Raw genomic sequence first — 126,136 nt, 5'->3', positions numbered from 1 at the left:
AAGCTGTAGCCAATCTGGTGTGCTTTGCATACCTTTCCGTATGGTCAGCAGCAAACTTTGCTGCAGCTCTCCATCTTGTTTTACATCTTTGGAAGTGTGACCTGTAACCACAAGGCAATGCTTTATTTTAGCATCTGCCATTTTACAATGGCGGCCTAGATTCAATCCTGGCTTAGGGAATGAGTTCTTTCTGGTTTGACATCCACATGACTTCTTGTCATTTGTTGATTCTTTTCCCCTCCATGAACTGCCTTGGATTTTCCTTTCTCTGTCAGAAATATTGGCTGCTTGGCACGGCTAAAGTTGGATAACAAGGGATTTAAAAGGACTTTCTTAAAGAGTGCTCATCTTCATTAAAAGTGGATATCCAAGTTATGAATATATTTAAAAAGCCTTTAAGTTTTTCTCTTCTTTTTTTTTTTTGAGATGGAGTTTCGCTCTTGTTGCCTAGGCTGGAGTGCAATGGCATGATCTCAGCTCACCACAATCTCCGCCTCCTGGGTTCAAGTGATTTTCTTGCCTCAGCCTCCCAAGTAGCTGGGATTACAGGTATGCGCCACCATGCCTGGATAATTTTGTCTTTTTAGAAAGATGGGGTTTCTCCATGTTGGTCAGGCTGGTCTTGAACTCCCAACTTCAGGTGATCCACCCACCTTGGCCTCCGAAAGTCCTGGGATTACAGGTGTGGCTCACACCCAGCTATGTTTTTCTCTTCTTGAATCTTGTTTGCTGGAAAAAGGTTTTTTCTTATTAACTGAAATATTTTTCTTCATTTGCCTTACCACTCTTAACGCAAGCATGAGAGGGGAGAGACTTCTGTTTTACTCATGGATCCCTGGGAATTAAAGGCAGATGGATCCCTTTCAAAATCTGTTTTTGCCTTCCAGCTGTATTTGTGTATTAGGCCCTAAAAATGGCATATTTTCCTAGCCTTGTTCTTAAAAGGCTCCACCCAGAAGCCAATAATCCATTTAGGAGATTGGCAAATGTATGGCTACTGGATTTTCTTTTACCTCTCTGTTTAGTAGTACATGTATTGTGTATGTGATGTCTATAAAAAGAGCTCTAACTTATTGACTTAAAGAAGGATAAACACTTGGATCAAATAGTTTTTAAAGGGAATATAAAAGCTATAGTACCTTTTAGTTCATGTGACTTTAATCTTTGAGAAATAAAAACAGCCTTAAAGATTATTGGTAAAATGCAGATATCGTCAAAATGTAAATTTTTGCCTGGGGTTAAAGGATTGTTTTGAATTAGCTAAGATAAAGCTAAAAGTTTAAACAAGTTATGGAAGGCTTCTAAAAAATTGATCTTGCAAAATAAATTCTCTTTGTGAACGTTGACTAAATTCAAAAGAGTTATAAAAGTTTTTTGCTTTTTAAAAAATTTTTGAGTCACCATTTTGGCAAAATAAATAACTTATGGTAATCTGGAATTCTGTTTTATAACATCAACTGTTTTAAACCTCTAACATATTTAACAGGCTTCCCAAAAATCAAACTTCAGTTTCAAAATTGTCTTTCCTGACACTTAGCTTTTGGATGCTACAGAGGGCCCCTGGAGCATTCAGAAGAGAGGTAAACAGGATTAGTTGACATGTTTAGGTACATGGGATTCCCAAAATGATGTTTAATCTTCTTCAAGTTATATTTTAGGACCTAATATTAATACATGTTCCAAAATTATATGGGCTTTAAAAAATTCTAATGTCTAAGTATATGCTATCAATAACAATTAAGGTTGTTACGTATTGTAAATCACGAGGATAACCAAATTTCTTTGTCAATCATGTTTCTGATGATAACTACCCTGGACATTTTGTTATTCACAGACCATGGTTGTCTTGTTTTTTTTTTTTTTTTTTTTTTTTTTTTTTTTTTTGAGACAGAGTCTCGCTCTGTCGCCCAGGCTGGAGTGCAGTGGCGCGATCTCGGCTCACTGCAAGCTCCGCCTCCCGGGTTTACGCCATTCTCCTGCCTCAGCCTCCCGAGTAGCTGGGACTACAAGCGCCCACAACCGCGCCCAGCTAATTTTTTGTATTTTTAGTAGAGATGGGGTTTCACCGTGGTCTCGATCTCCTGACCTTGTGATCCGCCCGCCTCGGCCTCCCAAAGCGCTGGGATTACAGGCGTGAGCCACCGCGCCCGGCGGTTGTCTTGTTTTGATCCTCCTCAAAAGATGATTTATAATCAGCTATAGAACTTTGACAGGTGCTCTCAAATGGAGGTTTCTGATAACTTTGGAGATTATGACATTGGAATAAAGGAAAAACACACAGAACTCATGAAGAGCTGAAATGTTCATGAATATCAAGCAAAACAAGAATTAACCGAATTGACTAAATTAATAGAAAATTAAAGGAATCTTTTTGACTTTTGCTTGGAACATTGCTGATCCTTATTTTCTCAGAGTCAAGGATACTTATTTTGAACTATTTATGGCCTTTAATAATTAAGTAAGCTATACTCCTGTGAACAAAATTTGGAGCATGTTTGTCTCTCTTTCTCTGCCTGGCTTCTCTGGAATTTGTTTTGGTTTTTTTCTTTTGGAGATGGAGTTTTGCTGTTGTTGCCCAGGCTGGAGTGCAATGGTGTGATCATAGCTCACTGTAACCTCTTCCTCCTGGGTTCAAGTGATTCTCTTGCCTCAGCCTCCTGAGTAACTGGGATTACAGGCACCTGCCTCCATGCCCAGCTAATTTTTGTATTTTTAGTAGAGAAGGGGTTTCACTATGTTGGCTAAGCTGGTCTCAAACTCCTGACCTTAGGTGATCCACTCACCTTGGTCTCCCAAAGTGCTGGGATTACAGGCATGAGCCACCACGCCAGGCCCAGGATTTGGAAACTAGTTGTGAGTATTCTTAACTTATGGCAATATAGTTTCCATTAGTGCAATAAGAATCCATTTTCTTTTGCAACAGGATGCGATTGGAGAAACTGGTTGTTTTACCAAAGCTTTGACTGGATGAGTATGCTTCCCTTTAAGGGTCAAGTTCAACTTGCAGACATGATAAAAGCCCCTCGGGAAAACTGGCCTCATACCTTGTCTTCACAGTCCCTGTACAGGGTTCCTAACCTGTGGTGAGTAATGTCACATTCCAACAGGCCAGGAACCACATGCTCTTGGGACCTCAAGAAGGGAGGAGTTTACCCAACTCACAGGTATTTGAAGGTACAAACCCATGCCTGGGCTCAGCTTTAGAAAGTCCTATGTGAGATTCCTTGTGGAACAGAGTTTCATCAAAGCCAGTCTAAAAGGGCTATTTTATGCAAATAATCAGGCCAAGTATTAGACTAAAGTCTATTTGCAAACAACTCAGTCCTATCATGGTATGTTTTTAACAAAATGAGGACCGAAGAGAGAGAAATTATGTTTTAAAATTTATCATACATTTGTCATTAAATTCTAGACTCATTGGTTGTTTTTAAGTTCTTGCCTACATTTTATACTAATCGTGCTTATTCTTTTGAACTAACCAGTAATCCCTGGCTGCAACTCGGAAGGAACAAACGGGATGGATGATGTAAAAATCTGGATCAATATTCTAGTTCTGAGCAATTAGCCTGTGAATTCTGCCAGGTGATGGGAATAAATAGAACGTCCATCAACTGGAGGTTTCCTTTTTGGGAAAGTAAGACCAAGGGAGTTAACTAAAGCCAAGCCCCACATACGCAAATCTCAGCAAGCATAACTATAGCCACCAATTATCTGGGCATGTCACAGGACATCCTTTTCTCTCCCTGTTGGAGGATGGCTCAATTCCATAGTTTCACCTTAGTGTTCAATTTATGATAAGGAGTCCATGCAACACTGCCTCCCCCTTCCAGAGAAACATTTTTGTCCCAAACTCAGCTCCAAGCTTCGGGTTGAAGCCCTAGGAAATAAAACTGGATCTGAGGGATCCAGAGGTAGATGATAATGGAAGTTAAAAGGCACAGCAGAGTGTGACTGAGTCCTGCTGATTAAGCCAAGCTTCCTGTTTCATGGATAAAGGTTATGCTAGTATCCGTGGCATAAATGAGGTCTAGAAAACTCGAAGACTACTGACAGCAGAGGAGATATGGCATATGTTGGTAAGAGTGGATATTCTCACCCCCGAGGCCCCCCTGTTAACATGTGTGAAAGCCACTTTGACACCCATGGGTGGCACCCTGTCACAGTTGCCAGGAGGAACACCTCGCTTTCTCTCTCGTGTACCCTGGATATTTTCTAGGAAGAGAAGGGAACGTGTACCCTGGATATTTTCTAGGAAGAGAAGGGAACCTGGGATGCCTCGCTCCCCTCTTTCTAAACGAGTAGCCATTCATCTTCAGTCTGTACCCCTTTCAAATGCATCCTGAAGCCCTGGGGCTCCTTTGAAAAAAAGAAAACCTTCTTTTTTCCTTTTTCCTCCTCTGTGCTCTCTTCACTGATAGGTAATTGTGTCTCTGTACTACAATACCTTCTACTTGGATACCTCTTCCAAACTGGAAAAAGTTAATTTTCCAAACCTTAAACTCATTGACTTAGGACTGGGCTTGGGGAAAGAGAAACCAGAAGCCTGACATGCTGGCAAAAGGGTAAAAGCTTTTTATTATCAGTCGGGCTTTTGGCCTGCTTCTTCTTGTGCAAACTGGTGAAAAGCCTTGTGGTTTTTGAGCTGTCCTTACCCTCCCTTATTTCATTTTGAGACATGTTTCCTAATAACCCAGGTTGTCTTTTCTCACCTTCAGGCCCTCAAACTCCAAATGATCATGCAACTTGGGACTTGGACAATGGCCCCTTTTCCTGGGGACCCTTAGATAGGCCTCTGAGGGAGATCTCACTGCCGTTATCCCAAAACAGCGCCTCCTGTCAGCATGAAGCAGTTAAGATCGGTCTTCATCCTTATCCTTATCTTAATCCTTATTCTAAAGGCAGTTAGATGGACTTCTTTAGAGGGGGAAATAATAGATGCAGGAGGCAGATATGGGGAGGGGTCCCTGGAGAATCTCTGACCTGCCCCACAAGTGTTTACATCAGATGCTTTTGTGCAGATGGGGGAACCTGCCCAGGGTCTTGTCTGTACCTGCCCGCAATGGACCAGGGACCCGCCTGTGCACTGGGAGGATGGGGTGGTGCCATGGGAAGTTCACACCTTGTGCTGGAGGAAGAACCTGGCCTCTTCAGCTCATGTGTGGCGACCTGAAATCAACCTGTGAAGTGGGGGCCTGTTAGCAGGACCCCCTCTCACTTTGCTGAGAGTTTTTTCTTTTTTGCCCAGTAAACTCCACTCTACTCACCCTTCAATGTGTCTGCATGCCTAATCTTTCCTGGTTGTGTGACAAGAACCTCGTTTTAGCTGAACTGAGGAGCAAAAATTCTGCAACACAGCTTGGGAATTGTGCTTGTGCCTGCATTGCCAAGGGTCTCAGACTCTGCCAGCCAAAAGCCAAGGCCAAGTATCAAAGCAAGGCTTAGGCTGCAGCTCCAGCTTCAGTTCTAGCTTAGACTCCAAAAGGTGTCCAGGCTCTCACAAATGCTTCAGAGTAGAGACCTTTGTCTGCCAATATGAGGACAGAGGACTGGTGTGACCCCTGGGCTGCCATTTGCATGGGGCTGATGTCCTCCAGTGCTATTTGTACAAATAAACCCAAGGCAGGGGGACAAAAAGTACTACAAATAACCATGTTTCTACAGGCAAAGGCATTCAGAGTTTTGAGTTTGAAGTGCTTTAGAGTCTGGTAACTCTACCGAAGGCTTCAATCTGTGGTTCTTTCTCATATGGTCCCATCTAGTGACCTACTCACCCTACTGTTAGGCTATCTCACCTTCTGGGGTTAAAGGGCAAGAAAGGCGAAGTGTGCCTAACATCATCTTCATAGGGAGTGATATGCTATTAAAACACTTCTCTAAAGAGAGCTATCATCTTTCTCTTTCTGAATTACAGCTTCCTGGGGGATAGGTTGATGAAGAAGCATTTGGTCTAACATGGTCTTTTCCTAGAACCGAGTAGAATTACCTTAGTTAGTTGGATGGAACAGTGAACCAGGGTCTGAGGCTGGAGCTCCTGGTGCCTGCTCTAGCCCAGATGAGCCCTGAGGCTTTGTGGAAGTCGCTTCTCCTCTTGGGGCCTCCTTTCCTCCTCTGCAAAGCAAGGAGGCTTCAATGATCTCTTTCCGGCTGGAGATTTTCTTAGTGATTCTCAAAAACAGATTTTACTGGGGATGATGGATCTGTGATATGTGATATTGATTGTGGTGATGATTTCATCATGGATGTATACCTATGTCAAAACATATCAAATTGCATGTCTTAAATATATGTAGTTTATAGACTGAGTTTCTTAAGAGAATGATAAAAATTTAAAAATGAATATATGCAGTTTATTATACGTCATGTATACCTCAATATGACTGTTTAAAAAAACAGATTTCACCCAGCTTGTATAGTGGTGAGGAGGTAGAAATGACGATGCCCTATTCTGAGATATATCAGTTTATATTGTCACAAACAGAAAACAGAGCTTTCTTAAGTTTTTCCTACAACCTCCTACGAAGGCTTGTGCTTTCTCCTTCTCTAACTTCCTCTATTTATTTTTTAAAATTACAATTTTCACCATTCAAAAGACAAAAGTACATCAAATTCAGTTTAAAGATCTCAATTGGCTTGATTTGCGATTCTAGAATAGGGCAACACTTCATCCCATAAAATACAGTGAGTGTTCTCATGAGCTAAGCAGAAGGGCTTGGCCTTACAGACAAAGACGGGCTGGATAGCACAGAAGCAAAAAACAAAGACTATTAGTCTTTCCAAGCTACTTTTCTTTTAAGGTGGGGACAGTGAGACACCACAATAGAAAAATAACTCAGGTGACTTCAGGCCACATTTTTTGTGTAAGGACTAAAGCAAAGGAACTTCATTATCATGCCTATTGAAGATTTAAACGGGCCCGTTTGGGAAATTGCCTGTTATCTCTTTCTCCTGATTTCTCAGGTCAGTTAACAACCTATCTTGGGTCCTTAGCATGGGTGGCTCTGCTTTGATTTTTAGTCTGGTCTGCTGGGGTTTGGTATGGAAGCTTGGTCCAAAACAATGGCTTTCTATAATTTTTACTTGACACACCCATCCAGAGAATGTTTATTTTTGTCACTCAGGCATCATCTTTGAGTCCTTTGGACTCAGGAGTGAGGTAGGGGCAAGGCATCTTTTGGACTCCCATTATAGCTCTAGGCTCAACACCCCTCTCCACTGTTCTTCCCAGGAAGGAAAGAGAGCTAGCATGTTCCTAGCACTTAGAGTGGATTCAATCATTGAGTAGCACTTCTCAGCAGAAATTTCTTTTTGAAAGCTTAGCAGTAGGGGAGATAATCAAAACAAATTCTTACAGTGGAACTTCACACAGTGTCACAATGGATGGGGAGATGTTGTGGGGGCAGCCATGGAGGTGGCTACCTGTCCCTCCTTTAACACTGGCTGGAACTTCCTTCCCCTACCTTCTGCTTCTATATCCAGTCATGCACCAATTACTCACCATGGGCTCGTGTTTCTTCCACTGAAATCTCTCGTCAAGCCCATTGTTGGGAAGAGGCCCCCCAAAATCTGGCCATAAACTGGCCCCAAAACTGGCCATAAACAAAATCTCTGCAGCACTGTGACATGTTCATGATGGCCATAATGCCCACGCTGGAAGGTTGTGGGTTTACCGGAATGAGGGCAAGGAACACCTGGCCTGCCCAGGGCAGAAAACCTGCTTAAAGGAGTTCTTAAACTACAAACATAGCATGAGTGATCTGTGCCTTAAGGACATGCTCCTGCTGCAGATAACTAGCCAAACCCATCCTTTTATTTCGGCCCATCCCTTCGTTTCCCATAAGGGATACTTTTAGTTAATCTGATATCTATAGAAACAATGCTAATGACTGGCTCGCTGTTAATAAATATGTGGGTAAATCTCTGCCTGGGGCTCTCAGCTCTGAAGGTTGTGAGACCCCTGATTTCCCACTTCAGACCTCTATATTTCTGTGTGTGTGTTTTTAATTCCTCTAGCACCACTGGGTTAGGGTCTCCCCGACTGAGCTGGTCTCAGCAGCTCATCTCAGACATTTCCTCTGCCATCCACAAGTCCAGAGGTATCATCCTAAATCTAGGTTTCCCCAAGTGGCTCCTTTTTGGCTCCCTGCTTAGAGGATCTCTGCCAGGCACCATCCTGCAAGGTTCACAATTTTTAGCATTGCCCTCATCAATCAGTTACCCGCTCAGAAACCTTCCAAGGCTCTCCATTTCATCTGGAGCAAACTCCTCTGTATGGATTGTGAGATCCTTTGCCCTCTAGCCCACCTTCTGGTATTTTACCTTCCCCACCACTCCCAGGGTCAAGTCCCTGCTCCACTGGGCCAAGTTTCCTCCTTAACCCAGATGTGTATCATGTGCTCTCCCCTGGTTCCCTGTCTAGCTCATATTTTCTTACCACCAGAAATTCAAGCTCTTTTCACAATTGCCTTGGCCGATCCTCCCTGCCCAAAGTCTCAGCTCAAACTCCATTTTTTTTTTTTTTGAGAAGGAGTCTCACTCTATCGCCCAGGCTGGAGTGCAGTGGTGCGATCCCGGCTCACTGCAAGCTCCACCTCCAGGGTTCACGCCATTCTCCTGCCTCAGTCTCCCGAGTAGCTGGGACTACAGGTGCCCGCCACTATGCCAGGCTAATTTTTTGTATTTTTAGTAGAGACGGGGTTTCACCATGTTAGCCAGGATGGTATTGATCTCCTGACCTCATAATCCACCCTCCTTGGCTTCCCAAAGTGCTGGGATTACAGGTGTGAGCCACCGCGTCCAGCCTAAAACTCCATTTTTTCCAGGAAGCTTTTATTGATTCTCCAAGTACATACTTCCAATTTATTGAACTCCTGTTTATTTGATAGATGCTGGGGACATGAGGATGAATGACGGCCTCTGCCTTTTGGTTTCTGTCTTCTCTCTGACTCCCAAGAGAATGAAAAACCAAGTTAATCCAGTCATTCTTGAAATCAGAAACACTGTGTATATATCTTTCCCCTTCAAGCAGATATTTGAGAATGCAAACCCAGAGATTTAAAGTGTGTGCAGATAAATTTGACACACAGAGGACAGACGAAAATTTCCTTGCTGCTTGTTGTGGTTGAGTCTTTCTAGGCTTAATATAATGTGTATGAACAGCTAAAATTAAATAAACTATGGTTTCTAAAAATAAACAGGTGTATTTTCTTCTTAAGCAATGAAGAACAAAGTCAGATTAATGTAGATCTATGTTTATGAACAAGAAAAGATCACCTTTGTTTAAAGAACAGTATACGCGATATGGTCTAATCTTTGTTTAAGAAAAAAACTCGAAAGCAGAGAAAGAAATTTTTAAAGATATATGCCAAATGGTTTTCTTTGGATGGAAGAATTATTGATGATTAAAGAAAACACTTCCTTTTAATTCATACTTTTTATAACAAGCAACTTCATTGTTGCTTGTTATAGGAAACGTCATCAGAAAGACATTTTCATTTTGGGAAAAAGCACAGAAAGAGGGATATCAATTTGGTGTAAATGCAGATGGATCACTTTTGAGACAGTGCAAAATTGAATATTAAAAGGCCTTCTGTTTTGTTTTAATATAGAATGAGGATTGGAATGGGTCACATCTACAGGGACACTCAGCAGATGTGAACTGAGTGATTGCAGTGTTTCAAGGTAAACATTATAAAAATAAACAAATGAGTAAGCTAATGGAATGTGATAGACAGGATGCCTGAGTAATTACTATAAATGCTCTGGCCTTTTTTTTTTTGTCAGAGACCCAGAAAAGACTAACCTCTAGGTCTATTAATCTGGCTTCTATCGCAGGGTAGCTAGTGGCATTTTATGTTCTCAATCATACCTATACTGCCCTTGGTATGCTCTAGCAATTTTGGTCTCTTTCCATCAAAGTTTGTTATCCTAGGAACTGAAAATGTACAGATTGGTGATATCACACAGGTGGATGTCTACAACCTTGAGAATTTCACATGCAGGTGGGAATTTTCTCATGTGGGAATTCACATGAGTTCTCAGAGGGCCAGCACATCACCCTCAGCTGCCATCCCTATAAATAAAGTTCAGGAAGGACTCTGAATTCTGGATTCCAGGAAAACCCATGGCCATGAGGTCGATCCTGTTTTTGTTTTTTGGTGCCCTTTTTGGTCATATCTACTGTCTAGAAACATTTGTGGGGTAAGTTATGCTTTCTGGTGCTTCTTTGAATTTTACTTACCTGATTGATGGAGGCTTTGATTGTTACAGAGTAAATGGGTATAAGTGTTCAGTGTTTTCAGAGTTCTCTTAGATTTGGGGATAAGTCGATAGTGGGAAAAATAGGAGTGGATGATCAAAAAAGAGATGAATGACACTTAAAGGGAAAGACAAAAGGGAAAACTGAACACACATAACCCTATTTCTCTCTGTCCTTACTCATTTTTCCCTCCAGTGATCAGACTGTAGGCTTGATAGACATCAAGGAAAATACAGCTGTGTAGCCATTTGTTTCAGGTAACTCAGCTGGTGTCAAGGCTACTCTCCCACCTCCTCCTGCTCTTCTGGGCTTTACCATTCACACTAGCCCTTGTCCCCTACCCCCCGATCTTTAGATTCAGCATCTAGGCGGTGGAACCTCATGAAGTAGAAAGGCCAGGGCTATAGATTTCAGCTCAACTCCTCCTCTCCTGGCTTTGGAGGACTCATCTTTGCTCCGAAGTACTTTGCTTCATGATTCTATGAAGGGCTTTAGGCAGCATTTTTTGAAGAGTGGTCCAGGGAACTAAGAAAACAGTCAAATAAGTTTGGTTCCAAAAAGCCACTGGTCAAATAAATGTGGGAATCAGAGGGTTAAACAAACTATAGGATTTCTAGGAGCTTTGGTTAAATCAGTGTGCATTATAAATCTATAAGAGGGGATCTAGGTTGCAGCATGTACCCTTTTTTAAAATTATCAGCTACCCACTGCCTCCAGCTTGCTTGCTTGCTTTCTTTCTTTCTTTCTTTCTTTCTTTCTTTCTTTCTTTCTTTCTTTCTTTCTTTCTTTCTTTCTTTCTTTCTTTCTTTCTTTCTTTCCCTTCCTTCCTTCCTTCCTTCCTTCCTTCCTTTCTTTCTTTCTTTCTTTCTTTCTTTCTTTCTCTTTCTTTCTTTCTTTCCTTCTCTCTCTCTCCTTCCTTCCTTCCTTCCTTCCTTCCTTCCTTCCTTCCTTCCTTCCTTCCTTCCTTCCTTCCTTCCTTCTTTTCTGTCTCTGAGTAACTCAAAGAACTACTATTCTTCAGAACACACACCAGGAAATATGAGCCTATTGTATTACTTTTCTCAGTGCCTTCCCATTTTAAAGGAAGACTCCTGGGAGTCCATGCATTAACCAAAAATAATGAGACTTAAATGGAAGAATTTTCAGACCATTTGTGGCAGATGAGCCTCAAAGAGCTCATGTTCCATCACTTCTGTATTCCACTGGAGTTCGTAGGAAATTGCATGGGGCTTGGTTTCAGAAGACCCATATTCTGGTCCCTGTACATGGTTCATTGTATTGATTCCTTCCCCACTTTACAAATGGTTGGGACAATGACTTAGGAAGTCTGCCTACTTGGAGAAAGGCTAGAAGGCGAAGCTCTGTCACCAAGGGAGCTCTTCGTAAAGATATGTGCTTGATTGTTTTGAGATTTCTCTTTCCTGTTCACCCTTCATTCTCTATGAAGGGTGTGTGTGTGTGTGTGTGTGTGTATAAAGAGAGGCACGGCACATAATTTGTCAAGGTCCCAACTATCTCTGGCCATGTCCCATGTTTGGGCCACATAAATGGAGTTTGGGGATAGAACCTTGATACATTTTCAGTTGACAAAAACAAGGAACAAACAAAACCCCCAAAACCATTAAAAACAAACCCTTAGGTCTACCCACATATGAACTGTTTCCTCTTACAAGCACCAAATTATTCCACTTTTTAAAAACTTACTTCTGAACAACAGGAACAGGCAAGTATTAAAAGCTAACACTCCACGAGCAGCAGGTGTTATTTGATTCATTAGCTAAGGGAAAGGTAACTTTAACAGCAGGCTTCCTGCTAGGAGCAGGTACACCTCTTCATTATTATTTAGATAACATTTCCTGGGAAGAAATAATGCCATTCTATCACCTTCTCATTCTGGCGATGTGGGTTTAGTATACTATTTATTAGTTTCTGGATTGTCACAGAGATTATTGACCGTTGCATTAACCTGTTATACACAGAGACTAACAGGTGCAGAAAGCAACAGGAAAGTGTCCAGGTTTTGCTTTTAAGGTCACATTTGTGGTTAATTTTCTTTAGAGACCAAGTTCTTGAGATTGTACCAAGCAATGAAGAACAAATTAAAAATCTGCTACAATTGGAGGCTCAAGAACATCTCCAGGTATTTGATCTAGTGCGAGTTTCTGTTACCAGAATGAATACTGTTAAACATGATTGAGATCTATTTTGGACTGTATTCTGACTCCCATGACATAGTGTGAAATGCTAACTCATGCAGCTGGGTTTCTGAAAACCTGGGCTCTGGTCCCAACTACAGGATACTGGGCAAGTCACCTACCTTCCCTGTGTCTCATTTTCTCATTCAGAGTAATGGCGATAAATATATCATTCTTCTATCTCTCAGGTTTATTGTAAGAACGAAAGGAGATATCAAATGTGAAAGTTACTTTCAAAAATTAAGCACCCTTAGTGCATATTTCCCTTGTAAAATAATTTATAGTATTTATATCCTATTATTAAATGAATTGGATCACTAGAATCCCAGCTTAAAAAAACTGCCATCGTATTAATAATCTTTTCCTTCTGCCAGTTTTAATATCTAGCCATAGGGGCAGAGGAAACAATATAATGGATTTGCTGACACATGGATGTTTAAACGCCGTTGTTGCAATATCATAGTGATTTCACAATGATTCCAAAACTTGTGGGCTCAAGATAAAATTGATGCAAATTGATTTCCAGAAATCCATCAGTGCTGAACTGTCCATTCCCCAGAATAGCCCATTCATTGCCTTGGCTTGGACTTTTATCCCTTTCAGCTTGATTTTTGGAGATCACCCAGCACCCCAGGGGAGACAGCCCACATCCGAGTTCCCTTTGTCAGCGTTCAGGCAGTCAAAGCATTCTTGGAGTCCCAGGGAATTGCCTATTCCATCATGATTGAAGATGTGCAGGTAATTATGCCACGGACTCACCTTCCTGCAGCTTGCTGGGCCACATGAACGTCAGTTCAGTTCCATCTTCTTTCATGCTTGAGTACTCTCTGCAGGGAAGGGACCTGTGGGTACCACTAGGACCTTCCAGCAGTCTGGGCTCCCCTTGCAAGGTGGGTAGGAGGGCACTGTCTTTCTCTTTTTTGAATTTGGCACATGCAGAATACATGCAGAATATTGTAACAAAGAATTTAAGGGAAATGGCAAAAGAGAGGCTACAGCATGAAATATAAAGTACAAACCAAAGGGTGTTAGGCAGAAGAAGGAAAAGAAGGAGTCTCACTCTGTCACCCAGGTTGGAGTGCAGTGGCACAATCTCGGCTCACTGCAACCTCTGCCACCCAGGCTCAAGTGATTCTCCAGCCTCAGCCTCTTGAGTAGCTGGGACTACAGGCATGCACCACCACACCCAGCTAATTTTTGTATTTTTAGTAGAGGCGGGGTTTCACTATGTTGCCCAGGCTGATCTCAAACTCCTGACCTCAAGTGATCCGCCCGCCTCGGCCTCTCAAAGTGCTGGGATTACAGGAGTGAGCCACCAAGTCTAGCCTGATTTAGTTTTTGTTTAGAGGTTAACTCAGGCCCTGAGCTCCCAGAAAGGTAAGATGAGCCATAAGACCATGCCTGCAAATCCACCCTGGCACACCTGCAGCATCTGGCTGGTAGGAAGTCCCATTAATGCTCCATCCCCTTTCACAGTGGGGCCAGAATAAGGGAAAGTCATGACCTCAAAGCCTACAGGACAAGAAGAGGAAAGCTTGATACTGGGGACCCGAGTGTTACCCTTTCCTTCACAACTACAGACTGAAATACATTGCTGTAAACCAATCATAGATAGAATTGTTTTATCTTAGGTCCTGTTGGACAAAGAGAATGAAGAAATGCTTTTTAACAGGAGAAGAGAACGGAGTGGTAACTTCAATTTTGGTGCCTACCATACCCTGGAAGAGGTAGGTGTTTCAAAATGAACATTACAGAGGGGCCATTCTCTCCTCTAGGGATAAAGCTCATACTTCCACGTGGTGACTTAATGGCCTAGAAATTATTCTTCTATTATTTTCTAATTTCTCTAAGTTTCCCTAGGATTTCACAGCCAGTACCAGTGTCATTGGCTTCGCACCCACTCTTGCTTACTGTAGGAGCTGAAGTCCACTTGCTCATCTCAACGGCCACCCACTGTGGAGTGTCTAAAGGGTACCCACAAGCAGACCCCTCAGGCTGGTGATCTTGCTCTAAGCCCCCTTGCTGACTTCTGACCTGTGCTGCCCACAAAGCCAGGGAAGCCATCATGGCTGCCACTGACGATGCAATGGGGACACACAGCCAAGTGAAAGCTGTGCTTCCGGGCTGCCACTGATGATGGAATCAGGGACCACCTTTGACGCCTCTGACTTCCATCCAAGTGTTACTGGTGGAGGGTGTCCAGGTTCTTGGCGTCTTGAACAAAGAATTGGAAAAAACGCACAAACAAAACAAGGAAGGAATGAAGCAACAAAAGCAGATATTTACTGAAAACAAAAGTATACTCCACAGGTGGGGAGCAGCCCGAGCATAGGGGCCCAAAAACCCATTACGGAATTTTCTGGGATTTAAATACCCTTTAGAGGTTTCCCATTGGTTACTTGGTGTACGCCCTATGTAAATACAGAAGTAGCCTTCGATCAGTCTGATTGGTTGCAGAAAGCAGCCAGTCAGAGGCTGAAGTGAAGTTACAAAGTTATACTCCTACGCAAATGAAGACTTGGCTTGCAACCAACCTGACTCATTGCGGGAGGGGACCAATTAGAGGTAGTTTCAATTTTTCATCTGCCACGCCAGAAAGAGGAGGGGGGGTAGGTGCAAAGGGAGTAGCCCCTGGTCCTTTTGTTACTTGGGCATAGAAAGTTGGGGTTTGCTTTTTGATGTAGTTCTAGGGAGTCAGCCTGAATTGGCCTTAGGTTCCCTGCCTCCAGATCCTATTCTTCTGCCTCCCAGGAATGTGCTCTGTAAGACCTCATGGCAGCAAACCCTCATGGAGTCTCTGCTGTCTTTCCTGGGCTTTGTTGTTTCTGTGGAGACTATCCCCTTCCTGCATCGGCTGCTCCATGCTGCTGTGGGGATCCTGGGCAGTGCTGCATTTACCTCTGTGACACAGAGCCCTTCTCCAGGCCCACGGGAATCTATCTGCAATGACTTAAGAGTCGAGGGATGGAAAGGGGCCGGAGGGGATGGTGGTTGTAGGGCTAAGGGGTGGCATGGGGAGTAGGAAAGAGCCAGAGAAGAGGTATCTGGTAGGCACCAAGTCTCCGAGTTGACAGTTTTTAAATGCAAAAAGCTTTAAACATTTTTTTTCTCCTAATTTATTTGATGGGAAAAGCTGATTTGACCTAAACTCATTTGGGAGCAAAATCTGACCTGAACTGCCTCACTGCTCATTTGTTTCACTGCCAGAAATATTAATGTGCTTGAATACGGAGCAACGTCCCATGTGTAATACATAATATATATTTCCTATTACCTTTCTAAAATTCTCCCCTGAAAAAAATATCTTATTTGAAATATATATGGCCTCAAGGGTTTCAGATAGGGAACTGTGGACCAGCACAGAGAATAAGGAAGAAAAGGAAGTGGAGCAAACAAGACGCCCTCCCTCCCTCCCAGACAAACTGATGTCTGTCTCCTACGGAGTGCAAATACTGGCAACAGCTGGAGGGACTGACTTCCTCCCGCTAGCTCTCCAAATGCACCCGGACACGTCTCAATCCCAGCAAGGGACATAGTTAGGGCTCCCTAGATGCACAAAATTTCAGTCGCCTTGAAAATAGGAGCTGTAGTAGCCGGTGGCCTTAGTGCGTCTGCAGCAGAAACCCCATCGTCCCCGGGCCTGATTTAGCCGGAAGACATTTTGTAGCGATCGCCTCTCCATCCATTTTGGGGTTGAGGGGGCACTACCTTTTGTTTTCCTCTGCTAGCAAGGGCGAGAAACCCCACCAAAGGGCTGGGGTCGCCAAAAGCCACAAGTACCCCAGGGAAGTGTGTCATTTTGCTTTGCACAAAACTGCAAAGGGCCGGCTGGACTGCAGCCCCAGCAGACGCCGATGGACTCAGCAGCACTCAGCTGGATCCAAACCCTCCGACCCTATAGCTCGAGCCGCGCTGCCCCCTCCGCTATGTCCCAAGGGAATGGGGAAAATCACCAGGGGATCAGATCTCATGCAACAGATGGTTCACTCGCAAATGTCTATTTATTCACTTGAAACATTTCAGATTTCCCAAGAAATGGATAACCTCGTGGCTGAGTACCCTGGTCTAGTGAGCAAAGTGAATATTGGCTCTTCTTTTGAGAAGCGGCCTTTGAACGTGCTTAAGGTACACGGTGCAGGGGCGGTTCTTCCTCTCGATGCTTCTAGAATCCCCCTCCTCCCAGGCTAGCCAACAGTCCCGGCTTGTGCTACAGAGCGGCTCCTTTTTATTACTTTTTATTTTTTTTTCTTTTCCTCCTAACCGGTCCTTGCTGGTTTTGAGTATCCACTCCCCCACCCCCGCCCCCTTCTTTTTATTTCTCTCTGTTCCTGCGCAAGCTGACGCAGGTCTGCAGGAGTGAATTAATGCTCGCGTCCTGAGAGATGAGCTCCCGGGGAACCGGGGCAAACGCGCCAATAGGAGCCGAGGAAGGGGGAGGTGCGGGCCGGGGGAGGTTGGGGGCTGGGGGCTGTAATTCATCAAGCTGGGAGTTCTCTGGCTCCCCTCCCCTTCTCTTTTTTTTTCTTTCCTCTTTAAGCACACACACACACACACATACGCGCGCGCACACACACACACAAGCACACCAGTTAAAAAAGAAAAAGCACTAATTGCCTAAGCTGCATTTTTTCTTTTTCTTTTTCTTTTTTCTTTTTTTTGTTTTTAGTTTTTAAAGAAGAGTTCTGGTCGTATGCAGAACAACTAAACCCTAAACCGCAAAGACAAATGCCCTGAACGAAGATCTTTTGAAAAAGGATATAGACGGAAAGAGGTTAGGGTTTGACGCCATCTCGTAACCTCTGACCGTCTTTGTGCACATAATTTCAAGCTTTGCACTTTGTCCTCAAAAACAGTGAAAATTGTTTCCCCAGATTTCCTAGAAAGAGTTTGTTAAGAGAAAAAAAAAAATCAAAAAGAGGTAATGTCACAACTCCTCGCTAAATTTGGAAACGTTATGGCTGGGAACCAACTGACTAACTGGGACAGATGGATTTCTCCAGAGCGTTTTTCCCAAAGCAGGCCTGAGAGGAGTGATTTGCCTGCTTTATACCACAGGGATACATTTGCTAATGTTTACCTCCCTTCTTTCTTTTTATTTCCTCTACCCGCACCCCCCGCCCACCAACTGGTCAGAAAACCCCAGAGTCTCTTCCACAGTGGTCTTCCCTGGCCTTCCCTTTTCCCGGGTGGTTCGGCGGTGGAAGATAATTGTGTTTTTGAAAGTTCCCTGCTTTTTACGTTTGAGCTCTTTAGAGGAAAAGGCACAAAACACTTTTAACTAAAACTCTTAGAACCCATGAACTGTAATTTTTAGCAAGGATTTGCATTTCTCATTTACCTTATCTGCTGTGTTTAGAATGCAGCACAGAGATAGAAGTTGATGGTGCAAAAATAATCTTTTCCTCCCCATTTACTGATCCAATTGGCAAAGCCACTATTTCAAATAAAACTAAGTCACTTAGATCATAAAATTTAAACTCTGGAAAGTACCTCCAGAGGTTTGCTATCATGTTTTTATGAAGGTCTCAGAAGGTTATCACAAGCATTTTTATAATAAAACACTATTATTGCATACATTTGGAAAATAGAGCAACAAAAGAAACAAAAAAGAAAAAAAATCCTCATAATTCTAATCCCACAACTATGGGATAATAGCTATTAACAATCTGTTCTCCGTCTCAACAAAAAAAACAAACAGACAAACAAAAAACAATCTGTTGTATATTTTTCTACTTTTTTCTTTTCTTTTTCCTTTTCTCTCTTCCTCCTTCTCCTTTTCCTTTTTTCTCATATGTATGTGGGTATATAAATGAACTAGTTTCTTTAAAAATAAAAATGAAATCCTGTAATCCATTTTTTTCCAATTTTCAGCATATGGAGATATTTTCCTGTCATTATCTACAACGATTTTTTACAAACATCGGAGGAGAATTGTCTATGCCCCTCAGTCTGCATTTACACTTGCATTCGAAGAAGGGGACAAAAGAAAATTCTCCTTAAATGAGAGTTAGTCGACAGCATCACTGTCTGTATTTCCTTCTCTGTTAATCACATCAAGAACAGAGAGAGGGACAAAGAAGGATGATCTGGGGTAGAGAGGAGGCAACCAGGTGCCACGGCAGTGGAGCCGTTCACGTTGCCACACTTGCTTTTGCAGTTCAGCACCGGAGGAGACAAGCCAGCTATCTGGCTGGATGCTGGGATCCATGCTCGAGAGTGGGTTACACAAGCTACGGCACTTTGGACAGCAAATAAGGTCATTTTGCCTAACATTCCTCGCTTATTTTACCTTTCTGGGGTCAGGCCCACTGAAACCCATGACAGTCCCAGTGGTCCTGATGGCTGGTGCTCTCAGCCAAAACCCTTCTCTTGTCACACGGGCTGGCAATGAACCCATCCAGCCTTTTTTGATATTGCCCCATCCAGCACCCCAGGCTCCTTCCCTTGGGCAGCCCACTGTGCGCTCTGTTAAAAGACACCACGATGTGGTGATTGCTGTTGAGTGAGAGAGAGGGGGGAAAAAAGACTCAGTAAGCTAAAGAGATGGAACGGGTGTCCAGGGAGGACCCTTGGGAGCCAGATTTCAGCATAAGAACCGACTAGAGAAAAATCACTTTGCTGCCTGGAACCCTGAGGGCTGAGGTGTGATGTACTAGAAATTTAAAAAATCATGAAAGGGAGTCAGCTGGAAAATACAAACAGGTACAAGAAGAGTTTAACCCACAGATCCAAAGTGGAGTTGGCTAAGGGTGTTTGGGTTGTTCTGAAAATTTCCCAAATTTGATTTTGAAGGTAAGGTGTAGTAAGATCTGTCTTCCACAAGTTTGTTGGCATTAGAGTCAGGACCTGGGGCTGGGAGTGACCTAGTCTGGTATTTCTTAAGTAATTCAAAAATGACATGCTATAAATCAGAATGTTAATTCATGAGCAGAGGAAATCAATCCACATCAGATCATTCAAGCATGTGCAACCACGTGCATACCGACTGATACATTTTTCCCTTCAATTAAAATGCGGTTACCTTTAGGGTATTATGAAATGGATATTTAACAGTTGAATAATAATGCCTTAGGATGGCTGAGCACAGGAAATGAATAAATTTTAATCCGGCAGAAACTTCAACTCAACTGCAGTTGATGGCAAGTAAAAATGTAATTCCCCAAATGGAATTTAACTGGTTCTCTGTGTCTTTAGCAATGTCTCTGCATATTTAAGTAATCCGATGTTTGTTGTGAGTTCTTTTGGAAAGTTAGCCCATGTAGGGGATTAAGGAATACCAGACAAAATTTCTTTGGTGCATAGGTCCACATAAGTCACATATATCACTGCTCACTATTGCAAAATGTCTCACTGGAATGAACAGGAAGAATGTTACTGCTTTTGAAAGAGAGTAGATACATAAGATCTGATTTTTTACTCAATAGAAGTAAATTATTCTGACTAGAAGTAAAAGTATAGGCGCTAGCATATTCAACACATTAACATTGCAGGAGACCGTACTGCTGGGTACCTGGAAGACTTTCCTTGACCAATAGTGATCCCCGGTTCACATCTGGAAAAAAACCACTCCCTTACTATTCTGTCCTGTGTTCCTGACAAAAGGGGTGTGTGAGGTTGACATCTATCTTGTCTTTGCTCAGATTGCCTCTGATTATGGAAAGAACCCATCCATCACTTCCATTCTGGACACCCTGGATATCTTCCTCCTGCCAGTCACAAACCCTGATGGATACGTGTTCTCTCAAACCAAAGTAAGCCTGGATTTTTTTTCCTTCTTCAACAAGGACCTAAGGAGATATGTAGGAACTTCAAAAGTAAAATAAAAGTAATCATTCTTTTCTTGATTTACTCTAAATGGAACGCCTAATTTCTCAGTAGTCGGCCAGAAATGAGGGATAGAGAAGTGGTTATAATCACTTCTTATTCCAACGCATGATATCTTTACATGTTGCCTCAGCCAGAGCCCATTTCAGCTGTTAGGCTGGGCTATTAGAGCTCAGTGTTCACCATGAGTCATCTAGGAGATTTGTTCCAATTATCTCTGCGTTTTTTGTGTTAGGATTGATAGAAAAGAGGAGGCGGATGTTACCTGCTGACAATTAGATTGCAGTAGGATTTAGGTGGGCAGTACAGTGCATCTAGCATTTTACTTAAAATCTGTGGGAGAAATCCTCCGTAATATCACTAAAAGGAGTTACGTAGTTTTTCCCCCTTAAAATCTCATTACAATACACTATTGTAGCAACTGTGACCCCACATATATTCAAAATGAATGACAGCTTCAAGTTTATTTTTAGAGAGAGCTAACTACAGTAGCATTTTCAAAGACATTTTCAAAGAAACTCATACTAATACTAGTACTCATCCCATGAGATACCATATGAATCAAGGGTTCCATTGTCAAGTCTAGGAAACACCACCCACCATATCCGTTTCTTAGAAGTTCATAAAAAACAAGGCATTAACAATCCTTAGAAGTTCTGAAGAAAGTTTACCAAGTTAGCCCTATATTTTCCCCCAAATAGTCTCATCACAGAACCCTCTCTTCTGCTTTTGGTTGTTGCTGTTGGCCTTGGACAGAACTAGGGTTCCATGACACGTGTTTGGCAGGTTCATTTGAGGAGATGGGGGTGTATTCATGTCTCACTTTGGTGAAATGGCAGAGAAACTCCTAGCAGAACCTGTATGAGGACTGTCCACCACCGCCCCAACCAAGGGAAAGGAGTATCCCAGAGAACTAGGGAAACTGACAGAATTCTAAAGGAACCTTCTGATCAGGCTGAATGACCCTCTTTCTTTTTTTCCATGTGCTTTTTGGGTGGGATCTGAAAGAATCGTATGTGGCGGAAGACCCGGTCCAAGGTATCTGGAAGCCTCTGTGTTGGTGTGGATCCTAACCGGAACTGGGATGCAGGTTTTGGAGGTGAGCCCTGGGACTTGCCCCCAGGGATGGTCAACCCGTGGTCTGGCCCACAAACTGGTTCAGATGGCCCTGCAGTGCATCAGCTGGCTAAGCCCATCCAGGATTTAAGCCATTTAAAAACCTCTTTGAAAAACACTTAACTAAATTCCCTTCACAGGAGCACAGTGCTGTCACAGAGCACTGAACAGCATTTAATATATTTTGTCTCACATCTTGGTTTTCCCACAAGCTGTTGCCCGGTTAGCCTTCTGTGCAGCCGGAGCAAGACTTTGCGCAATGGCAGGAGGACTCGGGAAGCCCTGAGCCAGCCACTAGAGGGGGTTAGGATCTATTCCAAGGAGAAGCATTACATCATCTATGGATGCTTCGAGAAAGAAAACTAAAAAGAAGTACGTACACACAGGATGAAGAAACTGACTTTCAAAACAGATTCAAATATAAAATGTGAGCTTGCTGCCCTGGCTTTGTGACAGCTCTTACATTTTGGAGTTCCGTGGCAGGCTAGTTAGGGGCTCCTTTATGCCCTCAGCCACTGGAGAAAACCCCTTATGTCTCACTAACCATAGAATTAAAAATTTTTCCCCCTCACTAGGCTATGATAAGATTGAAGTCAGGAGCTGTGTCTTTTTCACTGACGTATTCCTAACAGCTAGCACAGTGTCTGCAACGCAGAAGGCAATCACTACGTATTTGTAAGACAAATTAATTAATTAGAGTTATGGAACTAAGATAGGACATATTAGAGAACTGCTACAGGATACGGATGAGTGGCAACTTCATTCATTGCTTTTACAGTTCTTTTTTTTTTTTTTTTTTTTTTTTTTAGTGTAGGGGAAAAATAAAGCACAATACTGAGCCATGGCCCACAGTTCAATGTCAATCCTCCCCAATATTATTTTCATTAAATCATTTTAAAATAAGGTGACATTTTGTCTGTATCACATGGGGAGCCTAGGGAATCCTAACCCCTACTCATCCCCTGGAAGTTTCTCTACAATGGCCAGGCCTACAATGGACCCATTTCAGGGGTCTTGAACCACTCTAGTTGCTGAGACAATCAAGGCCAAAGGTGGCCTTGTCAAATGTAGTCATGATTTCCTCACTGCAGAAAGGGTGTCAGAGGTTCCTTGCATTTGTGGCTTTGTGCCTTGGAATTACAGAGCATAGAATCTTCTACTCTTGGACTCTAAGAATTGGATGAGATCCCAGAAAATGAACTTGCTAAACTCCCACCCAATGCAGGAATTCCATCTATAATATTAAATCTAGCTTTTCTTCCAACAACTCCTACAGAGAGGAGATGATCTAATTAGATGGCTCTTTCTACTGTATAGAGAAACCATATTTTTTGAAGAAGAGATGTGTCCAGAATCACTTCAGTTAGGCTTTCTGACTATAACCTTTGGAAGACACTTGATCTAACACAATGACAATCTTGCCCTGACTTCCAGAGGAGAAAATTAGTGATGCATAGTGACCTCCTCCCTACAGTGTCTTCTTAGAGCTCGCTGTCCTCACTGGGCTACTTCTGCATCTCCCCAGGACCTGGAGCCAGCAGCAACCCTTGCTCTGATTCATACCATGGACCCAGTGCCAACTCTGAAGTTGAAGTGAAATCCATAGTGGACTTCATCAAGAGTCATGGAAAAGTCAAGGCCTTCGTTACCCTCCACAGCTATTCCCAGCTGCTGATGTTCCCCTACGGGTACAAATGTACCAAGCCAGATAACTCTGATGAGCTGGTGAGTTTCTGAAACTTAATTTCAGCCCAGCAACAAACGTGTGTTGTGTGGTCAAGTAAGTCTCAGGCATAAAGTCATGCCCTGAGGTGGAGGTGTACCATTACAACGATGAATGAGACATAAAGTCAGACACAGAGAAAATTATGATATGCAGCCAAAGGTTTGAAAGACTGGTTTTGAACTTTACTAAACTAAGTTTCTTTGGGAAATAGAATTCATGAAGTTATTGTTACCTTAATCTAGATGAGCAGCAGCCTGGTTTGAGCATAGATTCCCAGAACATGCTATTCCGTTGCATATGGGGGAAAAAGCCCTCGGATTTGGATATGAGACTCTTGGATTGGTAGTCAAATGCTCTAAGCTGAGCAATTCTGCTTCTCAGCAACTTGTCTTATACTTTTCTGGGGACTTTGGCTCTATGATCTACCATGATGATGCACTGGTGTATGATGTTGGGGGTAAAACACTCACTTCCCTAACTTGATACCTTCTGTCACCCTTCCTGTTTCAGGAATAAGCCAACTGGCCCCAGCCTTAGATCAGATGGTGACATCTCAGGAGGCTGTTCACAATTGAGCAAGAGCTATCCCCAGCTAAAAAGAATGTGCAAATATTTCCAATTTGGCTTTTAGGCTGGATTTGTGAAACCCATATGTTAGAAATAAGCCCAGAATTGGAACCTTTTTGTCAATTTACCTTCGAGTAGATTATTGTCGGCAGCCCCACACAGAAGTAGGCTATATTATTCCCATTCAGGTGTGCCTTTCATCTCATCAGTTAGATTTGAGCTCTGTGAGGTTTTGATGGTGAGTATTACCATTCAAGGTCATATCAGGGAAAAAGAATGTTCTAAAATGTTCTTTTTTAAGACCTAGATGACCTTAAATTATCTAAACCTGGTGCTCAAACCTCTCGCAGATAGTCAATCTAGGCTATGATTAGATGGTTTCCTGCCTTCAAGGGAGCCTATTCTGTCGGGGAAGGTTGTTAGGTTGTTAGTGTTCTTCTTTATGGAGAGCGAAATCTCTGTGTTTTTCACCCATCAGCCCTGGTTTATCATCTGGTTCTACTGAGCAAGCTTATTTCCCTTTAAGAGGTGAATCCACTATTACTTGAAGACCACCAGCCTGCTTCTTCTAGCTCTTATTTCTTCTAAATAACCTCAATTCCTTCAAGCATTCGTATTATGGGCTCAAGTTCCCTTACTATTCTGGTTGTTGTTTTCTGAATATGCTTCTTCAAGGGTGGTGTCTTAATCTGTTTGCATTGCTGTAAAGAAATATATAAGACTGGGTAATTTATTAAGGAAAAAGTTTTATTTGGATTATGATTCTGCTGGCTGGAAGATTGGGCATCTGGTGAGAGCTTCAGGCTGCTTCCCACTCATGGAAGGCAAATGGGAGCTGGTATGGTGCAGAGATCACACGGTGAGAGAGGAAGCAAGAGAGAGTGGAGAGGTGCCGGACTCTTTTTAACAACCAGCTTTCGAGGGAACTAATAGAGCAAGTACTCACTCCTAACTGTGAGGACTGCACCAAGCCATTCATGAGAGATCTATCCTCATGATCCAAACACCTCCCATTAGGCCTTGCCGCCAGTATTGGGGATGAGATTTAAACATGGGGCTTGAGGGAAATAAACATCCAAACTATAGCAGGTAGCTCCCAGAAGTGAATGTGAAATGTATGTTGTGAGTTACCCAGCACAGAGCAGAGTGTGACCATAACTACCCTCAGCCAGACCGTGCACTTCTGCAAATTCAGTTGAGGATCACATTAGTTTTTTGGCCGTAGCCCTGTAATGTTGACTCATGTCGGGCTCATTGACAAGAGTAACCCCCAGGCTCTCCAAGGATTCGACCACGCCAGCTTTCCCCCATCTGGTAATCGTACAGTTGTTTTCCTGGACCCAAGTTCAAGACCTTACATTTATCCCTGACAAGGACAGTAAAGCCTCAATCAGTCAAAATTGGAAGCCTCAAATAATGGAAAATATTTTTCTGAGCTCTACTTCTTGGAAAAAGAGACAGCCACAGGGAAATAAGCCAATGTAGGGATCTAGTAAAAGAAAAGTCAGCTTCCCACATATGTCCTGGGGTCAGTCCACATTCTCTTTAGACCCCTTAAATCTACCCTATTTCTAGCCACACCTCTCACCAGGGAGAACTGGTGGCAAAATAATGAATCCGTGAGTGTTGCAAACACCAGGATGATCAAATAGACAATGAGGACCTTCATGTTGTGTTTTCAAAGCCAATAGAAGTGAACTTGTGCTTACTTCTCAGTGAAAATGGTTGAAATAAAAAGGGTATTGTGCCTTCACCTCAATTAACTGGAGCATTAAGTTAGAGCATTCTATGTTCTGCTGTTGGGCAGCTGATCTCCCAAGAGACAAGTGTTATCTGTCTACCTTTCTTTGGTTCTCTTACTCTAGAGTGAAGTGGCCCAAAAGGCTGCCCAATCTCTGACAAGCCTGCATGGCACCAAGTACAAAGTGGGACCAATCTGCTCTGTCATCTGTAAGTATCCAGTGTGCTGGAAGTTTTTACGAATGACCCATTAAGATGGCAGGCACTGTGTGAGTTTGGGCCAAAACTTTTACATGCCTTTATTTGAAAGGGATAGGTCTTCATGCATGGAACCCAAACTTCCCCAGTTTCCCTCAGTGAATCTAGTCTCTTCCATGAGATACTTACTGTGTGATGGCCGGAACAAAGGACTCCCTAAGTATATGTTTTGTGCCCTCTCCTGTGCTTGTTCAGATCCTTACAGCTCACTCTCATTCTGTAGAATTTCTTTATCTAAAAATGAGCCTTTATCAAGGCCTGGCTCTGGTTTTTTTTTTTTTTTTTTTTTTTGAGATGGAGTCTCACTCGGTTGCCCAGGCTGGAATGCAGTGGGATGATCTCGGCTCACTGCAACCTCCACCTCCTGGGTTCAAGCACTTCTCCTGTCTTAGCCTCCCAAGTAGCTGGGACTACAGGTGTGTGCCACCATGCCCAGCTAATTTTTGTATTTTTAATAGAGACGGAGTTTCACTATATTGGTCAGGCAGATCTCGAACTCCTGACCTCAGGTGATCTGCCCACCTCGGCCTCCCAAAATGCTGGGATTACAGGCATGAGCCACTGTGCCTGGCCTAAGACCTGGCTGTTTTATTATCTTCCCTTTCCTGGCTAAGAGGGGTCATGCTCTTAGAATTCCATGGACTGTGGGGACAGAATGGGTGTGACTCTTGAAGAGGACCCAGGTGGTTCTGTGGATAGACTCTGTTGGCAGGCATGTGTTGATGCAGAGTATGTGAAGATGGAGGAGAAGTCAGGAATAGCGGCAGTGTGAGGAATAAGTCTAGGGAGCCTGCCATCAGACTTTCTAGGCCCTCCTCTTCCCCAATGGATTGAGATAAAAACAAGAAGCGACTACAGTGCTTTGGGAAATCCCAGAGCATGCTTGTGCAGGTTCTGAGTCCTTCAAAGGCACGGTCCCTTCCTTATGGACAAAGCTGGAAACTCAGGACCACACAGTTCCATGCCCAGGAGTTCCCTAGTGCTTCCATGCCCAAGGATCCTTTGGAAACCAATGCCTTTAATAGGCACCCATTCTGTTGTTGTTGTTGTTGTTTTTTGGAGATGGAGTTTTGCTCTGTCACCCAGGTTGGAGTGCAGTAGCACCATCTTGGCTCACTGCAATCTCTACCTCCCAGGTTCAAGGGATTCTTGTGCCTCAGCCTCTGGAGTAGCTGGGATTACAGGCACCCGCCACCACACCCAGCTAATTTATTTATTATTTATTTATTTGTATTTTTAGTAGAGAGAGGGTTTCACCATGTTGGCCAGGCTGGTCTCAAACTCCTGACCTCAGGTGATCTGTCCGCCTCTGCCTCCCAAAGTGCCAGGATTACAGACGTGAGCCACCACGCCTGACCACCCATTCTGCTTAACAGACTTTTAAATTAAGCATCTATTATATGTTAAGCATTATGCCAAGCACTGGAGACATAATGTGCCCTCAAAGAACTCTTTAATAGAAGAGATGAACAGGAAGGCAAGTGAGCTTTTGTATTATGTGTGCAATAGTAGGGTATACATGGTACAGAAGTATGAGAAAGTCGGGGGATTTGATGGAAGCAGAAAAACTTCATGTAGGAAGAGGGTAGGGTTGTAAAGACTGATCACCAGGAAGATAGAGAAGGAGAAAAAGGATGGGGCATTCTCACAGTCAACAGCATATGCAAAGGCATAGAAGTATAAAACTGCATGATGAGGCCGGGCGCGGTGGCTCAAGCCTGTAATCCCAGCACTTTGGGAGGCCGAGACGGGCGGATCACGAGGTCAGGAGATCGAGACCATCCTGGCTAACACCGTGAAACCCCGTCTCTACTAAAAATACAAAAAACTAGCCGGGCGAGGTGGCGGGCGCCTGTAGTCCCAGCTACTCCGGAGGCTGAGGCAGGAGAATGGCGTAAACCCGGGAGGCGGAGCTTGCAGTGAGCTGAGATCCGGCCACTGCACTCCAGCCCGGGCTACAGAGCAAGACTCCGTCTCAAAAAAAAAAAAAAAACTGCATGATGAGTTCTGGGAGCTACAAGGAGGTTGAGATTGCTGAAATGAAAGAGGGAGAAAGGGAGCTGGGGAAGTTCAGGGTTTTGTGTGCCATGGTAAGGAGTTTAGGTTTAACCCAGAGGATTCTAAAAGCCATTGGGGGTTTTTCAGCAGGACGGTGAGGGAATTGAGGCATTGTGTTTAGCTAAAACATAGCAGCAGTGTGGATGGAGTGATGGGGGACTGCAGTAGAGACATCCCATAGGAAGAGGAGGAGGAGTTCAGGTGAGAGACAATGGCCCAAACTACAGCAGGGCCAGTGACGATGGAAGGGATTTAGGAGGTAAAGCCAAGAAGTTTTGTCATTTATTGGATGGGGAGAGATCCTCACTGAAAGTCATTGAGTGGTGCCAGTCACTGAGGGAGAAGTCCAGGAAGGTGAAAGAGGGGTGAGATCGCAAAGATAATGAGTTCAACTGTGGACATATTGAGGCTGAGCTCCTTGTAGGGTATTCAAATGGAGATGGTCTGTAGGTTTTGGACTATATGCCCTGGGATTCTGTGGAGAGAGAGATTTGGGAAGAGTTGGTATAGAGCAGGTGGTTGGACCAGTAGAGCAGGGAGAACATTTGGAGTGAGAGGAACCCTGGGCAAAGCAGGGAGCAAGGTGTTAAGCCGCAGAAGGGGTTAGCAGCAAGTCTAGGCAGAAAGGCAGAGAACCCTGGATGTCAGAAAGCAGGGGAAAAGTAATTATTGAAAAGGAGGCGGTGGTCAACAATGGTGAAGGCCATGAAAAGTCAACTAAGATAAGGACAGGACATTTTCCGCTGAATTTTCATCACTAGTTTACTGGTGACCTTTACCCAGAGCAGTTTCAGAAGAGTGGATAAGGGAAGGAGAGCAGAATGGAAGCCTTTTTTCTTTTTGAGATAAGAGATGTATTTATTGACTGTGGGAAAGAACAAATAAAGAGGGAGAAGTGGAAGATACAGGAGAGAGAAGAAATGACCAGTGCAGTGAGGTTCCAGAGCTGGGGAAAGGAGGACAGGCAGAGGTGGGCAGAAGTTATGGCTCAGGATGGAATGAGAGAAGCATGTCTTTGGATGTGTTGTGGGCTTGGATGCAGCCACAGCCATAGGAGGGGTGATGGCGGGAATCATGGGAATGCACCCTTGCTAGTCATGGTTTTCTTTTTTTGAAACAGAGTCTCGCTCTGTCACCCAGGCTGGAGTGCAGTGGTGCAATCTTGGCTCACTCCCACCTCTGCCTCCTGGCTTCAAGAGATTCTCCTGCCTCAGATTCCCAAGTAGCTGAGATTACAGGTGTGTGCCACCATGCCAGGCTAATTTTTGTATTTTTAGTATAGATGGGGTTTTGACATGTTGGCCGGGCTGGTGTTGAACTCCTGGCCTCAAGCGATCTACCCACCTTGGCCTCCCAAAGTGCTGGGATTACCGATATGTTCAGCTTTTTAAAATTAACATCATTTCCTGTATAGTTTTATGAATTTACATTCTAGTTTTTTGTTATTCCATGATGTTGCTATATCCCAATTACTGAGTCTTTGGATTGTTTCATCTTTTTGCTAAATAGTGCTACTATAAACATGTTTGTATAAACTCCTTTTTCTCTTAGATGATCTTTTTGGAGTATATTCCTGAGGCAAGATTGTCAAGTTAATTGGAATGAACAGCTTTGGCGCTCATGTTACTTTTTGTTTTTTTTTTTGAGATGGAATCTTGCTCTGTCACCCAGGCTGGAGTGCAATGGCGTGATCTTGGCTCACTGCACCCTCCTCCTCCTGGGTTCAAGCAATTCTCCTGCCTCAGCCTCCCGAGTAGCTGGGATTACAGGCGCGCGCCACCATGCCTGCTAATTTTTGTATTTTTAGTAGAGATAGAGTTTCACCATATTGGTCAGGCTGGTCTCAAACTCCTGACCTCGTGATCTGCCCTCCTCAGCCTTCCAAAATGCTGGGATTACAGGGATGAGGCACCACGCCCGGCCTCTTGTTACATATTTTTTGTTTTGTTTTGTTTTGTTTTTTGAGACGGAGTCTCGCTCTGTCGCCCAGGCTGCAGTGCAGTGGCGCGATCTCGGCTCACTGCAAGCTCCGCCTCCTGGGTTTACGCCATTCTCCTGCCTCAGCCTCCCGAGTAGCTGGGACTACAGGCGCCCGCCACCACGCCCGGCTAATTTTTTGTATTTTTAGTAGAGACGGGGTTTCACCGTGGTCTCGATCTCCTGACCTTGTGATCCGCCCGCCTCGGCCTCCCAAAGTGCTGGGATTACAGGCGTGAGCCACCGCGCCCGGCTTGTTACATATTTTTAAGGCAGTTCTCTGGGAAGACTGGTTTGCTTACAGTTGCTGAGACCTTTTTAACCATGTTCTACATGGGATTGTCCTCACTTTGATCAGCGATACCCCCAGGGATAAGGGCCTTCTGAGTGGTGGCAGTGGGGACAGAGGATGGACCCAGCTTGAGACATGATGGCAGCTTAAGACTGAGGAATGAGTGCCTTTGCTTGGCAGCTTTTGAGTGGAGGCTGGAGTTCAGAGTCTCAGCCGAATAGCATCGTGTATCCCCGAGACCCCTACATAGGTCTCAGCTATTTTATTACAAGGAATCTAGCTTTTCATCCATCTTATCTGGAGGTATTTACTAGTAAGATAGACCTTGGAAGCTGACGTTTACTATGTTTTCTTTGGTGAGGTCACAGAAATGGAAGCTATTTCCAATAAGCAGATATTGGACAGGTGTAGGATTTGCTGTATGATCTTCTGGAGTCCGACTGTGAATGGCCCGGCAAGTTCTAGCTGCATCATTGTCCACAGCTGACTCTTATCCTGGCCTCATTCCAGCTGGGACAAGTTCTGCCTCTAAGCACTAGTTTGAATTCAGCACTTTTTGCTTCCTGCCCCGGGTCAGTACGCAGCTCGGGGCAGAACACCTGCCTCACTCCACGCAAAAGGTGTCCATATGGTTGTAGTGGGTGAGGTATTTCCTGGGCAGCTTCCCATCCGGAAGGGGCTTTGAGGAGCTGTGCTACAGTAGGTGTTTGGTTCAGAAGTTGTTCTTTTTTTTTTTTTTTTTTAATTTTTTTTTTTTTTTGAAACAGAGTCTTGCTCTGTCACCAGGCTGGAGTGCAATGGGGCGATCTTGGCTCACTGCAGCCTCCACCTCCCAGGTTCAAGCAATTCTCCTGCCTTAACTCCCCTGAGTAGCTGGGATTACAGGCACGCACCACCATGCCTGGCTAATTTGTATTTTTAGTAGAGGTGGGGTTTCACCATGTTGGCCAGGCTGGTCTTGAACTCCTAACCTCAGGTGATTCGCCCACCTTGGCCTCCCTAAGTGCTGAGATTACAGGCATGAGCCACTATACCTGGCCCAGAAGTTGTTCTTTGAATTCTTTCTCAGACAGGCATAGGGGGGAGAGAACACAGGGCTTGGGTACAGAGCCCCGGGTTTGAGTTATAGCACTGCCGCTTTGGAACGAAGTAGCCATGGTCCAGTCACTTATTCTCCCTTGGTTTCTTCATCTGTGAAATAGGTTGTTGAGAGGTTCAAAAGATATGTGGAATGCAAGTGTTCCCTAATTCTAAAGTACTATATAAACGTCGATTGTTCGTTTCCTGGTGAATGCTCTCCCACGGGTAACTCCAATCCTTAATGTGGCCTAACTTTTTTGATTGCATCCTGGTCATTTATTGACAATGATAGTTATGAACATAACTGACATTTATTGAATGCTTATTCTACATACGTTATCCTAGCTCCTTCACTTAATAGCTCTGTTTTTATTTTATTGTTTTATTTATTTTTTTAGAGACAGGGTCTCACTCTGCTGCCCAGGCTGGAGTACAGTGGCAGGATCATGGCTCACTGTAGCCTGGACCTCCTGGGCTCCAGCAGCCCTCCCACCTCAGCCTCCTGAGTAGCTGGGACCACAGGCATGCGATACCACACCCAGCTCATTTAAAAAAAATTTTTTTTTGTAGAGACAGGGTCTCACTATGTTGCCCAGGCTGGTCTCAAACTCCTAGGCTCAAGTGATCCTCCTGCCTTGGTCCCCTAAGTGTTGGCAGAGAGCCACGACACCTTGCCACTTAATCTCTTAATCTCAGTTTCCTCATCTGTAAAATGGGAATAATGTTAGTACCTACCTAGAGATTCATGGACCAGTTTAACATAGAGCCTAGCACATTGAGGACACAGCCAACTAGTGTCATCACAACCATTATGCTATTTAATTCTCACTGCCCTGTGAAACAAGTAGTAATATCATCCCTATGTAACAGGTGAAGCATCTGGAAATAAATGACTTAGTTTAGGTCACCCAGATAATGATTTATAGGGTTGGGATTTTATCTGAGGCCAGTATTCTGTCTACAGTGGACCTCTTAGTGTGGTTGGCCGTGTCACATAGCCACACCAAAAGGTGTGAGTGGGTAATTTTGGTCCAGGGAAGATTCAGTTCAAATCAGCAACCATTTAGTATTTATTATTTACCAGGCATTAATTTCCAAGCTGCTCTGCTGGGTGAAGGCAAAGACAAAACTCATGGGAGTTGACAATATTAATTTACAATATTAACCTCTAGCCCTATTCTTTTCTGGTACAACCTCCCTGGTCTTTCCAGCTCAATTCTTCCACCATCTGTGCCCTCACCAAGTCCTCCTGTGACCTCTAGCTGCCCTTCCTGGGAGGGGCCACAGGGCTGGTCCATTGCTAGGCTTTTCTGAGTCATGACTGACTCGTAGGTTAATGCCATCTTCCTTCATCATCTGTCACATCAGCAGGCACACAGATCTCAGGTGCACATTACTGTGTTGGCTGAACCCACCACACAGAGGTGCCGGACATGCGACTTGGTAGCAGAGCAGAGCCTGCCCCACCCTTAATGCTGAAAGTCCCCTGAGGATAGGGACCGAACCTCTTACTGCATTTATAATCCCTCCACTCCCACGAGAGAAAACCATGTCTGTTCCTTCTAAAGAAGGAAGTGGTATGGCCTACTTAAGGTGGAGAAGAGGCCGCTTAGGATGGCATGGGTAAAACCAGAGGCTCCTAAGAACACCAAAGGAAGGCTCAGTTCAGTGTCCATTGAATAACACCTTTTGCTTTTCAAATTATTGTATTTTTTCATAAATGTGATCCTCTACTAAACTCTTCCCCCTCTTACAGTTCACACCTAGGGGCCTGGCTTACCTATGAAGGTAGAATTTAATATAGAGGTTCCATTGCTGTGAAGGCTGGTGGGAGTCGTGTAACTAAACTTCATTCTCATTTGCCCTTCAGACCAAGCCAGTGGAGGAAGCATTGACTGGTCCTATGATTACGGCATCAAGTACTCATTTGCCTTTGAACTGAGAGACACAGGGCGCTATGGCTTCCTCTTGCCAGCCCATCAGATCCTTCCCACAGCTGAGGAGACCTGGCTTGGCTTGAAGGCAATTATGGAGCATGTGCGAGACCACCCCTATTAGGGCGCTGAGGAAGAAACAAGAGCCATTAAAATCTCTTTGGTTTGAAGCAACGTTGGGTTGTATTGTTTATTTTTCTAAGCCTGATCTGGGAGCACTGTTTCTCCATTTTCTGCTGCCCTTAAACACAGCAAGTCATGGCATTGTACCCCTTCATCTTTTTAAAAATCCATCCTGAGGCCAGGTGTGGTGGTTTACACCTGAAATCCCAGCACTTTGGGAGGCTGAGGTGGGAGGACTGCTTCAGCCCAGGAGTTTGAGACCAGCCTGGGCAACATGGGGAGACTTCATCTCTAAAAATAATAATATTTAGGCCGGGCGCAGTGGCTCACGCCTGTAATCCCAGCACTTTGGGAGGCCGAGGTGGGCGGATCACAAGGTCAGGAGATCAAGACCACGGTGAAACCCCGTCTCTACTAAAAATACAAAAAATGAGCCGGGCGAGGTGGCAGGCGCCTGTAGTCCCAGCTACTCGGGAGGCTGGGGCAGGAGAATGGCGTGAACCCAGGAGGCGGAGCTTGCAGTGAGCCAGGATCGTGCCACTGCACTCCAGCTTGGGTGACAGAGCGAGACTCCGTCTCAAAAAAAAAAAAAAAATAATAATAATAATATTAAAAAAAATCCATTCTGAGCAGAGTGCTCCCAACATCATTTGACAGTTTTTTTTTTTTTTTCTTTTGAGACAGAGTCTCACTCTGTCACCCAGGCTGGAGTACAATGGTACGATCTCGGCTCACTGCAACCTCTGCCTCTCAGGTTCAGGCAATTCTCCTGCCTCAGCCTCCTGAGTAGTTGGGATTACAGGTACCTGCCACCACACCCAGCTAATTTTTGTATTTTTAGTAGAGACAGGGTTTCACCACATTGGCCAGGTTGGTCTTGAACTCCTGACCTGAAGTGATCCGCCCGTCTCGGCCTCCCAAAGTGCTGGGATTACAGGCATGAGCTACCGTGCCAGGCCCCATTTGACAGTTTTTTATTGTGTTAAATTATATATAAAACTTACCATTTTGACCATTTTTAAGTGTACAATTCAGTGGCATTAAGTACATTTACAACATTATGCCACCATCACCATCATCCATCTCCAGAACTTCCTATCATCCCAAATGGAAACTCTTCCCCATCAAACCATAACTCCCCATTCCTGTTGCCCTTTAGCCCCTGGCAACTACTGGCTACTTTCTGTCTCTATGAATTTGCCTATTCTAGGTACTTCATATACGTGGAATTAAACAGTATTTGTCCTTTTGTGGCTGGCATTTTTTTTTTTTTTTATTTAGCATAATGTTTTCAAGATTCATCCACGGTGTAGCATGTGTCAGCCCCTTCATCTTAAGAGTGTAGCATTTTAGGGCTAGCAATGGACTTTCAAGTTCATTTATTCAGTAAATACTCATTAAGCAACTGCACTGTGCCAGGCCTTGTCCCAGGTGCTATACCTGGTTCCATCGTTGCCTTTGGTTTTTCCTTTCCTGGTGTGTTGTGCTGTTTTATGAAGACTGGTGGGGCAGGGCATGGTGACTCAGGCCCGTGATCCCAGCACTTTGGGAGACTAAGGTGGGAGGATCCCTTGGGATCAGGAGTTTGAGATCAGCCTGAGCAACACAGTGAGACTCCGTCTCTACAAAAACAAAACAAAACAAAACAAAAAGCCTGTCATGGTGGCAAACATCTGTAGTCCCAGCTACTTGGGAGGCTAAGGTGGGAGGATCACTTGAGCCGAATAGTTTGAGACTGCAGTGAGCTATGATCGCACCACTGTACTCCAGCCTGGTCGACAGAGTGAGACTCTGTCTCAAAAAAACAAACACACAAACTGGTGGGGACCCAAGCCAACGACATTCCTTTTTCCTGGTTGCCCCCCTGTCGAGCCTCGGTCTCAGGTTGCACACAGTTTCTCTTTAGATATTGACTTCTATTGGGGATTTAGGTTTTCTTCATGTGGATGATTTTCCCTGGGAGAAAAAGGTAAGAACTAAGTTTCAGCTTGCCTAGAATTCTGGGTCCTTGATTCTTCCACTTCACATCTCTTAGATTTGGGTCTCAGTTGTTCTTGTTGCTAACATCAAAGCTGACATCGATCTCAGTGACACTGAGCCCACGCTTTGTGGTGGACAGGGTGGGTGTAGGAATTCAGTTTAAGTGTTGAGAGGACAGAAGGACCCTGAGGGAGCAAGAGGAGATGATGGCCCCTAACTCCACAGCTCCTGACAAAGGCTTTCTCTGGGACCGCACTTGAGATTCTGCACCCTCTTTTTGACTAGGCTGGTTCTCGAGCCCTGGCTAAGCCAGGCTGAGCAAAGATCCTGCAAAGTCATCCCTCCCACCTTGATATCCGATCAAGTTCCTCATCCCCACCTTTGATGTATAAGTCCTTGGCCTGCCTTTAGCAAGAATCCCCCTACCTCGATGTCTTCTCTTAGTAATCCCACTGATCCTCTCTGTTTTCTTTGCTGTGTTCAGTTTAAGCACAATAAGTCTCTCCTATTGAAAGAACCATGGTCCCAATCATAATCTTGAATTAGGTCTTACATTTTAACACATGTCAGGATAGTTTTTCTTTAACTCTCTCAACTGTGACCCTTGGTTGTGTCCACTCCCCTTGTGTGGGTGTGGAAAGCATGTAGACCGTAGGGAGGGTGGGATGGGAAAGGCTATGGGAACTGGGGCTCCCAGGACAGACTCAAAGGTCCCGGAGCCCCTGAAGACGTTATGGAGACCATGAGTGTCTTCCATTTATTCAGCTGTGACTTGGTGGAAAGGATACCAGACCCACAGTCTAGGAAGTATAAGAAAGTCTTATTATTTATTTATTTACTTATTTGAGATGGAGTCTTTCTCTGGTGCCCAGGCTGGAGTGCAGTGGCGCGATCTTAGCTCACTGCAGGCTCCACCTCTCAGGTTCGCGCCTTTCTCCTGAGTAGCTGGGACTATAGGTGTCCACTACCACGCCCGGCTAATTTTTTGTAGTTTTAGTAGAAACGGGGTTTCACCAGGTTAGCCAGGATAGTCTTGATCTCCTGACCTCGTGATCCACCCACCTTGACCTCCCAAAGTGCTAGGATTACAGGCATGAACCACTGAGCCCGGCCGAAAATCTTATTATTGATAAAACCATTAAGCCTTCCCTATAGTTCAGACGCCAAGGAACCCTGATAATTTACTCAGACTATAAAACATCCTTTGTATATCATTTCCCCGATACAGTTCTATTTTGTTAGTGGGGTCATGAGAATTAGGCTTCAGATCCATAAAAGAGGCCACAAACCTCTTTCCTCATCCTGACCTGCCCTGGTGAAATTCTCTGGCAGGGCTTGTCAAGCATGTGGTCTTGGAGCCAGCTCAGGTTTGCTTTGATAGTCTTAACTTTTGTGTTTTTTTATTCTAGAGGTAACTCTATGCCAGGTTTATAATCTGACCTCTCCTATCAGGATAAATTCCATCCAACACTGTGGAACTTTCTTATTCACTGAAAAAACACTATTTAAATGCCAAGTGATGAGCAATATGGTACCCTTGGCACAGACTTTTTCAGCTCCTGGAGCAAGTTCCTGACCTTGTAAATGGAGAGGCTCAACCTTTATCACTTGAAAGGAATGGGAGAGGCATTGGTGAGGCCTGCCTGTCACACTGTCAGAGTTGCAAGGGTGGTTGGGAATCGCATTAGCATTTTTGAGGACTTGAGTCACTCTCAGACGCTTTATAAATACAGCTTGACTCAGCCACTGTATGACTGACTCCCCGGGAACATGAGGTGGACACTGTTCATTGGGGCCCTCATTGGGTCCAGCATCTGTGACCGAGAAAAATTTTTTGGGTAAGTTCCTTTTGGACTTCTTCTTATTTGGTTATTTCAGAAATATGGGAGCCAAATGGAACTGAAAATGAATGGCTGATCATAGCTCACATGGAGGAAGGAGGCCTGGGCTCTTGTTCCAGCTTTGTCCCTGTGTCATCCTGGGCAAGTCCACTCTCTTCTCTGAGACCCAATTTCATCTGTGAAATCAGGACTAGATGATCACTGCAGTCTCTCCCCAGCTCCCTCATCTCCTGCCAGTTCTTTTTCTGCCTAGTTCTTATTTATAAGGTCAGTTCCAGGCATCTGCTTTCTTACTCCTACCTTATTAATTACAAAGAGTTACTGATTACTAAGAGCTACGTTATTAATTACTAAGAGTTACCGGTTGCCAGAAATGGTTTGTTTCCAATTTCCGCCATGCTTAAAGGGAAACCCTGGGTCTCAAGCTTGTTGGTTTCACTTCTTTGTTAATGGCGAAGGCTTTGCAGAGCTGGTGCTTTCTCTTGATCTGTATGTAGTTCAATGCTCTACCCCTGAGCTATACCCCCTTCTGAGCTGGTGCTTTCTCATTGGCTTCTGGGACGTGGAGATTTCACAGGTCTTGCCTAGACACAGCTATGAAAATGACATGCAGAGACACATGCCTGTACCCCGTGTGTGTGTGTGTGCGCATGTGTGTGCACACACACACACATGCTCAACACGCTTCACGCAGAATGCTTTGAGGTTTGCAGGGGAGAGGACATTCGGGTGGTAGGAGAGAGAAAAGGGATACCATGGTGCCCTGTTAGAAGACTGAATTACAATAACTCATTACTGCGTAATACTTTGCCATTTGCAAAGAGCTTTCATGTACATTATCTTTTGGATCACGCAACAACTTTGCCAGGCAGGGGTGTTATTTTCTTCCATTTAAGCATGAAAAAAAAGTCAGCCTTGGAAATGTTAAGGAACACGCCCAAGGCCACTTAGTAGGGAAGCAGGGGAGCTGGAACTCTGAACGTAAAACTCTTTTTGCTGTAACACAAGTTCGTCTCCAAATAAAATCCTGTATCTCTTGGATCTATCTCTTAGTTTACTTTCTATTTTACTCTCTGGCTAATGAGACTTTGGGGTTGTTTTCTGAGGTAATTACTTATATGAGATTGACTAATTTTTATGATGATGTCTTCTGTTCACACCTGTGTCTCTATTGCCAAACAGCTTAGAGGGGTTAGGCACAGCAGGTGGCCAGGGATGATTTTCCCACAGGTGGCTCAGCAGTAGGTGTGTAGTGACTAGACTTACTGCCGTGTGGGCTGACGCATGGAACTGTCAGGCTCCCACTGCAGCTATTCATGTGACTGAAAGATCTCTATTTCGCAAGATACAGACCTCTCTTGCAATGCGGTGGGCACCTGGGCTGCGACAGCTGGGCCAGGCCCTAGAATGCTCTCTGCAGGAATTTTGCACAGAAAAAGCTGTGTGCCTGAGCTGACTGCAGATGGTTTTAACTGATAGTGTCATTCTCATCCCCAAATCTGTTCTCACGCCACAGTAGGAAACCTAGCAAAGGTAGTGGAATTCTTCCTGGGCCCTTTAGAGATGTCCCGGACACCCAGCTTTTAGAGCAAAGGGAACATTTAGAGCAAGGAGAAGCTGGCCTCTGAGCACTCGAGTGGTTGGGAAACCAGGCTCTGGATTGGCTGCTGAAGATAAGGATGATGGTTCTCCCCACTGCCCACCACCCCTTCCACTTCCTTCTCTCTGCCTCACCTATCTCCCCAGTCTCTCTTGCTTTACTGGAGTCTTCTGCCCTGGTCTTCAGAGATCTTCCGGATGGGACAATGGCCAGGATGCCTAGAGGAACCGGGCAGGCAGAGAACAGGAACCATTTGCAGAGCTGGTTATAGCATCAGCAGTAGTTGGCAGGCATCTAAGGGTTCTGTGAAACCATCTCTTAATATTATTTGTGGTGGCTGCTAAGCCTGGCTAGGGAGGCAGATGAGAAAGGCACAAAGAATGGGCCACTTGGCTGCCAGCATGGTGAAAGGGGAGGGATAGATGCTCAGTCACCAAAGTGGGGATTGACTATCCAAAGCACAGATGCCTGTGAGGGTGAGGGAGCAGGGGTGCCAGCCATTGCACTGGCAGCAGCCGGACGCCCTGGCTATTGGAGAGGATCGAGTTAAGAGGAGCTGCGAGAACACCTGTGTGGAGCAGGAGGGGCAGACATGGCCGCCTGTAAATCCCAACACATCCGACTCCTGGGCCAATCTTCCATCTTCAGAAAGAGCTCAAGTCTTTGAGTGAATATCCAGATAGTGGAGATAGGATGTGCTCCACCATCTTGAGTCTCATGAACTGACAAGGGTATTTTCCAAATACAGACAAGGACAGTGAGGGCAAGAAAAAGGCTGTTCTTCACATGGCACCCCTCAACGTCCTGCCTGCTTTCGGGTGTTGCTGTGCTTCTGTTCACAAGGATAATGCTACCGTCGGGTGCAGTGGCTCACGCCTGTAATCCTAGCACTTTGGGAGGCCGAGGCAGGTGGATCACCTGAGGTCGGAAGTTTGAGACCAGCCTGACCAACATGGAGAAACCCCATCTCTGTTAAAAATACAAAATTAGCCAGGTGTGGAGGTGCATGCCTGTAATCCCAGGTACTCGGAGAATCACTTGAACCCAGGAGGTGGAGATTGCAGTGAGCTGAGATCGTGCTATTGCACTCCAGCCTGGGCAACAAGAGCAAAAACTTTGTCTGAAAAAAAAAAAAAAAGGATATTGCTACTCACTCCCACCACTGCCAATGTTCAGCACTATCTGAAGACTGTTAAGACTTTGCCTCCTCTGGTCAGGAAAAGCTTCATGGGTGATGTGAGTCGGTCCTAAAGATTAGATGGGACTAGATGGGCCTGACAGATGAGAAAAAGGATGGATTGCAGGCAGTGGGAACAGCATGTACAAAAGCATACAAAAGTACATAGTGAGTTTGGGCTGGGTCCGAGGTGGGGTGGAAGGGAGAAGTGAAGAAGAGACAGATGAAATGGGCTCCACTCTGCACCTGCTCTTCTGCCCTGCCGCTTTGCATGCTACAGATATTTCTTTGACCTCTGTAGCTTGGCTGATTAGAGCAGGATGAAATGGGTTTGCGGATTTAATCATCCTCAGGGCCAGGCAGAGACACGGTGTCCCATTGTCCTGGACTGTGCCCAGGAATGTGCACAAGTTTTGTCGTGAAGTCACCACTTTGGAAAAATGAAAACGCATGTGTTGGATGAATGCATAACATGATTTTCATACTCAAAGAGCTTCTTATTCTTATGTCCTCCTTTATTTTCTCCTCCTGTTCCTTCTTCCTCCCTTTCCTCTTTGTGATTGTTGTAGCCAGTGCTGTATTTTACACATGTCTAATTGTGCTAATAAATATGTCACCACACAAGATCTTTCTAGAAGCCCCAATTTTTTTTTTTTTTTTTGAGACAGGGTGTTGTTCTGTCAGCCAGACTGGAGTGTTGAACTCCTGGGCTCAAGCAATCCTCCTGCCTCAGTCTCCCGAGTATAGAATTGCCATTTTAAAGAGTGGCTGGCCTACAGCTGTGAACCACCACGCCCAGCTAACAGTTTTTCATTTTTTTTGTGGAGACAAAGTCTCACTATTTTGTGCAGGAGGATATTGACCTCCTGGCCTCAAGCAATTCCCTCACCTTGGTTTCCTGTAGCACTGGGATCACAAGTGTGAGCCACGGTGCCTGGCTCCATTCTGTCTTACATCGGTGCCTTTTTTTCAAGGGTGCTTGCTGAGGTCGGGGAAAGATCAGATTTGACGCCTCATCTTCCCAGGGCGGCAGGTTCAACTCTTGGCAAGCCTGTAGGGTTCAGACTGAGACCTGCCCACCCAGTGGTATCTCTTCAGGGCCCTCAGCAGTGCCCACAGGATGCAGTTACCTGCTCCCCTCCAGGACCCTGTGGGGGGACCAGGTGGGTTAGGAGAAACGGAACCTTCGGCACTGGCATCTCCGCCTGGCCAGCCACCTGCAGCAGGAACGGCTCTGTAGTGGACCTTGACTCCTTGAGGCTGGCCTAGACCCACTGGAGAGCCCCTAGAACCTTCCAGAACCCAGCAAAACCCTGAAGGGCCATCTGGATGAAACCAGTTTTCGGCTGAGGAGCTGCCCCGTGGGGCTGCACACTCAGCTCCCTGTGACAGCCATTCACTCTCAACAGGTCCTTGAGTCACAGCGGCTCTCTTTGCATTCACTTGTGTCAAAGGGATGACGCAGTGACAGCATCGAGTGCGGATTCATTGGGGCCGTCACCTAGCAACAGCCTAATGGCTCCCCTGTCTCCCCCAGCCAGCTGAGAGCACAAAGGCAGCTTTTCAGGCCCCGCTTTCTCCCACCCACACACAGGACCTTGGGGGCCCGCTACCCCTGCCGCCGCTGCGGAAGCTAAATCACGTATATGAAGCAAGCTCAGGACAAACGACAAAGGGGACTGAGACTGGCCGGCCCCGTCTGTGTCCTTTAAGGGTACCCTCTCTCCCCGTGGGGAGGAGTGGATCCCAAATCCAGCCTCAGCACCATGGGCCATAGTCAGTTTCCACCCAAACGAGCCTTTGTATGGGGTTCTGGAGCTGGAAGGGACTGAGCGAGCACCAGCCTCGCCTGTGTTTTAAGAGGGCACAGCTCACCCTCCCAGCATGGAGGTGCTGTTTTCTTTCCAGCACGGAGGTGCCGCCAGGGTTTCCGTCCTCAGCCCTGACAGTGAAGAAGTGCTTCTTTATGTCTTGAGTTAGCTTTGCGTGTAACTCAGGCACATTCCTTCCTGTAAAATATATATGTTTTTCATTATAAAGTAATATGACCACATTACAGAAAACAGATACAAGGGGGAAAAAAGTAAGTCATCCATAATCCCACGACCCGAACATAAGGGCTGTCAGCATTTGGTATATTTCCGCTGTCTGTTTTTCTTCCAATGCATCTGCTTTTTCCATACTTATAATCATGGCATGCGTACAATTTTGTGTCCTGCTCTTTCACTTAATATTTCCCTTAAAGTTATGCCATAAGCACTTTTTCATAGTTGCCATGTAGCCTCATTTTTAATGGCCATACATTAAAACCAAAGACTAGACCATTTCCTTTCTCTCGGCCTGGTTGCGTCTGGGATAGGAGGCTTGGGGTTTCTTTGCCAGCTGAAAGCTCATCATTATCTTTTGCTCTTTTTCTCTTTTTTCTTCTTCCCCAGGGACCAAGTTTTTAGGATTAATGTCAGAAATGGAGACGAGATCAGCAAATTGAGTCAACTAGTGAATTCAAACAACTTGAAGGTATCTGCTTCTTTTTAGCTCTCCTGAGTGTTTTCTAACTTTGGTAGGAGAAGACTCTTGCTCTACTGGTATTATTATTTTTATTTCTGAGGAGTCTCTGAATATAATCCCGTGTGAGTCCACTGGCCATTTACACAATTGATGGGGCCAATGGGAGAAAGGGAGCACTGTAGTTGACATCACAGCTGTGGTGTCCTGGGAGAGGAGATGCTTGAACAGTACATGCCCCATCCTTCTAGCTGCCATCCACTTATGATGCTCGGTCTCTGCCAGATACTGCTTGTTGGGCGGGTCCGACCAGACACAATTGTGAAACGGACAAACTTTGACCTTGGGCAGAGCCCAGCCTCTCAGGGATCACCCTGGCTTTTGGCAGTGTTCTAGAAGAATGAGCTCATTGTACTTTTTACCTGAACTGTCCTTTAACCTGGTTTCATTTCTGTTCCCTTCAGCTCGATGTCTGGAAATCTCTTTCCACCTTCAATCGGCCTGTGGATGTCCTGGTCCCATCTGTCAGTCTGCAGGCAGTTAAATCCTTCCTGAGATCCCAGGGCTTAGAGTATGCAGTGGCAATTGAGGACCTGCAGGTAGGTAGACTATGCCCCCTGCCTCCTGGTCTCGCATAGGACCAGGCAGCCAGTCCAGAGTAGACCGTAGTGATTTGCAAGTTCTGGTTTTATCCTTTTCTATTTTATGGATGAGGAAATGGAGGCAAATGGAAGTAAAGTGCAGTGACTTGTTAGAGGAACAACCTTTTGTAGTAGAAAGGGCGTAAATAGGCCAGGGAACCACACAGATTTGGATCCAAATCCTGATTTTGCTAACTACTAGTGCTGTGTGCTATGTCTTTGGACAAGTTATTAACCCGCTGAGCCTCCATTTCTTCATCAGTAAAATGGTGATAGTGAGACCTTTGTCATGTGATTTGTTGAGAAGATTCAGGATTAAATGTATGTAAAATGTCTAACAGTGCCTGGCATATCCTAGATCTGCTATTAAGCCATAAGTCCCTCTTTCTTTTCTTCTTTGAAGTCAAGTGGCAAGAGCAGAGCAGGGGGAGGGTGTGGGGGACCTGCCACAGAGGCACCCTTGGAGACAGGGGGAATGTCATGGATAGCCCCAGCAGAGGGAACGCCATCCTCTGGCCTCACGACCTGTATCTGGCTCATGCTCTCTCCTTCACCGAGGTGGGTTATGGACTAATTGGTGATCTGGCCCGGGAGTTTCCTGATGGTGTTAGCAGCTATGAGCTTATTAATCATCCTCACATGTCACAGACATCTGCCAGGAACCTTCAAAGTATGAGTGGTTATAAGAATTTCTTTGTTTCTGAATGGTTTCCCAAGCTGTGTATTTCAGAGGCACTGGATACCAGATGCGGGCTCATGTCTAGAGAGTTCATACTATAGAATAGCCAAAGAGCGCATACGTTGCTTCCAGGGAGTAAGTGGATTTTGAATGAGGCCATGTAAATTGGGCACCAAGAAGTAAAAATTTTTTTTTTTTTTCCTGAGACGGAGTCTCTCTCTTTCACCAGGCTGGAGTATAGTGTGCAGTCTTGGCTCACTGCAACCTCCAACTCGCTGGTTTAAGCAATTCTCCTGCCTCAGCCTCACGAGTAGCTGGGATTACAGGCACGCGCCACCACGCCCAGCTAATTTTTGTATTTTTAGTAGAGACAGGATCTCACCATGTTGGCCAGGATGGTCTCGATCTGCTGACCTCATGATCTGCCTGCCTCGGCCTCCCAAAGTGCTGGGATTATAGGCATGAGCCACCGCGCCCAGCCAAGAAGTAAAATTTTATAAAGATATGAAAGAAATCTGACCCCCTTTTAAATCTTGACATTTGTGCTGCTTGATGGGCTGAAGGGGCCGCCATCTTGGCTGACCCATATGCCAAGATATGGCAGAAAAAACGTAAAACCTGCGTCTGCAGTGGATCACTTCACAACATTGCTGTGTGTTTTTAGGCCCTTTTAGACAATGAAGATGAAGAAATGCAACAGAATGAAGGGCAAGAACGGCGCAGTAATAACTTCAACTACGGGGCTTACCATTCCCTGAAAGCTGTAAGTGTTTCAGAGTGGGTTAAGATCAAGGTTCTCTGCCTCCTTAATTTTGTAACCTCTCTCCTTACTTCCAGGAGACATTAGTCTTCAGCACAGTATCCACTCACTGAGGGGCTAAGATGTGTACACTTCAATTCCTGTGTAATTCTTGGATTGCTTAACTCCTACCAGCACCTGAGTGTCATGAAATACAGCCTGGCTATTTCCTCCCTCAACCATCCTTCTTTCCTTAAGCAACTCCTTCAGAACACCATGAAAATAATTGCAATCATTTCTAGTCCTTGTAATTCAAACTTCTTCTACCCTACCATAACCCCTCTATTTTACTCACTCAGAATAAAATGTTACTTATTCCAGGCAAGTAGACAAGCAGCGATTTCCAAGGTTAACCAAATATTTCCACTCATTTATCATGACTACTTATAATGTATATAGTTGTTCCATCATGCATTTTGGTGCTGTGTTTAGTTAGGAACCACTTGATACAGATGGCTGACTTTCAAGGTAAGCCAAACCTTCAAATGAAAAAATTGAAGTAGAAAAATTTCCTGGGATACTGGAACTTAAGAAATCAAGAGAGGCTGTAGAATAGAACTGTACCATGAATGCGGTACAGTTCTCTTACAGCCCTCAGTGTCTCCATTCATCTGCAGACAACTAGCTCAGGAACACTCCCCCACATCTAAATTAGTGTTCCCTCTGGTGTACCTTAATACATGTTGTTCTTGATATACAGACATGGTGCTGTTGGCATGCATTTCACAAGGCATGTACTTCAAGTTGTTTCTCTTCTTGAGGGAGGATTTCAAAGGTTGACTATTTCCACTTCTTTCCCATGCTTGTCGGTTGCTTTGTTTATTGCATACACTTCCAACGGCTCTGACCCTTGATCCCTCTTGAGACCAGTGACATACATCTGCAAAACAGCTGGATAAAGTTAGGAGTTCAGTCTCAGGCCATGGACGAAAGCAGAGCTCAGAGCCCACACAGGGATCAAGCTCGTGACATAAGCCTCATGAACATGGGGCCCTCGTCAACTGAGCTAAACAGTTGCAAATGTCACCCAAGACCCTGGAGGGGCCATCGCCTCACCTGCCGGCTGCTGGAGCCTCACCATCTCTCACGTGCTCACCTCTGGTTTCTCTGGTGTGAGGCGCCCTTTACAGCAATCTTGTCCTCACTGTGAAGCTCTCTGCTGTGGATAACTGTGCCACCATCATCCTAGCTCAGTCACATGCAGTTCTTCCTAAAAACAGCTTTTAAGAACTTGTATTCTAGGCTGGGCAAGGTGGCTCACACCTGTAATCCCAGCACTTTGGGAGGCCGAGGTGGGCAGATCACTTGAGGTCAGTAGTTCAGGACCAGCCTGGCTAACATGGTAAAACCCTGTCTTAACTAAAAAAATACAAAAATTAGCCAGGCATGGTGGCAGGCACTTGTAGTCCCAGCTACTTGGGAAGCTGAGGCAAGAGAATCACTTGAAACTGGGAGGTGGAGGTTGCAATGAGCCAAAATCATACCACTGCACTCCAGCCTGGTCGACGGAGCCAGAGTCCATCTCAAAAAAAAAAAAAAAAAAAAAAAAAAAAAAAGCTCATACTGGCTCATATAACCACTTAGGCTTTCTTAGGTCTCTAGTGGGAATTTCGTGTTGGTCTCTGCCAGAGTTTCTGGTTCCAAAGCCATTGTCTGTGTTGTGGCAGTGGTGGACAGTGTGAATTTGCACTCCACACTGGGACACAGCTTGGTGTTTTGAAAGCAGTGAGTGTGGCCCAAGCAGTGAGTGTCTCCCAAGGCTCAAGGCAGCTATCCTTGCTTTTCCTCCACTCTCTAGGGTCAGTGGGTAGAGTGGGTAGAATTTGTAGGCCCTTTTTGTGGCCCAAATTGCCCATTCCTAGCTCTCAGATTCCAGCTCCTTGTGCCATGCTGGGTCCTATGGCTCCCCTCCTAGTCCAGGTTTGCCCAAGCCTGTAGCACCCAAGGCAGAGATGGTGTTCTGTGGCATCATCTCCCACCCTCTACCCTCCTAGTTAATTCCTTCTTTGTTTCTGGCACCTACAATTTCCTCTTGTTTATCTTTTTAACTTGGCTGTGAATCATTTTCCTTGTATTTTACCTGGTTTGCCTATATATTTGGAGGTGGTTTCTTGCTTCTGCTCAGTCTACCATATCGACAGCAAGTCTGATAAACCCTTTAAGCTTGACTTTGTTCTATATTAATTACACATTTTCCTCTTCTGTATAGTTCCTTCTTCCAGTCTTAAGGCCGAAACAAATACATTTGTTTATTTTCTTTTGGCCCTCAAGTGGTTTGAAAACTAAGATGGATAAATTCTATTTAAATTGAACTTTTTTCCCAAAAGCAAATAAGGGTATTCTTAGCCATTTATTTGCCTTTCTTCACTTACACTCTCAAAGCCTTTAGATAAATTATCTCCAAAGCGGCGCACATGTATCCACAGGGTATAAGCAAGATAGTCCACAGGGATGAAGGAAGAAACGATTACAACTTCTATTTATATTTCTACATATGTTTATGTTTATTATTAACACAACCATTTCAATTGTTTAATAATGCACACAGTATATTTATATCATTGTGTGTGTGTGTGTACATATATATGGTGCATGCTAATTTTTTATTATTTTTGAGTAGAGAAAGTGATCACAGAATTTTAGAAAGTAATGATTTAAGAGCTTTGGAGCTTTCTTTTTATTTTTTATTTTTCAGACAGGGCCTCACTCGCCCAGGCTGGAGTGCAGTGGTGCATTCACAGCTCACTGTAGCCTAAACCTCCCAGGCTTGAATGAATCTCCCACCTCAGCTTCCCGAGTAGCTGGAACCACAGACACACGCCACCACAGCTGGCTATTTTTTTTTCATTATTTGTAGAGCTGGGGGGGTCTCCTTACTTTGCCCAGGCTGCTCTCGAACTCCTGGGCTCAAGTAATTCTCCCACCTTGGTCTCCCAAAGTACTGGGATTATAGGCATGAGCCACTGCATCTGGCTTGTTTTTATTTTATTTTATTATTATTCTTAAATTTTAAAATTTCTTTCTTTTTTTAAGAATCTTATTCTTAAATTTTTAAATGTCTTTCCTCTTCCGTATTTTTTATGAACTATTTTTATTTTTCAATGTTTCTTATAGAGATGGCGTCTCACTATGTTGCCCAGGCTGTCTCAAACTCCTGGCCTCAAGCAATCCTGCCGCCTCAGTCTCTCAGAGTGCTGGGATCACAGGCATGAGTTACTGCGCCTGGCCCCTTGTCTTTGACTGTCCAGTCTAGTACAGTGACAAAGGACACAGTGTTAGAGCAATATTGCAAAAGCCTCTCTAGTTTAGTGGACTACAATTTTGTGAACAAATAAAGTGTGCTACTCTCTAGAAAACTGCAGAAAAGGACTACTCAGGCAGTTCTCATACTCAGCATTTCCATGCTGATAATATGGTCAACTCCAAGATTAGAGTCCCGGAAGAGATAATTAAGACCAACAAAGTAAATCACAGATACCCAGCCAGAGCTGAGCAGATTTTTAAAATGTCCCTGGGTTCGCTCTTTCATGCTTCAGATTTACCACGAGATGGACAACATTGCCGCAGACTTTCCTGACCTGGTGAGGAGGGTGAAGATTGGACATTCGTTTGAAAACCGGCCGATGTATGTACTGAAGGTGAGGCCACAAGCATTTGGAAGGATCTCCTGGGTCCTCATGTCCAGGACCCAGCCTCAGACCTCTGAAAAGGGCAGCTTTTTGAACTCCTTGACTTCAGGGAGGAAAGTGAGATCAAGACACGTTGTACCTGGGCTGGAATTTGGTCTGACAGAGTCCTCTGCTTTTGTCTAATGTAGGGGGAGTTAGAAGGAGCACATCTCATCCAAGTTTTGGCTGAAAGACAGGATCAGAGGGAGGCGATTAGTATTCCAGAAAGCTCTCAGATGGGACAGAGTCTTTTACTTTCATTCTCACCTCTGTAAACAGCCGGACAACTCAGGCTTGTGGCACTAAGCAAATTACCAGTGGGAGAGGAGACCTGCCGCGGAGCTGGATAATTACATTTAAATATTTTGCCAATCTGATGGAGACCCTGGCTTCATTAGCATCAAGCTCTGACCCAAGGGAGCCCAACACTATGGCAAAGGCAGGAGCCAGGATTCATGACTGCCATTTACAAAGAGCTATAGCGAGCCCCGCTTCTTCTTAGTTTAAAACCAAATTCATTTATCTTATCGACCGAAACAGCCTGGTTTGTGTACCCTTGTGTCTCTCGCTGTTGGGATACCATTTGAGGTCTTTCAAGAGACATAACATTATCTCTAATGGCACCAGCATCATAAAACACAGTAACGATTGTTTCCCCCTCCCATTTACTCCGAATGCTGGAGAGGTTCAGGCTGCCTGGAGCTGCAGCTTGGCCCCGCAGCCAACCAATTAAGCTTCCTGGTCACGGATAAGCTCGATAAATAGATGGTGCCCTTAGGAACATTTGGTCTCTGAATTATCTTAAATGAATTAAATGAATGGGAGGGAGCTGGAGAGAGGAGAAGTGAGCAGAGATGTGGGCAGGCGGTCATTTTTGAGCCTTTTCTCCCTTCTGCAGTTCAGCACTGGGGAAGGCGCACGGCGGCCGGCCATTTGGCTGAATGCAGGCATCCATTCCCGAGAGTGGATCTCCCAGGCCACTGCAATCTGGACGGCGAGGAAGGTCATGTCGCCTGGTATTAGCCAAGAATGCTGATGGGCCCGGGGTGCCCCTGAAGCATGCCATGTAGCTGGGCCTGGGGCACGAGGTGGGAGGGTGCTCTGCTAAGACCCAGTTGGCTGGGGGCCTTTTCAGAGTGGAGAAGTAAATGGTCAAAGCCCCTTGGTCAGCTCATTGCAGCCAAACGATTGCATTCCTGCTGGTGCACAAGCTGATATGCAGCAGAGGTGGGCCTGAGCCTCTGAGCGCAGTCCACCCCACAGAAAGGGAGTGGAGCAACACCCAGCGGAGGCCCCACAGGCCCTTGGGGACCTCATTGCCATCTCCATCTCCTAGAAAGGCTGCTGGGAGGGCAGCTACTCAAGAGGCTGAGGCAGGAGAATCCCTTGAATTCAGGAGGTGGAGGTTGTGGTGAGCTGAGATCATGCTATTGCACTCCAGCCTGGGCAACAGAGCGAGACCCTGTCTTAAAAAAAAAGAAAGAAAGAAAGAAAGAAAGAAAGAAAGAAAGAAAGAAAGAAAGAAAGAAAGAAAGAAAGAAAGAAAGAAAGGCTGCTGGGAGAGGAGGGTTGCATGTGGAGGACACATCTTCCCTCCCTCTTCATTGGAGGTTCAAATTCCTAAAAACTATTAGATGTGTGACTCCCTCCTCCTGGAAGGAAGGAATAAAGCATGTACCCCAGGACTCACTGCAGTTGATATCATTAGCAGCCATGTCCCCAAGCAGCTATGTCTCTCCAGGATTTCAAGGGCTCAGAGGGCTTTGCAGAGAGCAAAGCTTTTGAGGGTGGCAGGGAGGCTTTTGAGGTTAGATGCTGTTCTAGGAGCATCCATTCTAGCTGGATGCCGGGCATCTTTGGAAGATACATGGTTCAGCCCTAATGACCCATCCTGCTATGGGATAGCTGACAAGCATATTGTCTCTGCTTAGATTGTATCTGATTACCAGAGGGATCCAGCTATCACCTCCATCTTGGAAAAAATGGATATTTTCTTGTTGCCTGTGGCCAATCCTGATGGATATGTGTATACTCAAACTCAAGTGAGTATTCCCAAATGGGCTGGGCTTGGAGACTGTTGAATTCCTTGCTTTGCCACTAATTGTCTGACCTTGGAGAGAATTACCACAAATGTGCACCTTATGAGCTTCCTTGCGATTTCTTCTTCTAGTCATCCTCAGAGCTGAGAATCACCAGGGCATATTTTTTCTTAGAGAAAATAGTCTAATGAACTCCCTATCATGGGTCTTAACAATGACCAACATTTTACCAATCTTTTCATCTCTTACCCTCCCACACATTTTTTTTCCTGATGTGTTTAAAACAAATTCAACACATTATGTTATTTCACCCTAAACTAGTTTAGTATGCATCTCTAACTGATGATGGAAAACAAAAAACAAAAAAACAAAAAAACCTTTAAAAACCCCGTGGCGCTATTATCACTTTTAAAGGAATAATGGAAGTTCTTTCATATCATCTAACACCACCCCCAGTTATCTTAAAAATGGAGGTCGAGGCTGGGCTTGGTGGCTCACGCCTGTAATCCTAGCACTTTGGGAGGCCGAGGTGGGCGGATCATGAGGTCAGTAGATTGAGACCATCCTGGCTAACATGGTGAAACCCCGTCTCTGTTAAAAATACAAAACAACTAGCCAGGCACGGTGGTGGGCGCTTGTAGTCCCAGCTACTCGGGAGGCTGAGGCAGAATGGTGTGAACCCGGGAGGCGGAGCTTGCAGTGAGCCGAGATGGCAGCCACTGCACTCCAGCCTGGGCGACAGAGCGAGACTCCGTCTCCAAAAAAAAAAAAAAAAAAGTGTTTTTAAGAGTCAATTTGTTCAAGTGAGGACCCAACAAGGTCTGCGCATGCACGTGGTGCTGTGTCTCTGCAGTCTCTTTCATTCTACAACAGCACCCACACACACACCTTTTAAAAGTCTCACTCATTTAGGGGAGAAGCCAAGTAATTTGCCCTGTACAGTGTCTCACATTCTGAATTTGGCTGATGGCTTCTTCGTTATGCCATTTAGTTTGTTCCCTTATCTGCGGTATTTCCTATTCACAGATTGCCAGGTCTAGAGCCTGACTAGATTCAGGGGAATTTTTTAGGCAAGCAAGAAACGGGCTGTGCACTTCCAGTTACGTCTGTTATCAAAGAGGCATATAGTGTCCATTTGTCCCACTTCTACCAAAGCCAAAAATGTTCAGTGGTTTCAGGTAGTTTCTGACTGGTTCTAGCACATAAAGGTCTCATCAGTATATTTGGAAGAAGTCCTTCTCTTAGAGCCAGAAGGGGAAATACTCCTCTCTCTGCGGGAGGAGAGGTGACTGCTCAGTGAGCATCGGAGCCCCAGGGCCCTCACGGCAGAACTGCGAGCAGCCTGCCCTGCCTGTGTGTTGTCTCCACCTTAGCCCTCTTCAGTGCTCTGATCTGCCTCGGGTTGTTTGTTCCCTCCTTGGTGGCTTTTTCAGAACCGATTATGGAGGAAGACGCGGTCCCTAAATCCTGGAAGCTCCTGCGTTGGTGCTGACCCAAATAGAAACTGGAACGCTAGTTTTGCAGGTAGGTGGTGGGGAGACAGTTTTCAAATCCTGCTGTCCCTGGGCTCGCCTGGTCTACCAGTGCTCTGAGCTGGCCAGGACAGAGCCCATTTCCACTCTGGTTCCATTGCTGCGTCACTGAGAAACTGAGGAGCACTCCTTAGGCTCTGACTTAGTGTTTTGTTTGTTGCTGTTGTTGTTTTGAGACGGAGTCTCGCTCTGTTGCCCAGGCTGGAGTGCAGTAGCGCAATCTTGGCTCACTGCAACCTCCGCCTCCTGGGTTCAAGTGATTCTCCTGCCTTAGCCTCCTGAGTAGCTGGGACTACAGGCGCCCGCCACCATGCCTGGCTATGTTTTGCATTTTTTTTTAAGTAGAGATGGGATTTCACCATGTTGGCCAGGATGGTTTTGATCTCCTGACCTCATGATCCACCTGCCTCAGCCTTCCAAAGTGCTGGGATTACAGCCATGAGCCACCGAGCCCAGCCTTTTTTTTTTTTTTTTTTTTTGAGACGGAGTCTTGCTCCATTGACTAGAGTGCAGTGGCAGGATCTTGGCTCACTCTCACTGCAACCTCTGTCTACCGGGTTCAAATGATTCTCCTGCCTCAGTCTCCTGAGTAGCTGGGATTACAGGTGCATGCCACCATGCCCAGCTAATTTTTGTATTTTTAGTAGAGACAGGGTTTTGCCATTTTGACCAGGTTGGTCTTGAACTCCTGAACTCAGGTCATCTGCCCATCTCAGCCTCCCAAAGTGCTGGGATTACAGGCATGAGCCATCAAACCCGGCCTGTTTGTTGTTTTTTTAAATGTATTTTTATAATTTTGAAAGGGAATGATAGTAATGTCTGTCCTCCTGAGAGAATGGTGGGACAGACCATCTTACATTGAGATTGTCATCTGCACTAATATTTTAAAAACGCCCTCTTCTAAGACATACAAAACGGGGAACCTTCCTTATCCCTGACCCTACCAGCCCTGCCTGGGCAAGTTCTGAGCGGGTGGAAGGACTCCTGGCAGCAACTCAGAAGAGAGGAATTAGCACTGTCACCCCAATAGGCAAGACCATGCTTGAAAATTCCACTCCAGTACCCTTAGATGTGTAGATATGAACCTTAGCAGCTGGCTGTCATGGAAAAGGAAAGAGAATTAGGAGACCTGGGCTCTGAGTGCCAGCAATTTAAAAACCACCCTCCACAAAAGTGCCGACTGTGTACCAAGTACCTTCCCATATTTATCATATTTATTCTTCTCACCTAGCGAGTGAATTTTATGATCTGAAATGAGATGGTGGAAGCTCAGAGACAATCTCAAGATGACATGGGTGATCAGAGTTCTGATCTAAACTCACCTTCCAATTCCAAATCCAGACAGTTCCCTTTCACTATTCCATGGCTGTGCTGATGGGGTTGGTTGGTTGTTTTGTTTTGTTGAGACAGGGTTGTGCTCTGTCATCCAGGCTGGAGTACAGTGGCATGATCACGGCTCACTGCAGCCTCGACATCCTGGGTTTAAATGATCCTCCCACCTCAGCCTCCCGAGTAGCTGGGACTATAGGCATACGCCACAATGCCCAGCTAATTTTTGTATTTTTTTGTGAAGGTGGGGTTTTGCCATGTTGCCCAGGCTGGTCTTGAACTCCTGGGCTTGTGATCCTTCCACCACAGCCTCTCAAATTGCTGGGATTGTAGGCATGAGGCACTGTGCCCAGCCCTGATGGTTTGTTTTTAATGTACTTCTTTTACTTGTGTAGAAATACCACATAAACCAGTGGGGGAAAATAATGACTGTGGGAAAGGAACTGATACAAATGTGGGAACTCAGAGCTTCAAAGTTAAGTCAGATATTCCCACCACTGGGGTGGTTTCAGTCACACTCATACACGCACACACACACGCACGTGTGCACACACACACTCCAGAAACCCAAGGGAACCACATTATGAAGTAATACAGAAGGCAGTGTTTCTAAAAACCTGTCAAATAATCAAGAGATTTTCGCCACAACAATCGATTATTTCTGGCACACTTGGCCTTTAAGATCTGAACCAAGAGAATAAGTTGACACCAGAATAAATGGAGTCATTTTCATTATTTATTGGTAGTCGTATTAATTATCTAGACTACTTATTAATTACAACTCATTCTCAAGGGTGCTATTAATTATTTATGACAACTGCTGTTGGTACAAGGCAAGGTCAACTCCAACAGTTTTTCTCCTCAGCTGTAGCAGACCCAACACCCAACCCTCCCTCTTCCGTGCCTTCTCTGCAGTCCACACCCACCGTGGACTAGGTGCTCTGGGCCGTCTCACCGTGGCCTGCCCATTCCCAATACCTTTGGCCCCTCTCTAGGTGGAATGTCTTGCATTTCTGTGTTCCCGGATTATGAGTTAATGTTTCTTCTTGGGCTATCCCCAACAGGAAAGGGAGCCAGTGACAACCCTTGCTCCGAAGTGTACCATGGACCCCATGCCAATTCAGAAGTGGAGGTGAAATCGGTGGTAGATTTCATCCAAAAACACGGGAATTTCAAGTGCTTCATTGACCTGCACAGCTACTCGCAGCTGCTGATGTATCCATATGGATACTCAGCCAAAAAGGCCCCAGATGCCAAGGAGCTGGTGAGTCACAGCTGCCTCCCACCCAGCCTGGGGCCTGCCTGACCCTCCTGGCGCTGCTAAGGTGGTAGCTCTGCAGCTTTATAGGGAGAGTCCAGGAGCCTGGGCATGTTTCATTGAAGGCCCAGTCTTCTCTCCCTGCCCTTTGGGATACGCTGTCATCTCCTGGTGACAGGAAGACAGTGCTCTTTATTTCTGTGTCTGCTATGAGTTCCCTGAACCATGCCTGCCCCGCCTTTCCTTCTCCCTTGTTTTTCTGACTGCCATGTGTTGTGGACCCGCTGCTTACCAAGGACTGTGGGTGGCACCCAGGTGAGCAATGGGGAGAGCTCCTCACTCTAGTGAAGGAAGAGTTTAAGGAGGGTGAAGGCCACGGCCTGGGATGCTCTGTGTCTTGTCCAGAACGTGGGCCATCAGGAGCAGGCCTGACATCTGGAGGGTGACTGCAGGTGGCTGCCCAGGGCCACAGCCAGCCCTTAAACCTCGGGCAGATGCAGCCCCTCCCAGGCTCATGGCAAGTTGTGGGCTTGATTCTGCTCCCCTACTCCCAGCTGGCCTCTCGGGCAGGCACTCTACACAGGGACCATTCGCCTATGGTGGTCCTTCTCCTCCTCTACTCTGCAACACCCAACTCTTTGAGAGCTTTCCCTTGAACATACTTGGTCTTCCCTCATGTATGAGTGACGTCCCCCTTCTCAGGATAGGTGAAGATGGTGCCTTTACTAGATTCCTAGCGGGTCAGTGAGTAGCCCCAGACCCCCTATCTCTTCCAATCTGAGTACATAATGCACAGGCTTCCACTTCCCTCCTCATCTCCTCCCCCAAACTGAGAGTCAAGAACTGGGTGTGTGGTGGGAGAAGGAGTTGAAGGAACCATGCCACCTCCCTCAGTTTACAGTTGGGCCTTGGCACTGGGTGAAGGGGAAAGAAGGGACCAGAAAGGAAATCAGGAGAGGGGCCGAGAATCAATCTTCCAAACCATCCCAGAGCAGAGCAGCTGAGGAAGGTCAAGCTTCAGGATCCATTTTTTCTCACTCCACGTTCCCCCTTCCCAGGACAAGGTGGCGAGGCGTGCGGCCAAAGCTCTGGCTTCTGTGTCGGGCACTGAGTACCAAGTGGGTCCCACCTGCACCACTGTCTGTAAGTACTCACTTATTTATGAGTTACTTAGAAAGCACTTTGAGAGGAAACTTGAAATGGAATGGGAGGAGAGCTGTTAGACTTACTTGCCATCTGATTGTTTTTATTGTTAGTAATAGACTGAACTACGTCATGCCTGTGTGGTGATAGCTGTTGCATGCAGTCCCCTTCATCAACATCATATCAAAAATTCCTCATGCCCATCCCTCCATTTTCAAGAGAAACCCACCTTTCAATTGGTAAACTGATGGTGGTAATGGAGTTGGGGGAGACTCCCTCATCTTCCTAAAGGAGATGAACAAACATTGAGCCTGGACAACATAGCAAGACCCCATCTGATATGGTGGGAATTCAAATCTCATCTTGAATTCCCACATATTGTGGGAGGGACCTGGTGGGAGGTAATTGAATCACAGGGGCAGGTCTTTCCTGTGCTGTTCTCATGATAGTGAGTAAATCTCATGAGATCTGATGGTTACTATAACAAGGAGTTTTCCTGCACAAGCCCTCTTCTTGTAAGAGTTAAAAAAGAGGAAAGAAACATGAAAAGCAGCATAACAGTCAAAGACAGGTTTATTCTGGGAATAAACCTGAGAGGGGCTTCTGGCTGATTTCGGTCAGGAGTGTTCTCTCTTACAGACTAAGGGTATTTAAGGATTTAGGGAGGGGGAGCTTATCGCAGGCTCAGAATGTTTCTGTGTGAAGGAGAGTTTTATTTCAGGGTTGGAATATCTGGTCGGAGGGGAGGTTTATCTTAGAGTTGGAATGTTTCTGGTCATGTTGACATTACCCATTAGGCTGATGTTTGGGGCTGATTTTTAATCAAGGAGAACTTAAAATAGTGGTGTTTGCCCAAGATGGTGATGCTCCTGCTCTGTCAATCCAGACCTTATAATTATAAAAGGACAAAGGGCGGCATGTTTTTTTTTTTTTTTTTTGGCTATTTCCTGCTGAGGGGAGCATGGAGAGTTTTTTGGTCTCGGATTGACTGTAGGAGTAATGCTATCTGTAGATGCTTTTGGGTAGTAGTCTGTGAGATAGGCATGATTCTGTCAGTTAAATATCTTTGAAAAAGGTTGATTAGGCAGGGTAAGAACATTAGTCCTAGGCATATTATTAGGAGAGAGCCCAGGAATGGGATGGCCTGTGTTATGATTTTGTTTCCAAACCAATAATTTATTTGGTTGTTTTACTGTTCCTTAGCTTTTTAGCCCTTTTTAAAAGTTTTTCAGCAGTGTTTCTTACTACGCCTGATTGGTTGAGATAGAAGCAACATTTCTCACCCAATGAGAGGCAGAGGCCCCCTTTTTCAGCTGTTATAAGATTTAATCCCCATTTATTTGGGAGGACTACTCCAGCTAAGGAGTCTAGTTGGTCTTAGGCTTTCATAAGGCTTTGGGCTATATTTTTAAAAGAACCCTGTAGTTCTGTTGAAAGAGTTTTTAAAAGTATGTTAAAGAGGTGGCCGATCTGCCTGCTCCCAATCCAAGTATAGAGGTTACACTTATAGGCCACCATCAAAGGAATGACGTGGATGGCCCTCTTTTTTAAAACCTATTGGACAGATGGAATGGGTAAAGTTTGATTAGGAGGAACTAGTTTAGTGGAGGGAGAAAGATAAACTAGGGCACAGGTTCCAGTTTAGTTGGTGGGGAGACAAACACATGTGTTGGTGCCACACCAAAAGAACAAGCCTTCATTGTAAATACAGATGGAGATATGGAAAGAAAACAAGTGAATTAAAGATAGGGTACTGTTTCTTTCCTGTGGTTCATTACTCCAGGTGGACAAGGAGGAGGCCAGGGAGACACCCACTATAGTAGAGATATAGGAAGAGTTATTTTTTACACAATATGCAGTTAGACGTTGCACCATTGATATACAACCATGGAAAAAGGTGGGCACCAGGGACAACACAAGTTGGGCCAGAGGCATTAGTTGAGCAAGAGGCTGTAGAACGAGCTGGTTGCAGAAATGCTACATTTGCTTCTGGTGATCCTTGGTAGTCAACTTCATTAGTCTGATGGTCAGAGGGGTTTTTAATAATGATAGTGTGGTTGCATTGGTTAGGTGTTAAGGATCCTACAGGAAAATTTTTCTTAGAGGCTGAAAAGCAAAGTGAGGCTTGTAGTAAAAGGGGGGTGTGTTTAGTTATGGGCCCTTTAATAGGAGGGCCTTGGGGCTTGAGGTGTTGTAGGGAGCTGTAATAGGTTTGAAATAATTTGTTGGCCTGATTGGCCCTGGAAGTGGGATAATCACTGACCAGGGTGTCAGCTCTTTTAAAAAAGGAAGCTCCTTTTTGGAGTTTATAAATTAGGTTATGTTCCCTGTTAAAAGGTCATGAAGGGGTGTAGGAAGGGCTGTGTAAGCTGAGGAAGACAGCGATAAGCACATTCAGCATTCCGGAGCAAAGGAACAGTTAGCTTGCAGCAAGAGGGATCGTGTAAGGTTTATAGAGAGTTCTAGTTTGAGAGCAGCGAGGAGTGGTTGTATTGGTGAGGTTGATGTGATTAGGGAATTTATATTGAAAGAAACAAGCAAAAAGAGAAGAAAGTTATTTGGGTAGGAGTAAAGTCCTGGAAAGTTCCTTGAAGCCATAGGTCCCACAACACAGTAAGGAGCTGATCAGGATGCAGAATGGGAATTTTGTAAGGGTACCACTGAAGGGCTGTAATGAGGTTGGTTAGGAAGCGATGAAAAGTTTGGGAGAGAAAGAGACGTAAGTGGCTTACATGGATTTCTCTTCCTTTTTCTTTGGGATTCGGGTGAGGTGAAGGGAAGTGGGTCCTATGGAGACATAAGAAAAGGCTGAAGGGGTTTTAGACTTGGTTGTTTGGGTATGTGGTGAAGGGAAGTCTGTTTTCTTGAGAAAAGTATAATGAAACCAGTTGGGGAGTCCTTGGAGTTTTGCTGCTGTGGGTGTGGTAAGGATGATCTGGTAAGATCCCTTCCATTTAGGTGTGAAGGGGGGAATTGGGGGTAGGACTGGGATCTTTTACCAGAACCCAGTCTCCTGGCTGTAGGAAGGGATTAGAGGAGTCGGTTACAGGTTGTGGCAGGCATTTGTCAGCATATTCCCAAAAAAAATGGCGGATGGTATGTAGAAGAGGGGAAATGAGAGGGGTGGGTAGAGGCGGGCCTTGACTCTGAGGTGGAACAAAAGGGGTGAGTAGTCTTTCGGACTTGAGTTTAAAGGGGCTGAGCATTGGAGGTTTAGGTGGGAGTGCCTGCAGTTTTAGAAGGGCCAAAGGTAAAAGTGTAACCCAGTTTGTATGTGTTTGGAGTGAGTACTTGGTGAGGGTGTTTTTTAGAATGTTACTCATTTTTTTAACCTTTCCTGAAGATTGAGGTTGATAGGGGATGTGTAGCTTCCAGGTCATTAGCAGGGCTTGTGCAATTGTTTGAGTAATTTTTTAAATGAATTCAGGGCCATTATCAGATTGGAAAGAAAGAGGCACCCCGAACCTGGGGATGATTTCTGTTATTAATTTGGAGGCAATAATAGAAATTCTATTGTTGGATGGAAAAAGCCTCCACCCATCCTGAAAAGGTATTAGCCGGAACTAAAAGAAACTGAGCCTTTCTTCCTGATGCATATGGGTAAAATTAATTTGCGGTCTTGTCCTGAAAGGTGTCCCCTGGCTTGATGGTTTGGGAAAGAAGAGGTTTAGTGTTGGAATAGGGTGATGCTTTCTGGCAAATAGAGCATTGATGGGAAATGGCTTTTAACTGTTCCTTTATATCTGGGGTTATGTGTATATGAGAACTTATGAAATGTTGTGGAGGGGAATGGCTACTATGGAAAAGATTGTGAATGTCTCATAAAAGAGTTGTTTTTTTCAGGGTTAGGTGGGACTAATTTGTTTTGTATGAGCCAGTATGGGGGTTTCAATTGTGCCCCTGGCGTAACTAGTTGCTGTATTTGGTGTTTAGGATAAAAGGAGGGGATATGTTGTATGAGGGGAAATAGGTATTGGGGAATTCGATGATTGGTTGAGACGTGTTTTGCTCAATAGTCAGCCTCACGGTTCCCTAAAGAAATGTGGCTTTTATCTGATTGATGTCCTTTGCAATGGATAACTGCAACCTTTTCTGGAAGTAAAGCTGCCTGTAGATGATGAATTAGTTTTCCATTAATGATAGGAGTTCCCTCGGCCATGAGATAGCCCTGCTCTTTCCAAATTTGGGCATTGGAATGGATGATGTTATAGGCATATTTAGAATCGGTGTATAAATTAACTTGTGTGTTTTTTGCTAGGGTTAGTGCTCTTATTAGAGCAACTAATTCTGTTTGTTTGGAGGATGTGCCCAAAGGCAAGGGGGCAGCCTCTACAACTCTTTTAGGTGGAGAGAGTGGGTATCATTATGTTATCCCTTAATGATGGCATATCCTGCTTGGAGGGAGGGTTTTTTGATGTGCTGCCATTTATAAACTAATTTGGGGCTCCCTTTATGTGAGTGGAAGTAAGGTGGTGAAACATGGTGAGATAACTTTTAATTAGATCAGAGCACAAGTGCTGGTTGGGGTTTAAAATTGGTGTTGAGGCTGGGCGTGGTGGCTCACGCCTGTAGTCCTCCCACTTTGGGAGGCTGAGGCGGGCGGATCACCTGAGGTCAGGAGTTTGAAACCAGCCTGGCCAACACGGTGAAACTCCGTCTCTACTGAAGTACTTTAGCTGGGCATTGTGGTGTGCGCCTGTAATCCCAGCTACTTGGAAGGCTGAGTCAGGAGAATCGCTTGAACCCAGGAGGCGGAGGTTGCATTCCAGCCTGGGCTAAAAGAGCAAAACTCTGTCTCAAAAAAAAAAAAAAAAGAAAGAAAAAAATGAAGGTAAAAGAGTGGCGGGATTTGGGGGGTAGCATCTATGAAGAGAGAGAGAAGGTTGAAAGAGTATTGAATATAGGGCTTGCATGGGAGAGGATGAAATGGAGGTGAATGCCTTATGGCTGAGCATATCTTGTAGACTGTGAGAAGAAAATACCTGAAGGGATGTTTATCTGGGCTCAAGCAATCCTCCCTTGTCAGCTTCCCAAAGTGTTGAGATGACAGGTATGAGTCAGTGCACCTGGCCTATTGTACCTTTTGTATGTTCAGATTTGTTTAGACAGACAAATACTCACCATTGTGTTACAACTGCCAACAGTGTTCAGTACAGTAACATGCCGTGCAGGCTTGTAACCTAGGAGCAATAGGCTACGCCATATAGCCTATGTGTGCAGGAGGCGATGCCATCTAGGTTTGTGTAAATACATTGCATGATGATGAAAACATACCTCCATTGTGAAGTGATGCGTGGCTGTATAAACATGGCAGGTGCAACTCTGATCCCCCTTAAGGTGGTACCCTCCTTTTTTTCTCTAAATTTGGTAAGATAGGGTCTCACTCTCTGACCCAGTCTGGAGTGCAGTGGTGCAATCTTGGCTCACTGCAGCCTCGACTTCCCCAGACTCAGGTGATCCTCCCACTTCAGCCTCCTGAACAGCTGGTAGTACAGGCATACACCAACATGCCCAGCTAATTTTTTGTATTTTTTTTGTAGAGAAAGGGTCTCACTCTGTTGCCTAGGCTGATCGCAAATTCCTGGGCTCAAGCAGTCTGCCTGTCTCAGCCTCCCAAAGTGCTGGGATTACAGGTGTGAGCCACCGCACCCTTCTTTCCCCTCTATTGCCTTTTCTATAATGGTGTCTCAATAGGTGATCCACCCTGAGAACCCCTGCAAACTCACTGCTGTTTCTGTCCTCTTCAACTCTCCACCCACTCTCCCCTCCAACTGGACTCATCCTCAACTGGCTTCGCTTCAGAACCCCTCTTTCAGGAAGATTCTCCATCCACCCCCAGGCCCTCCTCTGGACTCCATCTCAACAGTCTTGTCTCTGTTTCAGATGCCATCAGATGATGTTGGTGTTTGTGTTGCTAATTGCAGCAACAATCCATTAATAATTCATGGTTTCTTGATATTAGTGTTGCTAAGTGGGAACTCTTCAGACAACACACCTGGAGAGTTTCTCCATCCTCTGCCTAATTAGAACGGAGTGAGGGGCCAAAGACAGTTAAAAGAGACTTGGTAGGTGCCCTCTGAGGACGTCCTCTCCAAAGATCTTTGGGGATCACCAGGGTCCCGGCCTTTGGGTCAAACACCAGCTTAAATAATGGCCTTGTCCTCCTGCATCATTCTTCTCTCTCCTCCGCAGCATAAACTTACAAAACTGGGAGATACTCATCGGATTCTTCCAACAGAAGAGGAGGAAGGCTCTCTCGAGGGCTGTCCAGGAGACATAAAATTTCCACCTTTTCTTTCTTTCTTTCTTTTTTTTTTTTTGAGACGGAGTTTCGCTCTTGTTGCCCAGGCTGGAGTGCAGTGGTGTGATCTCCACTCATCGCAACTGCCACCTCCAGGGTTCAAGTGATTCTCCTGCCTCAGCCTCCCGAGTCACTGGGATTATAGGCATGTGCCATCATGCCCAGCTAATTTTTGTATTTTTAGTAGAGACGGGGCTTCTCCAAGTTGGTTGGTCTGGTCTTGAACTTCCAACCTCAGGTGATCTGCCCACCTCAGCCTCCCAAAGTGCTGGGATTACAGGCATGAGCCACAGCGCCCCGCCAAAATGTCCACCTTTTCTAAGAGCCCATCTTCCATATTCTTTACAGGCCTTGTCTGTCCTTGTTTTTCAAAAAAAGCAATCAATTTTTGTACAATAGCACTGTATCCAACGCCATAGGTTATGGTGTGTGCTACATACACAGTCAACGTTTGCCCTTTCAAGTGCTGGACCTTTTCCTAGATGGCCATTTTAGAGGAAAATAATTCTAAAATGGATTTTACACTCTTTTGCCTTCTAAAACGGAGCATGGAGAAGAGATTTAAGCCCCTTTCTTCATGGTTAAGTGGACTTCTCCACCCCAGTTCATATATGCTAAAGGCCTACTCTGCCATCTTGGACTGCTTGGACCTTCTGCTAAATGGTCCCGGCCTGTTTTGCTTCTTTAATTCCAGTGTTTGCTTTGTAGAGTTTTATGTCTCCTTTCTCCTGCCAGACTGTCAGCAGTAGCTTGTATTGCTTCAGGCCAACAGCCTCTAGCAACCCTTTCCCCTCCTCTTCACTGATTCTGCTCCAGGAAGGGCTGGGAAACAAGTTCTTTGGGTTCATCTGACTCATGGATAAGGCAGTTCCATGTACTTTTTGTAGTTCGTAAGCATGGTGATTGGGTTTTCACGCTCATGTGTGACATATGCCTTCCTCCAATCTTGTTACAATGTTAGTGCATTACCCATCTGACATGGGGGAAGAAAGGGTGTTCATGACAGCATTATCTATAGTCACAGAAGACATATATAGGGGCCAAGGGAAAACTTCCCCTTTGCTTTCTGAAGGTTCATTGAAAAATCAACTGACCAAAGGCAGATCGCTAGGAGAAAAGGCATAAAAAATTTTATTTTAGTGTGCATGGCACAGGGGAATCACAAGACAATGATTACCCAATAACCCAATGGGGCACAGAAGCTTGTGCACCCTTTTTCATACAGGAGGGAGGAGATGTATGGATTGGGGAGGTGGGAGGCAGACATTACAGGAAGGTGAGGGGCGGAGCTGCACAGGAACAAAGGTTGTCTTATTAAGCAGATAAAGTCCTCCAGGCAATCTCTTGGAGCTGCCCTCAGAAGAATAGATGAAGTCTGTCTGGGTGTGGTGATGATTCACAGTCTCATCTCTTCTGGTGGTTTATCTTTCTTGGTTATTTGATGAGACCTCTAGGGAGGCTGTTTAAGACAATTGCATTTCTTTTGGAAAGACACTTTCTCAGTCAGATGAGGAAATTTCCAAAGACAGAGACAGTCCCTCCCTGTGCTTGGTAGTGGGGCAGGTATGGGGAATAAGAAGTTAGAGGGACCTTGATTTGGAGGTGGCTTCTGAGGGCTCTCAGCATGTCAAAACATCAGTCTTTGGAGTATCACTTTCTGAGCCCCAACCCTTGTAAGTGTCTAAAATGTCTGTATAGAGAATGCAGGATAAATACCATTTGGTGCGTTCACACAATGCAGCACTACACAGTCCTTAAGCGAATGAGGTAGATCTATGTGCGCTAAAAGGGAATACTCACCAGTTGTTAACTGAAAAATACAGTGTGCAGAACAGTGTTAATAGCGTGTTCCCTTTTTTTTTTTTTTTTTTTTTTTTTTTTTTAACAGTAGGTAGACTTTGAGCAGGGACCCAAATAAAGCGAAGTTTACAAACTTTGTCATTTTGACTGCTCGGCAGAAGCCTTTTTGCCTCCTTCCTGAATCTCAAATGTGTTCTCAAATACTTGGACTTGCCATATAAGTAACTTCTAGAAACTTCTGGTGCCATTGCTTTTCATTCAGTATTTTCTCGAGGTAGAGAAAGGCTCCCTCCACACAGGGAGGGAGCACGGCGTCTCACTGGAAGCATCCCTAGAAAAATCACAAATGCTATTCAGGAATCACACAGCTCTCAGGAACCACAGAAAAGCCAAAAGACCCGTATTTCCAGGTGACAGGCTTGTTTTATACTCACTGGTTGAGGAGAGCCTGGGCTTTATTATCAGATGGACCTGGGATTAGATTGCAGCTCCGCCATTTTCCATCTGTATTTCCTTAGGTGAATTATCCATTCTGAGCTTGGGTTTCCTCATCTGTAAAACAAGGACAATAAAACCTACTTCACTGAGTTTTTAAAGACTAGGAGATCATAAATGTGCAGTGTCTGATATAATGCCTGCCTCATGATAGATGCTCAACAAATGGTAGCTGCTATTGACATTGATTTATTATTTAATGTCATCCAGGCCAGGCGTGGGATTCACACCTTTAATCCCAGCACCTTGGGAGGCTGAGGTGGGATGATCACTTGAGTCCAGGAGTTTGAGACCAGCCTGGGCAACATAGTAAGACCCCATCTCTACGAATAGATAAATTTGTATCTATTTACATACACTATGCAGGCATAGTGGTATGTGCCTGCAGTCCCAGCTACTTGGGACACTGAGGTGGGAGGATCACTTGAGCCTAGGAGGTCAAGGCTGCAATAAGCTGTGATTATGCCACTGTACTCCAGCCTGGGTGACAGAGTGAGACCTTGTCTCAAAAAGAAACAAGAAAAGAATTATCTATATTTTGCACTGTTAGGCAATTTCTGAGCTAGTAGAGTTTGGGAAGAAGCAGAAAAATGGGCCTCTTGCCTTTCATAAGCCTTTTGGTGAAGGGAAGTCCCAAGGTCTGTGCTGCCTTCTCTGTATCCATTATCTTTTGTAATGTTAAAAAAAAAAAATCCTAAAACGTAGCAGCTTAAAACAATCAACATACTTTTTCTTACAGTTTCTGTAGGGCAGGAATTCAGTGGTTTGGCTAGATGGCTCTGGCTCAGGATCCTTCATGAGGCTGCAGTCAAGATGCCTTCCAGGGTCACAGTCAACCTAAGACTTGTGTATTAGTCCGTTTTCACACTGCTGATAAAGACATACCTGGGACTGGGTAATTTATAAAGGAAAAGAGGCTTAATGAACTTGCAGTTCCACGTGGCTGGTGAGGCTTCACAATCATGGCAGAAGGCAAAAGGCATGTCTTACGTGGCAGCAGGCAAACAGCAAATGAGAACCAAGCAAAAGGGGTTTCCCCTTATAAAACCATCAGATCTCATGAGACTTACTCACTACCACAAGAACAGTATGGGGGAACCACCCCCATGATTCAGTTATCTCCCACTGGGTCCCTCCCACAATGCATGAGAATTATGGGAGCTACAATTCAAGATGAGATTTGGGTGGGGACACAGCCAAACCATATCAGCTTGCATTTTTCATTCACTACTTCAGTTCCTCACTACCACGAACCTCCGTAGAGGCCTACTTGAATGTCCTTACAAAACCAAATGACAACTGGCTTATCCAGAGTGAGTAATCCAAGAGACAGCAAGGCAGAAGCCACAGTGTCTTTTATGACCTGGCCTTGAAAGTCACACGGCTTCATTTCTGCAGCATCCTGTCAGTTACACTGGTGAGGTCAGCCCTATTTAATGTAGGAGGGAGCTGCACAAAGACTTGACTTCTAGGATCCAAGTATCATTAGAGCTACCTTGGAGGCTGCCTGCTATACTCTCTCTCTATAGAGATTGGTTTTGAGGGACCAACAGGACGGACACAGTAAGTTAGTAATAAGGCGGGAGTAAGGGTTTCAGATCTCTTGGTTTGAGACCAGCATGCACCTCAGACCAATGCAGGATGGTCTGAGACATAGGGATCAGGCTGATGATTTGGACTGATGACTTGAGGATCAAACTCTGGATTCCTGAAGGAACCCCAGGCAGGCAGAGTTCTTGGCCCCTTCCCGTCTAACCCAGGAGGGAACTGGGCTTCAAGAGTGTTTTGTCCTCCGACTTACAGATCCAGCTAGTGGGAGCAGCATCGACTGGGCGTATGATAATGGCATCAAATTTGCATTCACATTTGAGTTGAGAGATACCGGGACCTATGGCTTCCTCCTGCCAGCTAACCAGATCATCCCCACTGCGGAGGAGACCTGGCTGGGGCTGAAGACCATCATGGAGCACGTGCGGGACAACCTTTACTAGGCGACGGCCCCGCTCTGTCTACATTTATTTGTACCCACACGTGCACCCACTGAGGCCACTGTTAAAGGAGGCCGTTCCTTCCTGTGTGAGTCAGAGCCCTCTGGGTTTGTAGAGCACACAGGCCTGCCCCTTTCCAGCCAGCTCCCTGGAGTCCTGTGTGCTGGTGGTGTCCCTGCAAGGAGTGGTTCTGCCAGCCTGCTCAATTTTGGTCCAGCTGTTTTTGATGAGCCTTTTGTCTGTCTCTCCTTCCACCCTGCTGGCTGGGCAGCTGCACTTAGCATCACCCCTTCCTGGGCGGCATGTCTCTCTCTACCTCATTTTTAGAACCAAAGAAAATCTGAGATGATTCTCTAGCCTCATCCACATCTAGCCAAGCCAATGACCTTGCTCTGGTGGCACTGTGGGAGGCACTGCTTATCTTCAGGTGGGTCTCAAAGATGACATAGAATTTCCTTTAATTTCTCTCAGTCTTCCTGGAAAATATTTTCCTTTGAGCAGCAAATCTCACAGGGGTATCAGTGAAGGTCTCTTCCCTCCCTCCTGTCCTTTTTTTTTTGAGACAGTTTTGCTCTCGTTGCCCAGGCTGGAGTGCAATGGCTTGATCTTGGCTCACCGCAACCTCTGCCTCCTGGGATCAAGCAATTCTCCTACCTCAGCCTCCCGAGTAGCTGGGATTACAGGCGCATGCTACCATGCCCGGTTAATTTTGTATTTTTAGTAGAGACAGGATTTCTCCATGTTGGTCAGGCTGGTCTCAAACTCCTGACCTCAGGTGATCTGCCTGCCTCAGCCTCCCAAAGTGCTGGGATTACAGGCATGAGCCACCGCGCTGGGCCCCTCCCCTCCTTTTTTAGGCCTGAATACAAAGTAGAAGTTCACTTCCCTTCCCTGCGCTGAGAATTTCTACATACTACAGTTCTTACCCCTCTCCTCCCTTTATTATTCAGTGTGACCAGGATGGCGGGAGGGGATCTGTGTCACTGTAGGTACTGCTCACCCAGGAAGGCTGGGTGAAGTGACCATCTAAATTGCAGGGTGGTGAGATTATCCCCATCTGTCCTAATGGGCTCACCTCCTCTTTGCCTTTTGAACTCACTTCAAAGATCTAGGCCTCATCTTACAGGTCCTAAATCACTCCTCCGGCCTGGATAATCTCACCGCCCTGGCACATTTCCGTTTGTGCTGTGGTATATCCTGTGTTTCCTTGTCCTGGTTTGTGTGTGTGTGTGTCTGTCTATTTTGTATCCTGGACCGCGAGTCCCTAAGTAGAGCAAGAATTCATCAACCAGCTGCCTCTTGTTTCATTTCACCTCAGCACGTACCATCTGTCCTTTTGTTGTTGTTGTTTTGTTTTTGTTTTTTCGCTTTTTCCAAACATTTCTGTAAATCTTAATCTCCTCCCTAGGATTTGTACAGCATCTGGTGTGTGCTTATAAGCCAATAAATATTCAATATGAGTTTCATGATCATCTCCTATTCTTTGCCTTCACCTGAATAGAACCAAGCCATGGTTTTGAATATGCAACTCTTTATAATGTCAGAAGTCGACTTTAATCCCTGTCTGTATTGCATGACATGTAGAAGTCCTCCTTCATCAGGCCAAGGGGCCTCCAGGGCAATGTTACCTTGGTGATTTCACTGTGGTCCTGGGTCTAGTTCTTAGCTTTTCAGCTCAAAAGCCTGATAGTCTCAGTGTCCATGTTGATTAAACTAGGGGATGCTGACTCACGCCTATAGACCTCAGATGAGGCAGATGATAAAATCAGAATGCGAATTTATTAATTTACATCGTGGCATGTAACTGTTGAGTGGATTGGATCCTCACGTCGGCCTGAGCAGTACATTTTCTCCCTGTAGGCAAGATACATGGGAAGCCAAATTATAATCAGAAGGTTGCTTAGTGAGCGGGCGTCAGAGCAAGGAAAGTTAATTAAAGTCTATGATTAGAATTTTTAACAGCACCCAGCTCTAATAGCATAATATATCCAGCTCTGTAGCCAGAGCACACCTGCCAGTCAGCCAGCTGGTCACTTGTGCTGGCTGGTTAGGGCTGCCTCAGACAGGGCCGTGCCTTGGTGAGCATAACCAAGCTTGCCTCTGTGGCTGGCCTGTAACCTGGGCCTAATTGTGGTCACTCCCCTCGGATTGAGATTAGCCTTCAGATTCCTTAAGGGAAAGATTAATTTTAAAATTTTATTATTATTTCTTTCTATGGAGAGATGGGGCCTTGATATGTTGCCCAGGCTGGTCTTGAACTCCAGGTCTCAAGCAATCCTCCTACCTTGGCCTCCCAAAGTGCTGGGATTACAGGTGTAAGCCACCATACCCGGCCAAGGGAAAGATTGCTTAAACAAGACATAAATGCCAGATACCATAATGAAATTAAGAGCTTTTGTTCATTAAAAGATACTATAGAAAGGGAGAAAACAAGTTAAAGGCCAAGAGAGGATGTTCACCATATTCCTAATACACACAACAGACAAAGAATGCATGAAGAACTTCAACAAATCAATAAAGAAAGCACAGACAAGCCAATAGAAAAATGTGCCAAATTGACCAAGCATTTCGCAAAAGAGGAAGCACAGTTCATGCACGGTGGTGCATGCCTGTAATCTCAACACTCTGGGAGGCCGAGGTGGGAAGATTGCCTAAGCCCAGGAGTTAGAGACCAACCTGGGCAACAAAGTGAGACCCTTGTTTCAACAAAAATAAAAACAAAATAAAAATAAAAAATTAGTTGGGTGTGGTGAAAGCACCTATAATCTCAGCTACTCAGGAAGCTGAGGTGGAAGGATCATTTGAGCCCAGGAGTTTGAGACCAGCTTCAGCAACATAGTAAGAACCCGCCCCCAATGTCTCTATAAGAAAAGGAAAAAGATTATCTGGGTGTGGCGGCATGCACCTGTAGTCCCAGCTAATTGGGAGGCTGAGGCGGGAGGATTGCTTGAGCCCAGGAGTTCAAGGCTGCAGTGAGTTACGATCCACCACTGCACTTCAGCCTTGGTGACAGAGCAAGACCCTGTCTCCAAAAAAAAAAAAAAAAAAACAGAGAATAAGAAGCAGATATATCTGATCAACATATAAAAGGATGATTAGTGATTGAGGACATGCAAATCAAGACCGCAGTGGGATGCCGTTTTATACTCATTCAATTTACAAAAATCAAAAAGTTGGAGAGGATGTGAGTGGCAGGGTCTCATACCTTATTGGTGGGCAGCTGAATTAGTAAAACTACTTTACAAAACAGTTTGACATTATCTTTTCAAGTTTACACCTTATGATCCAGCTATTCCACCCTAGGCATGACCTCAAGAAATTCTTGCAATTGTACAAGAGGAGACATATGAGAATGTTCATAGCAACATTGTTCACAATCATAAAAACCTAAAAATAACTCAGAAGACCATCAGTGGGAGAATAGGTGAAAAGGTGTGGTACATTCACATACTGAGAGATTATTATACAATAGTCAAAACAAAATTTAGTATGATTTCCTTTATAGAAAGATCCAAACACCTGACAAAAAATACATGCATACTTTTAAAGAAGATATACAAATTTTGATGAAACTATATAAAAAGAGAAGCAAGCCATAGTGGACATGTCCAGACCCCACTTTCTGGCTGAGTGCACAGATCCCAGCAGCCAAGTATTGCCTGCCAATGTTCAGGGCTACGTCCCTCTCTAGAGAATTGCTCTTGGCCAAATGGGGGTTGCCTCACGCAGGAGGCTGCGCACCTGTCTTTTCTTTTACCATCCTCCCAAATGTCTACCCATGACAGACTGGCTCAGGAGTACACATGGCTAGCTCTTTGCTTCCAGGTGAGATCAACACTTTGGCACAACAAATGTTCCCGAGCTCCCATGGGGTTAGGCTAGAGCTCCAGACGATTTCAGGCAAGTCATCCTTGCTTAGCCTTTTCTCCTGCCCCGCCTGTTTCCTTCACTCGCCTCCTGAGACCACTCCCCTTCATATCACTTGCATAAGAATCTCCATCTCGGGTTCTGCTTCTAGGGAGACTAAGACCACAGGAAATGAAGAACCTGGGATTCCTGAATGATGATTCCTTCAAATGGAGAGAGGTAAAGGATGAGAGAGAGACAGGGCCCTGTGGTTAGAGGATGAACCTTAGCTTTTGTTTTAGATTCTGTTTTTTTTCAGGTGTTTATTACGTTTTTTTTTTTCTTTTTTTTTGAAGTAGAGATAAGGGTCTCCCTATGCAGCTTAGGTTGGTCTTGAACTCTTGGCCTCAAGTAATTCTCCTGCCTTGGCCTCCCAAAGTGCTGGGATTACAGGTGTGAGCCCCTGCTCTCAGCCTATTATATGATTTTTTAAAAAACTTAATTAAGTAGCTAAATAAATAATTAAAAGAGGACCATGTGGCTGGGCGTGGTGGCTCACGCCTGTAATCCCAGCACTTTGGGAAGCCGAGGCGGGCAGATCACAAGGTCAGGAGATCGAGACCATCTTTGCTAACACAGTTAAACCCCGTCTCTACTGAAAAATTACAAAAAAAATATTAGCCAGGCGTGGTGGCAGGCGCCTGTAGTCCCAGCTACTCGGGAGGCTGAAGCAGGAGAATGGCGTGAACCCAGGAGGCAGAGGTTGCAGTGAGTGGACATCGTGCCACTGCACGCCAGCCTGGGTGACAGAGCGAGACTCCGTCTCAAAAAAAAAAAAAAAAAAAGGAGGAGCATGCATAGATCAATGAAGGGTGTGTCACTAACCATGGGTTGTAATTAATCTATTTCTATGGACTTGAAAAACAATTTTAAAAATGTTTATAAAGATACTAATTTTAAACAAAAATTGTACTATTCAACATGGATTTATTGAGTACCTACTACGTGCCAGAGACAGTTTTTTTCCTTTTTTTAGAGGCAGGGTCTGGCTCTGTCACCAAGGCTGGAGTCCAGTGGGGCAATCATAGCTCACTGTAGCCTCAAACTCTTGGGCTCCAGTCATCCTCCCACCTCAGCCTCCCAAAATGCTGGGATTACAGGCACGAGCCACGACACCTGGCTCTTGAGACAGTGTTATTATTTTATTATTGCAAACAAGAAGACAAAATCTGTTACTGCATGAAATTTCACTGTAGTTGGAAGTACTCAAGTAAAGTACTCAAGTAACTAAATTAAGAAGCTAATTTGGGTGAGGAGAGCTGCTATAAATAAAAGAAAACAGACTGCTGTCAGGAGAGTGATGGGTGGTAGCGGAGCCTGTCTAGATTTGGAAAGCTAGGGAAGATAGTAATATAAACTATTCTTAACTTTATTCTTTGTATTCTTTGTTTACTTCCCCAAAACATGTGAAAAAAGTGGGCTAGATTTTTTATTTTGAGACAGGATCTCCCCTCTGTCACTTAGACTGGAATGCGGTGGCACAACCACAGCTCACTGCACCCTTGACTTCCTAGGCTCGAGCAATTCTCCTACCTCAGCCTCTGGAGTAGCTAGGCTAATTAAAAAAAAAAAAATCGTTTGTAGAGATGGGGTCTTTCCACATTGCCCAGACTGGTCTGAAACTCCTGGGCTCAAGTGATCCTCCTGCCTTGGCCTCCCGAAGTGCTGGGATTATAGGCATGAGCCACCATGCCTGGTAGCGACTTACATTTCTGAAGCACATTTAAGTTTGAAAGGCTTTCATACCTCATCAAATCAGTCTGCAGGGAATTTTCCACCAGTAAGACATCAATGAGGATGGAGAAAGTATAATCTATCAATAATGGGGAAAAATGTCTTGAGTTCTCTTTTTTGCAGTACTGGGGAGGAGGGGTTTCTCCTAGCCACCTCCAGGTCTTGCACCCAATTCTCTTGGGGACCAAAAGAAGATCTTTGTGAAGTAGCTGACAGAATGAGGGATATCTTTGGCATTAGCTGTTGTCCAGTTGACACCAGAGCCCTTCACTGGACTGCAGCCCCCGGGAGGCAGGGAGCAGACCATAGCCACTTCTGTATTCTGGGTCACAGGTGGTGGAAAGCTGTGGAATGGACCAACTTTTTCACCAACCCACATGACTTTGGCCCATGAGATAACCTCTGGGCTCCTCAGTTTCTCATCTTTAGAAGAATAACGACAGTATCTGCAATGACTTATCAAGAGAATTAACTAAGTGAGTATTAAAGCATTCAGATATTTACCTGGCAGTAGAAGCTCTTGGTATGTGTTAGAATTATTCTCAGCTGGCACACGTTTACCTATGCAACAAACCTGCACGTTCTGCACATGCATCCTGGAACTTAAAGTGAAATTAAAAAAAAAAAGATAAAAAGTAAAAGAATTATTCTCAGCTGGGCCTGGCGGTTCACACCTGTAAGCCCAGCATTTGGGGAGGCCAAGGTGGGCAGTCTGCTTGAGCCCAGGAGTTTGAGACCAGCCTGAGCAAAAGGGCAAGACCCTGTTTCTACAAAAAAATACAAACATTAGCCAGGTGTGGTGGCTATAGTCCCAGCTACTTGAGAGGCTGAGATGGGAAGACGGCTTGAGCTCAGGAGGTTGAGGCTGCAGTGAGCCATGATCAAACCACTGCACTCCAGCCTGGGTGACAGAGTGAGACCCTGTCTCAAAAACAAACAAGCAAACAAACAAAAAAGAATTATTCTCACTGAGTGGTGGAAATTCATTTATAAATTAGGTCTTCAGCATTCTCCCTAAAGTGAGAGACTTATTTGCTTCAGATTGTTCATGAAATGTAATAACAAAGATCTCAACAGATCACGGAAAAACACTAGCTGGATGTTAAGTAATTTTTATTATTATTTGGGTTTGGAAATATTGGGGTTCTTTCTCTGGGATTTTCCCCAGGTTCTATAGATATCGAGTTTCCTTTATGAGATTAAGACAAAGGATCACTGCCTGAAACCTTCGCAGGTCCAGCTTCCAAACACAACCATGTCAAACATAAAGGCTCACTGGGTTTTACAGGTCTTGGAAAGGCCCTGTTGTAAATCGGTTTTGGGTGATGTTGAGGGCATGTTCCAACTCTGGAATGTCCTATGTAGACTGCGCTTCTTTTATGTTACTATAGGAAGACTAATTATGCAGAATCATTTTTATCATTATCATCATCATCCTTATCTTTCTGTTTGATGAATTCTGGAATTTTGCCAACCCAGGCAGCTTGTAAAATAAATTCTCTCTGCTATTTGTACTGAGCCTTAAATCACGAACACCAGCTGTTTCTTGTATTTGAAGTAAAGCTTCAGGTATATTGGGGGCATCCAGGGAGCACAGGCATTTTTTTCGTCTCTAGAATACACAGGTTCTGTGGTTCAGCTGGGCAGTTTGCTCCTTTAGTGCAGAAAGTGAATCTCATGCTTTTTTGTATCTCCTACAAGGCTTAGCTCAGCAGCTAGTAAATATTTGTTGATATGATTTGCTGCAGGACAGCCGGGTAACAGTTGCAGAAGCCACGCTCTCAACAAGTCAGGGAAACAGGAAAAAGGTACTTTTTCCAACCAATATTATCAGTGGAAGTCTGGAAAATATATTGGAATGTATGTCCCTACGTTCTAAGAGAGACAGAGCATAAATTAAATATTCAGAGATAAGGAAGGCTTGGTATTGGTTAAATTGCTTGCAGCTTTATAGTGATTTATAGTTTTAAAGTGCTTTATAGCTATTGGATAATTAAATTATCACAATTACCCAGTGATAGATGCAGGCTGGGTATTATCATCCTTATTTAACTGTTGAGGCAGTTGAAGTGTTGAAGAGGCAAAGGGACATGCCCAGACTTAAGGCGATGGAAATGGCGAGGCAGATTGTCAAGAGCGGCTCTACAGATTATTGCTAAGGTAGCAAAAGGGCAGGAGATGCTTTGCTGACTTTGGTTTTGAATTTGAATGCCTTTAAAATACACATAGCTCCTGCAGTCCCTCTGGTCTCACACTTTTGTATTTTGTGCCTGGCTCCTGAAACCTTTTAGTTTTCAACTGTGCACTGATGAGAGGGAATTTAGAGAGCAAAAGCCAGGTCTCCCTCGCCGGCTGAGGGGCATCCTGCTGTTCCTATAGGCTCTCCCACTATGGGTCTGGGCTCAGGATTGCCATCAGGAGAGTTATGGCTAATATTTTAATGCAAAACATCTGGAATGGGCTGAAGACTATTTCCAACCTTCAGGGACTTTATGTTTTTTTTTTTTTTTTTTGAGACAGCATCTCTCTCTGTCACCAGGGTGGAGTGCAATGGCGTGATCTTGGCTCACTGCAACCTCTGCCTCCCTGGTTCAAGCGATTCTCCTGCCTCAGCCTACCGAGTAGCTGGGACTATAGGTGCCCACCACCATGCCCAGCTAATTTCTGTATTTTTAGTGGAGACAGGGTTTCACCGTGTTAGCCAGGATGCTCTTGATCTCTTGACCTCGTGATCTGCCCGCCTCGGCCTCCCAAAGTGTTGGGATTACAGATGTGAGCCACCGCATTCAGCCAAGGGACTTTATGTCTTTTCATAGGGATTCACGGCCTGTGGAACCACCTATCCCCATCTTTATTAGCCTCTCACATCCTTGGATGACAATATGTTCACTTCTCTCAACAAGCAAATAGATGTATTCTGTTTGAGTATTTAAGCAATTCGGCCTAGCTTTACCATTAACCTTGGCTTTGGGCTTCTAAGCCCTTCACGGGCAGAGCCAAGGTCTTAGTCATTGAGAATCCTCAGCACTTAAGCACACAATGGCGCATCATAAAGAGGTATTGAATGAGTACCTGCAGCGGGACCAAGTCCACATCGGATCCCAAAGAAGCCCGGGATATTCTTTCGGCTTAGCTCACAGGCTGCAGCAATCTTCCTCCCTCAGCTCTGAGTACCTCGCCATGGCATTGTTCTTTCTGATGGATGTGAGACGCACGGAGGTCAGGAAAAGCAAAGACCTCCTGTTCCCATTTCAGCAAATCTGTATTAGAAAACTCAGAGACACCAGGCTCGGTGGGAAAGGATAACGTGTCTCCTCACTATGAAGTTGTATTTCTTTTTTCTTTTTTTTTTGGAGACGGAGTCTCTCTCGGTCGCCCAGGCTGGAGGGCAGGGGCGTGATCTGGGCTCACTGCAAGCTCCGCCTCCCGGGTTCACGCCATTCTCCTGCCTCAGCCTCCCGAGTAGCTGGGACCACAGGCGCCTGCCACCACGCCCGACTAATTTTGTTTTTGTATTTTTAGTAGAGATGGGGTTTCTCTGTGTTAGCCAGGATAGTCTTGATCTCCTGACCTCGTGATCCGCCCACCTTGGCCTCCCAAAGTGCTGGGATTATAGGCGTGAGCCACCGCGCCCAGCCGTGAAGTGGTATTTCTAAAATGCTTCCAGAGGCAGCTGGCGGGTGGACAGGTATTAACTTGGTTAAGAGACATTAAAGAAGAAGGCACTAGATCTTCCTCCCTCCCTCCTGCCCCAGGACCACCAATACAATCAATATTTAGCAGACATGTCTCTGTAGGTCCTTATGGGCTCTCTGGAACCTGACTCCTATCTAGGAGTCTTCTGTTTACTCTAGAAAACAGATGAAAGATACGTGTAGCCAGAAAGAGACTCATTCAAGCTGGAAAGTGAACATGTTGCTGGGCCGGGGAAGGCCTGTGCATGAGCAGTGCCGGCCCTGGAAGAGGGTATTTCCTTCCCTCTTGCTGCCAGCACTGCAGAGAGATGGGAAGGCCCAGACGCCAGCTCTGCCGTCGTGGAGGCCAACCGCATCATAACCTTTGGAAATTAAATCAGGAGATCGGGAGGAGGATGGCCAGAGCTGTTTCCCTTACTCCCAATAGAAGAAATAGAAACGACATTGATCAGTGTTCTTCTGGGTCACTCATACTGGAAAGGGCTTTTACTCCAGCAATACTAAGATTTTACTTTTTATTTCTCTGATACTTGGATCCAAATACTCTTCACCAACAGCTACCGTTGATACTTGAGCAATGTAAGGCTCAGAGGGAAGTTGTTACTTAGGACTTGACGGCCCTGTGTTCTAAATCTTTGTTTTCAACATCCTGAAGCATCTCTCAAATTTCTCATGGTCTCAATGCTTAGGGTATTTCTGTGGTCCTGGGAAAGGATAGGCCTTCCTTGTTTTTTGTTTTTAAATTTATTATTATTATACTTTAAGTTCTAGGGTACATGTGCACAATGTGTAGATTTGTTACACATGTATACGTGTGGGCCTTACTGTTACTGCAAGAATCATCTTCCAGAGTCAGGCTACCTTCTCCTTCCCTACATGATACATTCCTGAACATATCCACACCTCTATCTATCTATCTATCTATCTATCTATCTATCTATCTATCTATATGTATGTATGTATATCTATAAAAAGCCTTAAGGATGCAAGTCTAGCAGTAGACACAGATTATAATGAGAAGTCTGTTTCCAGTGAGCCAAAATCCTGCTGCTCAAATAGAATGACAATATCAGGCAAAACCAGGGAGCTTGTCAGAAACGGAATCTCTGGCCCTCCTCTAGACCTTATTGCATCAGAGTCTGCATTGAATATAATTCCAGGTAATTCACATGCACAGCAAAGCTTGGGAAGCACTGAGGTAAAAAATATATTATTAATTATATCTCACCTCATCAACTTTTAGGCAGGTGGTCTCCACCTTGGCTATACATTAAAATCACATGGGGGCTTTTAAAAACTACTGACGCTTGGAGCTTTACTCCAGACCAATGGAAACAGAGTCTCTGGGCATTGGTTTTATAAAAATCCATCCAGGTGGTGCTAATGGACTGCCAAGGTTGAGGACAACCGTTTTAAACTCTATTTCCGGCACCATTTTCCCAGTGTTTTTTACATCTGTTGAGAGACAGTTCTCCTTGGGCCTTTTATATTTCTGCATATCTAGATAATTCCAGATGATCTTTTCAAGAATGTTAGAAGAACAAACAACCTTGAAAGATAGACAATATCTCCCTCTGGAGTGAAGGACAGATTTCTCTACTGTCCGTTATAATAAAAGTAATGTTCCTTCTAGAGCAAAAGGCAGTTAGGCTCACTGCCTATTATAAAAGATTTGGGGACTTATGGCTTTAGTGCTGACATGTAAAGAACTTGGAAACTCTTTCAACAAGAAATAAGCTGAATATGCTGAAAGTTAATGACTTTTCTCGGACCTATCAGAGAACTGAACTCCCAAGGCACCTGCCACCCCCAAATCTGGAGAGAGGCCAACCTTCTGCTCCAGGTACACAGCTGTGATCTGTATACCTGGAGGAGAGACTGTTAAAGCCATAAGCTGGTAAAAACACTTACATGGTAATTTTGATGCAATTGGAGGCTGAGTGTGAACCTGCTTGAGATTGAGAAACTCCCGGGGGCCTGTAGCCTTAGGGGCTCCCCCAGTATGTTTGTGGATCTTACCTCTAGGAACTCCACCAGGTTCTCATAATGAAGAACCAAGAAAAAATCTCTGGTGTTTCTGGCAGGGTGGAGGAAAGGTAACCATTTTGAAATGCCCAGAGTGTTCTTCATAACAAAGGCCTACGTTGCTAGGAGAAGACTTTACCAGAGCCTTATCTACTTGGGGGAAGGGAAATTATCCAAATCCAGTCCCCTGTGATATTCCTATCTCACCCAAGAGAGGGGGAAAAAAACTAAGAAACACTTGTGAAAGTCACAGCCCAGAGACCTGCTCATCTCATAATCATAAGATGATAGAACATTTTTCTCCTCCTACATCCTACCACCACACCAAGAGGTATAATGAAACTGGGTTAAAGCTGAAAGAACTGGAAGATGCTGACTTTCTCAGAGGAGGAGTACTTAGGGAAACCAAAAGACAGCTGGGGAGACAAAACCAAAGATCCCTGAGGAATTGGAAGCCTCTGGCACCAATAACTACAGAAAACATTAAGCACAGCCCAACTCCTAGCCAGACTAATACAAGTCTCACACTGAAAGCCTATTTACCTCAGTTTCTATTAGTCAATATATCATGTCCAGCTTTCAAAAAGAATTTACAAGGCATATTAAAAGGCAAAACAAAACCCAAAACCAAAATCAAAAACATTGCCTGTAGCTGGGTGTGGTGGCACATGCCTGTAGTCCCAGCTACTCAGCAGGCTACCGGGGAGGATCACTTGAGCCCAAGAGTTCGAGGCTGCAGTGAGCTATGATAGTACCATTGTGCTCCAGCCTGGGCAACAGAACAGGACTTTGTCTCTGGAGAAACAAAACAAAACAAAGCAAAAGCTATCGGAAGAGAAAAAGAAACCAAACTCAAACATGATACAGATTCTGGAATTATCACACAGGGAATTAAAAATAACAATGATTAGAGCTGAGTGTGGTGGTTCATGCCTAAGTCCCAGCTACTTGGGAGGCTGAGGCAGGAAGATTGCTTGAGCCCAGGAGTTTGAGTCCAGTCTGGGCAACATGGTGAGACCCTGTCTCTAGAAAAAAAGTAAAATAAATAAAGATAAAATAACAATGATTAATGTGTTAAGTGTTCTTTTTTTTTTTTTTTTGAGACGGAGTCTCGCTCTGTCGCCCAGGCTGGAGTGCAGTGGCGCGATCTCAGCTCACTGCAAGCTCCGCCTCCCGGGTTCACGCCATTCTCCTGCCTCAGTCTCCCGAGTAGCTGGGACTACAGGCGCCCGCCGCCTCGCCCGGCTAGTTTTTTGTATTTTTTAGTAGAGATGGGGTTTCACCGTGTTAGCCAGGATGGTCTCGATCTCCTGACCTCATGATCCGCCCGTCTCGGCCTCCCAAAGTGCTGGGATTACAGGCTTGAGCCACTGCGCCCGGCCTATGTGTTAAGTGTTCTAAGGGAAAAGACAGACGGGTAATGTAAGCAGCAGAAAGATGGAAACTCTAAGAAAGAATTAAAGGAAAGTGTTATGAATCAGAAACACTGTGACAGAAACAAAGAATGCCTTTGATGGGCTCATTATTGGTAAACCAGAGACAGCCAAGGAAAGCATCAGTGAAACTGAAGGGGGGAAAAACACTTCTCATATTGAAATGCAAAAGACAAAGGATGAAAAAACCCAGAACAGAACACCCAAGAACTGGAGGCCAATTTCAAAAGGTATAATGTACACGTCATTAGAATGCCAGAAGCAGAAGAGAGAACAGAGCCAAATAAATATTTGAAGTAATATGCTTGAGAATTTTCCAAAATTAATAGATACCAAACACATATCTGTGAAGTTCAGAGAAAACCAAGAAAGATAAATACCAAGAAACTCTACCTAGGCATAACATAATTAAACTGAAAAAAAAAAATAATTGAAGTCTTGAAAGAGCCGGAGGGAACACTTTACCACTTTACCAATAGAGAACAAGAATAAAAACCACAGCAGACTTCTGGTCAGAAACTATGCAAGCAAGTAGAAAGTGAAGTGAGGCCGGGCACGGTGACTCACGCCTGTAATCCCAGCACTTTGGGAGGCTGAGGTGGGTGGATCATGAGGTCAGGAGATCGAGACCATCCTGACTAACATGGTGAAACTCCGTCTCTACTAAAAATACAAAATATTAGCCGGGCGTGGTGGTGGGCGCCTGTAGTCCCAGCTACTGGGGAGGCTGAGGCAGGAGAATGGTGTGAACCCGGGAGGTGGAGCTTGCAGTGAACCGAGACCGCGCCACTGCACTCCAGCCTGGGCAACAGAGCAAGACTCCATCTCAAAAAAAAAAAAAAAAAAGAAAAAGAAAGTGAAGTGAAATATTTAAAACGTTGAAAGAAAAAAACCCACCAACCTAGAATTATATACCCAGTGACATTATCCTTCAACAGTGAAGGCTCAGCTGGGCACGGTGGCTCAAGCCTGTAATCCTAGCACTTTGGGAGGCTGAGGCAGGATGATCACCTGAGGTCAGGGGGTCTGAGACCATCCTGGCCAACATGCCGAAACCCCGTCTCTACCAAAAATACAAAAATTATCTGGGTGTGGTGTTACACGCCTGTAATCCCAGCTACTTAGAATGCTGAGGCAGGGGAATCGCTTGAACCCAGGAGGTGGAGGTTGCAGTGAGCCAAGATCGTGCCACTGCACTGCTGCACCCCAGCCTGGGTGTCAGAGCGAGACTCTGCTTTAAAAAAAAAAAAAATAGAGAAAGAAAGAGTGAAGGATAAATATTTTCGCAGACAGATACTGAGGGAATTCATCACCAGCCTATCTGCTCTACAAGAAATGTTAAAAGAAGCATTTAAGGGGCCGGACACGGTGGCTCAACGCCTGTAATCCCAGCACTTTGGGAGGCCGAAGGCAGGCGGATCACGAGGTTAGGAGATCCAGACCATCCTGGCTAACATGGTGAAACCCCCTCTCTACTAAAAATGCAAAAAATTAGCCGGCCGTGGCGGCGGGCGCCTGTAGTCCCAGCTACTCGGGAGGCTGAGGCAGGAGAATAGCGGGAACCCGGGAGGTGGAGCTTGCAGTGAGCCGAGATTGCGCCACTGCATTCCAGCCTGGGCGACAGAGCGAGACTCTGTCTCAAAAAAAAAAAAAAAAAAAATGAAAAGAAAAGAAGCATTTAAGTGAGTAGGAAAATAGTATAAGTCAGAAATTCAGATCTACATACAGAAAGGGAAGGACCAGGAATAAATGAAAGTAAAATAACTTATTTTTCTTATTCTTAATTTATCTAAAAGATAACTATTTGTTTAAAGCAATAATAGTAGCAATGTATTATGTGATTATAACATATGGATAAGTGAAATAAATTTCAACAATGTCATAAGGGGCAGGAGAAAAAAACTGGGAATACTTCGTTACGAGGTTATCTGCTCTACATGTGAAGTAGTCTAGTGTTATTTGAAAGTGAACTTTGGCCCGGAGGGTGGTGGCTCACGCCTATAATCCCAACACTTTGGGAGAATGAGGTGGGAGGGATCACCTCAGGTCGGGAGTTCGTACACCAGCCTGACCAACATGAAGAAACCCCGTCTCTACTGAAAAATACAAAATTAGCTGGGTGTGTTGGCACATGCAATCCCAGCTACTCTGGACGCTGAGGCAGGAGAATCGCTTGAACCCGGGAGGTGGAGGTTACGGTGAGCTGAGATAGCGCCATTGCACTCCAGCCTGGGCAAGAAGAGCGAAACCCTGTCTTAAAAAAAAAAAAAAAAAAAGTGGGTGGGGGGGAATTTGATCAAAAACTAGTGAACTTTTGCCCACTTTCCCCAGCCAGACATGAGGTTACAAAGGCAGAATTTCGCTCACGGTGGTGCTCAGCAAATAGCCTTTTGCTTCCTAATACATAGCTTTCAAGGACTGTTAAATTCTGCAATATCTATCACCATGAATTTAAATAAATTTCAATTTTAAAAATCAGATTTTGCCACCCAGAAATATGTGAAAGAAGAGGTACTGATAGAAACAAAAGCATGGTGGTGGCAAGCTTACAAAATAAATTGACGTAAGAACTCTAGGCAGAATTCTTCAGATTTTTTCATCCTGCACCCCTATAATTTTTAAAAAATCTAGCTTGTCACACCCAACATATGTAACTATGTATTTATACATTCTGTACAAATGCCACTGTAGTCATATTATATATTTTATAAAACATAAAAATTAAAATAAAAAGAATGAGATAAAAATAGAGCTTATAAGTCTTAATAGCTCCTTCCTTTACCCCCTGGTAGGAATGAATGCCTCACTTTGGAAATCACTGGATTTGATTGAAAATGCTTCTAATTCTTGACTCCGATTTACCTTGAGCTCTCTAATAGATGTGAATAATCTCATAAACGAATGCCTGCCTCTTCAAGCAGACCAGGTAGGCAAGCTACGGCCCGCAGATCAAATCTAGCCTCCATAGCCTTCAAGCTAAAAATGGTTTTTACATTTTTTAAACGTAAAAAAGACTCTTTAGGCTGGGCACAGTGGCTCATGCCTGTGACCCCAGCACTTTGGGAGGCTGAGGTGGGAGATCCCTTGAGCCCAGGAGTTCGAGACTGGCCTGGGCAATGCAGCAAGACCCCGTCTCTATGATTTTTTTTTTTTTTTTTTTTGAGATGGAGTCTTGCTCTGTCACCCAGGCTGGAGTGCAGTGGTGTGATCTCACTCACTGCAAGCTCTGCCTCCCAGGTTCATGCCATTCTCCTGACTCAGCCTCCTGAGTAGCTGGGACTACAGGTGCCCACCACCACGTCTGGCTAATTTTTTGTATTTTTAGTAGAGACAGGGTTTCACTGTGTTAGCCAGGATGGTCTCAATCTCCTGACCTCCGCCTCCCTAAGTGCTGGGATTACAGGCGTGAGCCACCACGCCCAGCCTTTTTCTTTTTTTTTTTTAATTAAAGGAAAAAACAGACTCTTTAGTGAGAACAGTTGCTCTATCTTACCTTCTGGACCCCAAAGACTAAAATCTTTATTTTTTGGCCCTTTCCAGAAAAAGTTTGCTGGACCCTGGGCAGGGAAAGCATGTGGGTCACCTTTACCTTTCCTCTAAATGGTGAGGCCTTGGAAAGCTCCACACAGGGCTGTCCAGGTGGCTCTCCAGGCCCAACGGGCTGGCCGTGGCTGCAGCTGCATCCCTTCCTTGGCCTGTAGGCTACCAACCCACGCTCTCGCTGGGAGCAGGCCCTCAGCCTGTGCTCTTGGGCACCTCATGGTGGTCATTAGCTAAGTCCCAGATGACCAGACACTAGGCACCCAACCAGGGAGCCCCCAGCCCCAGCCCACTTCCTTGCAGTATCTCTGAGGAGTTTGGCAAGTGACATGTCCTGGCCAGCCATTCCGTAGCTCTTACTGCCCTGTGGCTGGTAGGGGGGTCTGGCCTCCATCCAGAAATCCAGCTGGCAGGGAAGGAGTGGGTGTAGTACGGTTGAGAGGAGGCCAACTGGGTGCCTGGATGGAGGCAGCCATGTGGCGGAGGGTTGCCCAATAGTCTATCATCAACTTCTGGGCATATATCTGGGCAGGAACGTATATCCTGGAGGAGAGGGAGGCAAGACCTTGGTGTTAGAGGCCTGCATTTAAGGATGACACCAGGGGAGGCAGGTCCCTGGTTGTGGGTGGTGAGAGTGAGGTCCAGTAACTAAACATGGGGAGCAGCTCAAAGCAAAGGTTTAGGAGCTCTGGACTGACAGAGGCAGAGCTGAGTGGAGCAGGCAAAGGTGAAGGTCCTGGATGTGAAGGTTTGTTCCCTAAGCTTTGGGGAGTCATTGGAATGAGTGAATCCACAAATCAGTCAACAAATAGGTCCTGGGCAGTGGCCTGGCTATACCAAGAGTTCCTGGGATGATGCAAATGAATATGACACAGCCCCAGCCCACAAAGACTTTGTTTTGTGTTTGCAATGCCTGTAAAGAATTAGAATCTATGGTGTGTGATGGAGGCAAAAGGCATGATTAGCTAAACTGGGGAGATGTGGTCATAGGCTCGGGTTCCCTGCAGTGGGTGGCCACAGACTGGGATTTTGCATGAGCAAGTAAATTTGGAACCTCTAATCCAGAGCAGCATTAACCTACCTTTTAGGCGTTTCATTGTTTTCTTGGATTTTTAATATTCCATTTCCTGAAAGCACCTGCTTGGCATATTTCTGAAAGGTGGGATAAGCCTGTTTTTTTGTTAATTAAATCACATTTTGACTGCACTAGGGGAGCTTTCATTTTAAGAAACAGTGGCAAATCCTCTCGATAATCAAAGAATCCTTTTAGAAAGGGAATGATGATGATCCTGCTGTTCTTTTTTTAAAGATTACACTGGATGTATTTATTTTCCTAAAACACCCAAAGGGGACTTTTGAAGACTAAAACATAATTTAGTTTGGAAGTTTTGTTTGCGGATGTTGGAGCACCTCACTCGATCTCTGGAGACCCCCAGGTGGTCCCCAGCCAGACATGGGAATTAATGCCTTTAACGAGGACGAGATTCAGGGCTAGAATCAAATTTCCTGCAGTCTCCCCATCACGGTTTGTCGAGTTAACTCCTTCACATCTTACCTAACTCAGCTCAAATGCTACTGTTTGGCTGGGTGCTTTTAGCTTTAATTTTGTGTATGTGATAAAATATACTTAACATAAAATGTATCATTTTGTTTTTAAGTGTAGAGTTCAGCGGCATTAAGTATACCTACACTGCTATGCAACCATCAGCATCATCCATCTCCAGGACTTTTTCCTCTTCCTAAACTGACACTATATCCTCATTAAATAACTTCCCATTTGCCCATTGGCAGCCACCATTCTGCTTGCTGTCTCTATGAGCTGGACTACTCTAGGTATTAAATGCCACTTTTACAACTTCTCTTTAATTTAAAGGGTTACTCAGCCATCGTATGAAGAGTCAGAGTTCTACAAGACTTGTTATAAGAAGCAACAGAGTCCTGCTCCTCGCTTTCTTCACCGGTCTTGCTCTCTGGCAATAACCACATTGAGTTCTTCTAGCCTTGATGCTCAACATTCATAAGACTAGGTAAAGTGCTTATATTGCTACTTCTTGATTTTTCAGTTTTGGGCATTTTTGATTGATTCTCACTATAAAAAGTAAATTAACTTCCCCGTATTTCCTTTAAAATATGATTTTTTTTTTGAGACGGAGTCTCGCTCTGTTGCCCTGGCTGGAGTGCAGTGGCGCAATCTCGGCTCACCACAAGCTCCACCTCCCGGGTTCACACCGTTCTTCTGCCTCAGCCTCCCGCAAAGCTGGGACTACAGGCGCCCGCCACCATGCCTGGCTAATTTTTTGTATTTTTAGTAAAGACAGGGTTTCACCGTGTTAGCCAGGATGGTCTCGATCTCCTGACCTCGTGATCCGCCCACCTCTGCCTCCCAAAGTGCTGGGATTACAGGTGTGAGCCACCGCACTTGGCCTAAAATATGTTTTATTGTGAAGTATATCATATGTACAAGATCCTGTATAAAACTTCAGTGGCTGTTAAAAAGAAAATTAACAGCCGGGCACAGTGGATCACACCTGTAATCCTAGCACTTTGGGAGGTTGAGGCGGGCGGATCACCCGAGGTCGGGAGTTTGAGACCAGCCTGGCCAACATGGTGAAACCCTATCTCTATTAAAAATACAAAATTAGCCAGGTGTGGTGGCAGGTGCCTGTAATTCCAGCTACTGGGAGGCTGAGGCAGGAGAATCACTTGAACTTGGGAGGCAGAGGTTGCAGTGAGCCAAGATCACACCACTGCACTCCAGCCTGGGCAACAGAGTGAGATTCTGTCTCAAAAAAAAAAAAAAAAAAAATTAACACTCTTACCCTATCATTCAGCTTAAGAACAAGAATGCAACATTATTCGAGTAGCCTGCACATGCCCCTCAAATGTACTCCCTTTCCTTTCCTTTTCTAGACAAAACCACTAATCATGCTACTAATTTTCTTTCTTTTCCTTATAATTACTGCATAAGGACTTATTCCTAAACAATATGCTGTTTTGTGGATGTATGTAAATGGAAACACAGTGTGTTCTGACTTGGTTCTTTCGCTCAACATTACATTTTTTGAGGTTCAACCATGTGGATGCATGGCGCTGTAGTTGACTCCTTTTCTCTGCTCTTTGTATTCCGTTGTATGACATCTCCATTTATTCAGCCAATCTTGTACGTATGTTCTGGTGACATGTGCAAGAGTTTCTCTCTTTTTTTGGTTTTGAGACAGGGTCTCACTCTGTCATCCAGGCTGGAGTACAGTGGTGTGATCACAGCTCACTGCAGCCCCTACCTCCCAGGTGCAGGCCATCCTCCCACCTCAGCCTCCCAAGTAGCTGGGACCACAGGCGCGCACCATCACACCTGGATAATTTTAACTTTTGTAGAGATGGGGTCTCACTCTGTCACCCAGGTTGGAGCACAGTGGCGTGATGACATTGAGTTTTCTTATTTAAGAATAGAGTATACTGTTAGATTTGTTTGGAATGTTAGCATTTTCCAGTAGTTTTATATTTGTGTCCAGGAAGCATGGAGGCCAAAGCAACTCCATCTTGGATGCTAATCTGCCATGTTGACTTCTGGTTGCCCCCAGATCGGGGAAGGCCTCAGGATTTCCAGTTTGTCTGTTGTTCCTTGTGTGGAGTATGTGCTTGCCGTGAATCCTGCCCTGGGGTTGGTACAGCCTTGATACTATCACCCTTCAACTGTCCTACAAATCCCTTCGGAGTTATCCTGTCCCTGTGGTGTATGGGCCATGGGTCTCGGGGGTAGTGGTGCAGGAATCACCAGCTTATCTCACCAATACCTGATACACAGACATGACTTCTGCTTCTAAGTCCCTATTAAATGTTTCTTTCTAAAAAACAGATTTGTCGGCCTCTTTCTTGGACCTCTCAGCTTCCTAAGACTTTGGGGGCAGGTTTGCATATACCTGCTTACTTCAGAACAGGGAGGATTGCACATTGCTTGTTAGAATTATTCCTGATTTTTTTTTTTTTTTTTTTTTTTAAGAAGGGGTGTCCCGAGTAGCTGAGACCACAGGTGCATGCCACCATGTCTGACTAACTTATTTCTACTTTTTGTAGGGACAGGGTCTCCCTATGTTGCCCAGGCTGGTCTTGAGCTCCTGTCCTCAAGTGATCTTCCCTCCTTGGCCTCCCAAAGTGTTGGGATTACAGGCATGAGCCACTGCACCTGGCTACATGCTTTCTTTTATTAGTATTTACCTGGAATATCTTTTTTCCATCCGTGACTTTGAGTCTTTCTTTGTTCTTATGTTTTAAGAGTGCCTCTTGTGAAACCATATAGCTAGTATTTTTTTCTTTTTTTTTTTTTTTTTTTTTTTTTTGAGACAGTCTTGCTCTGTCGTCCAGGCTGGAGTACCATGGCATGATCTTGGCTCACTGCAACCTCTGCCTCCTGGGTTCAAGCAATTCTCCCACCTCAGCCTTCTGAGTAGCTGGGATTACTCCCACACCATGCCTAGCTAATGTTTGTATTTTTAGTAGAGACGGGGTTTCACCTTGTTGGCCAGGCTGGTCTTGAACTTCTGACCTCAAGTGATCCACCCACCTTGGCCTCCTAAAGTGCTGGGATTGCAGGCCTGAGCTACCATGCCTGGCCATATAGCTAGGATTTTAAATAAATCATATTGATCATTTTTGTCCTTTACTGAAGAGTTAAATCCATTTACATTTACTATTATTATTAGGCAAGTTTCTTCTTTTTATGCCCTTTCAGTTTGTTCTACTTTGTTTTTCTTCTAGGCTCTGGAGTATCTTTATGTTCTACTTTTTAAAATTTCTTTTTGTAAATCTTTTTTCCTCATCTTTTTCTGGTTTATGTTTCCTCCTTCATCTCTTTTTATCTTTATCCTTTCTACCTGTTTGAAAGTTGTGTGCACTGGATCTATTCTTCTAGTTGTTGCTCTAGCTATTTGAACACGCATATTTACCAAAATCTAAAAAATTGTCAATATCTCTTTTTTTTTTTTTTTTTTTTTTTGAGACGGAGTCTTGCTCTGTCACCCAGGCTGGAGTGCAGTGGCCGGATCTCAGCTCACTGCAAGCTCCGCCTCCCGGGTTCACGCCATTCTCCTGCCTCAGCCTCCCAAGTAGCTGGGACTACAGGCGCCCGCCACCTCGCCCGGCTAGTTTTTTGTATTTTTTAGTAGAGACGGTGTTTCACCGTGTTAGCCAGGATGGTCTCGATCTCCTGACCTCGTGATCCGCCCGTCTCGGCCTCCCAAAGTACTGGGATTACAGGCTTGAGCCACCGCGCCCGGCCTATTGTCAATATCTCTCCGTTCTCCCAACAATTCCAGGACCTTAAGACACTTTAACTCTGATGACCCACTTGCAGATAACATACTATTCTTGTCCAGGACTTAAAACTTTGCTGTTAGATGATGCTGGGAAAAATGTTTCCTGAGATTTCATACCCACAAGTAAGCTCCCCAACATGAGTCTGTGGTTTAAGTTTATGCTAACTATGCAGTCCAAAAAAAATCTTAAATCATTTAATTTAGAGTGGTCTCAGGTTGGTAGTGTCCCCAGCAACTTACAGAAGTAGATGCAAATCTTCTCTGGAAGAACTCACCTTCAACCCAGGCCTCAAGGGATTCTCACAGATAAATGTTCAAGGAAAATGATTGGTTCACAGATACGTGGCATGAAAGAAAATGCACCATGAGTGAGAACCAGCAGAAAGAATACGCAGCAGAAATAGACTTAAAATATCTAGGAACTGTAATTATCTGACACAGAATATAAAATATCTGTCTTATACGTTTAAAGAAATAATAAATTCTAAAATAGATAAGAAATTCAAGTCATTTGGGCTTAAATAAAAAAAAAAAAACAAATAGAACTTCCAAAAATAAAAAATGAATATCATATTGCGTTGACTATAAAACAGGATTGATTTTATAAGATGCACCATAATTTTATGTGCCATCAACAATACTGCCAATTATCATTGCAAGATGCCACCAATTGTAAGATGTATCCTGATTTTAACAGTGTTAAAAACGTGAGAAAAAAAAAAGGTTGCAGAATCAATGAACCTTAGCAATTGAAATGTAAAACTTCACAGATCAATTAAATTGCAGATTAAACTCAGCCAATGAAAAAATCAGGTAAGTGGAATAAAGACACAAGTATTTTTTACAGATAAATTATCCAGAATGTAGCCCAGAGAGACCACACAATGGAAATATAACAGAATGGTTATGAGTCTTGGGGGCTAGAATGAGGAGGTCTAACATCTATCCAGTCAAAAGTTTCAGATGAAGGTAATAGAGAGGAGAAGGGGCAATGTTTAAAAATATAATGGCTGAGAAATTTGGAAAATAATGGAAAGCGAGTAACACGCAGATAGAGGAATTCAAATGATTCTCAAGCAAGACAAAACAAACAAAAAATTCCATACCTGGACATATGATGGTGTATCTGAAGAATACATGATAGTAAAACTGTGGACCATCAAAAGCCAAGAGAAGATCTTCAAAGAAACCAGGAACAAAGAGAGGTCAGCTTCCGAAGAACAGTAAGTCAACAACTGATTACCTTTTAGTAGCAAAAATGGAAGCCAGAAGACTGTGGGATAATATTTTCAATGTGCTGAGAGGAAAACAGTAATAAACTTAGAATTTCTATCCCCAAAAACCCTTTCAAGAATGAGAGCAAAATAATTTTTTCTTTCTTCTTTCTTTTTCTTTCTTTCTTTTTTTCTTTCTTTCTTTCTTTCTTTCTTTCTTTCTTTCTTTCTTTCTTTCTTTCTTTCTTTCTTTCTTTTCTTTCTTTCTCTCTCTTTCTTTCTCTCTCTTTCTTTCTTCTTTCTTTTTGTTTTTTTCTTTCTCTCCTTCCTTCCTTCCTTCCTTCCTTCCTTCCTTCCTTCCTTCCTTCCTTCCTTCCTTCCTTCCTTCCTTCCTTCCTTCTTCCCTCCCTCCCTCCCTCCTTCCCTCCCTCCCTTCCTTCCTTCTTTCTTTTTTCTCTTTCTTTTCTTTTTTTTTTTTGAGATAGGTTTTTGTTCTGTCACCCAGGCTGGAGTATGGTTCACTGCAGCCTCAAAGTCCTGGGCTCAATCGATCTTCTTGCTTGCTTCCCGAGTAGCTAGGACTACAGATGCATGCCTCACCATGCCCAGCTAATTTTATTTTATTTTTGCAGAGATAGGGTCTCCGTGACTTGCCCAGGCTGGTCTTGGACTCCTGGACTCAAGTGAACTCCTGGGTTCCTCCTGCCTTGGCCTCCCAAAGGACTGAGATTACAGGTGTGAGCTGCTACACCTGGCCAAGAATTTTCAAATAAGTAAAAACAGAAACCTTCACTAAAGGAAGGTTTGAAAAGATAGATTTGAAGCAGAGGGAAGATGATTCTAGATGCATGGTACATGCATCCAGTAGGAAAATCAAGAACACCAGCATTCTGAGAAGTTCTCTGAGGCAAAGCTTGCTTACCTCTTTGGTGTCTGTCTGGCTTTTCCTCCTTTTGGGGATCTGTAGATTCTTGTATTTGTGCCAACCCAGCGATGGCTTTAAAAAAGCTGTTACTCAAAATATTTTATCCTGCATTTGAGTTCTTTCATTTGGGCAGGATTGCTTAAGTATCTAACCTACCAACCTGCAGGAAATAAAAGTCCTCCAATAAAATTTCTAATTTACGGAAACTCTCCTTCAGTCTATATGGAGCCCATGTTACCCGTCCTCATGGTACAATGTGCCTTTCCCTTGTAGCACAAACACCAGCTACAGTTTTACACTTATCTGGAGTGAGATGGGCTCCAATCACCAATTATCTGCATGCTATTTAAATTAATTGTCTACTTACCCCTTTAGAAATGGAAGGGCCAGATATGTGTTGCTTTCTATTTTGCTTCCAGATTTTAGCAAGTGCCTGGAAAATAGTAGGTATTCAGTGGACATTTACTGAGTAAATGATTAGGTGAGTAATTAATTGTGAGTGAAAAGCCAACCTTAGGTCAAGCATAGCTATGTGTCTCTGCTTCAAATCTAGCCATAAGCTGATAATTGCAGTTCATAAGCATGATAATTGGGTGCTCACGCATGCGTGTGTGAGATGTATCACCCTCAAACCTTGTTACGATGTCAGCACATTATCCGTCCAACATGAACTTAGAGGAAGCAAAATCAAAAACAAATCCAGCCATTGGAGATGGTGCTTTCAGTGTTGGCGAATTCCCAGAGAACTCTGCTGTCCAATGTGGTAGCCATTAGCCACATGTGGCTATTTAAATTTTATTTAACTTAATTACAGTTAAATACAACTCCAAAATCAGTATTCAATCACACTAGACACATTTCAAGTAGGCTATCCTATTGGGGGGTGTGGACATAGAACATTTCTATTATCACAGAAAGTTCTATTGGAAGCTGTGTCATAGAATTCTCAAAAATTCCTAACTGCTTCTCTCTCTCTCTTTTGCTCTTATTCTTTCTCTCTCACTCTCTGTCTCTTTTCCCACCCTTAAGCCAAGTACAAGGATAGTTGTCTCATTATTGGTGGCTTAAAATGATGTTTTTGAACAAGAAGATGCTGGGTACTTTTGGTGACTAGCACTATCTCTGTTTATTTCCTTTTAAACTCTTGAGCTATTGTTTAGCAATACACCCTTTTATCTCCATTGATACTGAAGCTGAATGTTACTTGGGTGGAAAGCATAACTGCTTTCTTTTCTACGTCCTTAAACCCTTTGCTAATGTTACTCTTTGAGAGTCCCCAAAGCCAGGGTTCTAGGAGAGTCTGGCATGTGTGAACAGCTGAACTACAAAATAATGGAGTAGGGCAGGTTGGTGGGGGAGCAGGGCATTCTGTCGATAAAAGAGCTGCCTTCTCTGGACACATAGCCGGTTAATTGGCCATTCTGAGATACTATGGATGGGGAGAGGGGGCTTCTGAGAATCGCCGGTGACAGTTAAGTGGCCTATTGTTGACGTCCTCTGCTGAACGACTTGGTTGGATTCAGCCTCTGCCTTACCCCCACCCCCTGTGGATTTTCTGTTAGATTCATCATTTGCCATTCAGGCATCATCTTTCACTTTCTCCTTCCAAGATGACTGCTTTGTGTGCTGGCCCCTGCTTTACTCCTGCTATTCCCACACTATAAAGGGAACTGTGTGGGGCTTCAGCAGGACTGAGAAATTGACTCTGCTGTCTGTTGAGAACTATAATAATGACTACGGTGACCTTCATGTGTAGCAGAAAACCCACTATCTGTGCTAGCACAATGATGACCACCTGAAGACAGAGAAAAGGGAATCTTGATTGAATTCCTTCTCATACAATATATAGTTATTTCCTTTGTTCTCCTCTCCATTCTCTTCTCTCCCCTTCTCCCCATTGCCACTGGAGGACTGATCTCAAATGTGGCTGTGACTAAAAGTTAATGCCTTTGAAATAATAATACATTGCATTTTGCAGGCTTTACCAAGCCAGTTCACTCAAGTTGCCTCATCTATACCCCTCCAAACCCTGTGAGGTAGGGAGGGGAGGTATGATTTACCCCATTTGATGGATGAGTAAGCTGAGATTTAGAGATTAGGGCAGCTGCCCCAGATATTTTAGACGGGAAGTGAGCACCCAGTCTCTGTCTCTAAGCCCAGTGGTCTTTCAACGGCGTCCACACCCTTATGTGTAAGGAGGATACAGCCCAGGGAAAGCATGAGTGGGCTGGGGGGAGAAGAAGAGCAAAAGAGAGGATGCTATAGAGGAGGGAGGAAAGGAGGGTGTCCCAGGGCTGCTGGCTACTCTGGTCTTTCTCCGGAGCTGGAGGCTTTGACGCTCACAAGGGGCTGCCCTGGCAAACCTGAGAGAAAAGAAAAGCTAAGGGCCTGTCTTCCTCCTTCTCTCTTCCCTCTCCCTTTCCCAGGAGAGGATGTGCTGGGTTGGGGCAGGGCAGCCCTAGCTCTCCCAAGGCCTGGCATGTGGGAGCCACATGCTGGGTGCCCCAGACAGCCTAATGCTCATTCTCAGGCCGGACCTTCCAGCCTCTAGGTGCTGTGCTGCCCTGAAGCCCGGTCCATGGTGCCCAAGGAAAGCCCCTGAAGCTCACCAGGAGGAAGACGCATGCAGGGCACTCCTGCAGGAGGGACGAGCCCTGGGCCATCCCCCATGGACAGGCAGACACTCCTGGTCTTCAGTTTGATCCTGGCAGCAGCTTTGGGCCAAATGAATTTCACAGGGTGAGTGGCTGCTCCGCAGCGGGAGGGAGGACTGGTTGGGAGGAGGGGACTGGATGTCCCAGCAGGAGGTGGCTGCCCCACTGGTGCCTGATCAAGGCGGAGAGTCAGGATGTGGGTTCCTGCCCTGAACTCACTTCCAGCTTTGCAGCCTCCCACTCTCATGCTCCAGGGCTGGCTCGTTGGTGGTCCTCCCCAAATCCAGAGTTCTTAATCCAGAGTCCAGGAGGAAGCCCCCGGGGCTCCAAGAATCCCCTGAAACCACATGCAACAGTTTTCCTATACAACAAGGGCTTCTTCAGGGAGGAAGCATGCATAGCTTTCCTCTGATTCTCAAGGAAGTTGTAGCCCCCACAAGACTATGTACCTCTACCAAAAATGGATGTGGGTGTCGTCCTCCTTTGAATGACAGGAAGTTCTAGTATTACACGCCAGGCCCTCTGTGGATGTACTTTGAGCCTCCCCAAGGTCCACAGGTGGATGCCCCACCACGCTCCACAGTAGAGAAGGGGAGACACAGCAAGCGTAGAGAGGGGGTTCCTCACCCATGGTCTCAGAGCCAGCCTGTGAGGGCAGCAACCCCATCCCCGGCATCACACCCCAGAGCCCACACCACAGGCCTCTTGGTTACGCCACCTCCCGCCCACCTCCATCGGGAAGGGAAGGAGCTCAGCTTCCTCCACGTCAGGTGGGGTGAGGTTATCTGATCTCACCTTCCGGGCATTGAGACAGACCATGGCCTTGGGGCCCCCACGCGAAGAGCCCTTGGGGTCACCACTGGTCCCCCCAGCCCCTGTGTCTACTCCTTTCTCCCCTTCATTCCTTTCATTTGACACACTGCCCCCGTCCCCATTCCTTTCCCTTCCTTCTTCCCCTGGCTTGGCCTTCAGTCCAGCAGTAGCACTGACAGGCTTTATTTAGCCCCTGGGGTGGTCTGTCTTTGGGGCTGGAGAGCTCACTGGCTCTAGGCTGAAGGACCATGTGCTTCTCAGAGCTGCCTGCGAGTCCCGGCTGCTCAGGGCTCCTTCAGCCTCCACTCGTGTGGTGCCTTCCAGCCTTCCCGCTCTGCCTTCAGCGGGGCCTCTGCTCCATTCTGCCCCTTCCAAGTGACACAGCCTTCCAGGGATCCTTCTCTGCAGCTTCCTCCGCCCCTCCCTGTGTTTTTCTAGGGACCAGGTTCTTCGAGTCCTGGCCAAGGATGAGAAGCAGCTTTCACTTCTCAGGGATCTGGAGGGCCTGAAGCCCCAGAAGGTGAGGACTCCTCAGGCTTGAGGACACCCCCCACACCCTCCGCAGTGGCTCACACCTTCAGCTCCTTGTCCTACCCCCCTGTACCCCAAACCTGCCCTCCTGAGGTCCCTGCAAAGAGCACAGACCTGTGGGAAATCACATGTGGCTCCTCTTCAGGAAAAATCAGGGACACTTGCCCAGAAATTTGGGCTGCCTTTTTAGGCCATATCTCCTCTAGCCACCCAATCTCTCCTGGATAGGGAGCTGCTACACAACCCGTCAGGGCACTGATCTCCAAACGGCAGGAATTTCCTAAAGCCACACGGATGGCGGGGGGAGGGGGAGGGAACACAGTGTCTCTGGGTGGGATGCCACGTCGCGTGGAGATTGGACACGTTGGCCTCCCAAGTGAAACGGCTTAGCTTGGCAAACCTGTATCTTATCTGAGTTCGTCCCTGTCAGCCTGAGCATCTTTTCTGAGAACACTTGTCCTCTGCAGGTTTTCACAATGGAAAACATTTTTGTTGACTTTGACTATTACATAGAAGGGTTTTGTTAGGGGGCCACTGGAACCACCAGATATTTCTGGATGTGGTCAAAGCCCTTGCTCCTACTTGTCTGAGTGTCCCGTCGACTGGGACTCATGACGTTTTATGATCATTCTCTCCATTTTACTAATTGAAAAATAGGTGTTGCAAAAGGCTGACCTAGGGACCCAGGTCCGGCCTCTCCTACTTCTGTGGGGATGGGAGCTATTATCCTTCCCTTTCCTGACCAGGGCTCTTGTCCGTGTTCATGTCCCAGATGATGAGCGGCCTCATCTTGAGGACTCTTTAGGACTCTTGAGGTTCTCTGTATCCAGGCGAAGTTGCAATGAGTGTGAGTGAGGTGTGGAGGTGACAGGGCTTGAAATTAGGGAAAGAACCTCAGTGCCTTGGGGATTTTGTTTGTCGCAGTCTTTCCGCTCAGCCTTAGGGTTTCATTATGGAACTGGGGCCCTTTTAAGTGTATGGCAGTCCCTCCTGATTGACGGTCAACCTAAAACATTACATGAAAAATTTCAGAAAGAAAAAACTCATAAGTTTTAAATTGCAAACTGTTCTGAGTAGTGTGATGAAGTCTCGCACCTGCACACTGTCCACGCTCCCCTCCGCGAGTCACTTAGTGACCGTCTGGGTCATCAGACCGACTGTCACTGTGTCACGGTGCTTCTGTTTGTCTAACCCTTATTTGACTTGATAATGGCCCCGAAGTGTAAGGCTAGTGATGCTGGCATTTGTTCTAATTGCTCTATTTTATTATTAGTTACTGTTTTTAATCTCTAACTGTGCCTAATTTATAAGTTAGGGCCAGGTGCGGTGGCTCATGCCTGCAATCCCAGCACTTTGGGAGGCCAAGGTGGGCAGATCATCTGAGGTCAGGAGTTCGAAACCAGCCTGGCCAACATGGCGAAACCCCCGTCTCTACTAAAAATACAAAAATTAGCCAGGCGTGGTGGCACGCACCTATAGTCCCAGCAACTCAGGAGGCTGAGGTAGGAGAATGGCTTGAACCTGGGAGGCAAAGGTTGCAGTGAGCTGAAATCATGCCATTGCACTCCAGCCTGGGTGAAACTCCATCTCAAAAACAAAAACAAAAAATTATAAGTTAAACTTTATTATAGGTCTGTCAAAAACGTAGAGTGAATAAAATCTAGTATTTAATAGCACAACAGAGTGACTATAGTCAATAATAATTTAATTGTATATTTTAAAATAACTAAAAGAGTATACTTGGAGTACTTGGATTGTCTGTAACACAAAGAATACGTGCTTGAGTGATAGATACCTCATTTGCCCTGATATGATCATTACATATTGTATACCTGTATCAAAATATCCCATATACCCCAGAAATATATACACCTACTATGTACCCACAAAAATTAAAAATTACAAAAAACCTGTATCCCAAGTCTGTATGTATAGGAAAGAGCATAGTCTATATAGGATTCAGTACTATCTGCTGTTTCAGGCATCCACTGGGAGGTTTTGGGACATCACACCCCTGTCCCCATCTCCTACGTAGAAAAAAGGTCTCTACTGGCTGAGAGATTCTCTGGATCTCTGGGGTCACCTACAGGATTGTGTGGAAGGACATGGAGTAATGCAGCTGTCTCTCTTTCCTTGGTGAACAAGGTGGACTTCTGGCGTGGCCCAGCCAGGCCCAGCCTCCCCGTGGATATGAGAGTTCCTTTCTCTGAATTGAAATACATCAAAGCGTATCTGGAGTCCCATGGCCTTGCTTACAGCATCATGATAAAGGACATCCAGGTGAGGCCCTGCCTCAGCAAGGGCTCTGCCTTCTGCCTGCCTTTCTGGTTGGGGCCCAATATGGAGGAGATGTTCTCGGGGCTAAAAGCGGACAGGTGGTTTCTGGGTCTCCACTGGTGTGTTTGTGAACATGCTGTGGAAGGAAGTGAGCCACACGCTTCTCAGAATCTGAAGCTAGGACAGAGTTCATGGGGGAAGCACTCACAGTGTGGGAGTGGAGAGGACGCCTGTGATAAGCCCTCCTGGGGAGGGATTTGCAGCAATAAACAGCAAAGGCGCGTGGAGAAGGGAGACAGGAGGATGTAGCTGGGGTCTTCCCAGGGGCACCGTGGGAAGGTGCCCCTGGATAACTTCTTCCTTTGCTTATCTGACCACTCCCTCCTGTTCCCGCTGTGTCTCAGCCATCCCATGCCTGGGGGAACGGCTTTACTCCAGAGGATTGGGAAATGGTGAAAGAAGCAGAGAGATCACTGGTGTGGTTGCCTTCCCCTGACCTCCACCGCATGGCTGTCTGCACAGGGCATCTCCCCCAGGCAGGATTCTCCCAGAGGAACCACTTTGGGAGAGCAGAACCGCTCTTGGGTAGGACAAAGGCAGCCTTCAGCCTGGACACCCCAGTCTCCCTGCTGCTTTCCCTAAGTCTTTTCTGAACATCATGAAATTCTGTTTCAATTGTTCTATTTGCCAGGATATCTTAAAGAGCCCCTGAAAGGTGCTGGCAGCACAGCCTCCTTCCTAGAGATCTCTGTGGGTACCACTGATTGGTTAAGCCTCCCTGGCTGCATGTTTCTGCAGCTGCTGCTGCTGGCCGTGTACCTGTGGAAGTGTATCCATAAAGATTCATTCCCAACCCTGTTGTACGGTGCTAATCTCCCCTAAGGGCTCCGAGTGTGGGAACACAGAGCCTCCCGGAGCACACACACTTGACACTGTATGTCAGGGGATCAACGCATCAGGCAGCATTCCATTCCCATGCGATCGCAGGGCTGGGGCACTTTGGTCCTTTCAAAGACCTTTATCCCTCATCAGGCACATCTGTTTCCCGCTCAACATGTGGGGGTGGGATATTTCTCTAATGAAATCCCCCACAAGCAAAAATGGGGAAACTCCCACAGACAAAAGAGGCTACCACATCAAAAGAAATAGAACTGAATTCTCATTTTTAGCCCAGGCCTCTATTTTGAAGTTTCCATTTCCCTGGTTCAGCCCCACCCTGGGAACTCCACAGCATTTGGCAAACAGACACACAGAAGTCTCTAAAAACTTTCTGTTGATTTCTGCACATCAGGGACTGCCCCAGAGTCCCCTCTGAGCCTCCCCCACTGGCTTTAGCCTGTCCTCTCCCCACATCCGCAGCCCCGAGTCCCTCTAGGGCTTTGCCCTCCCTTTCAGGAAAATGCTCTGACCTCTTAGCCTTGGTCCAGCCAGGCAGGATTTTCACCAACTCGCTCTTCCTGCAGGGATCAAGCACTCACTGCCATACTTGAGATCATATTTTGGCTTAGAGGGAGCTGGGGGTGGGGGTGGCTGGTGTGTTGATGTGTTGAGGGGTTGATGATGGGGAGGGGTTCAGGAGGAGGGAAGCTGAGATTTGCTAACAGGACTGAAAGGGCTTTGCACCCCTCAGGTTGTTGGCGTCCAGTCTTGTATTTCAGATACAGAGGCACGGGCGTGATTTTCTCCCTGTCCTCTGGATCCCCTCAGCCAAGTACTTGCCAATGTCCCCTGCAGGGTGGGCCTTCGGTGGTTGTCTGCTGAATGACTTGCTCAGTTGGGGAGTTCAGGACAGGAACGACCTTATTCACATGTGGGTCTTTGTTCCTCTGGCCCCCTCCCCTCAGCCAAGGTTCAGCTCCACGCTCTGTATCCATTTTCCTACCCCAGCACCCACCATAGGACTTGCTGCTTCATTAGGGCTTGATAAATGTCAGTGGAACAAATGGACATTCATTAGGAGGAGGAAAGGAAAGAGGAGTGGTCGTGTTTGGTGGCTAGGACCAGGCTGGAAAACCTCGATGCTGGTTTTCACTTTGGCCAGAGGCAGGGGAGATTTTGGAATCTTTCCCTCCCTCTGCTCTGTGATCAGCGGGATGCTTGAGAAACATGAGGCAGGGCCATTCATTCCACTCACAGACACAGAGAGCCCTACTGTGTGCTGTGCATTGGGCAAAGGGCTGGAAACACAGAGATAAAAAACCTGGCCCTGTATCCAGGAGAGCCGGAGGGTCGCGGGGGGCAGGGATGGAGGGGAGTAAGCCGGTGGTTACAATGGAGTGGATGAGGGGCTGATGGAGTGAGGGCGGTTGCTATGGGAGCGCATACAAGAGGCACTGCACGCTGCGCTTCTGAGAAGGCGGTAATTACGGTGCGCTGAAGAGCAGGTAAGGGGGGCTGGCCAGAGGAAGGGGGGCCCCCACCCCGATTGGCGATGAAGCCAGACCCCATCGCAAAGAGTGCCCTCCACCATGTGACAAGGTCAGGATTTTATCCCGAAAACTAGGGAGGAGTCACCGGAGATGCTTTGACATGATCAGATTTGCATGAAAACCTGGTGGTTTTCAGAAAAACCACCCTGACAGTGACAGTGTCGAGTTGGGGACAGGGCCAGGGAGAGACTGACAGGCAGGAGGGTGGTGGATGAGTCACCATGGAAAAGCTTCACTTGAGCAATCAGCTCTGTGACTTTTAATGGCTTTTTTTCTGATTACAAAATTAATAAATATTCATGTTAGATAATTTGGAAAATAGTGGAAAGCACAAGGAGAAAACAAAAATCACCCATGCTCTGACCATCCAGAGCAGAATACAATTGGGTGTAAATATTGCTTTGCCAATTTCCCTCACCCTAGTGGATCACTCTCATCACCATGCAAATAGAGTTGTTTCTCCCATTTACAAAAACCCTCTCTTGATCCCTTCCCTCTCCCCTCCAGCCATCACCCCATTTTTATGCTTCCCCATAGAGTGAAACTCCTGAAAATACTGACTCTCCCTGTCATCTCCATCCCTTTCCGCCAGCAGGCTGCCTATCCCCTCACTTCACCAAAGCTTCCCTCGACAAAGTCACACACAACTTCCAAATCCAACCCAATGGCCGACTCTCAATGTTCCTCTTCCAACAGCACAACTGGTGGCTCTCTGCCTCCTGGAGTCTGTCTCTTCTCCTGGCATCCAGGACTTCTGTGTTCTGTCTCCAGCCCGCACCTCCTCTCCTGGATCCAACCGCCTACTTAGTGTTTCCACCGGGGGGTCTAATGAGCATCTCCAACTTTCCAGGTCCAGACCAAGTTCCCCTGGCCCTTCATCAGTGCCTCCACAGCCCTCTCTGTCTCAGGAAATGGCAACACCATCCTTCCAGTCACTCAGACCAGAAGCTGGGAGCCATTCTTGACCCCTTCCACAAACCCCCCCATCAACAACAGATTTATCGCTGCCTTCAGGATGGATCTTAGCACATCCCACACCAGCCCCTAGGGCCCATGCGCCATCTCCTCGCTCACCTGGGTTCTTCCATTCGCTTTCTAACTGCTCTCCCCACTTCCCCACCTTGACTCCTTATTACCTAGTCTCTAAACAGCAGCCAGAAGGGTCCTTTAAAACTATTGCAAATTCAAGCATGTTGTTCCTCTGCTTAAAACCCAACTCATTTGGAGTAAAAGCCAAAGCCCTTGCAATGGTCATAAGGCTTTCTTTTCGTTTTATTTTATTTATTTATTTTGAGACAAGATCTCGCTCTGTCATCCAGGCTGAAGTGCAGTGGCACAATCATGGCTCACTGTAGCCTCAAACTCCCAGGCTCACTCCATCCTCTTGCCTCAGGCTCCTAAGTAGCTGGGGCTATAGGCCCACATCACCACACCCAGCTAATTTTTCTGTTTTTTTGTAGAGATGGGGTCTGACTATGTTGCCCAAGCTGGTCTTGAACTCCTGGGCTCAGGTAACCTGCCAACTTTGACCTCCCAAAGTGCTGAAATTACAGGTGTGAGCCACCACACCAGACTGCTCATCTTGTTTTAAACTGTACCCTTCTTCTTCCCCACTTCCCCAACTTCCTCTTTCCTTCCCATTTCACTCTTCTTGACATTTACCATTTTCTCATTGCCTATATAATTTAATTCTTTACTTCTTTCAATTGTTATCTGCTAGCTGAAGAGTACAGTTTTTATTTGTTTGTTTGTTTTGTTTTTGAGACAGAGTCTCACTCCATCACCCAGGCTGGAGTACAGTGGCATGATCTCAGCTCATGCCTCCGCCTCCCAGGCTCAAGCAACTCTCATGCCTCAGCCTCCTGAGTAGCTTGGCTTACAGGCACACACCACCACGCCTGGCTGATTTTTGTATTATTATTATTATTATTATTTTTTAAGTAGAGACAGGGTTTCACCATGTTGGCCAGGCTGTTCCCAAACTCCTGGCCTCAAGTGATCCACCTGCCTCAGTCTCCCAAAGTTCTGGGATTACAGGCATGAACCACCAGAGTTTTTTTTTTTTTTTTTTTGATGGGGTCTTGCTATGTTGCCCAGGGTGGAGTGCAGTGGCTATTCACAGGTACAGTCATAGCGCACTGCAACCTTGAACACCTGGGCTCAAGAGATCCTCCTGCCTCAGCCTCCTGAATGGCTGGAACTCCAGGCATGCACCACCATGCCTGGCTTGAACAGCAGAGTTTTAAAGGTAGAAATGCTGTTGGCTGGTCTGAGGGTGAGTGGCAGCTCCAGAGAGGAGAAGAAGACAACAGGGAAGATTGCAGGAGAAGCCAGGGATGACAGGAGCAGTGATGGGCAAGACCCTGGGAGAGGTGGAGCCTGGCTGCATCATGGGGGTAGGGACAGAAGAGGAACCAGGCCCCTCTGTTGGGCCATATGAAAGGCAGGTGCCGACTGACTCACCCAGATGACCATTAGTGGGGGCTTTCTGCCCTCCAAGTCCTACAGAAGCTATCCTACCTCTGGAGAACCCAGACTTCCTTGTCCTGCCTTGTAATACTCCCTCACAGAGCCCTGGAGTCACCCCAAAGTTATTATCATCCTCCTTATCATTATCACCCTCCTCCTCCTCATCATAGCTAACATTCACTAGCATTTACTACATGCCTGGCAAAAGTCTAAGCATTTAGCATGTATTAGCCCTTCTAATCCTCATGAGAACATTGGTGTGTGTGTGTGTGTGTGTCTGTGTGTATGTGTATGTCTGTGTGTGAGATGGAGTCTTGCTCTGTCACCCAGGCTGGGGTGCAGTGACTCAACCGCTGCTCACTGCAACCTCTGCCTCCTGGGTTCAAGCAACTCTCCTGCCTCAGTCTCCTGAGTAGCTGGAATTACAGGCGCCCGCCACCACACCCGGCTAATTTTTGTATTTTTAGTAGAAAGAGGGTTTCGCCATGTTGGCCAAGCCGGTCTTGAACTCCTGGCCTCAAGTGATCCACCTGCTTCAGCCTCCCAAAGTGCCGGGATTACAGGTGTCAGCCACTGCGCTTGGCCCTCATGAGAACATTTTAAAGTATATGCTAAAGTATGTGATAACATGACCTCCATTTTACAAAGGGGAAACTGAGGCACAGAGAAGTTAGTAATTTGATGGCGTTGGTGACAGGATCGGGGTTTAACCTAGGTCCTGCACCTTCAGACTCCACTCTCAAGCCACCTGTCCCCTCAGCGGTCATCATTGTTGTCCGTGTGGTGTTTTAACTTCGCCTTTTAGACAGGGAAGCCTTGTGGTTTGGCCTTGACCTCTGAGGGAGTCCATTCTGAAAACATCAGATGGGCAGCTTCCCCCCACGTCCAGTGCCACAGGACTGGATTTGCTACTGGCCACGTAGCTGCTACTGCAGATGTTAGTCCTGGAAGAGAAGGCCAGGAACTGGGGAGGAGAGGCAGCGGCTGCTGTCCCAGAGCCCCCAGCCCACTCTGTTTTCAGGAGCTGTGTCCATTTTGCATCTGTGGCTGGGGTTGGGCTGTGAGAGATCCTGCTCTCACAGGAACTGGGGCCCCGCTGCCTCCTCCCCTGCCCAACACGGGAGGGCTGTTCTTCCCTTAGGGCCCCCATCCTTCCTGACTCATCGTAAATTAATTCACACCGAGGTATTGCTTTCCCTGTCAGGTTATGGCTTCCAGCGAGGCAGATGGCTTTTACTTCTGAGTTGGTTGGTTTCTGTGTTTTGTTATTTTTTCCTGAGAAGCCTGACAGGGCTGTCATTAGGCATTCCTCCGCCTGTGGCCAGACCGCATTCTTCGGTCACCCACCCCCTTCCCTCAGTCCCAGGAATGGAGCAAACGCTGCTGCATTTTCCAGGCCAAGGCAGATTCCTGTTCCTGGAGAAGTGGGGCCCGCTGTGAGGCCTGAGAATTTCCAGTTTGAAAGAGGGTGTCACCTCCATTCACAAGGCTGTGAGGGTGTCTGGAAAGTTATTTGCAGTTTGGTGCTAACTTCCCATTTGCCTCCAAGCTCTTATGTGGAACAAAGGACAATCTCCTGGGTCCTGTCTTCCTGTGGGTGCCCCAGGCTGTGTGGGGAGAATTGGGTCCTCTAGTCCTTTTTTTCCCGATTTCTCCTCCCTGTCCTCCACTTTCACCCCCACTTCAGGCTTCCACCAGATCCTTGGAAACCCTTTGCCTTGTCCTCAAGGCTGGCAGGCCGTTCTCTTCCTTGCAGCTGCTGGTCACAGCTGATGGCACCAGGCACACATTGGTCATGGTAGGCTGTTGTGATTTGGGTCGGCTTCCTGAGAAGACAAATTCCTTTTGTTAGAGCTTCCCAGAAATGTTTGCGAAGGGCCAGAGAGGCCCCGGGCTCCTCCGGCCATGTCTAACTTACCCAGCAATCTCGGTTTTGCCCCTGGCCAGCCAGTGCAGCTGGAAAATATCACAACTGTAATTGCCTTGCATGGAGTCGGTGCTCAAAAGTAAAGTGAGCCCCAAACATCAATTTCCAGTCCCATTTTGAAATCTATGAACCTGAGCGTTGTGAGCAAGCCGACTAGGCCTCGGGGATGAGTGAGTCATTAGGCATTGCCTCATCCGTGGCAGGTGGGGCGGGGAGGCTGCTCTTCCTGACCGGGGTGGAAGACGCCACGGCAGCCATCAGGGCTTTTGGTTTTGCTATTACTTATTCATTTAAAAGTTCTGGGCTGAGGCGGGCGCATCACCTGAGGTTGGGAGTTCGAGACCAGCCTGACCAACATGGAGAAACCCTGTTTCTACTGAAAATACAAAAAATTAGCCAGGCGTGGTGGTGCATGCCTGTAATCCCAGCTACTGGGGGTGCAGAGGCAGACGAATCGCCTGAACCCGGGAGGCAGAGGTTGCAGTGAGCCAAGATCACGCCACTGCACTCCAGCCTGGCCAACAAGAGAGAAACTCTGTCTCAAAAAAAAAAAAAAAGTTCTTACTTCTTGAAGTAATATAAGCACATTGCCAAAATGTGAAAATAAAGGATAGAAAAAATTTACTTCAAATCCGCCTTCTTCTATCTTAGCAGGCATTGTGAACATTTTGGTTTATATTTTTGTCATTTTAGTGTCTTAGGTTCTTGGGTTCTTCTCAGGGGTCCTTGATTTTTCATTATCGCAAAAAACTTTCAAATTGCAAGAATGGAGTTTTTAGCTGTTGTTAACATTTACATGCTCTTTCTGTCCACACACATATGGACACACACAGACATAAACATATCTGTGTATGTGTGTGTTTTTGTGCATGCGTGCGTTTGTGTGTGTGTGTGTGTGTGTTTAGAAATAGGGTGTTGCTCTATTGTCCAGGCTGGAGTACAGTGGTATGATCATAACTCACTCTCAATCATAGCTCACTCTAGCCTCCAACTCCCAGGCTCAAGCAGTCCTCCTGCCTCAGCTTAAGTAGCTGGGACTATAGGAATGCGTCCCCAAGCCTGTCTAATTTTTTAATTTTAACTTTTTGTGGAGATGGGGTCTTGCTTTGTTGCCCAGGCTGGTCTCAAACTCCTGGGCTCCAGCAATCCTCCTGCCTTGGGCTCCCAAAGTGCTGGGTTTACAGGCGTAAGCCACCATGCCCAACCTGCATATGTGTTATTACTGTTGGCCTTTAGTTTTGATAGTTGGCCTTAAGGAACCCAAGGGTATGGACTAAAATGCCTGGTTCTTGTCTCACCTCTGCCACTTGTTATCTTTGCCTTTATGTCCCTTTACCACTCCAATCTGCTTTACCTCTAAAACACAAATAGCTCATTTCTGTTCTGTTATCAGGTCATCTGACCAGATCAAGTGAGATCATGAAGATGAAGCTTGGTTAACTAAGGCTCTAGCCCCAAATAAGTCATCGGCAAGACTTAGTTGTGGCCCAGTGCTGCAAACAAAGGGCAATTTGGGTTAATGAAGATGCTTTCTCAGCATCTTCAGTGGCAGAGGACCTGAGTACCTCCCACACTGGACAGTCTGTGCCGAATCCTGGGGTGCTTTGGCTCCTGGATGCCATTATAAGGGCATAAGCTGGGGTGAAGGACACTAGCTCATCTCACTGTGACCCAAGCAGGGAAAAATGTCTCAAGATTATGTAGGTGGTCTGAGCAGTGAGTGAGTGGTTAACCCAGCCAGGCATTATACTGCCCTCTGTATGGGCAGCGGGAAGTACCATGTAAAGCTTGAATGCTAACTCCACGTTGATACCCAAGGACATTGCTTTTGACTCACCCAGACTTGTGTTTAGGAGGTAAGTGAAAGACCATTGGCACATTAATCATAATTATTTAGACTGACTTTGGTCATGCCTGGCTTTCTGAATGGCTTGCATACCAGTTGTCTAGGCTATTTCCTGGAAGTGGAGTTAATGTTGGGGGTCAGAGGAACCCTCTGCTTCCCCCAACGGGGTCAGTGTGCATGGTTTGGCTTGGGTCCTGACTCAACAGAGTGCTTATTAAGTGCAAAAGCAATGTTGGCAGTAGACTGTGAGCACTCTTTTTTCCCCCCAAAACACCTTCAAATCCATTATTACATTTTATCCTATGAGGTGGTAAGGCAGATATTGCTTTCCCAATTTTCAAGCTGAGGAAACTAAGGCCACAGCAAGTTCCACAGCCAGTTAGTGGCAAAGGCAGACCTAGAACCCAGCTCTCTGGACTCCTTGCCCTGTGCTCATTTGGGAAATGGAAGCATGACTGCCAGCTTGCCAGGCAGAATAATTACCCAGCAATCTGGACCTTCCTTCTGTTGTGCAGTTCACACTCATGGTGGCTCATTCTCCTGTGTTGCTGCTGTCTTTATGCACAGACAGCAGAGGCAGGGCTCAGAAGAGGCATAGGCAGCCCAGCTCTCCCCTTCTTTTCCAATATGTGTTCCCCATCACCCAGGTGCTGCTGGATGAGGAAAGAGAGGCCATGGCGAAATCCCGCCGGCTGGAGCGCAGCACCAGCAGCTTCAGTTACTCCTCATACCACACCCTGGAGGAGGTAGGTCTGGCCAGTCAAGCTCTGGGCTCTCTTGTATCTTTGGTCCCCTTAGGGTTTCCTGACTCATGCAGAAACTAGTGAAGGACTCCAAGGTTATGGAAAACTGTGACTGACACTTGGGGACTGTACAACAGACATTAGTTCAAGGTCTCTTAGGCAGAGAGTCATATTCAAAGATGTCCAGAAGCCAGAATTCAGATAGAGGGGACAGTAGTTCAATTGTACAGCCCTAGGCAGGTACAGAGCAGAGTAATGGGTCTACTAGGCAGAACACTAAGTCAGGGACCCATTATGGGCCAGAATAGAGCAGGTAGAAGCTACCCTCATCTTGACAGAGCCGGAGCATCGCCATCTTGAACAAACACCACCATTCTAAGTTCCCTTTGATTAAAAAACTGCCTAATTCCAGTGCTTATAGTTAAAAAAAAAAAGGACAAAAATCATCCAGAAACCCCTCTCAGGTTGATTTCTCTAAAATAAACCTGTCCTTGACTGTGAAGCCACCTTTTGTGTTTCTTTCCTCTTTCTTTTACTCTTACACATATCCAGTCCTCCAGTTAGGGACCTAGGGCTCTCAGCCTCTCCGTGACCAGTCCTGGTGTTCAGTGGTCCCAGCCATGGGTGCTGGAGTATATAATATGAGGGGCAGGAAGCCAGGCACATTGGACAGTCATGTTTGTAGAATAAAAGAGAGGTGCCTTCACTTGGAGAAAGTTCATGATCACAGTTGCAGTCAGCCAGGGCAAGCAACTTGTTTATAAAGGAGAATGTACACAGAGGGTGCAGGGATGCCCATTCCAGAAAGGAAATCAAGGCACACTTCTCATTTTGCGTGTCAAGGATATGACATTCTTGATATCATTCATCTATTATCATCATCACTTTTCCCACTTCACAAGTCATGCAATAGAGAATCCATTTTCTTTCATATATTTGTTAATTTAATTACATGTATTGAAAGAACAAGAGAATGAAATAATACAGTCTGGCACTATTTATTGATGACAAAGATAAATAAAACAAGAACTCTGCGTTCAAGGGGCTTACAGTCTAAAAAGAGCAAGAAGATAAAAACATCATTACAAGGTCTGTGAGATCTATCAAATGGATTGAATGGGCCAAAGAATGGAGGCAAGAGAGAATTTCCAACCAGAGAGAGCCATGTGGGTCAAGCCTGGGGATTTGAGCAGGCTCAGCACACACTGTTCTCCCAGGCTAAGGCATAGCTCTGCACAGAGCAAGGAGCCTGGGAATCCAGCAAGATCACAACTCACTTCCTTTAGCTCTGAGGGAATGCTCTATTTTTGCAATTCTTTATCTGGTTCTTTTAGACCCTCTGAGGAGGTAGGAAACCATTGATGAGAGTGGGAAAGGGCAGGGAGAACATTCAGAGAGTCCCTGGTGTTCATCCCACTTCCTGCTTAACTGCCAATCTTACACGTGTCTTTCCTTTTAGATATATAGCTGGATTGACAACTTTGTAACGGAGCATTCCGATATTGTCTCAAAAATTCAGATTGGCAACAGCTTTGAAAACCGGTCCATTCTTGTCCTGAAGGTAAAAGCCAACAGCGTCAACCTGCGCACTCTACATTAAGGGCCTCTGGCATAAGATTGAGCTCATGTGGGGCAGTGGCTGGGCGGGAGTTTCAGGGAGAAGGACAATATGTCTACTCCTGTCTCCAGGTGACCCATAAGCTTTGGGGTTGCGGCATTCAGAGATCCACCCTTGTAGGTATGAAGAGGTGACAGTGTGGTGACCTAGCCTGTCCTTGGTCAGGAAGTAGGTGGGAGGATGGCTAAGGAGCTGGGGCTGCAGAGTGGCAGTTGTCGCCCTGGACTTGGGATGTGAGTGTGGGTGAGTTGGCATTCTATTACCTCAGTTGCTTCATCCGTTCAATGGGAAGAGAGGTACACAGAGGGCCCATTTGCTAATGAGTTCATCTGGCTCAGACAGCCCTGCAGATATGCCTGAGTCTATAGAGAAGCCTCCCAGCCCTTCACAGGAGCCACTGGAACAGAAATCAAGCAAACTCAGCACCCTGCAGTTCCCTGGGTCATGAAGGAAGTAGGAGAGGTGAATGCAGAGCCCATCAGAAAGCAATTCTTAGTTTGAGCCCAAAAGGGCACCCAGGAGTGTGGACCCTGCGGGGCGTTTAGCATCAGCTGTCAGGAAGGACAGGTGCTTGCTGCCGCTCTCAACAATTCTCTGGTGGGCTCTTCTGAACAGCCAAGTGGACCCACCTAACTTGGGATTTGACTTAACCTGTCCCTGCTTCCATTTCTCCAGGGGCCGTGGTCTTCTCTTTCTAATGCTGTCTGAAGCCTTGCTACTCAAAGCATGGCCCCTGCAAGGCAGCATCAACATCACCTGGGAGCTTAGTAGAACTGCCAAACCTCAGACCCTCCCCAGACCTACTAAGTCAGAATCTGCACTGGAATAAGATCCCCAGGAGACTCATGTGCCCATTAGAGTTTGAGAAACCCTGGTCTTAAGATACTTTCAATCCTGGGAAATTCTGTGCTTCTGGATGGATCACTTTGCTCCCCAAGGGCACCACTATATTTTCAAAGGCCCTCACAAATGTGCATTTTTGGGCACACGGACAGGTACCTGCACACACACCCTCTTACCTAGTGCGTAAAGCTGCCCCAGGCAGTGAGGATGCCTCGGGGGCCTCCTTCCAGGTAGCCCAGAGGCAGTAGCTGTCTGAGTTCAAACCTGTGTTTGGGGCCTGATTCTTTTTCTCAGTTCAGCACTGGAGGTTCTCGGCACCCAGCCATCTGGATTGACACTGGAATTCATTCCCGGGAGTGGATCACCCACGCCACCGGCATCTGGACTGCCAATAAGGTCAGCATGGACCTGTAGCCAAGGTGCACCCATGATGGGGGCTGTAACTAGGGGCAGCGACTTACTATTTAAGGATGCCTCCAGTTGAACAATTACACTCAGGGTGCTGTCTCCCTCCTGCCCTTTGGGGCAGCCATCGTGCACTCTTACCTTTTGCAGCACAGAGCCCACATTGATCCCCTGCCTTCTAGTTGTTTAAAATCCAAGCCTTTGGTTCTGCATAAAAGATATACCTAAGGGGTTTCATGCCACCCTTTCCTGCAGCCACTGGCTGTGCAAATGTCCTGAGCCACCTCCCAGGAGACCAGTGGGGCCTCCCATCCCTCCTCACTCTTTCTTGCAGATTGTCAGTGATTATGGCAAAGACCGTGTCCTGACAGATATACTGAAGGCCATGGACATCTTTATAGAGCTCGTCACAAACCCTGATGGGTTTGCTTTTACCCACAGCATGGTGAGGGCACCTGGGAAGGATGGAAGGAGGGGGTCAGCTCTAGGGAGATGGAGAAAAGGTCACTGTACTTTGGGAAGCAGCCCCTTCAGAGCCTCTTTGCAGAAGTCCTCACCAAGGGCAGGAAGGCTGCTCAGGTACTGCACCTGCAGCCTCTTGCCCTCTGACCTCTTTCTTGCTGCCCAGGGAAGGCCACTATTGGCAGCCTATGCCCAGCCTCTCCCCAGACCCTGACTTCAACTACACAGTATCTGAGCTGCATCCTTGGCCCAGCCCCATGCCAGCTCCATCCTGTCCTGGCAATTCCTTCCCTTTGCTCCTCCCTGCCCCACCAGGGTCCCCTACCCCCATAGGCCAGGATATCAGAGGCTCCCATTCCTGGGAATGGGCCCAGTGAATGAGGTCACCTGACCTGGGCTTTCCCAGAACCGCTTATGGCGGAAGAACAAGTCCATCAGACCTGGAATCTTCTGCATTGGCGTGGATCTCAACAGGAATTGGAAGTCGGGCTTTGGAGGTATGGCAACCTGCTGTCCTGGGGCAGGGTTGGAGAAGAGGTGTTGGCCCACGGCAGGTTCTCCCACTCAGTCAGATTATGTTGACTCAACTTGGGAGGCACAGGACAATGTAGTCAGCTGATATGCATGAGTCACGGCCAGGGACAGGCAAGCACATATCTCAGACTGCCGTGGGTATGGGAGAGGTTGTGTGTGTGTGTTGAATGTACACATGTGCTAAACCTTCATGGGAAACATTTAGGGGAGCCCCCAGCTCCTGAAATGAGGACTAACTACATGGGTCAAATCCTAAATATGACAGAGAAAGGCTTAAAGGAGGTACTAAGTAGCCTTGCTTGTTGCTCAAAATCCAGAGTTTACGGTGCTCCCAAAATATCCCTAGCCCTGCCCTGAAGGGAGCACAACACAAAGAAATGCCTCTGAGCTCTTTCCCTGAGAGCTAGGCCTGAAATCTGCCCTTTGGGGAGGCCAGGGCAATAGTTTCAAGTGTCCAATAGAATGACCCACTTTTTTTTCTTGTTTTCTTTTTTTTGAGACAAGGTCTCACTCTATCATCCAGGCTGGAGTGCAGTGGTGTGATCATGACTCACTGCAGCTTTGACCTCTTGGGCTCCGGTGATCCTCCCACCTCAGCCTCCCAAGTAGCCAGGACCACAGGTGTGCACCACCACGCCCGGCTAATTTTTGTTTTTGTTTTGAGACAGGGTCTCTCTCCGTCACCCAGGCTGGAGTGCGGTGGCGTGATCTCAGCTCACTGCAACGTCTGCCTCCTGGGTTCAAGTGATTCTCCTGTCTCAGCCTCCTGAGTAGCTGGGACTACAGGCGCCCACCGCCACGCCTGGCTACTTTTTATATTTTTAGTAGAGACAGAATTTCCCCATATTGGTCAGGCTGGTCTCAAACGCCTGACCTCAGGTGATCCACCCGCGTCGGCCTCCCAAAGTGCTGGAATTACAGGCATGAGGCACCTCCCCCAGCCAATTTTTGTATTTTTTAAAAATTTTGTAGAGACGATGTTTCACCATGTTCCCTCGGCTGATCTTGAACTTTTGGGCTCAAGGGAATCAGCCGCCTAGGCCTCCTGAAGTACTGGGACAGGCGTAAGCCACCACGCCCGGCCTCGAGCAAATTCTTTATCATCAAGGCTGGCTTGAGCCTGGTTTTTATTTTTGACCCATTACTTTATGACCCTGGTGCATACTTGCAGAGCTGTCTCATCCTAGTGAGGGGGAGGGGGCAGCTTTCTCCTGAGTTCCTCGGTGTTTTTCCCTGATTATCTCCCTTGCCATGCGAGGGGCACAGGGATTGGGAAATTGAGGCCTCCAGAAAGCTCAGAGACAGGTCCATGGACCCTGGAAATACAGCAATTTGATGGGCAGGACAATTTGATGGGTCCAGTTAAGACAGAGATTCCGGCCGGGCACGGTGGCTCAAGCCTGTAATCCCAGCACTTTGGGAGGCCGAGACGGGCGGATCACAAGGTCAGGAGATCGAGACCAGCCTGGCTAATACGGTGAAACCCCGTCTCTACTAAAAAATACAAAAAACTAGCCGGGTGAGGTGGCGGGCGCCTGTAGTCCCAGCTACTCGGGAGGCTGAGGCAGGAGAATGGTGTAGACCCGGGAGGCGGAGCTTGCAGTGAGCTGAGATGCGGCCACTGCACTCCAGCCTGGGCGACAGAGCAAGACTCCGCCTCAAAAAAAAAAAAAAAAAAAAAAAAAAAAAAAAAGACAGAGATTCCAGAACAGACACAGCCCTCGGCCCCCAGACGTGGAATCTGCACTTCACCGGGGTCAGGGTTTGGCTCCACAGGGACGGTGTCATTGCTGTTGATAATCAGACCTACAGGCTGGTGTCCAAACCAAGGAGGTAGAACATTTAAATCTGGATGCCCATTGCTTTAAAAATCTGGCTTCTTGGAGTCTGTTCTCACTGAAAAATAAGGATGGCCCCTAAGCACTGAGAGTGAGGCCCCTGGCCCGGAGTGTGGGGGTTCTAACTGCTTTTGTAAGGGAACCAGACCATGCAAAATTAGGCATTTCCACCTCCAAATGAACAGACGCTTGCCTCAGCGGGGGCGTCCATGAGGCCCCTCAGCACTGACTGGAGTGAGTGCCCATGCACCCCAAGATAGGCTGGCTAGTAGAAAGAGAAATTACCTCTTAAAGAAAATAACCGCTGTGGGTCTCGCCACAGGAAAAAAAAAATCCGTATACACACAATGTACAAAACAATTATGGAAAAAAAGCCCAGAGGGGGCAAAAAGCTCCCATAATCCCACCACTCAAAGATCACTGTTTTTAATAATTTACCATGTCCTTCCAGAGATTTCCCCTTGCTACAAATTACATTTTTAGAGAAGGAAAAATAAATAACTAATGAATCCATTAGCAGGTACTTGTGAAACAGGCAGACTCAGAGGACCTTGACTGTGAGCGTCAGAGATGCAGGCAGCTAATTCCCATTTGGCCAGGGGAAGATTAGTTTATTCTGCTTAGCTCACACCAGAACTAATGGCCTGAAGTGTTTCTCCATATTTGGGCAAAGCCACCTGGTCGTTGGCAGGGGAACGGCTTTCTGTGCGTGGGCCGCAAAGGCAGACAAAGCCTTCAACCTCCCCCGCTCTGCGCATCTGTTGCTGTTTGTCATTCATCAAGTGGAGCAGGTGCAGGAGCTCCCAGCAGACACAATAAACAAGGCCGCTGTTAGCTGGGCTGATTCCAGCCTGGGGGCTGCCTTTCACCCCCTAGGTCTGCTGGCACCTCCCCTTCTAACCAGGGTCCCCATCCCAGGTGAGGACCACCACACCGAGAGGGGGTGCGCTCCCTGGGCCTCTCTGGGGCCAGCAAGAGTGTGTGTCTGGGTTGGTGACTCAGGCTGGACGATTTTGTTTATGGTTTTGTTATTGCCTTAATTGAATGGCTGTGTAACAAGTAACCTGTAGACCATCCCTCCCACCCGTGCCTGGCCTCCCGTGCATTCTTGGGGAGGACCCGTGTGCTGCATTCCTAGAGCATCATCTGAAGTGGTCCATGGGCCAGCCCCCTGCCCCAGGAGTCAAGAGGAATGCTGTGGCCTCCTCAGGAGACTTCAGAAGTTGAGGCAATCCCTGATCTCTGGACGGTGCCACCATTCCAGGGAAGAGGAGTGAGAGGAGAAACTGGGATGACTCCTTCCAAGTGTGTCCTTAGCCTACAAAGTCTTGACCAGCTCAGTGCAGCCCAACCCTCCCCTCGGGAATAAGGGAAAAGCAGAGGAGGAGCGGAAGAGGAAGAGAGAGATGGGGTGAAGGCAAAGAATCGGGGAGAGATGGGAACAAATGGAACTTGGGAAAAGAATAAAAGCCCTGCTCCTCTTTGTTCGCTCCCTCATCTTAAGTCCCCAAGAAGAATTTTCAAAGACTTCTTTGCACTTCTGGCTCCCAGAACAGCCTCAGGCAACTATGCGGAACTATTCTCCCACATTGATTTCCCATGTCCCCAGACCCCAAGTTCATGGCTCACCTGGAGCCATGGCTGTGGCAAAGCTTGAGCTGACACTGAGTCTGAGCCCTCGACTGACGGCACACCCAGGAAGGATCAGCCTAAAGGTGTTGCTGCTCAGTAGGGGAAGCCAGGGTTGGCGCAGAGACTTACAGTTTCCTCTGGATGCAACTTCTGAGCCAGGCGCACCTTCCTAAAGGGACTACAGGACAAGCCGAGGGGGCTCCCTGCAGGGCTTCAGAACTGCGGGGTATGGTGTGGCTGCAGTCCTCTGACATTAGGTTGCAGCAGTAACAAATATCCATCCCGATCTCAGTGGCTTGACACAACAAAAGTTTGTCTTTCATGTGCACAAAGTCCAATATGAATAGATGACTCTCCTTGGCAGCTTTCTTCTAGCAGTGAGAGAGGGATCCAGGAGGCTGTTTCTATCTAGAATTTTTTTTTTGCTTCCAGCCACACAGACAGAAAAGAACATGGAGAAGTCACACTTGCTCTTAACAATCTCAACCCAGAAGTGCCATGTCATTTCTGTTCACCTTTTCATTGGTCAAAGTAGTCACATGACCTCAGTCAAACTGCAAAGGAGGCTGGGAAATGCAGGGGAACACATGGGTATTTTGTGAGCGCCATCTGTGTCGCACATGGGGATTCGACTCTTTGGGTGGCTTTATTTTACTTCCAGGAAATGGTTCTAACAGCAACCCCTGCTCAGAGACTTATCATGGGCCCTCCCCTCAGTCGGAGCCAGAGGTGGCTGCCATAGTGAACTTCATCACAGCCCATGGCAACTTCAAGGCTCTGATCTCCATCCACAGCTACTCTCAGATGCTCATGTACCCTTACGGCCGATCTCTGGAGCCTGTTTCAAATCAGAGGGAGTTGGTGAGACTGGCTGCTTAGGGCCTGGGGAGAAGAGACCCCTTCTCAGGAAAATCCATATCTGTCATACTCCCAGAGGGCTCAGATTGTTACTCGGAATGCAAGGGTCTGGACCGATAGACCCCATGGTGCAGGGGAGGGGTAGGGGGAGCTTGCTGTTCTCATGTGTGATCAAGTTCAAAGCCGGAGATGCTGTGCTCCCTTCTCACAAGGGCCATCTCCACCTTCAATTTCCAGGACTCCTAAATCCATGCTTCTCACCAGGTGGTGAGGGTGGGGGAGTGTGTGGGAGCCCTGGGGAGCCCCTGCCTTTCACCCTGCCGATGTCATCTTGCAGTACGATCTTGCCAAGGATGCGGTGGAGGCCTTGTATAAGGTCCACGGGATCGAGTACTTTTTTGGCAGCATCAGCACCACCCTCTGTGAGTGATTCTCCCCTGCCCTGCTTCAGACACCACATCCACCTGGGGTTGGCCGCAGGGCAGTGCTATGGATCTAGCTGGGCTGGCCCAAAGCTGCCTCCCAACCGGATAGAAGGGTAACGGTGGTACCCAGGCAGCTGTTTCTTGGCAGCTTTTGTGCACAGCTCCCAATGCCTGGCTTACTGCAAGGTTCCTAAGCCTGGTAGCCTGCAGGAGTTTTCTTTTGCAGGAGTAGAGAATGGGTTGGGTGCATGGCTGTGATCCCGGTTGAGGCCTGGGCAGGAAGCCCGGTGTGGCCTGGGGTGGGTGGAGGTTTGGCTTCCAGGGCCCACTTTCCACTCAGGATGCCTCTGTACCTTGCAGCCACATCCCCTTCTTCCTTTTGGAGTCACATTTTGGACTTTTTGTTTCTAGATGTGGCCAGTGGGATCACCGTTGACTGGGCCTACGACAGTGGCATCAAGTATGCCTTCAGCTTTGAGCTCCGGGACACTGGGCGCTATGGCTTCCTGCTGCCCGCCACACAAATCATCCCCACGGCCCAGGAGACGTGGATGGCGCTCCGGACCATCATGGAGCACACCCTGAATCACCCTTACTAGCAGCACGACTGAGGGCAGGGCAGGAGGCTCCATCCTTCTCCCCAAGGTCTGCGGCTCCTCCTGAAACCCAAGTTATGCATCCCCATCCCCATGCCCTCATCCCGACCTCTTAGAAAATAAATACAAGTTTGAACAGGCTTCGCTGCCTCTCATGTTGGCTACCACCCCTATGGGCTCAGCACTGACAAGGGGACGAGAGAGCTTCTTCTCATTCCCCGGGGGAGCCTGAAATGTGGGGGAAGCCTCTTTATTCTCCATGCTACCTTCAGGAAAATAAAGGGGGTAGAGGCTGTAGCTTTTCTCCTCTTGCAGTGTTTTCAGGGCCTGGAACAGAGAAGGCACACATTGTCCCAGCATATTTACATTTTAAGATGCCCTGGAGAGGACAATGTTTGCTCTAAAGGAGAGCATTTCTGATGGGGGCATTTCTGCCACCTTGAGGGAAAGGTTGTCCCAGACAGGCCATCTCCGCCTCGGTTGGCTTCACTTCCCATGCAGGGAGGGGGCAGGAACACATTTTGGAAGTTACCACTCACCCCACAACCCAACACGAATGAGTCATTGGTTTATGACCTGCTCCCCCTGAGGTGTCCTCAAAGGCTCCCTTGGTCTTGGGAACACAGGCTCAGAGCTAGTCAGAGCCAGCACATCAAAGCACTGCATATCCAGGAAGAAGAGCTTCTCCTCATCCTCATCATCACCGACACCATCCTGGTTGTCATCCCTGAGCTGTGTTAAGTAGGCACTTCCCCCAAGAGAGTTAAAGGGGCACTCTTGTGAGATACTGAAGAGGAGCCTTCCCCCAGCCCCAGGCTTCCTTGTACCTTTTGCCTCTTCATTCCGCCTGCTGCGTTCTGGGAAATGATGGGACTGGCAGGCTGTACTGGGCAGCAGGGATAGCGGGGCTGTTTGCTCTGCCCTCAGGAAGGCAGATAACCCCTAGAAACAGGAAGAGCCAAATGAGGTTGTGTAAATCTGAGGCAGAAACATTAGTCGTGAGAGCAAGACTTGCATTTGCAAGAGCCAGGCTGTGTGTGTGTTTGTGTGTGCGTGTGTGTGTGTGCATGTGTGTGTGCATGTGTGTGCACGTGTGTATGTGTGCGTGAATGAAACTGGATGACCACAAGCCAACCCCTGGAGGACACGGAGACAGAGAAGAAAACAGAGTGAAACAAAAATATTTGTGTAGAAGGCATAAAAGTTATAATCACAGACTCCACTGTGTAAAGGTGTAACTTGCTTTATTTATCTCTAGTATATATTAACTTAGCCTCCCTTTCCATTCAGCCTGTGAAAGGAGATAGTGCTTGGGCCATTTGGTAGAAGAAGGGGATGGGAGATGATCAAAACCCCAAGTAAGGTTCATATCCAATATGGTGTCTAAGCAGCAAATGACTAATGGCTGAAGAAGGAGACTAGACAGAGGATTAGAGGCAGCCATAGGGGCCAAGCACTTTTCAGTGGTGCGGCTGTGGAGAGCTCTGAGCAAAGAAACAAGGTTGGCAGGTGAGGAGGCCTAGGACAGAGGCCGGAAGGCCAAGCCGGGGCTGTGCAGCCAGTGGCCATAGTGGCACAGCAGGCACTGGCTGGGCATGCAGATGCCCAAGGCCAGCTGTGCCACATGGAAGCCCTGAGGAAGTGAGGGTAATTAACCCCTGAACAACCCAGATCATCTTCAGGGGAACAACCAGCAGTGGAGGAGGAGAAAATCTTGATTTTGGCTGAAGTCTCCCACAGGAGACTTTTTTTTTTTAAAGCTGGGATTGGTCTGAGTGAGCTAGAATTTCCAACCCAAAGTTTTCTGCTGCTAGTGGAAATTCGAGGTCATGGGCTCAGTTAATATAAGCTAGAGGTAAACAAAGCAAGTTATACCTTTGCACAGTGGAGTCTGTGATTGTAACTTTTATGCTCTCTATACAAATATTTTTGTTTTTATTTCATCCTCTTGGGGAGGGTATTCCTGGTATTAATAAGTTCATTTTTTTAGGTAAGGAAAGCAAGGTTTGGAAATGTTTTAAAAGTCATACAAGGCCACGTGGAGAGAAAATTGTTGAGAAAGATTTGAACTTGGGTTTGTCGAACTCCAAAACCACTGTAACCATTTGTTCAAGCTAGGCCAGTGGCCCATCTGCAGCACAATCCAGGGATACTTGTTTAACAGGAAGGGATCTGGTTCCATCTCCAGACTGAATTAGAATATCTGGGGCTAGACACCCCAAATCTGCATTTTTACCAACTGCCCAAGGAGTTCTGAGGTATCTTCAAGTACCCACTGATCCCTGTTCCCCTGCCTCCCAGGAAGAATATATTCCAGTCAGCCTGGGGGGAGTTGGGCTTTGGGTCTCCCAGCTCTGCCATTGTGCACTGGGGCTGGAGGTGGCTGCTACAGAGGGAGGCCAGTCATTCTCTAGAGTACTTCCTGGGGGCTGCCTTGGCCCTAGCCTAAAGCAGTGTGGTCTGCAGACCACAGGCATCACATCACCTTGGAGCTTAGTCCCAGCCTTACTAAATCCAAGTCTCTGCGGGGTGGGACCTAGGAGATTCGAATGCCAAACTGCAGAAGAACTGGCCTAGGGGGCAGGAGGCCTGGACTCTGATGAGCTTCCCAGTAACAGCCAAAATAAACTCTTTTCTAGCACTTACAATGTGCCAGGCACAGTGCCAAGTGCATTAGGGGATTCAACACGTCGCCTCCTCACAGCTCTCAGAAGCAGGACTATTACTGTCCTTATTTTCAGACAAGGAAGTGACTCAGGCTCAGAGAGGATAGTCGCTGAAAGGCACACAGGTCCTGAGTGGCAGGGCTGGGACTGACCTGCAGGCTGGTAGATCATCATCTACTTTCAGGACCTGAACCCGACTCACGGCCAAGGCTCTGCAGGATCAGGGACGAGGAACTTGTTCTCACAGCCAGCTTGGCCAGATCTCTGAGCAGCCATCAAGCTCACAAAAGTTGAGGCTGAAACTGCTGTCCAGACAGAGGTCTTCTTTTTTTTTTTTTTTTTTGAGACGGAGTTTTGCTCTTGCTGCCCAAGGCATGATCTTGGCTCACCGCAACCTCTGCCTGCCGGGTTCAAGTGATTCTCCTGCCTCAGCCTCCTGAGTAGCTGGGATTAAGGCATGTGCCACCATGCTAGGCTAATTCTGTATTTTTAGTAGAGACGGGGTTTCTCCGTGTTGGTCAGGCTGGTTTCGAACCCCCGACCTCAGGTGATCTGTCCCCCTCGGCCTCCCAAAGGCTGGGATTACAGGCATGAGCCACTGCGCCCGGCCCCAGATGGAGGTCTTCTTAAAAAGCCCAAGGCGCTACCTGGTGGCCCTGTCTACCTCTCCTGCCTTGTGCCAGTTCCTCTTGCCTCCCTGCTCACCAGCTCCAACCTCCCCGGCTCCTCTCAGTTCCCTCAACACCAATGCTCCTGTCTAGCGGCCCCACTGGTGGCTTTGTGTGTGCTGCTTTCCTGGAACATTCTTTCCTCCCTCTCTCCTCCTTCAATGTCCTTTCCTCACAAATCCTAGGACCACCCACTGGAAGTAGAGCTTCTCCTGTTATTCTCTTTTCCAATACTTCATTTATTTCCTTCAGAGCAATGCAATGATAATAAATAACTAATTGACCTCTTAGTCTACTGCTGTCTGTCACCCTCCTCGTGTGTGAGCTACATGAGGGCAGGGGCCGTGTCTGTGTTGCTCACTCTCTCTGCACCTGTCAGCACTGGGCACACAGAAGATTATATTTGTTAAAGGACTGTTTCTCTTCAGCCTAGTAAAATTAGGACTAGGTTTCACTTTATGTGGCAGAAGTCCACCTTACTGTGGCTTAACCAGATAGGGGTTTTATTTTTGTCATATAACAAGTAGCCATGTAAGGCAGTCCAGGGCTGGACAGTGACTCCTGGATGTACTGGGGACCCAGACCCTTCTGATCTCTTCTGCTTCACTATTCTGCTCTATTTTGACCTCTACTTTCAAGATGGCTGCTCTACCTCCCTTGTGATGGAATTCCAGGCAGGAAGAGCAAGGGGCAAACAAGTGAGCCAGCAGAGGTGGTGGGTCCAGAGACTTTGCCTTACACTATATTTGTTGAAACTGTGTCATGTGGCCATGCCCAACTGCAAGGGAGACTGGGAAATTGTTCTATAGCTGGGCATATTGCTGCCCCAAAGAAAACTGGCGTTCTGTGGGCAAGGAGGAAGGGAAGAACGGATTATTTGGAAGGAGCCAGCAGAATCTGCAGCAGCTTCTCTGAGGGGCAGGGAGGATCTGAAGAGGCCTCAGAATCTGTTTCCTGCTCTAGTTTATCAAGGACTTAATCCTAAAGCCATAGAATTTTCCAGATGTTTTAGCCCAACCCGCTCATTTTTGCAGTTATGAAGACAGGGGCCTCTGGATCACAAGATTTGCACAAGGCCCCACGTGAATTTAACAGCTGGGAGAAGACTAAAGCCAGGGGGGTGCTCTAGTCCCAGCCCCACTGTGGCTTCCTTCCACCACAGATTGAGGGCCCACCCCTCTGGGTCTCCTCAGCCTTCAGCAAGCCCAGAGAGTTGATGGCGGGGGTTTAAGTTTATCAAATAAAAGCTCAAGATGTAGACAAGCAAGTTGTAGAGCTGTTACAGAAGAGCCTTCTCCTTTTTATAAACCTTGAACGTTTTCCCCCCCTTTTCTGAAGTATATAATGCTAAATAGCAGCTCCGTTTTTCAACATACTGCTTGGTGGTGGTTTCTTTTTTTTTTTTTCCCAACAAACTGCTCTTTTTAGGTATGTTTTTTCATCCTTTACACCAGCAAAATTTATGAGCATTTATTTAAAAGAAAAAAGCATTGGAAAAACTGAAGAGAGAAAGAGCAATTCTACATATGGAAAGCTATAAAGAACCACAGCAAATGTGCTGCGGTTATTGCTTTCTTAAAAAAACAAACCAGGCAGGCAGTTTGGAATGTGAGGGGCCTGTGTGAGGCCAGGCTGGCCGGGAGGCCGCGGGGGCTGGGCCGGTGGCAGGGATCCAGGGAGTGCAGTGAGGGGCCCTTCACACCCCAATCCTCCTCCATGGCCCCTCTGACCGCTCCAGCGAGAAACAGGGCCAGACAGAAAAAGACTTTACTGAGAACATTTAATTTAATGTAAAAACGTTCCTTTAGGAAAACAAGAAGGCCTAGGCAGCCGGTCAGCACAGGCTGGGAGAGAATGCAGCAAACATGGGGCCTGTCGCAGCTTCCCAGACTGGTGGTGGGGACCACACCAGCACAGAGTCAACAGCAGGCAGGAGGAGGCCTGCGGGGCTCCAGGGCCAGAGGCTAGGACGGGCAAGCCAAACCGGATTTGGGAAACGTGTTATCATTTCCAAGGACTGTCCTGAGTACGTGGGGTTGGAGAACCTTGAAGTCCAAACAAGCTGCCTGGATTTGTCCTTCCGGACACCTCCCCGCCCATTATTTATTGCTGTCACTTTGTTGACGTTCCAGAGCCGGGCCTGGCTGCTGCGGCTCCCAGACCCGGTCCCAGGCATGTTGGGACACGGGCCGGCTGGGCTCTGTGGAATGTTCCCAGGCAACAGGTCCACTTCCTGGGTTGCAGCCGTGGGTCCTGCTGATACCCCTTCTGTAGCAGACTCCTCCTGCCCTGTCCTCCAGCATGGCCCACCTGCGTGGGACAGGTCTGCCCCACATCTCAAACTTGGGGGGCAAAAAATGTGGAGGAGGCCCCTGAAGGAGAACTCCAGCCTGCTTGGTTGACTGAGGTTCTTCTTCCCTGAGCTTCTAGGATGTCCTTAGTGTGAGAATCCATTTCCTCTGGTCGTCCCTTGCCAGCCTCTTGCTCTGGGGCCTGCAGTTCACCTCTTGCTCTCTCCTAACCAGCTCTGCCAAGCTCTGCAGCTCTCTGTCCGCCTTCCTTCCCTGTCAGACCACCTCTCTCAATTCCCCAAAGCATGGCTAAGACCATGGGGTAACAGTTCCCACAACTTTACTTAGGATATGGAAGGAACATACAATATAGAAAATAAAACATGGAACCCGGACGCTGGATGTGTCTGGTGTTGCAGCTGGTGGTTCATGTCCCACCACTGGTCACCCCAATAGGCCTTCACTCTCCTTGACCCTCAGCCAGCTCCCACACTGCTGGGGTGGCCTGTGCCCCCTCCCACAGTGCGGACGCCCCCCAGGTGCTCCTGATGCCTATCAGGCTCCCGGAACCTGAGGTGCACCCCTGCCCAATTCCTCTTAGTGGCAGATCTCCATTCTGAGACTGGGGCTCTGTTCTCAAAGTTCCCTAAAGACCCTGGACACTGGAGGGTTTCTCTCTTCAGGGGACCCTTCCATCAGAGAAAAATTCAGCTTCTACTTCCAGAGAAAAAATACCACTAGCCACTTTAAAGTTTGCTTGTTTGTTTTTCACTTTAAAGTTTTGACCATCCTGCAGCTTCAAAGAAAACACACCAATAGGCTCTGCTGGACACTCAGTTATAAAAGCAAAATTTAAGGAGGCCACTAACTGGACCTTGTCCTCTCAGCCTCCCACAACGCCCCCAAACCCTGGTGACCTCCCACTACCACAGCCTCAGCAGGATGCAGCCCCTCTCAACCCACACTGCCCTGGACATGCATACCCACTGCAAGCCCCAGGCCCTCCCTGGCTCAATCCTTACCTCCCTGCAAACCTGGCATCCTCTCTCCACCCTTACCAGACCTGCCACCATGGCTTGATTTGTTTTGGGGTAAAAAATTTAAGTGTGTCAGATGCAGTGGCTTATGACTGTAATCCCAGCATCTTGGGAGGCTGAGGTGGGAGGATTGCTTGAACCGGGAGTTTGAGACCAGCCTGGGTAACATGGTGAGACCTCATCTCTAAAAAAAAAAAAAAACCAAAAAAAACCTTAAAAAATTAGCAGGGCGTGGTGGCGTGCACCTGTAGTCCTAGCTACCTGGGAGTCTGAGACAGGAGGATCCCTTGAACTTAAGAATTCCAGGCAGCAATGAGCTATGATCACATCACTGCACTCCAGCCTGGGAAACAGGGTAAGATCCCATCTCAAAAAAAGAAAGAAAAAGAAAAAAAGAGAGAATAAGAAAAAAAGAAAACCCAAATATCCTAGCATTGTAAAGTGTCACCACTGGAAGGGACCACGGAGATTATTCTGACCAACTCCCCTATTTAATAGATGAGGAAACCGAGGCCCAGGTACGTGAAGTGACCTGCCCAAAGTCCTATAACGAGTTTGCAGCAAACCACTTAGAAAGTATTCCTGTTTTATTTTACTCTCTCCTGAAGTTAGAGAATGTCTTTGTATCACCTGTGCACTGTTCCCAGTCACAACAGAAAACCAACTTGAAAAAGCTTGAGGAAAAGAAGAAATTAATTCATTGGCCCATCCAGAGAACTGGGGTTGGGGTGGGATGTCTAAGTCCACCTGAATCATGTGGCCTCAGAGTGGGCAAGGAGTGGTCTCTAGGGGAAAATGGAGGTGCTGTTATTAGAAGGAAGAGGCTACCAGGCAGGGTGATGAGAGTGAGAGGTATGCACTGCAGTCCCTGGGCAGTTTCTCAGGCTTCCCTTCCATCCGCACAACTGTGTCATGTCCAACCCTGAACACACCTGCTGAAGGGAGGCAGCTGAAGTCTCATCTCACTATTACATCTGGCTCTTCTGACAGCACCCATCGTGTTCTCTACAGGGATCTTTCTCCACTGTCCCCTATTGATTCCTAATGTGGACAATGGGGACCAGTTCTCCTTTTGCTTCTTTGACAATCCATTTTCTAGGTTTCAGTTTGGGGGTTTCTGAGCATTGCCTTAGAGCCTCTGTCTACCATGTTTGGGGATGTTCTGGCAGCAGGGCTGTCATGGACAGTTGCCCAGTTTGTGCACTGCTCAAAGTCATCCTGCTGAGAGAAAAAGGGACTAAACCTGCCCACCCAAGGAGGGGTGCTGATATGGGCTGGCTGTGTCCCCATTCTCTTCTTGAATTCCCATGTGTTGTGGGATAGACCCGGTGGGAAGTAATTGAATTATGGGGGCAGGTCTTTCCCATGCTGTTCTCCTGATAGTGAATAAGTCTCATGAGATCTGATGGTTTTTAAAAAGGGGAGTTTCCCTGCACAAACTCTCTTTGCCTGCTGCCATCCATGTAAGATGTGATTTGCTCCTCCTTGCCTTCCACCATGATCGTGAGGCTTCCCCAGCCATGTGGAACTGTTTAAGTCCAATCAAACCTCTTTCTTTTGCAAATTGCCCAGTCTCAGGTATATCTTTATCAGCAGTGTGAACATGGACCAAAATAGGTGCCTTTCTGCATTTTACACAAAGGCTCTGATAGGCTAGAATTGGTCCCCTTTTCTGAAAATGCAAACACTTTAAAAGCTTAATAGGTGCATCAGTTAGAATGCTTTTTTCAACAATAGAAACTCCAACTAACAAAAAAGAAAACTACATTCTTTCATATATATATATGACCTACATATATAGGTCATATATATATATTTATATATATGTTTAGGTCTATATATATATGAAATACATATATAGACCTAAATATATATATAAACATACATATATATAGTCTGAAGGTGAGTCAACAGACCTGACAGTATCCAGAGAAAGGTGCCCTCTTTTTGGGAGTGGGGAAACCTTTTCTAGAAGCTTCCTCACAGGCCTCCTCTCATGTCTCATTGGCAAAGCTGGGTCATGTGCCCACCTTTAAACCACTGACTTGCAAAAGCGAATGAGATTTCTTCAATTGTCTTAGACCAGTCAGAATTTGTCCCTGAGTTGGCAATGGCAGTGTTCCTGGGGGCAGATGCTGACTCACAATCTGGTTTGTTTAGCCAGGAAGAAAAGGGGAGGGACGCTGTGGGCCACAGTCAGCGAGGTTGCTGCAGGCCTCCCACTGTTTGCGTTCTGGCACTTGCCCATGACTCATTCTTGAATCTAGATCCCAGCCTGGTGGCTTCTTTCTCATGGCAATAGGTCCTGGTGCTCTATTTACCCAGCCCTCGGCCCGGTGGCCTCCATCTTTGCCCTTGCCTTGCTTGGACCAATGCGAAACCATCACATGGAGTGGGAAGGCAGAACCCTAGCCCTGTAACCTAGGTTACATTCTAGCAAATTGGCCTTTACCAAGAGGTAGCTTTTTGACTTCCTGAGGTGGTCGGGAGGGGCCCGGAGCATCAAGCTTAGCCCGCACCCGAGACCCAAATTCCTCTGCCACGATGCTGTCCACTTTCTGCTGGTGCCGGCCCTGATGAACTTGTAGCATCAAATTCATCCTTTCCAGCCTCACAAAAAAATACATGACTCTTGGGCATCTTAAATTGCTGGCTGGAGGTACAAGAGGCTTCCCTGGTGAGTCTGCACCCTTTCCCCCAGGCTGCCCCCTTTTTCAGAGGTGTCATCTTTTCTGGAAGGAATTCACAAAAAGCCCAAGAACCAGCCAACATCCCCCAACATGTGTAGTGTGAGCAAAAGAGATTCAAAATTATAGGACAGCTTCATATTTAGGAATATTGTTTTTATAATGCAAACTAAAGGAAGACTCTACAAAACCTTCCTTCCCCATGGGGAGCAGGGTAGAGAAGCCCGAGGACCCTGTGGGGCACCAGGAGATGAGGAGTGGGGAAGACATGCCTCCTGGCCTGGGGTAATTGAATTATTTTTTTAATGTTTTAATTTCATTTTTAACTTTTTAGAGAGATGGGATCTCACTCTCTTGCCCAGGCTGGGGCAATCATGGCTAACTGCAGCCTTGGACTCCCAGGCTCAAGAGATCCTCCCGTCCCAGCCTCCTGAGTAGCTGGGACTACAGGCACCACCATGCCCAGCTAAGGAAGTTTACAGTCTCCACGGAGAGATAAAAATAACATTCTAGGAGCAATGAAGAAGAAATCAATGTGAGTTTGTGTTCAAGCACTAAATAGTGTGATGAACACCTTTCCCCACCTGGCAAAATCCTGTCACTAAGACAAGTTAAGCCGGGCATGGTGGCCCAAGCCTAGAATCCCAACACTTTCGGAGGCCAAGGTGGGAGGGTTGTGTGAGCCCAGGAGTTCGAGACCAGCCTGAGCAACATAGCAAGACTCCATCTCTACAATAAAAATTTAAAAACCTATAGTCTCAGCTACTCGGGAGGCTGAGGTGGGAGGACCGCTTGAGCCCAGGAGGTTGAGCCTACAGTGAGCCATGATGGTGCCACTGCTCTCCAGCCTGGGTGACAGAGCAAGAACTTGTCCTAAAAAAAAAAAAAAAGCCTAGGTCAAATGTCACCTTCTTGGTAAAGTCTTCCCTGGACTTTGTGCCGCAGTGTGTGTACTTTCAGCCCTCATGGTACTTTCATTACCACATCACAGAAAATGTGCTGTTTAGGTCTCTTGCAGGGAGGACAGCAGTCCCCAAAAGTCCTTTGCACGTCTAATCCCGTATTGGTGACAGCTTCTTGGAGGACCTGTAGAGGACCAACAAGTTAGTTGGTTACTTCTGTCTTCCCAGCCTGACTGTGAGCTCCCTGAGGTCAGAGAACATCTGTATTGGGTGTTGTGTCCGTGTGGAGCACAGTACTTGGCCCAGAAGAATAAGTATTGATTGAATAAATCGACAAAGGGGTGAGCATTTAGAGAAGGAGCAGACAGGTGAGCCAGGAAGCAGCCAGAGGAAGCTCCAGCGAGCACTGCAGCCCTGCCAGGGGCCGGTGGGGCCAGCAAGGCTGTACAGGGGAGAGCAGGAGCCTCCGCACAGCCTCCACATCTGTTAAAAGCGGGTTTAGGGCTTTCTTACCTTCCTAGAGTTAGGCTCGGGAGAGAGTTGTGGGTAAATATAAGGGGGTCACTCTGCCTTGGCATGGGAGGGTTGGCCAGCTAGCGGGTAGGGTAGGGAGGCAGTGGGAGTGGACAGAAACTAGAATGGGCACTATGGCTGTCACCAGTGCCCAAGGTCGGGGTCCTGACACAGAGCAGAGCCTCGAGATGGTGCCAGGAAAGCCCTGGGGGCCCCATGGATGAGGGTGGATTTGCTGGAGAAGTCTCTGGGGTGAGATCAGCATCCGGAACCCAGTGAATTCCCCTGTGTGGGTTCCGGTTTCTCCTGGATACTGTGCAGTCCCGACAGGGGTCTGAGTGGCTCCCCGCCGCCACATTTGCTATTCAGACGACATCTGGTTACTGTTTCTGTCAAGGGCAACCCTGACCTCAGGGCCCTGTAGCAGTGGGGGTGGAGGGAAATGCCGGCAAGGGTTAGGCTCGTGCCCCCGCTGCTGCTGTCCGGGCTGGACTCCCACAGGACCCTAAGGCCAGCAGGAGGGGGCTGGGAAGCCCCACAGAGGGGGATGTGCCCCGCACAGGGTCAGGGCAGCCTGGGCAAAGCTGGCATGGTGAGAGGCCAAACAGACGTAAAAGGTTAGTCCGCTCTGCTGGTCTCTCCAAGCCATCAGGGGCCGTGGGAGGAGGAGGTGTCAGGCACTCTGCAGGTATCTGTGCCTCACACAGGTCTAATGGGGGAAAGCCTGGGCCTGCCCAAAGCCACTGTGGGGACAAGAGAGAGCAGAGG

General features: G+C 46.3%; 3 protein-coding genes, 1 long non-coding RNA gene and 2 other non-coding genes across 7 annotated transcripts; 5 read left to right on the top strand and 1 right to left on the bottom strand.

Annotated features, from left to right (window-relative positions):
• The first annotated feature begins 10,101 nt into the window (after positions 1-10,101).
• CPA2 (carboxypeptidase A2) lies at positions 10,102-33,196 on the top strand. The gene is made up of 11 exons (XM_050783112.1): positions 10,102-10,197; positions 12,314-12,395; positions 13,054-13,188; positions 14,082-14,177; positions 16,474-16,575; positions 18,608-18,706; positions 20,091-20,201; positions 21,283-21,373; positions 22,916-23,115; positions 25,549-25,633; positions 32,959-33,196. Exons 1-11 carry the CDS (start codon positions 10,121-10,123, stop codon positions 33,144-33,146), a joined length of 1,266 nt encoding a protein of 421 aa, XP_050639069.1. The 5' UTR covers positions 10,102-10,120; the 3' UTR covers positions 33,147-33,196.
• Positions 33,197-36,848: 3,652 nt separating this feature from the next.
• Positions 36,849-84,391, top strand: CPA4 (carboxypeptidase A4). Of its 2 annotated transcripts, none has more exons than XM_050785025.1 (11): positions 36,849-36,963; positions 42,179-42,260; positions 42,713-42,847; positions 44,233-44,331; positions 47,904-48,005; positions 48,934-49,038; positions 49,967-50,077; positions 51,508-51,598; positions 54,000-54,199; positions 55,252-55,336; positions 65,736-67,386. In XM_050785025.1, exons 1-11 carry the CDS (start codon positions 36,896-36,898, stop codon positions 65,921-65,923), a joined length of 1,266 nt encoding a protein of 421 aa, XP_050640982.1. In that variant the 5' UTR covers positions 36,849-36,895; the 3' UTR covers positions 65,924-67,386. The 2 variants fall into 2 exon arrangements, with proteins under 2 accessions (XP_050640982.1, XP_050640983.1); XM_050785026.1 differs by lacking the exon at positions 65,736-67,386 and adding an exon at positions 84,127-84,391 and having other exon boundaries at positions 36,868-36,963.
• On the top strand, positions 62,513-62,616 carry LOC126951867 (small nucleolar RNA U13). Its single transcript, XR_007724710.1, has one exon. It is a non-coding gene; the product is annotated as a small nucleolar RNA U13 (small nucleolar RNA).
• LOC126951149 (uncharacterized) lies at positions 64,666-88,950 on the bottom strand. The gene is made up of 5 exons (XR_007724370.1): positions 88,672-88,950; positions 87,841-87,864; positions 74,633-74,755; positions 67,549-67,774; positions 64,666-64,823 (listed from the first exon to the last, which is right to left on the bottom strand). It is a non-coding gene; the product is annotated as an uncharacterized LOC126951149 (long non-coding RNA).
• Positions 88,951-90,267: 1,317 nt separating this feature from the next.
• On the top strand, positions 90,268-90,371 carry LOC126951879 (small nucleolar RNA U13). Its single transcript, XR_007724720.1, has one exon. It is a non-coding gene; the product is annotated as a small nucleolar RNA U13 (small nucleolar RNA).
• Positions 90,372-91,588: 1,217 nt separating this feature from the next.
• CPA5 (carboxypeptidase A5) lies at positions 91,589-114,745 on the top strand. Its single transcript, XM_050785024.1, has 12 exons — positions 91,589-91,740; positions 92,249-92,443; positions 93,610-93,691; positions 95,848-95,982; positions 105,298-105,396; positions 106,853-106,954; positions 108,149-108,250; positions 108,594-108,704; positions 109,128-109,218; positions 113,387-113,586; positions 113,921-114,005; positions 114,420-114,745. Exons 2-12 carry the CDS (start codon positions 92,328-92,330, stop codon positions 114,605-114,607), a joined length of 1,311 nt encoding a protein of 436 aa, XP_050640981.1. The 5' UTR covers positions 91,589-91,740; positions 92,249-92,327; the 3' UTR covers positions 114,608-114,745.
• The last annotated feature ends 11,391 nt before the right edge of the window (positions 114,746-126,136 follow it).

The sequence above is a fragment of the Macaca thibetana genome, chromosome 3, assembly GCF_024542745.1.
Source record: "Macaca thibetana thibetana isolate TM-01 chromosome 3, ASM2454274v1, whole genome shotgun sequence".
Taxonomy (NCBI): domain Eukaryota; kingdom Metazoa; phylum Chordata; class Mammalia; order Primates; family Cercopithecidae; genus Macaca; species Macaca thibetana.
Note: the sequence above shows the minus strand (reverse complement) of the source record. Positions and strands in the feature narration are given on the sequence as shown.

What these genes read in the sequence shown, in the direction of transcription:
- CPA2 (XM_050783112.1), top strand. Translation starts at nt 10,121, where the DNA reads ATGGCCATGAGGTCGATCCTGTTTTTGTTTTTTGGTGCCCTTTTTGGT. An exon ending in TGTCTAGAAACATTTGTGGG is followed by an intron (nt 10,198 to 12,313) that starts GTAAGTTATGCT and finishes AATTTTCTTTAG; the next exon opens with AGACCAAGTTCTTGAGATTG. An exon ending in ACCAATCTGCTCTGTCATCT is followed by an intron (nt 25,634 to 32,958) that starts GTAAGTATCCAG and finishes TTTGCCCTTCAG; the next exon opens with ACCAAGCCAGTGGAGGAAGC.
- CPA5 (XM_050785024.1), top strand. Translation starts at nt 92,328, where the DNA reads ATGCAGGGCACTCCTGCAGGAGGGACGAGCCCTGGGCCATCCCCCATG. An exon ending in TCATGATAAAGGACATCCAG is followed by an intron (nt 95,983 to 105,297) that starts GTGAGGCCCTGC and finishes CCCATCACCCAG; the next exon opens with GTGCTGCTGGATGAGGAAAG. An exon ending in TTTCAAATCAGAGGGAGTTG is followed by an intron (nt 113,587 to 113,920) that starts GTGAGACTGGCT and finishes GTCATCTTGCAG; the next exon opens with TACGATCTTGCCAAGGATGC.
- CPA4 (XM_050785025.1), top strand. Translation starts at nt 36,896, where the DNA reads ATGAGGTGGACACTGTTCATTGGGGCCCTCATTGGGTCCAGCATCTGT. An exon ending in TGGCAATTGAGGACCTGCAG is followed by an intron (nt 42,848 to 44,232) that starts GTAGGTAGACTA and finishes GTGTGTTTTTAG; the next exon opens with GCCCTTTTAGACAATGAAGA. An exon ending in GGCCGATGTATGTACTGAAG is followed by an intron (nt 48,006 to 48,933) that starts GTGAGGCCACAA and finishes TCCCTTCTGCAG; the next exon opens with TTCAGCACTGGGGAAGGCGC.